Source organism: Dasypus novemcinctus, chromosome 9, assembly GCF_030445035.2.
Source record: "Dasypus novemcinctus isolate mDasNov1 chromosome 9, mDasNov1.1.hap2, whole genome shotgun sequence".
Taxonomy (NCBI): domain Eukaryota; kingdom Metazoa; phylum Chordata; class Mammalia; order Cingulata; family Dasypodidae; genus Dasypus; species Dasypus novemcinctus.
Window position 1 is genome coordinate 115,198,269 of NC_080681.1, and position 120,242 is coordinate 115,318,510.

General features: G+C 42.0%; 2 non-coding genes across 2 annotated transcripts; one reads left to right on the plus strand and one right to left on the minus strand.

Moving 5' to 3' along the window:
* Nucleotides 1-11,542: 11,542 nt before the first annotated feature.
* MICOS10 (mitochondrial contact site and cristae organizing system subunit 10) lies at nt 11,543-51,521 on the minus strand. The gene is made up of 4 exons (XR_011649738.1): nt 51,155-51,521; nt 35,256-35,328; nt 12,537-12,584; nt 11,543-12,205 (listed from the first exon to the last, which is right to left on the minus strand). It is a non-coding gene; the product is annotated as a mitochondrial contact site and cristae organizing system subunit 10 (transcript).
* LOC111764178 (U6 spliceosomal RNA) lies at nt 23,261-23,366 on the plus strand. Its single transcript, XR_002796862.1, has one exon. It is a non-coding gene; the product is annotated as a U6 spliceosomal RNA (small nuclear RNA).
* Nucleotides 51,522-120,242: the final 68,721 nt, after the last annotated feature.

Below are 120,242 nucleotides of genomic sequence, written 5' to 3' on the forward strand. Positions count from 1 at the left end.
GTTGGCAGCTGCTCCAACAGGCCTGGCTGGCACAGGGCAGGGGCCTGGGGCCTGAGGCCAGATCCCACTGGCCCTGGGCCAGCCTCTTGGGGCCGAAGTAATGTGGGGCCCCTGCTGGGGCTGAGGGCGGAGAGCCCCTCTCCCCAGCTCATTAGCAAACATCTGGGCTCAGGAAAATGACCGACCTGGAATGTGGCTGTGGGGAGCTGCTCCCTCCCTGAGTCCCGGGAATGCGAGCTCCCGCAGGGCACCCGCTCGAGCCAGCTGTTTCCTCTAATCCCGTCAACCGGGCCTCAACGGGGGTCCAAACCTCTGCTCTGAGCTCTCAGTGGAGAGAGAGTGAAAACAAGCAAAAGGTCCTCCTTCTCTGCCTGGGCAACCGAATCAGAGGGTTGATGCTGGGGCGGGGCTCCGTAGAACCACAGACCCTTCCTCCTCTGGGAGAGAAAGAGCAAGAGAATCACAGGTTTGGACCTGGAAGGGCTCATGATGGAAGGTTCTGGAGTTTCTCTGCTGGAGTTTCAATACCTGCTCCATTGCCCACCAGCTGTGGGACTCTGTACAAAGCATTTCACTTCTGAGCCTCAGTTTCCTTATCTGTTAAATGCAGTTAGCAATGGTATGTGCTTCCTAGATTTGTGGTCAGGACCCATTCACTTATGAAACAAGCACTTACTGAGTGCCTACTTTGTGCGGGACAGACACAGAGATATTAAGGAGACAATATTGGCTAGACCAGCAAGGTCTCAGCCCTGTTGAAGATTATGTCCTCTACGGGGAGACAGAGCATGTACAAGTCATCAGATGAATGGATTTCTCATCATCAAAGTGTTAGTAAGGAACTAAGCCAGAGTGGTGATGTGATGGGGAGAGGCTAATTTATGGGACGCCTCAGAGGACATCTCAAAGACCTAACGTTTAAGGTGAGAGTATGATGAGAAGCCAGGATTCAAGGAGATAAATGGATGCAAAGTGCTCGGCACAGTTCCTGGAAAACAGCACGTGCTCCATAAAATGAAAGCTATTTTAGGGAGGTTTGTAGATAGCACAGGGAAAGCTCTGTAGTCAGATGCCCTGGACCAAATCCAGGCTTTAATGCAAATAATGCAGTTGCTGAGCCTTGGTTTTCTTATCTGTCAAATAGGATTTTTAATAGTACTCACCTGCAGTACTGCTGTGAGGATTCACCAAGAGATGTACGTGGCGTACAGAGCCTGGCACGTGCTTGACTCTCAGGACACAGTAGCTACTGTGTTATGGTTTCCCATAGAGGTCAAGGATTTGCCCAGGTTCACCCAGCCAGGCAGTAGCAGATCCAGGGCCAGAATCCATATTCTAACTTTGAGCCTATCCCCCTGGGCTATGTCCCCTTGCCTCTTCCTGCTGTGGGGCTGGTGGACTCAAGAAGCCTCTGGGTTCCATCTTGGGTTCTGGCTGAAGAAAGCAGAAGGTGGTGATGCGCCCCCCGCCTCCCCCCCCCCCCCCCCAAGGCCTGGAGAGGATGAAGTATGGCCGTTAGCCTGGGCAGGAAGCAGGAATGCTGCCCCAAGAAGAGAAGAAAAGGGGTCCTTGGCCCCATGGAAAACTTTAAAATGCTCTTAGTGGGTAGGGTGGAAGACCGGGAATCAAACACAAGGGTCAGATGCCAAGAATGGGAGAGAGGAAGGAACAAAGAGGGTCAGAGGGAAGAACTAAATTCCAGGAACTCTGGAGTGGAAATTTATCCCCAAGTTTGACTCCAACCGGTCATCCTTTTTCCCCTCCAGAGAGGCAGTATAGGTTGATGGTTATGATTGTCTCCTCGTATGTCAAAATGAACATACTCCTGGTACCTTCCTCAAATCTGTAGAATAGTACTTGACACCAGGAAGTCTCAATAAATGTTAGCTAGTATTATTACTGTTATTTTGCTTTGTTACACTGGCCAAGTTACCAGAAATGCTGGGAAGGGGTACCAGGGGCTGAGGAGTAAGCCTAATCCAACGACTCTTCTGCTCCCCACCTGGTGCTTGCCGTCCTTCCCTTGGGGAACCGAACTCTTCCTGCTATCTTCAGCTGGGGCCTGACACACACCTCTCCCATAACAGCCACTGGCCTCTAAGCAATGACACCAGAGCTGGGCTCCCAGGAAAGGCCTCTTGCCTGCCTGGGATTCCTCCAGGAAGCCAATTGTCAACACAGTTGCCATGGTGTCAGGCAGCATTGGGTTCTCATTCATTCATGCTAGACATTAGGCAAATAAATTCTTTTACAATGCCACCTCTTTGTTTCTTACGTTGTTTCTTCCATCTCTCAGCTCCAGTGGCCCACACACATTCACAGTGAGTGGGAGAATTTTTCTCCCTCCTCAACGTTTGTCCCTCTGTGCACGTTAATATCCCACAGGACAGCTTTTTAAAATTTTTTAATTTGGGGGGTACATGGGAATTGGACAAAAAGGCATGAATTCTGCCCAGTCCCTCTAAGAGGGAACTAACCTCCAGCCTAATGCACCGATATACATGCAGTACCCCAGCAGTCATGTTGGTTCTCCAGGAAACTGCCCTCCTGGTCACGTGTCCACTCTGGTCCAATCCACTGTTGAATTGAGAGATAGAACTGAGCAGGGAAATGAATCACATTAAGGGCGGAATTCTAGACAACTCTGGCTGTTGAAGAAGCCACGAGGTTTGGTTCTTGCCTTGTGAGTCTTCGATGTTCACCTTTGCCTTGGATTCCATCAGCTACTCCAGGATCTTACAGTAAGTTCCCATTTCCTTAGGCTGATTTGAAGGAGTCTTACCTAAAACAATCAGATATTTTTTGAACGCCGACCAAGTGTCCAACACAGTGGAAGTTACTAGAGATAGAAGACATAAAGGCCTGCCTTCTAAGGGAAGAGGGCAGACGCACAAATAATGGGAAATAATGGAGCAAAGGAAACATTCATCGCCAAAGAAGCTGTTCAGTCATAAGGGCCCCATGGGTTCAGAGAAGGGAGATTGCAGGTGCTGCGGTAGCTAGGAAAGCTTTGCTGGAGGAGGCAGGTTCTGAGGGGGGGCTTGAGATATGAGCAGAACTTGGGCAAGTAGAGAAAGCAGTCCACGACAATTAAGCAGAAGAAGGATTGGCATGTGACAAACAGGTGGCCCTGTTTCCCTTTTCTCCTCCATAACAGAGTGCCTGACCTGACACTTGTCCTGTGGGGCAGGAAAGGACAAAGATAATTACTGCCATCTCACAGTGAGGGCCAGAGGTCAAATGACTTTCTCAGGATTACACAGTGACCCAGGGAAGACGCTCTGATGAGAACAGAGGACACTCTATGGTAAGAATTTGGGGAAACCTTCCTTCCAGTTGGAAGTCACTGACCCAGAGTAAGAATCAGTTAGGGCCCACTTAAAAACAAATTAATCAGAGGGATTAAAAAAACATAAAAAACCATTAAACTTAGTAAGGATAAAACTAGTCTGTAAATATTATGATAGTAAAAAAGTACTCCATGGCTTGATCACATCCAGAGATAGAGACAGCAAGAAAGGTAGAAGGCAAGTAATGACAGGAACTGGAAGACAGATGCAGAGAGAGACAAAGCGCACACACTGACTCGCTCCCACAGCACCTCTCCTCTCACATACACACAGGAGTTGGGAAGACCAAGTTTATGAAGAGTGCTCTTTAAACATTAAATCCCTTAGAACCAGGCTTCTCACTGTTGGAGAAGGGAGTTATAATTACAGATGAAGAAAAGGCTAGACTAAACCCTAAGTTTTGGTATGAACTCAAGGTCACACACACAAATACACACACATGTCATAGCTCTGCCGACAGCCCTAAATGAACATACCTTAAGATGTTACTTTCTAATTATTACTCTCCACTAAAAGTAGCCAGGGCTTCTTGGAGAACTGGCTGATTCCAGGGCTGAGGCAGAGTAAATACAAGAAGAGCCTGGAGTATCATGTGCTCAAAGAATATAGTGGCTTTATCAAAAGGATACAGGGGCCAGCTTCAAAGAGCTCCTATTGGACAAATTTGACCCATATGAGCATGAATGACAGTAATGGATTATAATCACTTGAATAACAGAAGATTCCATGAGTCATATTTATATAAATAATGATAAATAAATGGGGGAGAAGGAAAAGTGCTTCCTCATAGAATGCCAAATATTAATGACTGATGAATTTAGAAAACACTCCATAGATGCTAAAACTAATTTATTAAAGTTATAAAGGAACAGTATATCGATGGAGTCTCAAAAGTCTCTTCCCACAATTTGCTTATTAATTACAAAGAGGAAAAGTAAATTTACAATGGAGAAACCAGGCAAACACTGCCTTGGCCAAGTGATTAAAGTTAGTATCACTAATATTGGGACAGATGGTCAGACATAGGTCATGTGCCTCTTAAATACAATGCACGGAAAAGGATACATCGCCTCTGAGGTGCTCCTACCAAAATGCAAACCTGAATCTAATCACAAGGAGATTAGACAAGGCCAAAGTAGGGACCATTCTATAAAATAACTGCATGTACTCTTCAAAAATGTTAAGGTCAAGAAAAAAGAAGGCTGATGAACTATTCTGGATTAAAGAAGGCTAAAGAGTTTTGACAACCAGATACAGTGCATGATCCTCGATCATATCCTGGATTGGATCTTGGATGGAGAAAGAGCTATAAAATATATTATTTTGACAACTTACAAAATTTGAATATATACTGTAGACTAGATAATATTACTATATTAGTGTTGATTTATTGAATTTGGTAACTACTATGGTTATAGAAGGGAGTGTCTTTATTCTTAGAAAATATACACTGAAGTATTCAAGGGTAAATGGGCATCATGTCTCCAACTTATTCTCAAATGGTTCAAAAATACTATGTACATGCCACCTAACTGTACACTTAGAAATGGCTAAAATGGCAAATTTTATGTTACCACAATAAAAAGAGAAATGTCAACAGAATAAAACCAAGTCACAAATATTTTCACCCCTTAAAAGTAAACTATAAAGGTAGTAAATATTGCCAGTACAAATTGTAAAAAACATTCTCACTTTTTATCTAAATATGTAGATATTTAAAAATACTTGTGAATTCAAGGTGCTTCACTTATTTTGGATCAGGGGTCAGTAAACGTTTTCTGTAAAGAGCCAGCTGGTAAATATTTAGGCTTTCAGGGCCCCAAGGTCTGTCACAACCCCTCGACCCAGCCATCATAGTACAGTCCCCTGACTATGGACCAATGATACTGTGCCCTATATATATAGATAGATATTTTAAAAGATTTTTTATTTATTTCTCTCCCTTCCCACTCCCCTCCCCCCCCAGTTGTCTGCTCTCTGTGTCCATTCGCTGTGTGTTCTTCTGTGTCTGCTTGGATTCTTGTCAGCGGCACCCAGAAACTGTGTCTCGTTTTGTTGTGTCATCTTGCTCCATCAGCTCTCCATGTGCGGCGCCATTCCTGGGCAGGCTGCACTTCTTTCATGTGGGGCGGCTCTCCTTACGGGGCGCACTCCTTGTGTGTGGGGCTCCTGTACGTGAGGGACACCCCTGCATGGCACAGCACTCCTTGCGCGCATCAGCACTGCGCATGGGCCAGCTCATCACACAGGTCAGGAGGCCCTGGGTTTGAACCTTGGACCTCCCATGTGGTAGGGAGACACTCTATCCATTGGGCCAAATCCACTTCCCTGTGCCCTATATTTTGATTCACTTAGCAACAGCCTCTTTCTAAATACTTACGCTAACACACATATTTGACCCTAACAGCCATTAAGGTAAGGATTATTCTTTTCCCCTTAACAGATGAGGACCCTGAGGATTGAAGGGGTTAAGGAACTTCCCTCGGTAACATGGCAAATGGTGGAGCAGGAACTTGAACGAACTTCCCTCGGTAACATGGCAAATGGTGGAGCAGGAACTTGAACGCAAGTCCTTACTCTGAATCCTCTGCTCTTCTACTTTCCAGCCCTGCTCCTCCCCTGCTCTCCCCCACTGGATCCTCTCCCTTCGAGGCCCTTCACCACTGTAATGGGGGACACTGGCTTGCACACTTGATCCACACGGAGGTTGCTCAGTGGACATGGAACTTCTGCCTTGCTCCTGCCTGGGTCTGTATTTACTCCATCACCACCTTCTGGTGTCCCAGGGGAAGTGGTGATTGCTGCACACTTAAAGAAAGGAGTGGTGATAGCTTCCAGATGAGCTTATTATTCTGAACTTAATTTCTTTTGGTACTTAGAATTTCCACTTTCTCCCTTCCACCCCCTTGGCACTTAAGCAATTAGAAAGCATGCAACAGGAAATCATTTGTGTCTCAGTACCATTTAGGATGAGGGCTGTTCCAACACCATGGAGTACATCCTTGTGGAAATACTTTGCAGAGTTTATTTGGACTGGTTCAAAAATAGTCCTTCAACAATACAATCAAATTGAACCACGACGAGTAAAATGCAATTATGGCTTGGTTACATAAAAATATGTAAACAGTGAGGCTTAGGAAAACTAAAAGCAAAACTACATGGCTATATTCTTCATTCCAATCTCTCCATTTCCTACAAGCAGAATTTCAAGACTGCATCCTTGGATCTTTCAAAATGGATGAGTGAGGATGACACTCACTAAAGGAGACGGCTCAAGAGAATGCGTTCAGAGGCCATTTCTCAGAACAAAGATATACTTCTGCATAAGGCCAATGCAGTGTGATAAAGGCTCCCCCAGTGGGTACTTGGAATGCCAAAGTCATTCACCTAAATGAGTTCAAAATACATATTCTTCTGGGCCAAATTATACAATGTCAAGCTCAGACTATATATTTATATATGTTGGCAGAGCAAGCCACTTTTGGGGCGCCACAGCTTTATCTCAGTATCCTGTGCCCAGCTGGGTTCCCATCCCTTTCTCTTCAAACCCATGAATTTCCTTATATTTGGTTCCAGAAGGGCAGACAAGAAGCAAAGTCAAAGTCTCACAACCCTGCAAGGGAACAGAGCCCCAGAGGACTTGAATTTCTAATGAAATTTAAAGTACAACAGAATGTGTGCCTTTGCCAGCAAGCTGGAACCTTCCGAAGGTTGATCTGAGATGGGGGAAGGGTGCAGGGACAAGATCAAGCATTGTGCTTTGGGTCACCTCTGCTAAGGGTTACAAGGCAGGAATACAAAGTACTTGGGAATTAAAGCAAATAGCCAATGCTTCCTTTGGCTGGCCTCTGTCCAGAACTCTTCCCTCACAGAGCTGACCAGTTTCTCAAAACATGTAAGTGGTGCTCCAAGGTCCCAGGGCAAAGGGATCCATTCAAATAAATGCCTAAAACCTAATTACTAATGAGACAGAGAAGTTGGACTGCAAAGTCCCTCTCCACTCCGTATTTCTGACACATCTAGAAAATTAGTGAGCACACTGTATTCTCTGTTTTTGTCTTTTTTGGAAGGGGACCTGTTATTCTTCCATCTGCCTGAATAAAGATGGGGAAAAGGTGAAAAACTGGGGGTAAATATTAACTTTTAAAGCAAATATGGAGAAGACAAATTGTAAGAGACAAAATAGGCTGCAAGGTTATTTTTCTTTCTAAATATATTGTGTAACATACTGTATGATTCCATTTATATAAAATGTAATTATAAATCAATTTAGAAAGATGAAATTATATTAGTGGTTATGTAGGGCCAAGGAAGGCATGGTAGGGGGTGTGGAGTTTTTCTTTTTGGTGTAATGAAATGGTTCTAGAGTTTTTTGTGGTGATGAATGCACAACATTGTGATTGTACTAGGAGCCACTGATCGTATACTTTAGATGGATTGTGTGGTGTGTGAATTTATCACATTAAGACTGCCTAATAAATAAATAATTGTGCAAGAATGGCCTGACATGGCAACTGTGTGAAGCAGGGGAGGCACAGAGAGACTAAGAGGTGAAGAATTTTCTTGTTTGTTTTTTTATTATTGCTGAAATAATGAAAATGTTCTAGCAGTGACTGGCATGATGAAGGCACAACTATGTGATTGTACCAAGTGCCACTCAGTGTGCACTTTGGATGAACTGCATGCTTTATTAATAAGCACCAATAAAATTGATTTGTTTAAAAAATACCATTTAAAATAGCTCCAAAATTTAAATATTGAAATATAAATCAAAGATAAAAATCTGTATGACGTACATTTGGATTAAAATATAGTAAAATTTTTTTTAAAAAATTGTTGACAGGATTGTCTTTCCATCAGACTCTTAAGCTCCTTGAAGGCAAGGCCTACATCTTTCCATCCATTTATCTCTGCTGTCTAGAACAGCGCTCAGCTCATGGTAAGTTCAGTAAACATTTGTAGAACGAAGGCGCAAGTAGAATCAAGCTCTGTTCATCGTAATTTTTTTAACAAAGAGAGAAATAAGGAATAATCGGTTGAATCTGGGTGTCTGTACCTTTTCAGAAAAAACTGCAAAAATACCAAGAATTACGAACTACTTTCATGTCCAGCCTCCCTGGTTCAAGTAAAACCATAGGCACAAGTTAACAAAAGGGCATTTGATGTGGCCCTTTTGTCCTCAAACCTCACCTGGTGGGTGAAGATAAAATCAACCCCAAATGTTGCCTGCTGGCCAGGGGCATTGCCACCAGCTTCCCCCACTATCCAGGAGAAAGCCCTCAGTGCTGAAGCCTGGACTGTGTCAAGCTCCATGAAAGTCAAAGACATGACATCTATGAGATGACCCATCCACATGGTCACATGACTGACTTCAGTGCAACAGGCACAGCTAAGACTGAGGTGGAAGCAGATCTGAAAACTATACATTAAGGGACGAGTAGGGAGAAATGAACAAGGGCTGTGCTTTCAGGACAGCTCTCAGAGAGGTGGTGACCAGGTGGCACACCGGCTGGCAATTCAGATAGAGTTGTCCTCATCCTCAGAGACCAAAGGCAAAGAAATGCAGGCAATATAATGGGCTTCCTATTTTTCTTTAATTTATTTATTTTAAGACCACCTCCTTGCAAATTCCAGAGAAAAAATACAAAACAAGAAACAGACGTGGTTTCAGATACATAAACAGTGTGCTGGAGTAGAAAGCATTACTGATAACATTGTTACAGAAGAACGTCAGCTTACTCCAGGGCACTTCAATATTCCTGAGGAATAAACATGATTTCTCCTTTCCTCCCACTGGGATGTTCTCGGGCGTAAATCACTGCTCCTATAAAGCAAGAACACTCGGGTGAGAATTGCACAGGGCATTTTGACAATCCTCTCTAACTCCCTGCTACAGGCCAGACCCCAACAGACCAATGGGGCCCAGCTCTTAGCAGACTGTTTACTTCAAACCCGCCTTTACAAGAGGACTGTGTATACACATCCGGGTTCATAAAAAAGTGGCTCCCCCAACCTTAGAGGGTGCAGAACAGGCTAATCAATCAGTGCATTCTGGATGACTGCATTCCCAGATGAGTGGAGAGCAGGGCTCTGGACTCAACAGCCTACTAATGCTACGAATGTTGGCAAGTTTCTTAACCTCAGTAAAATTCAGATTTCTCATCTGCTCAGTGAGGATAATACCCCTCTCACAAATCTACTGTGGGTCTAGAGAGAACAAACATAAAGGTAAAGCCCCAGGATGGGACAGTCCACAGGGCATGGGCACATCAGGTACTCCACAAGCAGTCACCATGCTAGGACTGCACAACCCTAAATTGGGATTTTGCTCCTCTTTTCAGAGAGCAGAGGATGACAACATCAAGGCACAGACTCAAGTTCAGATACAGTTACAAGGCCATTTTGGAGCAGTTCACACAAGGCTGCAAAAAATGGAACAATATTTTCCACAGTAACTCCCAGCCATTAAATATATAATATGCATATAATTGCCATTGGGCCATCACCCATGACAACGCAGTCTGGAACAATGCAAACATTTTAAACAATTAAAAGACTTGAAGCTCCTCCCCAGTCCTGTCCTGTTCTCCCCAACAGTCGGCTCTCTGGTGCCAAGAAAGAGAAGAGTCTGGGAGCAGCGGAAAGTGCGGGTCGCCAGCTCTGGTGCCACGCAGCTGCGCCTCTACTTGCACTGTCCCTCAGATTACCTCACCCTCGTTTCGGAGCAGAGTTGGTTCATTAATATGGAAGGGGGTGAAGGCGTGCCAGGCTGCCTAGCTGGCCAATTCTCCCTGCTCCCAATCTCTTTCCAGCACACATAGGCAGCTTGGAAAGCAGCTGACAGCCGGAGAAGGTTCTAAAATGGAGGCTCCTCAGCTGGGGTGGGTCATTCCTTGACCCTTATAGCTACGGCTGTAGATTAGAATCAGGACACTCATTTGTACTGCATTTTCTGCTCTACTTGTTATTATGGTGAAACAATAGGCAAGTCAATCACCCTTTTCTGGCTGGCCTCAACTATAATAACCAGTGTTCCTACTTATATAGCACCTCATAGCTTGAGAACATTTTCACCAATACGATCTCATTTACTTACAACAACCCTGTGAGGTGCAAATTATTACCCTTTCTTCTGTATGGAAAACGGAAGCTGGAACTGAAACAACTCAGAATCACATAAGGAGCAAGTGATGGCCCAGACTGCTCCCAGGTCTCTCCTGGCCTTGGCACTCTTTCCCCTAGGCCCCCGCTACAGTCAGATCCTAGGGATTCCAGCTCAGGGGTAACCTGGCAAGTAGACGGGTCTATGCACCCAGGGAACGGGCAGCTCTTCGGTGAAGGTCATTTTGCTACAAGGCTCATGCCTTGGTGAGCCTGAGGCCGATAATGCTAACATCCAATAAGACACACTTCACTCGTTCCCTGTACATGTATTTGAGTGTCCACTCTGTCCCGGATGCCAGGGGTACCAATGCAGATACCACCCCTGTGGTCCAGCCTTCCAGGGTCCTTTCACGGAAACTCCACAGCAACCCATCATCTGAAGTAAGCGCAAGGCTACTCACAAAAACTTGAAGCAGCATGCTGCCCTCTTCCCTCCTGAGGCAAGTGTGATAACAATAATGATTCTCCAGCTTACTTCAGTCACTAAAAATGCATGTGAAGACAAAGACTTCAGCAGAATCGCTCAGGACTTAGAGTCCAGAACCTGCCCCCTTCAATAAAAAGCAGAATAATGGCTGAGTCTCAGCAGTCTTCAGATTTAGTGTGAGATGCTTACCCTGCACAAAAAGTGCTCCTTAGAGATATTTATCACAAATCTCCCTCACCATTAGTGGTGAAGTTGCATGCGGTTTTATCGATTCCAATCATCTGAAGGTAGAGGGGGGAGAATTTTAGCACCAAAGCAGTGTTACCATCACTAAAGGCACAAAGAACATTTAAGACCTCCAGGGTGCCCCAATGATACACATGGTTTATTACTTATATGCACTCTAAAGAGTTCTTAAGAGGCTCAGGAAAAACAACCTCTTTTTCTTTTGAAAGACATGAAAAAATCAATTCTGTACATACTTTGACATATTTTCCATGTAGAAGATATGGAGCCTGGAAATCGTGCTGACAGTTGGAATACGCCATTCCCAATCCCATGCCAGAACCAAAGGCTAACGGCCACATTCTTCCTAGTGAGCAGAGAAAGGAAATCCCGAAAGGCAACCATTAGGAGATGATAAAGCTTATTCCAGCTTACCTACATTTGCTTAGGGTTCAGTAAATATTCATTCAATAATACATCCTACCAATGACTAGAATATACCATACATATTTGTCAATGTTTAATTAATGACAGAAAAAAGAGGTCTATTAGTAGACATAGTAATTTAGCAAAATTTATCAAATGTCTATGGATTTATCAAATGTCTAAGGCAAGTGATACAGTAAGAAGACAGAAGGCAGAGTTGAATCTCTTAACTTTTCTAAATTAGCTCTAATCACCTGTGCATTTCTTAACAGCCTTATCAGAAGTAATATATTTCAGTGAGGTATTTGAATTTAAAAAATATGTAAGAATTTCACCAATATTTACACACTTTGATTATAGTAAACCAATACTGTAAATTATTAATTCCTATCAGTACCATGTGTTATTTATGGTTCTCTAGTTATGCATTCCCTGCCAGTTCTTCATGAAAGAGGGCAAAGTGACTCCTCTGGCTTCTATTAAATATCCACAGTTCTTCCACAGGACAAAAGGGATATTGCCTGCCCTCTGCTTGGAAGAAATTCTGGCCAAGAAGCATGTGTATTTCTGATCTCCTTGTTTTTATTACCAGGAAGACTCTCATTTTGAAGTTCTTTTAGAAAAAAAAATTACAATTAATGAGAAATATCTGAGGGCGTAGATTTGTCCAAATGACTAACTGGCATAAAGTGCAGGCTTTTAAAATGATATCATATTTAAGATATCAGGCATCCTGACTCAGTGCCCAGGGGAATTCTGAAGATGCCCAACCCATTTGACTTCTTTGGAGTCCACATTCTTGTCCAGCTTATTTTACACTTGCCTTCCTAACCCCAGAAACAGATGGGTTGGCAGCCATGGAGATGTGCATTCCTGACGTGTCCCTGCTAGGTATACATGTACACTATGACATTATGTTGAAAAGTAGTAAGAATCACACTTACTTTTAAAGAAGGTAAGTGAGAAAACAACTCCTAATCCAAAACCAGTACCTACAAAGAAGGAGGAAAAATATATCAACTCTCATAAAGAACAGCACCTTGATAAAAATAAAATTAACATTTCTTAAACATGAACATCTATAAAACAGATGATTCCTTTTTTGTAATTCAGAACCAAATTAATTTTTTCATTTCCAACCTTCTATCTTGTTGTCAGAGGCATTTTTAAAGCCTTTTGTCCCCTTGCCCACAATAGGATAAAAGCTTTATTCACTATTCTATGTCTAGACAAGCCTGGGGTACTGGCAGGAGGGCGGGTAGGACAGGCAACAGGACACAAGCCAAAACAGGGCTCTTGAACAGCCACTCTCTGCAGAATCACCTCGGGCATCCTGGGCTCTCTTATCCATGTTACCAAGGGATGTCACGACCAAAAGCTCAGGAAAACAATGTCAACAGGAAGCTCCCCTTGTCAGTTAACACTTAGAGCAATAGCTACTTTTTAAAAAAGATGTTAAGTAGTGATCCAGAACAATTCCCATAGGTTGCACTATTACGCAAGTCAGAGTGTCCACACAAAAAGGCCCAAATGTGGAGATTAAGTTCCTTCCCCCATTTTATTCATAGAGCAATTTTAAACACTGTCTTTCAAAATAAAACTACTTTGAACTATAAAGAACAAGCACAAACTTATTTCAATAGTCTGCTAGAAAAAATTTTAAAAGACCTAATTTTAAATCAAACTTCTCAGGAATTTAATAGGCATGGAAAAAGGATGGTTCCATTTGAGGAAAATGACCAAATCCTAATTTTTAGGTATGACTCTTACATTTTTTGCTAAATCCACATATCACCTACAGTATTAATTACTTATTTTCTTTTTAAAAAAACCAACACATTTACTTAAATTTAGCCTCATTCTAAATAATAATATTAGTGAAATATAGATTTGAGTGGTAGCAATACTTTCCCCCAAAGATGTATTAAAATGTGGTGCCACTTTAATAAATCACTTCTCATACTGTAGGTGGCATATTTCCAAACTTTGAGATAAAACTTATTTCACCATCATTAAAGTATGCCAAGGAAAAGAGCCCAAATCTGATTTTTAAAAACTTAATTATTATTTAAAAAAATAATAGGCTTGAGAGAGTAATTGTTTTTAATGACCTTTCAGAGTATTCTGATGTTGAGCATCAATTCCATGATCCAACAAAACCTTTGACCACCTTCTTATAATTAAGCCCCACGTAGAATTCCCATTTCTCACTTGTCTTAATGTTTTCAAGTTTGTGCTGCTGAAATCCCAAAAAGTTTCTTAGTTTCTTTCATGATTTCAGGCTACTGCAGTGTGAAAATTCAAAGTACTCCTCAGTCAACCACCTTGACCTTTCTGCTCCAAACAGCAGAGAACTTCATCATGAGCAAGCAAGCTAATCTACATCTTTGTTATTCCAAAGAATTCTTTTAAATCTATGCACCAATCCAGCTAATGCTGGTCTGAAGAAAGTATGTATGCTGTTTACACAGGGTGATCTCAGTCAGTTCTCTTCTACATGTATATGTGGCTATGATGTGTTTCTTTCATATGACTGAATCCTACACAAATTTGAAATTAAATTAAAAATCACTACTTTGCCCTGTCCAATAGACCTTGCATTAGGTACTATTCTGGCACCCAACTTAAACTGCAACATCTGAACATGAGTCATACCATCCCAATTTCCATTTAATTTAATGTAACAATGGAAAACTAGTCAGTTTACAGGTAACAGTTAACCTACTCAAGGTAGATATGATAAAAAGGGAGTGGAACTAACATTTGAATATTTCTCATGAGTACCCATAGTCTCTTTTAAACAACACAACAACCCAATGTGCACGTTTCCCCCATTTTACAGGTACAAAAAATAACTTGTCCAAGAATACTTTGTTTAGTTCATGGTAGAGCAGTGAACAGGACCTGACCGTGCCAGACTTGAAGACATTCTATCTACTATGAACAGACACTGGATTCCCCCACAATTGCAACCCCTAAACAATCACTACCTCCCAAGGGAAATTGGCGTGCCAAAATCTCTCCTGCCAGTGAAAGTAAGATACAGCCAAGAAACGAACTGTGCTCCCCATGCAACAGCCCAGAACACTAGGCAACCAGGGTAGTACAAGTCTACACAAAGCCACAAGGGCTTGTTCAGATTCATTCCCAGACTAATCCTACCACACATGTCACAGACGAGTCTACCTGGCTGGCAAGATTGAAGGGCTTCAGAGAAATGGGAGCCATCTCCATCAACACACTCCTTGGCGAAATCTGCTGTTGCCTGGTTTATAAAATGGCACAGGGTTCAATTTCAAGGCGAATGCCACACCCCCTTGCAGCTGGAAGATGAGTAAGACAGTAAATTGGTACTAGAAAATGAGGTAAAGGAATTGGACTGGCTTACAGATTTCAAACCAGGCAATGGGATGGGGAGGTAGGCCAGTAAAAACATAATGGCTTACAATCAGAGCTTTTGGTCTTCTCCATCTGGAGGCATTTTTTGGCAAGAAAATCAAAAGCCCAAAAGGAAAATGTTTCAGCATTTTTCTTGTCCCTCTGACTCCATGCCTGTCTCTTCTGTTTTCCCCCAAGGAAAGAAAGTTCTCTGATGCTCAACTTTTCCGAGCAGAAAAAGAATATGGCTAAGTCCACTGCTACTAGTATCACCCAAAGAAAAAGCTGAGAAATGCTTCAACATCAATCAATGTACAGCAGAAAATCTTTAACCTCTAGTCTTTAGTCTAAATTCAGGTATAGGCCCAACCATTCACTTCTGCTCCTATTAATTACATTAACTACAAATATAAAAATGAGATCAAAATCACAGTTCAGACTAGCCAAAAAGAAGAGTTATCAAGGAATGTGCCTAAATTCTTAAGGGATTTGTTTTTCTCCTTTTCTATATTTTAAGACCCTAAGTAACAAGGTATTCCCATCAGAAAAACTAATTCAGAAAATGATTTTTAAATGCCAACATTTTACTTAAAGCTAGCTATCTCAGTTACTTAAGAGATAAACAATGGTGGAACTGCTGATGATGAATTTTACAGGTTCAAGTTCTCACATGCTCAATTTTCCTTTAAAAGGCAACATGTTGCTTCAAAGACAGTCCCACCTGATCAGGGGACACTAACTCTGCAGCTGTTTCCACTAAAGATTGGCACCTCTAGGCCAGGTTTAAACTTTGTAACAATAAAACATGAAAGGTTTGTCTTACAATAAAAACAAACCAACATGGAAAAGAGAAAACTTTTCTCTCTGCCCTTGGCCACTTTTTTTGTTGTTGTTGTTGCATGACAAGTTCTTCTGGAAGAAAAAAGCCAAAGAAAAAAAGTACAAAGCATTTTTCACCTTCCCTGGAAGCAAATATTTAACTCTGAATGCAGTTTATATAACTTTGCCTCTCCCCACTCAAGCCTGCTCTTTTGGTCCATGCTGTCTGAAATGATAAATAACCCTAAAATAAACGCCTGATTAAAGGCACACATCTTCTTCATGACAAAGTTCAGTGATGGGGGCGGGGGGGGGGCGGGGTGCAAGGAATTTTTAAAAAGCACAAAAAAAAACACTACAGAGGAGCCTTATGGAATTGACATTAGGCACAGGGCCCATGCTCTGAAACCATTCCTTTTGGAAAGGAGAAAGAATTGGCACAAATTCTTTCAAAAAGAAATTACCATACTCCAAATCAACCTAACCATGCACTTAAATGCATGCTTAGTGCCCGAAAGGACATCGGAAAACTGGCTAGTAGATAAACACACATTTTTAGGAAGGAGCAATTCCTTCACAGCTCATCTGATAGCACTTTTTTTTTTTAACTTTTTATTTTGAAGTATTTTCAAACTTACCAGCCACAAAAATACAAATCTCTTACAGAGAACTCCAACATACCCCTACCCCCACCCGGATACCCAGATCCACCAATTTTAATATTTTGCCACTTTTGCCGTATTATTCTATCACTCCACCTATCAGTCTATTTATCATACATTTTCTAAAAACCTGATATTAGGTTGTATACATCATGCTCCTTGAACACTTAAATTGCCATGTACATTTTCTAAAAACAAGTATATTCACTCATGTAACCACCTTAAGTGCAGTTATCAAGAAATTTAACATTGCTATATAGCTTAATAGTCTATATTACAATTTTTTCACATATCCCAGTAATGCCCTTTTGAGCCTTTTATCTACCCTTGTTAGATCCTGTCCAGGATAATTTATTGTATTTAACTATCATTGTCTCTTTAGTTGCTCTTACTTAAAAAAAAAAAAAAAAGGTTCTTCAGGCTCTACTGACTTTTCCTCTTTGCTTCTTCTGCTCCTCAGCCTGGGTGATTTCAATTGTCTCGTCTTCAGGTTCACTGATTCAGCTGCTGAACCTCTCGAGGGAGTTTTTACTTTTAGTTACTAGTCTTCAGTTCTATTTGGTCACTTTTCATAATTTCCATCTCTCTCATTTTCCTGATTACCTTTAGTTCTTTGTCCATGATTTCCTTTAGGTCTCTGAGCATATTTAGTTAGGGCAATTTTTTAAAAAGTCTTTGTCTGGTGTGGCCCAGGTGTTGCCTTCCTCACTGATAATTTCTAATGCTTCAATCTTCTCCTTTGCCTGGGTCATCACTTTCCTGTTTCTTTGTATGTTTTCTGAACTATTGTTGAAAGAGAAATTTTGATATTTTAATGTATCACTGAAATTTAGATTCTGAGGCATCTGTTCCTTAAGTTTGTATCCAGCTAGTTTTATGACAGAATTTTCCTTGTATGTCAGGAGCTAACAAAAAAAAAACACCACCACCACCTTCACCGGTCTCCGCAGAAGGACATACATACTATGTAGAGAAGAGCTGGAGTCCAAAGCATAGGGATCATCCTGATCCTTTCTGTGTATGCATCTTCTCTTGGGCATGTGCATGTGACCTTGGGAATTCCCCTGTTTACACAGATACAAATGTCCCCCTCTTCCCTAGGAAATAATTTCTTCATGGACCCGGGAACTGTACTATATATCCTACAGCCAGCAACCCACTAACTTGAAAACTGCTCTCCCATAGTGTTTCTGTGGGAGACCTCTGTGAGCCTGAGACCATGAGCCTGGGACAGCGGGCCCACAGCAAGTTTCCTAGTCCACTCCCTCAGGCTGCCACCACCGACATATTTGCTCCAAGTGTGTGCATGCACCAGGACCAGGGACCCACACTCAAGCCAGCTCCCTGCTGAGCCACTGAGGGCATGGGGAAGGGGCCACAAAATCCCACAATTTTAGAATTGTCTTTTTCTTGATTTGGTATGCACCCCGTTGCTACAATCTTTAACTGTTTTCTGGTGCTTTGAGAAAGATATTTTTGCCAGTTCTTGCTGGTTGTTCAATGCTTCGGGGTAGGGGTGGGGGGGAAAGCCCTGAAACTTCTCCCTCCACCAGCTTAACTGGGGCAGTGTATCTGATAGTACTTTCTTTTTTCAGTTCAATCCCAGGACTTCATACATGGGAAGCAGATGATCAACGACTGAGCTACACTGCTCCCCAGTATTTTAATAGAAAGAACAGAGACTTCTGCCCCACTAACTACATATGCAATATTGCCTTATCTTATGCCTAAGTGGATTTTATAACAAACTTAAAACAATAACAGCCAACAGAGGTACAAAACTGTAAACCACCTTTAGTGTAAAAAAGGGGTGGAAAATTACACTGATGACCACTACTGTGATATATATATACAATCTCTAGTGAGTCAATGCAACTTTATTTTACATTAAGAAAAGTTATGCTCTTACCACGCCACAGATCATCAAGCTTTACTTCATTGCAAATAATCAGGAAAAAAAAGACAATTAGCAGGAATTAACAAGCAGGCTATAAAGTATGATTGCAGGCTTGGGGTCAAAGTTTGCATTGTGGTGTTTGTTTGTTTGTTTGTTTTAGGAGATACTGAGGATTAAACCCAGGACTCATATGCAAAACAGGTCTTCAACCACTGAGCTACACCTGCTCTCCAGAAATGTGCTTTGTAGCCCTTAAACAATTCAATACATGCTTCTGTAGAACAACTTTAAAAAAGCTGCAATTGCCAATGGACTTTTAATTAAGGAGGAACAACACTTTGGAAAGCAGAAAAAAAAAATCTACAGAAATTCACTTTGAAAACATTTCAGTAAAAGACTATACGAGACGGCTCAAATGATTGGGCTCCCGTCTCTCTACCAAATGAGAGGCTCCAGGTTCTCAAGGTGACCCGCCCTACGGAGAACTGACAGCCCACACCACAGACAGCTGGCACAGCAGACCAGGGAGCTGAAGTGGCTTAAGCAACTGAGCCGCACTGGAAGTACCAGGATCAGTTCCCAGTGCTTCCTAAAGAGAAGACGAAAAGAGAAGACAAGCAGACACAGAAGAACGTGCAGCCAATGGATAGAGAGAGCAGATGGCAAGTGCAGGTGGCAAGCGGGGCGGGGGAGGATAAATAAAATAAATCTTAAAAAAAAATCCCTTTCATTTATCAATAACTTGGTATATGATAATTATTAAGACTTCAGCCAGCTTACATTTAACATTTTAAATGAGGTCCCAATATTCATAAACTTAAGGTATAGTTATCAAATGCTAAAATTTAAATCTATATCTAAAAGTTAACTACAATTGTGAGCAACTCTATTTTAATTTGTACAATAATTTACATTAAGATGCATGAGGAAAATCTATTAAGTAACATATTCAACTGGCAGTTTACAAATATTAGAAGTTACAGGATTTACCAGCAATTCTTTAAGATGTTAGCAGTCATGCTAACTTCTTCATTCTTAAATGTCTGAAAGAAAGTATACAGCTTCCAAAACTGAAGGATTTTGGGGGTGGTTCTTCTCAAAAAGTTAAACACAGGATTACTGTATGACTTGGAAATTCCACTCCCAGGTACATACCAAGAAAAAAAAAAAAGAAAGCAGGGACTCAAACAGATATTTGTACACCAAAGTTCATGGCAACATTATTCACAATAGTCAAAAGACAGAAACAACCAAGTGTCCATATCAACAGAAGAACAGATAAGTAAAATATGGTATATCCATACAATGGAATTTTATTCAACCATAAAAGGGAGTGAAGGTCTAATAAATGCTAAAACACGGATGAAAAATAAATAAAAATTTAAAAAAAATAAAAAATAAAAATCAAGACAACAACAACAAAAAACACAGATGAGGAAACGTATGTGGCTCAACCAATTGGCCTCCCATCTACCACACAGGATGTCCAGGGTTTGATGCCCAGGTCCTCCTGGTGAGGGCAAGCTGGCCCACACAGAGTGCCAGCCCATGAAGGAATGCAGCCCCACGCAGGAGTGCCGCACTATGTGGGAATCCCACCATGCACAGAAAAGTCACCCGGTGCAGGAGTGCTGGCCAATGCAGAGAGATGGTGCAGCAAGATGATGCAATAAGAGACACAGAGGAGAGAAAATATGAAGACGCAACACAACAGGGCAGCTGAGGTGGCGCAAGAAAGTCATAGCCTCTCTCCCACTCCGGAAGGTCCCAGGATCAGTTCCTAGAGCCACCTAATGAGAATACAAGCAGACACAGAAGAATACACAGCAAATGGATACAGAGAGCAGACAAACACGGGGAGAAGGGCGGGGGGTGGTGGTGAAATAAATAAAATAAATCTTAAAAAAAAAACCATGGATGAACCTTGAAAACATTATGCTAAGTGAAATAAGGGCCAGACACAAATGGGCAAATAGTGTATGATTTCTCTTAAATGAAAAATCTAAAATAAGAAAATTCACACACAGAAAGTGTCCCCTTCCCAGAAGAAGGGGCAATCATTGCTTAATGGGTACACGGTGTCTGTTTTGGATGATGAAAAAGTTTTGGTACTTACAAGTAGCAATGGTAATACAACACCGTAAATATAATTAATGTCACTGAATTATACACTTAAAAATGGTTAAAATGGCAAAAGTATATGTGATACATATGTTGTCTGAGACAAAGTCTATTGTAAACAGTAGTTAAGTTCTGCTACCTTCCTAATTAAGCCCAAAAGATGTCAAAAGTGTAATTTAACAGTTATTCCTCTACTAAAATGCAAGTCACTGTCTTGTTTAGGATCACATTGAGGGTGAGGTGCAGATGAAAATCAGAATCTTTATTCCTATTCTTTGCATAGTTTACTATATTTTTCACTGGCATTAGCAATTATTTATATGAAAACATCAGGTTTAATATATATATATTTTTTAAAATAGGGGATTCCCTCAGACTCATTGCTGAACTAAGAAATTTGGCTTTGAAATGTAATAAAGAGTTTTCTGGAGCTGTCTTGTGTTTAATAAAGCTGTATTTATGCTTTGAACATGGATTAATATTAAATTGACCTATTTATACTGGACATGCTTTCCTGTTCAATCATGTTTCTATCAAAGGTATTACAATCATCAAATGTATTTGTTATGACAGAACAAGCAAGAATGTGCTTTTATAGAAAAATACCCTTGGGACTGAGTTAGTGAGAATTACATTTCCAAGAAACATTCCTGATTTATGAAAGATGTCCAGCGCCCAATTTATGAGGGAGAAAAATAGTTTTAAGTCAGCTCCAAACTGTGTTACTTAATCCTTTGAGGCAAAGACATATTGTCCCAGGTGTCCATGTATAAACGCCAAAATCATGTGAATTAATCAAGAAAGTATGCCAGGCCAAAGAACCAGAGATGGTAAATTCAGGCTGTGTTAATCAGCATCTCAAAAGTCAACACTGCTGCAGGGAGTATAGGAAATAGACCAAGAAGGTGGCTATTTCACAAGACCTTAACCTTCCTGTGGCTATCTGTACTAGACAGAGGCTACAACATCTTGAGGAATTGCTTGGGCGGACATCAATGACCAAGATTCTGATCAGAACAAGCAAACCAGTTAGCAGAAAAAAGGAAAGCTATGGGTAAATTTGGCAGTCATTACCAGTGTGCTTTGCTTCAAGAAAGCCAAACTCGAAAAGGCCTTTTTAAATAAGTATTTACAGCACACAATTCAACTTTCAAAATTCTCATAGTCAGACAACTTTCCCAGAATGCATAAAACGAGAAACACGATTGTGGCTGTTTTACTGACATATAATTAGGTAATTCACATTTGGGCATTGTATGTAGGAAAGTGAGGAGAATCTGAAGACATATTAACGGGAGACTGAAAAAAAGATACAGATTACTAAGGTTAGACAAATGCAATAAAAGACTCAATACATTTATGGGGGTGGGGTACTTCTTTGGATATACTAACATTTATAGAGTACCAGGCACTGTACTATGTTTCTATATATTATTTCATTTAATCCACAGAACCACCTTATGAAGTTTATGATGATGCTGTCTTACAAAAGAGGAAAGAGATTTTAGAAGGGTTACATAACTTGCTCAAGTACACACAGCTAAATAAGTAGAATTCAAACCCAGCCTAGCATACTCCAAAGTCATGGCTCTCTTTCTTATGCATGAGGCTAAAATCACATAGAGAATTCAGCAGAGCAGCAGGGTGATTGTTAGCCTGTTGTTCTATATGGTGACGAAGTGTTTATGGTAACAAAATGTTTTTCTGGATTGTAGCACTTATGCATGGGAAATTTATGACTATATTAATCTCAGTCCCTCAAGAAAACAAGGTAACCACAGATATTTATCAGTAGTGGAAACAAAAACATAAGTAACTCAGAATCAATGAAAAATAGTCAACAAAATCAAACTAGGAAACACTTCCTTCTGTGTACGGGCTGGAGACAAAATGCATACAAATGGGGTTAAGCTTACAAATTGCTCTAAAGGGTATTTTTCAGCTAGTTCCTTCTTTCCTCCAATATCTCTGCCTTCTCCTCATCTCCATCAGTAACTGGATTCTTCTCCTTGTGAAAGTAAATATAAGAATCAGGGATTCAACTTTGTGGTGACCAGACCAGCCTAATAAATGCTAAAGGGAGTTCTGTAGGTTGAAAGGAAAGACACTAGACAATTGGCTAAAATCACACGAAGAAATAAAGATCTTCAGTAAAGATAATGACATGGATAAGTATAAATACCATTATTATTGCATTTTTGGTTGGTAACTCCACTTTTTACTTCCTATAGGTTCTAAAAGGCAAATGCATAAAATGTAATGATAAATCAATGATTTTAAGTTCATAATGTACAAACATGTAATTTGTGACAAAAACTACATATAAGTGGGAGAATGGAGGAGTATAGGAACATAGTGTGTGAACTCTATCGAAGTTGAGCTGGTATCAAAGCAAATCAGATTGTTACAGGCTTAGGATGTTAAATTTAAGGCCAGGGTGACCACAAAGAAAATATCATATGCTTGCTCTCAGAGACAGAAAGTAGAGTTCAGGCTTACCAAGTAGGTGTGGAGGACAGGGGCAATGGGAAGTTAATGCAAAGTGAGTGTAGGGTTTCTGCTTGGAGTGAAGGGAAAGTTTTAGTAATGGATGATGGTGAGGAAAGGAAAGGAAGGAAGGAAGGAAAGGAAGGATGGAGGGAACAGAGGGAGGGAAGGAGGAAGGGAGGAAGGAGGGAGGGAGGAGGGAAGGGAGGGAGGGAAACTAAAGAGATAATGACAAGAAATGCAATACATGATCTTGGACTAGATCTAAGAATGGAGATGAAAAGGTTCAAAAGGACATTATCAGGTGTCACTTTGGAAGCACATATACTAAAATTGGAATGATACAGAGAAGATTAGCATGGCCCCTGCACAAGGATGACACACAAATTCATGAAGCGTTCCATATTTTTCTTGCCGTAACCTACAGAATTGAGTGGGAGAGAGTATAAACTGAAATGTAAACTAGAATCCATGCTTAGTGGCAATGCTTAAAAATGTGCTTATCAATTGCAATGAATGTACACTAATGTAAGATGTTGTTAATGTGAGAAAATGTGGAAGGTGTGGGGAGCAGGGCATATGGGGATCCCCTATATATTCTCTATAACATTTATATAATCTAAGTATCTTTTAAAAAATAAAAAAATGAAAAGACAGAAAAAAAAATTGCCCCAGAGATTACAGTCATTTATATTTTATTCTGTAACTATAAGTCATACAATGTTTTCTATTAATATATTTCACAGTTAAATGTTTCCAAGTCTTACCACCAGACAGTTTATCACAGTTTCTCTACTCCTGAAATCTTCAATCTGGTTTATAAAAATTTAACCTCAAATAAGACCTTTATCCTTTCAGTGAATGATATTCTTTGAATGTTTTTTATCCTTAAAATACTTTTCAATAAAATTTTCCTCTGGAATTAAAAAAAAAGGGGGGGGGAGGACATTATTGGCACATAAGAAAAAACTGGAATATAGACTGTAAGGTTTACAGCAATGCTAAATTTCTTGAACTTGATAGCTGCACCTGGAATGATTTCATGGGTTAATGTCCTTGTTCGTGGGAGGTGTACGTGGAAGTATCGTGTGTTTTCCAGGAGTATAATATGCGCAACCTACTCTCAAATGTTCAGAAAATAGATGCATAGATACATGACATTGGGATGGGTAGGTGCACAGAAGGAATGATGGGGCAAAGGTGGCAGAATGTTGGGAGTTAGTGGATCTGGGTATCTAGGGGGTAGGGGTAGGTTGGAGTTCTCTGTATGGGGTTTGGATTACTTTTTGGCAGCTATGCTACAGCATTATTTCAAAATAAAAAAAAGAAGAAAAAGAATCAGGGATTCACTGTGCCCTATTTATATATCATTATAGCTATTATGTTATTGCCTGTTCCTATGATTCAAATGAAAAATTCAATGGAGAAACAAGTATCAATAATTTACTTCCCTTAAATACATATCTACTTGATCAACATTAATTAGCACCTATTAAGTAGAGGTACTGGGGATACATTTCTTTACTCTTGGAGCACTTAAGTCTAGTAAATAGTGCTTATTCTTTGAAAAGTAAAAAGTGTAGCACAATGGTTATACTTCAGTGATGAGGTTATGTGAACTTGGGGATAAGACAGGTTGAATATGATTGTAAATACTGGCTATGTTACCTTACTAGCTGTATGTTTCAGTCCTTGGGCAAATTAACCACACTAGACATTAGTTTCCCTCTATGGAAAAATGGGATGATAGCATTGTCTATTACCTAACTGGGGAAAAGTAAGAATGAAATAGCATAAGACATGAAACACTTAGATGAATAGTACATTGCACAGTTATTGTGATTTGTCATCTTCTTCCACAAAAAGCATTTCAAGAACAAACAACGTCCAAATATTTACTGAGCACTCAAGGGCAAGAATACTGGATTTAACAAGGTTCAGGGAAATACAGCGCAGTGCTCCCCTGGAGAGTTTGTGATCAAGAAGGGATAACAGGGAAGAAGATTTGGCCCAATGGATAGGGCGTCCACCTAACACATGGGAGGTCCAAGGTTCAAACCCCGGGCCTCCTGGCCCATGTGGTGAGCTGGACCACGCACAGTGCTGATGTGTGCAAGGAGTGCCATGCCATGCAGAGGTGTCCCCCACGTAGGGAAGCCCCACATGCAAGGAGTGCGCCCCATAAGGAGAGCAGCCAGGGCGAAAAAAGTGCAGCTAGCCCAGGAATGACACAGCACACACGGAGAGCTGATGTAGCAAGATGATGCAGCAAGATGACGCAACAACAAAAAAAGAGACACATAAGAACATACAGCTAATGGACACAGAGAGCAGACAACTGGAGGGGGGCAGAGAAGGGGAGAGAAATTTTTTTAAAAATTTAAAAATAAAAAAAGAAGGGATAACAAGTTAGGATCCCAGACTGAACAAGCTACAGAACCCCACTGCTATTAGAGAGAGACCAGTTCCATGGGTCCAAAGGAAGAGGGTAGAAACACATCTGGCAGGGATTTAAGGAAGAAGAAAAAAAAGCTTCAAGAAGGAGGTGGCATTTGAGTTGTCTTAAAAGAATAGTTGAATTTTAAAAGCCAGATTTTGGAGGGACAGGAATGTATTTCACCCAGTGGCAGAAAAGTAGAATTTATGTAGGGAAATGGGAGTGGTCCAGATTGAAACATGAGGCATGTCCAGGAGGATGGCAGGAGATAAGGCTGGAAAGGAATCATGGGCCATTCTGCAGAAGTCAGGAGACAGTGGGCTCCCCTGCAGAGTTTTAAAAAGGAATAAATGACTGAAGCTGTATTTGAGGAAGATTCATCTGAATAAGGTATGTAGGATTACTTGGAAGGGAAAAGACATTTTTGCTGGCAGAATTTACAGGACTTACTAATTGATTAAGTGTGGGTATATGTCTGGGTTTTGTGGGGTACAGTGGCAGGAAGGCTATCAAAGAAAATAGTGAGGACTTCTACCTGGAAAACTATAAAAAATGTTGGTGTTATTTATATTTATACTAATCAAATAACCTATTCTAAACAAATTCCTTTTTAAAAATCTAATATATAACTTGATTTACAAAAATGCAACTTCTGCATTGTTTTCAGAAATCCCACACAACATTGAATAAAATGAAGAATACTCAATAGACACTTAAGTTTCAGAATTAAATCTCATTTAAACCCCACAACAAATTTCTTTTATCAGTCTCATTTTATGGATAAAGAAACTGAGACACAGAAAGTTTAAGTAACTTGCCTGAGGTCATAAAGGTGAGATTTGAACAAGGTTGGACCTTCACCGCCATGCTATACTTCCAGTGTAGCCTCTCACAGATAGTGATTATAACAATTAATTTTAGACTACCAAAGGAAAGTTCTAAAAATTAACCTTCTAAAAATTAATTCTAGCGAAGACTACATGTAGGCATTTCAAAATGAGACAAACTGAGCACCTTTTGGGTGTGAGGCACTATGCTAGGCCCTGGGAAATAAGTTCCTACACTCAATAAGTTCTCTAATAATTAAAAATACAAAGTACAATCAATGACAGAAATGGGATGGCCTAGAAGCACTAAGGAGGGTATCCAAACCATCCTGGAGGGTTAGAAAAGGAAGAGGGCAGGGAAGGTGGCAAGATAAACGGACTACTAGAAGTTCCTTGTTGCTAAATTATCAAGTGTGAGGTAGGAGATAAAGCAAGAGGGTCTTGTAGACCCTACTAAGGTTCTTGATCTCTGTCCTCTATGTAACGGGAAAGCAATGAAGGGTTTATACAGGAAAGCAACATGTCAGATATGTAATTTACAGTTTACTCTGGCAATAACAAGGATAGATTTGAAGGTGCCACCATGGAAGATGGAGACACCAGTTAGCGGGAAGCAGCTGCAGTAGGCCAGGTAAGGTCCAGACTTCAGACTTTCTCTTCTCTGCCCATGACTGAAAATGTCATCTTATATACTTTGGTTTCTCAGTAGCCCTTCCCTCTGCCTTTCTTGTATTCCATGCTAGAAAAAAATGAAAGAGATGGTACTAAGGGCAGGCAGTGCAGGTCAAAACAAAGCTTAGATCAGGGATTGGGAAATTCTGAGGAGGGGGACTGACCACACTTAATGATAATCCTGAGGTAAAGTTCATGTAGAAAGGAAAGCCTCATGGACCAAGAACATTAGCCCTTCGTGGAAAGGGCCCTAGTGATCATCTAGCCTAACCCTTTCATTGTACAGATAAGAAAGCTGAAGTGTATCCTCCAAAATGGCTAGTCAAAGAGCTGGTTAGATCCCAAGTCTTCTCATCTCCAATTCAGAATGAAAAAAGCTGAAAGGCACCTCAGTTAGTATATTCTATGTGCAGAATGAAAAACCTTTCATCCTCTCTTGAAACATTTGAAAAAAAAAAAAAGCTATATCCATTCTGGATGGTTATTAAAGTAGGGCCAATACAATAATGGAATTAAAATACTTACTAGTTGTAAGTTCAAAGCAACCATTTTCAATTAAAAGGGAAAATACAGATAAGCATCTTTTTTTGCCCATTCACTAAAAGCAACAACAAAATCTTCAATAAGTTAGTCCCAGACCATCACAACATATGAACAAAAGGCCAAATTTTTATAGCTCTCTGAGTCTAATCTAACATCAGGAAAGGGCTTTTAAAATTTCTCCTTCTCTCCATAAATGATACTACTACCCATGTCTGCAGAGCTCACATGGCTTGCAAAACTTTTTCACATAAAATACCTCATTTGAGCCTTATATTAAGAGCAGGTCTTTTCATCATTATTTTGAAGAAGAGGAATGGGAACTCAGAGATTGACTTGCTTAAAGTCACACAGCTTTAAGTGGCAAAGTGAGATTTCAAATCCAACTCATCTTTGGATGTCAAGTTTACTACAGGAGTGTCAATGTTACTTACACCCTAGCTGGAAAGAGTGACTCCTTTCAAATGAAAAGTCAAATTGTTGCCTATTTCATCCCAAAGCTGAAATTCCTAAATAGTATAGTTAGTAAAATACACAAATAAGATACAACTGAAGGAAGCGGAAGTGGCTCAACCAGTTGGGTGCCTGCCTACCACATAGGAGGTCCCAGGTTCGGTGCCCAGGGCCTACTAAAGAAAATAGGCAAGACAGCAAGCTGACACAACAAGATGACTCAACAGGATGATATAAGGAGATACAATGAAGAAACACAATGAGAGACATACAAGCAGGGAGTGGAGATGGCTCAAGTGATTAGGCATCTCCCTCCTACATGGGACGTCCCAGGTTCAGTTCCTGGTGGTTCCTAAAAAGAAGACGAGCAGACACAGAGAGCACACAAAGAACAGACACAGTGAGCAAACAGTGAGCCCAACAATGATGGGGGGGATGAATAAATAAAACAATAAATCTTTTAAAAAAAGGTACAATTGACAATGTATCGCTGACAGCCACTCCTAAACCTCTCTGTTACAAGGTATCTAGAAGAGCCAATCCAGAAAACCACAAGGATGAAATGGAATTTCTTTTTTAAAAAACAAGGAATGTGGTATATATGGACGTAAATGGTCTGAAAAAGTTTGTGAAAAGGTCTGAAAGGATGCACACCAAGCATGGGAAACTCTGGGGTATGGGGAAGAGCGGAAATTTTAGCTTTACCAGAAATGTTTGAAAATGCCCTATGTAAAAGTAAAAATAAATACAAATACAAAAAAAAAGGAATGTGGTTCCTTTGTACTCCATGTACTCCATATATTCAATCTTACTGAAATAAAGTTGACAGTTGTGAAGAATTAAATAAACCAATCCAATTCAATCACAATGCTATATGCTATTAGGTACTCTTATGATTGCCTCTTTTAAAAAAGCAATTTGTTAAATGCAGATCACAAAATGTTGTACTCTGCTTTACATTTCTTCAGAGTTCTTATCATTACCAGTATCATAAATTTTTTCATTTACTGCTTGTCTCCCTCACAAGAACATAAACCCCGTGAAGGCAGGGAGTATTTGGGGAGGGAGGGCACTAATGTAAGCCCAGCACCCAGAAAAATCTGTTGGTAAGATCTCTGAGGATGAGCATGACATTGAACCTATGAGCGTGACATTCACCTCACCCAACCTAATGAAGAAATATGTACACTATAGTCCTCTGGATCCTTAATATTCATAAGCATACAGGACAGCAGATTTGTTTCTTCATTCAACATTTATTGAACATAACTATGAGCTAGAAATTCAAAGACCTTTTAAAAAAGGCAGGAACCCTTGTTCTTTAGGAGCTTTCAGGTCAGCACAGGAGACGTGTTATCAGCTGTCTGGGATGATCAGAGGACAGAAAGCAACCCAGGAGTACACAGTTTAAATGTCACTACTTCAAGTCACCTTTCCTTGCTCACTCCATTTTGGTTCTACCCTCAACTCTAAAAATGTACTGAGTCTATAACAAGAGCCTGTTATTTCAAGGCTTTCCAGTCTTCAGGTTAGAAAAATAGGAGCCAGAAATCCATTTAATATTCAGATCTGTTAGCTTCTTTACATACACTTGGGTGCATCCCTCTGCCCCATCTCTCACCTTTTTTGTTGTTGTTGTTATTGCTATGTGGTATGTTGGTCAAAGGATTTCAATTGCATTCTGATGAATACTTGGAATTTAATTATCCTATTTCATGAAAAGGTTTCAAAGTAATTTACAAATATTCTTTTTATCAAAAGATAAAGGGAGGTAGAAAAGAGGCCAGATATTTAAAAAGTATTCCAATGGTTTTGCATCTAAAGTATTGATGATTATGCCAAGTCAGCATTTGCAAAGATGTTTTAAGCACCTGCCTGCATTTTGAGGCCTTCCTCTGTGAGCAAGCAACTTTCTTTTTGCTACTCAAATCTGGCTCTAATAAATTGTCAAAGATCCTAAGACTAGGATACATTACCCAGTTGACCTTATAGTAATATTCTACAGTCTTTCTTAAAGGCACCACTACTCTATAAATTCCCATAATAAACCTCTCCAAATCACTGTATTTGCATATATTAAGAAACCACGAATTTAATTTTCAAATCTGACTAAAGGAAAAGTCTTCTAAAGTAGAAGTTATGAGCTGAAAATAAATAAATCTCAAATTGCAGTTGGAACAAGTTGAAAATTAAGTTATTTTTCAATGGTCACAGCCAATCTTTTCTGGGAATACATTAGATTAGAAACATTTATTCTAGTGTCATGACAAAATACATGATTGGTACAATAATATATTGTATTTTTGCTTCTAATTGCAATGGGATATTTATGAGCTTACAAGATCAAGGTTGGTCATGTAGAGGTCTGTGGCAAAAAAGGTTAAATAAATAAATAAATAAAAATTTTAAATTACTACAACTAATGGATTTCAATTTAGTCATCTGAAATGATGCCAAGAAACTAGCTGCCTTTTTAGGACTACCTTCCTTAGTAAAAAGTGAATTATGTTACTTAAATCATTTATTTCAGTTAATCATTTAAAATCTATCAAACAGGAATTCCAAGGTTTATATGTGCAGGTTCTGACAAACAATCAGAAACATTTGTTCTAACTTGTAAACATTTGTCTAAGTAAAGTAAGTCTACAAATCTGTCAACAAATATGTCAGAATGCTACAATAACTATAAATTATCCTAGACATTCTAATGCAGGTTTAGGTTGGATAAAGAAAATTGAAGTAAGAGCACTGGATTTCAAGTCCTCCCAAATATACTGTTAACTATTAATCAAATAGTCTTAATTTTCTCTACCTGTAGATACATGATTGAAGTGAGTTAGAAAAGTCTATGTAATTTTAAACAGGCATCTTGGCCACACTGCTTCCTGATGACCCAACCTGTACTCTCTCCCAGTGCCTGCCTTGCACCATTCTACTTGTCTCCCCATTGATGTGGGACCAACTGTCTTCTAAGACCACCTACCTATAGCCTCACTTAACAACCAAGAGACTCTCCTCAATTTTTTTCTAATTTGTACTTAAGTTTTTTAGTTCTTGTTCCTTTCTTGCTGTCTAAAGAACATGAAAATCACTTTTTCCAGTTCCCACTTTTAAGAATGAAAATATTGATCAGAAGCCCCATTGGAATTTGGTCCTCCATGTTTATATTGGAGGATGAGGCTCGCCAATACTGCTCAGCACCTTAGGAATCCAGATGTGGGCAAAGAGAAGGACCTTCTCTCGCAGGGTTCTTTTATTCAGGAGAAGGCTGAAAATGCAATCAAAACCAAACAACAGGCATCCTTTTGTTTCCTTCCAGGCAAGGAATTTCTGAGGACTTCCAGTCCTTCATGGAGACATTCACGGTAATGGAGCGGAGGATGAACCGGAGACCTCGGAAGTGGGAAGCCGGCACTCAACCATGGAGCCACAAGCAGCTCCCTGATGATACACTTTAAAGGTTTTTGATACTCTGCACTCCTGGTGATTACTGCCTAATGGCAGAAATAGACACATGTAATTACAATTCTAATATGTGCTATGTAGTTAAGTTGCAATAAAAAGTATATAATAGAAAGACCTTATTTAGAGGAGGCCTCCCTGAGGAAGTGACTTTAGGCTGAAATGGGAGGAATGAATGTGGGGATGGGAGGAAAGGAGGAGAGAGCCAATCACAGAAGCCTTGAGCGAGGTGACTAGGGAACTGGCAAGAGCTGAAAGGTCAGTGTGGCTGGAGATGGGGGCATTCCTGGAAGCATGGTTGGAACTGAAGGTAGATAAATCATGTAGGACCTTGTAGCTCAACCACAAGGATTTCAAAAAACAAAACGAAACAAAAGAACGTTCACCTAAAAATAATGGAAAGTAAATGAAGGGTTTTAAGGGTCTTAACATGATGCTCTTCAAAAGATCCGGAGAGTCAAGAAGTTAACAGCTGGGCAGAATTTGTACTATGGTTCCTGGCTTTTATTTCCTTTGACCTCCCTCGAGCTGTTCACCATGTGAGGGCCACACCCTAGGTCTGTACCCTCCTACTTTTTGTCCCTGCATAATGAGGTTTCAAACAACCACCATAAAAACAAGAACACAAAAATAAAATCTAAACAAACACTATGGTATTGAAAAAAAAAAAAAAAGAAAAGAAATATTGTTAATTGTTAAGTTACCTTGATTCAAACAGACTTTTACTTTATAAATAATTCAGTTTGTCTGCTTTTTTTTTTAACAAGTATATATTTGTTTTTTGTTTTTTTTTAAGACCTAAAAATTATGGCTATGTTTTCTTTAAAGTAATTCTAATTATGGACTTGTTTTTTCTTTTTCTTTTGTTTTATCTCCTCCTCACTTCCCATCCCATTTTTAGTTGCTGAAAGAATATGTGCATATTGATGTATGAATACATGACCCTGTGTTGTGCATTACAGTTTGAAAGGGCTATGGCTAGAGAGCCTGAAGTCCTGGGTAGTCTCATTGTCAAGGGCGAGGTTTCTCAACCTCGACAATACTGACATTTTGGGCCAAATAATTATTTGCTGTGGGTACTGTCCTGTGCATTATAGGATGTTTAGAAGCATCTCTAGCCTCTATCCACCAGATGCTAGTAGCACCCCTCTCCAAGTTTAACAACCCAAAATGTCTCCAAATATTGCCAAATATCCCTTGGAGGGAGGGAAGCAGGGAGACAATTGCCCCCATTGGGAACCACTGGTCTAGGGGGTTTTCAATTTACAAAATGCTTTTACATCCATTATCTCATCCTAGAACTCACCAAAACAATATCAAACTAACCAAAGTTACATAGGTACTAGTACCCCAAATCTGTAAATGAAACACAAACTAGAGAACCCAGTAATTGTGCCAAGATCACTTGGCACTAGGCCCACCCACTCTTCTTTCCACTATTCCTTCTCCAATTAAAAGAGCTTCACATCTCAAGCTCTGGGTTCCCTCATCCTTATGGTGAGAGAATTCGGGCTAAATCAGTGGTTTTCACAATTCCCTTCCCTTTCTTTCTTTCTAACCACAGAAATCTACTGTGGAAGTCCAGTATATTCAATAGATAAAAACTAAGCTGCTGTTTGAGGAGCCCAGGTAGCATCCAGGCCCTACCTCCTGAACCCCACCCTTGTCGCAGATGAGCCCCACAAAGCCCAGGGCTCCAGAGACTACATTTTGAAAACTGATGGTAAATGAACTCCCTTGTTACATGTTATGATTCTAAATGGCTATCTTTTAGTTAGGAATAGTCTTCAGTATAATCAAAGGAACCAAAATAGGAAAGAGTCACATTCAGTAGAAACAATATCTTGAACCGAACTCCAAACAAATTTATGGGGCAGCAATAGGCAGGGAAGGTGGAGGGGGGTACATATGTATGAACTCTGATGGTTGGGGCAAATCCAGGACGAGAGACAAATTGGAACCAGAAGACCAGTAAAACAGCAGTCTCTTGAACAAATATGTCCAAATATCCAGGACACGGGAAGAAACTGGTTCCAAACAAATCACACTACATGAATGACCCTAGGGAACAAGTCTCACCCCCTAGGCGTCAATTTTTCTGTTGAAACAGATTAGTGGTTATCAGCCCTTTTCGAAGGAGTAAAATTTTTTTCCCCAACAAAATGTTACACAGAAAATAAACATACAAAACAGATCAAAGTGAAGCCATTCTGCTGGGGTGGGGGTGAAGATGGGGGTGGGGCTCAGGGAACACTGGAGTCTTCACTAGAACTCCACTTGCTCAGTCTCCCCCACCTTCTTCTACGTACCTACATCTACCCAGAGGCAACTGTTAGGGTATTTTAAAGACATTTTTAAAAACCACTGGTGATAGGACAACTAGACAAAAAATAAACAAGGAAAGTCAAGGCTTGAATAGCACGATAAACCAACAATCTAACAGATATACTGAACACTCCCCCCACCAACAGCAGAACACACACTCTTCTCAGGGGCACGTGGATCATTCTCCTGGATAGAACATCTATTGGGCCACAAAACACGTGTTAATAAATTTTAAGTGAGGAAGTCACACAAAGTATCTTCTCTAACCAAAATGGAATGAAGTTAGAAATCAACAGAAGGACAACAGGAAAACTCACACGTTACATGGAAATTTTAAAATATACTCTTACCCAGCAGGTCAAAGAAGAAATCACATGACAAATTAGTAAATACATGCAGGTGAATGAAAATGAAAACAAAATATACCAAAGGGAGTGCTCCATGGGAAATGTATAGCTATGCCTATGTTAAAAAAGAAGAAAGACCTCAAAAATCAGTAACTTGGGAAGCAGATGTGGCTCAAGCAATTGAGCTCCCACCTCCCACATGGGCAGTCCCAGGTTCAGTTTCTGGTGCCTCCTAAAGAAAACAAGCAAGATGAACAAGACAGTGAGCTGACACAATGGGCAGGCACGGCGAGCTAACACGATGGACAGGCGTGGCGACAAGAGACATGAGGAAAACATAATGGGGGACACAACAGGGCAGGGAGTGGAGGTGGCTCAGGCTATTAGGCACCTCCCTCACATAACAGAGGTCTCGGGGCCTCCTGAGAAAGAAGACAAGCACACAACAAGCAGACACAGCAAATGCAACCAACAAGGCAGGGCAGGAGAAATAAATTAATTAATTAAATTTTTAAAAAAATCAATAACCTAAACTTCTACCTTATTGAACTATAAAAGGAGCAAACTCAAATTGAGTAAAAGGAAGGAAATAAAATTTAGAGTAGAGGTAAACAAAACAGAAAACAGAAAAACAATAGACTCAATGAAACCCAAAGTTGATTCTTTGAAAAGATCTAACAAACATGACAAACTTTTAGAGAAAATTCAAATTACTAAAGTCAGTAATAAACTGGGAACATTACTACTGACCTTAAATAAAAAGGCTTTTAAGAAGATATTATGAACGATTGTTCTTGCCAACAAATTAGATAACCTAGATGAAATGGACAAATTCCTAGAAACATACCAACTGCCAAACTGACTGAAGAAGAAATAGAAAATCTTAATAGGCAACAAGATTGAATCAGTAAAAAAAAAAATTTCCAAAAACCAAAAAATCTACGACCAGATGGATTCACTGGTAAATTCTATCAAATGTTTAAAAAACACCACCAATCCTTCTCAAACTCTGCCAAAAAATAGAGGAGGAGGGAATACTTCCTAACTCATTCTTTAAGGCCCGTATTACCCTGATACCAAAGTCAGACAAAGACAGCACAAGAAAAGAAAACTACAGACCAATATCCCCATTGAGTATACATGCAAAATCCTCAACAAAATGCTAGAAACTGAATCCAGCAGCATATTAAAAAGATTATACACCATGACCAAGTAATTCCAACCTTGAGTACATACCCAAGAGAATTGAAAACAGGTGCTCCGAAAAAAGCTGGTATACAAATTTTCATAGCAGCATTTTCCACAATAGCTAAAAGGTAGAAAGAACCCAAATGTCCATCAACTAACGAATGGATAAAGAAAATGATATATCCATACAACAAAATATTATTTAGCCATAAATAGGAAAGATGTACTGTTACATGTTACAACATGTATCACAAAATTGAAAACATTGTTATGTAAAAGGAACTAGATACAAAGAGCCACATATTGTATGATTCCATTTATATGAAATGTCCAGAATAGGTAAATCTGTAGACACAGAAAGCAGATTAGTAGTTACCAAGTGCCGGGGAGAAGGGCAATGCAGAGTGACTGCTTAAAGTTTTCTTGGGGGGTGATGAAAATGTTCTGGGAGTCACTGAAATATATACTTTAAAATAGATAAAAATGTAAATTTTATGTTACTGAGTTTTAACTCAATTATTAAAAAAAAAAAAAATCAGCTCCAAACAACAACAAATCCACCTTATCATTTGAACGTAGATACAGGTGGTAGTTGCACAACATTGTGACTGTACTAAATGCTACTAAACTGTTCATTTTAAAACGGTTAATTTTGTTATATGAATCTCATCTCAACCAAAACAAAAACCACTGAACCAAATGAATCCCTGTGAGTCCTCCCAGCTCTAATAACTCTATCATCGAGTTCATGGAGGCTATTTAACTAGGGCCACCCAAGGAAAGCAACGATCCATCCACTAAAAGCAAATTCCACCCATGAACATGCCAACCAATGAGAAGCTTCATGAATAGGTGCAAATATAATTTCCTAGTCAATGGAAAGTTTAAAAAGATTTTTTAAATTATTTTTTATTTTTTTATCTCTCCCCTTTCCCGCCCACCCCCCCCACACACACACACAGTTGTCTGCTCTCTATGTCCGTTCACTGTGTGTTCTTCTGGGTCCGCCTGTATTCTTGTCAGTGGCACCAGGAATTTGTGTCTCTTTTTGTTGTGCATCTTGCTACGTCAGCTCTCCGTGTGTGAGGAGCCACTCTTCGACACCCCAAAAAGTTTCTTTGTAGTCTGTCCCCAGGACAGACTGCCCCAGGAAACCATTTATCTACTTTGTCACTAAAGAATGCTTCCCATTTTTCAGAATTTTGTAAATGGGAAGAACCCATACAGTATGTACTCTTCTGTATGTGGCTTCTTTGACTCATCATAATGATTTTGAAATTTATCCATGTTTTGTATATACCAGTAGATTGTTCCTGTATTACTGAATATTCCATTCTACAAAGAGTCTACATTTTGTTTATACATTCACTTGATGGATATCTGGGTTGTTTCCCACTTTTATATAAATCTTTAATTTCTCTCAGCAATCTTTTGTAGTTGTCAATGTTTTGTTAAACTTATCCCTAAGTAGTTCGTGCTTTTATATATATATTTTTTAAGATGTATTTTATTCATTCCTCCCCCTTGCTCACTGTTTGTGCTTGCTGTCTGCTCTCTGTGTCCATTTGTTGTATGCTGTGTCTGCTAGTCTTTTCTTTAGGAGGGACCGGGAACTAAATCCAGGACCTCCCATGCAAGAGGTCACTCAAGCAATTGAGCCACCTCCACTCACTGCTTTGATGTATCTCTCATTGTGTATCCTCTTTATGTCTCCTTGTTGCGTCACCTTGTTGCATCAGCTCACCACACCAGCCTGTTGCACCTTTTGTGTCATCTTGTTGCATCAGCTCCTAACACAAGCCCATCGCGCCAGTTTGCTGTCTTGTTCGTCTTCTCTAGGAGGCACCGGGAACCCAACCTGGGACTTCCCATGTGGTAGGTGGGAGCTCAAATGCTTGAGCCACATCTGCTTCCCAGTTCATGATTTTAGATGCCTTAATAAATAAATGTATTTTTTTCATTTAATTTTCCAATTGTTCATTGCTAATATTTAGAAACACTATTGATTTTTATATACTGATCTTGAAGTCTATAACCTTATTAAATTAACTTATTAGTTCCAAAAGCTTTTTAGTAGGATCCTGAGGATTTTCTGCATATATGGTCATGTCATCTGTGAATAAAGTTTTCCTTTCCAATCTGTATGTCTTTTATTCATTTTACCTGTCTTTCTGCACTGTCTAGGACCTCCAGTACAATGCTGAATAGGAGTGGTGAGAGAGTATATCCTTGCCTTGTTCCTGATCTTAGGGGGACAACATCTAATCTTTTAACATTAAATATCACACTGCAGTTTTAATTTGTATTCCCCTGATGACAAATAAGTTGAGAACCTTTTCATGTATTTATTGGCCATTTGACTATCCTCTTTTGTGACTAGTCTTTCTTACTGGTTTACAGAAGTTATGTACATATTCTAAATGCAAGTGAATGCATTACAAAATGTTGCCTTTGCCCTAAATTGAGTGGCTGTATACGTGTGTGTCGATTTCTGAACACCATTCTCATCGGCCAGTTTGTCTATCCTTGTACCAATATCATATTGTCCTAATTACTATACTACTATAATATAATATACAATATATTTACTGTTCTGATTAGTATAGGTCTTGGTATCTGAGTGTGTAAGTCTTCCAGCTTTGTTGTACTTCTTTAGTATATGCCCTTTTTTTTTTTTTAAGATTTATTTATTTATTTATTTCTCTCCCCTCCCCCCCCCCCCCCCCCCCCCCCGGTTGTCTGTTCTTTGTGTCTATTTGCTGCGTCTTCTTCTTTATCCGCTTCTGTTGTTGTCAGCAGCATGGGAATCTGTGTTTCTTTTTGTTGCATCATCTTGTGTCACCTCTCCGGTAGATGGATGCCCTAACCACTGGGCCAAGTCCGCTTCCCTAGTATATGCCCTTTTAACAATTGTCTATTATTTCATTATATGTTTGTATCATAATTTTTTTGTCACCTACTCTGGTCATTTAGGTTATTTCCAGCTTTTTTGCTATTACAATGTAGCAGTCAACATCCTTAAGCACACATCTTCCCCAATTTGTGCAAGTATTTGTAGGATAATTTGTGTATGTAAAGCTCCAGTCAGAGTTTTTGTTTTGTAAAGGCAATTACACATAAGCTAAGGATTTTATATACAATTTTTCATACAATCATCTAATACTGCATGTATTAGTCAGCCAAAGGGGTGCTGATGCAAAATACCAGAAATTGGTTTTTATAAAGGGTATTTATTTAGGGCAGGAGCTTATAGATACCAGGCCATAAAGCATAAGTTACTTCCCTCACCAAAGTCTATTACCACGTGTTGGAGCAAGATGGCTGCCAATGTCTGTGAGGGTTCAGGCTTCCTGGGTTCCTCCCTTCCTCAAGTTTCTTTTTCCTGGGCTCAGGGGTTTCTCTCTTCCTGGGGCTTGCTTCTGTTTCCTCTGTGAGCTTATTTCCCAGGGCTCCAGCTTAAGGCTTCAGCATCAAACTCCAACATGAAAAGTCCAACATCAAACACCCCCAACTCTGTTCTTCACCATGCCCTTTATCTGTGAGTCCCCACACCTTGGTGGGTGGGGACTCAACACCCTAATCATAACTCAATCATGCCCAGGTACAGATCAGATTACAAACATAATCCAATATTTCTTTTTGGAATTCATCAATAATATCAAACCACTACACTGCATTAAAATAACAGCTCCTTAAGATCAATCAAAAGATGACTTTTTTTAAATTTCTAAGTTACCACCATCTTATCAGAATTCATGAATAATATAATAAATAACAATAAAAGTAAATACATATTGAGCACTTAGCTTATACCAGGCTCTACGTTAAACCCTCTACATGCATTAACTCATTTAATCTGCATAGCTCTTCCATGAGGTACTAATATGATGTTCATTTTAGAGGGAGGATACTGATGAAAACAGAAATTAAGAATTTATTAAAAACAACTAATAAATGGAGCCAAGAAGGCTGATTCCAGACCTAAGATATCTTAACTTGCTACTCGATAATGCCAACGAAAGAACTCAAGGACCAATGCTGCACCTAAAATCTAATCCCCAATTTCAATTTGTCATATCCAGAATTCACATAGTACTCATTTTTAATAAACTCAATTTATTTTAAAAGCTCTGTAATTAAATAAAATTGTTCATATTTAAGATAAGCAGTAAGATGTAGTAGAAAGAATATGACCTGTAGGCACAAGTTTTGTTTTAATCCCAGTTTAGCAATTTACTTGCTGTGTGGCCTGGAATAAGTAACCTAACTTTTTAATTATTTTTCTTGCTACAAAAGCAGATATAATATAAACTTCTTCACTGAGTTGAAGAATAAAAAAGGGATATACTGGTATACCAAATACAGTGGCACATAACAGGCATTAAATTAACTCTACCTTCTCTCCTTCCCTCTCTTGGTCTTTAAATAAACAGGGTCCAAAAAATAAAATAATATATAAAAAATAAATAAAAAAACAAGATAAAATTTTAAAAAGGGAGCTGGTATAGCTCAGTGGTTGAGTGCCGGCTTCCCACATATGAGGTCCCAGGTACAATTCTCAGCCCCGGTACCTCCAAAAACAAACAAACAGGGTCCAATCTAGCACTGCCCTAACATTTCACTAAAGTGTCAATGGCCATGGTAAAAATATCACCACACCAAACGATTTTTTAAAGTAAATATTTGTATTTTTACTTGGATTTAATACTGAAATGTACTTGCCAAAGAAAGCAATTCAGCCTATTTACTAATAAACTGTTTCAGGCCACATTTTAGGAAAGCATAAAACCACAGCCAGAACAAAAATTTAAATATGTTTTCAAGTTCCACATAGTACCTAATTACATTATTCTGTAATGCTAACAGAAAATTCTCCTCTAGCAAGATCACGATGTTCCATTATTCAATACTGCCGTAGCAAATGGAAAGAGTATTTTTTCTTCCAAACACTGCTTAGAAATACATATAACAAACATAAGATGGTTACTAATTCAACAATTAACATGCATTAGGTTGAAACCCAAGCCAACAAACAAATCAAAAATCTTTGAAGTATTTTAGTTTAGCCTAATTGGTATCACTCTATGAAATGAAGAAGTATCCGTTTACAAACATAGGCTACCGAAGGGTAATTTTTGGTAAGCCACCATACTTGTGGTAACCCACATTTATCAAATGAACTGACACTTAAAGAAAAACAATAGTTTGCTTTCTTTTTCCATAATTTTATTCAACAGCCTTCTTTTGTATATTCAGAATAATATCTTTTTAACATTAAAGTGGTTTTAAACTATACTTAATTGACTACTGAATTAATACACACAAAAAAGCTCCTGGTCAATTTTAAGGCAGGTCATCTGCTAAACCTCACTTCTTTAACACAGTCTCACTTCTTTAACAAAGAAAGAACAAGTCTAAGTTCTTTATTTCATGAAAACAATTGCACGGCAAAGCTATAACTTTGATCTCTGTTGACTGAGCTGCATATAAACAGTGACCTAGCTCCCAACTTACTAGAGGGTAAACTGCAAAATGTAGCTTGCGTTCCTTCTCCTACTCCTGCCAATGACAAAACTATTCTCTACTTATATAGACTTGGCCTTGCCTCTGACCCCTTCCTCTGACCAGTCCACACTCCAAAGTTCTGTAACTACTATCTCTGCACAGTCACCCCATTTGTCTACTTCCATTCCCTCTCCCCACACCTTACCTCTGGCTTCCTCTCATCTAATCGTCCCATCTCTGGAATGATATTGCAATAACATACTAACCCATTTCTCTGCCTTCTTCTGGTCCTCTCCAATGCATTCTCCTCAAGCTACTTCAGTAATCTTTCTGAAATCATGAGTCCAACCACGTGTCTCTTCTACTTAAAATTCAATGACTTTCCAATAGGGAATGCAAATCAAAATCACAATGAGATACGTTTCACACCCACTAGGATGACTACTATTTTTAAAAAAGCAAAATAAGTGTTGAAGAAGATAGAGAGAAACAGGAACATTATTCCCCATTGGTGAGAATGTAAAATGGTGCGGCCACTGTGGAAAAGTTTGGCAGTTCCTCAGAAAGTTAAGTATAGAATTATTGCATGACCTGGCAATCCCACTTCTAAGTATATACCCCAAAGAACTGAAAGTAGGGACTGAAAGCAGACATTTGCACCTGATGCTCACTGCAGCATTATCCACAATCACCAAAAGATGGAAGCAACCCAAAATCTATCAAAGGATGGATGGATGAACAAAATGTGGTCTACATGTTCAATGGCATATTATTTAGCCATAAAAAGGAATAAAGTTCTGATACATGCAATAACAGAGGTGAACTTTGAAGGCATCACAGTGAGTCACATAAGGACAAAAACTATGATTTCACTGATATGAAATTAGAATAGGCAAATTCATTGAGTCAGACACCAGAATACAGGTTACCAGGGGTTGGAATGGGGGAAGGGTATGAGGAGTTAATGCTTAATTTGTACAGATTTCTGTTTGGGGTGATGAAAAAGTTTTGGTAATGGTAGCCCAACACTGTGAGTATGATTAACACCACTGAATTATGTATTTGAAAGTGGTTAAAAAAGGGGAAATTTTAGGTTGTATATAAGTTACTAGAACTATTTTTTTAATTCAATGGCTTTCACTGAATTGTATACATGAAAGTGGTTAAATGGAAAATTTTATGTTGCATGTATGTTACCACAGTGAAAATCAAAATGTACAACACAAAGAGTAAATCCCAACGTAAACTATGGACTTTGGTTAATAATATAATTATAATAATCTTGGTTCATCAATTTAACAAATGTACCATACTAATGCAAAATGTTAATAGGGAAAACTTTGTGTGGTGGTGGTGGAGAAGGGATATGGAACTTATGTACGTTCTGCATAATTTTTTTGTAACCCTACAACTGCTCTAAACAATAAAGGCTATCAGGAAGCAGATGTGGCTCAAGCAGTTAAGAGCCTTTTTCTCATATGGGAGGTTCTGGGTTCAGTCCCCGGTGCCTCCTAAACACACACACACACACAAAACAACAACAGGCAAACGAAAAAAACAACTCAAGGGAGTCAATGTGGCTCAGTGGTTGAGTTCCAGCTTCCCACATATGAGGTCTGGGGTTCAATCCCCGGCTCTGTACCTTTTAAAAAAAAAAAAAAAGGGCTATCAAATTTGTAGAGAGAAAAAACATGTAATGGCTTGCCCTCCAAATGTTAATCAGAGAGCTACCATACAACGCAACGATTCTACTCCTAGAGACATATCCAAGAGAAAGCAGCATTATTCATATTCATAGCAGCATTATTCATAGTGGACCCAAACTATGAACAACCTAAATGTCCATAACTGATGAATGGATAAACAAAATGTAGTATATCCATACAACGGAATATTATTTGGTAACAAAAAAGAATAAAGTACTAGTCCATGCTACAACATGGATGAACCATGAAAATATATTAAGTGAAAAAAGCCAATCACGAAAGACCACATATCGTGTATTTCCATTTATGTGAATGTCCAGAATGGGCAAATTCATAGACAGAAAGTAGATTAGTGTTTGCTAGAAATCCTGGTCAACTCATGGGTTAACAAGATTAGGTATTTCTTCCTCAAGTCTCACAATGGGAGAGGAATTGTGGTTGGTGGGGTGACACAACTAATTTGAAAGCTGTTAAGGCACATCAGGGATTCCCAGGTCTACCACATAAACTCAGGTAGTCCTAGAATCAGATTTCCTGGCAAATCTCTCCTGAGGCACTACACAGCCTGCCAGCATTGGCCTTCAGCATTCAGGAGTGAGTTTTAACAGGCCTCTGAGGGTAATGACATGCTTCCATGGTCCATACCTGCAGGGCTTAGAAACTCTCAAACTGCAAGGCAGTATCCCCTTCAAGACTCATGGTTCTATGATCTTCTCATCTCCCAGGATCTTGTTTTCTCTGGGAAACAGAAAACTAACATAATCTCACATCCTGTCCCAAGTAACAAATACAAGCTGAGAGTATCAGCTCTGTAGAAACCATAAGTATTAAGCCTCCTGAACTGGCAAGAAAACTAGGCCTTCTATTCTCATTAACAAGAATATGTGACTTATTCATGCTTATGGATATATTCAAGACAAATTACATACACACAAGAAAAATAAATGTAATAACCCTTGAACTGAGTGGAGAAAGAAAACCAGAGCATTCAATAAATCTGATAAAACTTTAAAAATAAATACATAAAATTAGCAAAAACCATTAATGACGTATTTGTATAAAACTACCGGAGCATGCCATTCATAAATTGTAATATTCTTCATTCCTTTTTAATTTCCTGCAATAAGACATTGGCACTACCACTTAAACCAACATTACCCTTTATTTGTTTAAATACAAAAGTGCTCTCCGGTCTATGTTTCTTGGTTGACTATTCCCAAACATTCCTAAATACTACTTCATTATTAAGATCTACTGGCAGTAATTCACACCTCCAGATGAAATAAAAAGTTGGTGAAAGTCCCAACAGTACAAGGACACATGACCAAACATGTGAACTGGCAGAAATTCACATGAAGTATATTTTACTTTGATTTTTTAATTTAAGTACTAATTCATTCAGTTAATAAACACAGAGTAGCAAATAAGGCAGAGAACACAGTCTTCAAAATTCTCAGCCTTAAAGGTCAGTCATTTAGTAAATAATTACTGTGTGCCTCCTTTCCATGCCAGGGCTGGGGAATCAACACTGAACAAAATAAAGACTCTGGTTCTCATGAAGTTCACATTCTGGTGAGGAGGACAATCAACTTTAAAAAAAAGGCTGTGAATTCCAGATGGTGAAAAGTGCTATTAAGAAAAATGAGTGATGTGATAAAGAATAATTAGGGGAAGGGAACTTGGTCCAATGGATAGGGAGTTTGCCTACCACATGGGAGGTCCGCAGTTCAAACCCCGGGCCTCCTTGACCTGTCTGGAGCAGGCCCGTGCGCAGTGCTGATGCGCGCAAGGAGTGCCCTGCCACACAGGGGTGTCCCCCGAGTAGGGGAGCCCCATGCGCAAGGAGTGTGCCCCGTAAGGAGAGCCGCCCAGCATGAAAGAAAGTGCAGCCTGCCCAGGAATGGCACTGCACGCAGGGAGAGCTGACACAACAAGATGACGCAACAAAAAGAAACACAGATTTCCGGTGCCGCTGATAAGGATAGAAGCAGTCACAGAAGAACACACAGCGGATGGACACAGAGAGCAGAAAACTGGAGGGGAAGGGGAGAGAAATAAATAAATAAATAAATAAATAAGAATGATTAGGATACCAAGAAACTTCTTAAATGCTAATAGGATTTTTTTAAAAAGTACTTTAATAATGCCAAACCTTATGGATGAACTAAGCAATGTATATGGGGTGGTAGTGGCAAAACAGGAATAGAGGTCAAAGAGAAGGGGAAAAAATGTGAAGGGGACAAAGGGAGGAGGACTGAAAGGAGAAAAAAGAGAAATGGCCATGTAAGGAACTACAGCCCATTGTGTCTATTACCCAACAGCTCCTCCCCAACATCTGGGAAGCCTGTGCTTTTATTTATTTATTTTGATTAACAGGAACCTTATCAGGTCAAACCAGATTAAACAACCACCACTTGTATTTGGCACGAAATAAGTAGATATTTTAAAACCAGAATTTACAGTGGAACAGAAAAGCAATATGGAAGGAAATTTATAGATAAATGTATCTCTTTGAAACATACGAGAACTTTCCATTAAGAGTATTACTCAAGCCTAGGAATAAGAAGATCCTTAAAGAACACTTTTTTAAAGAACTACTGCCTAAAGTATACTCTTAAGAGAGTTATTTAATTCAGCTGTACAATAGCTATTGTAAACATTAGCAATTAAAGAAATCATTTTTCAGCAAACCAGCGGAAAAAGAAAAATACACTTCAGGTATAAGGTAGCCAAACAGAAAAGTGCTCCCAAAGGGAGCTGTCCATTCACCTTGGCTTTCCTTCATTCTCTACCAAGCCAAAGAGTATGAAATTATCAATTTCAATGTAGTTGAAAATCTGCATTGGACCTTTCTTCCCTGCTCACATCTTCTACCAAAACTCTTATCTACCTGATGGCAGATTGCCACTTGACTTTCCATGCCATTTTAGGAAGTACCAGAAAAGCAAGCAAAGAGGTTTGTTTAAAGGAATTGGAACCCATACACACTTTGTAGAAGAGGGCTCATCCTTATGGTTTCAGTGACTCCTCAAACTAAAGCCTCCCAAAATTACATTTCCATGCCTACTATGAGCCCCTACTATGTGCCTCATGTCTCCTATCCATTTCTTCAAGTCAATTTCTCCTAAACAGACAACCCCCAATATCTGAGGCCTCATCTTCTGCCTCAAAACTGAAATCCACTTCTCAACTCCTTAAGAACTCCATCACATTCTCAAATTCTCCTATATAAGTAGAAAAGCAATCAAAATCATGGCCTCTTTTTTCCTTACTATAGTCTCACTCTCTCCTTCCACCCCACGTAATCAGTTACTAGGTTTTATATGTTATTTCCATACATGAGGTTCACACGCAATCCTTTTTTATTTCCAAGTTCTGATCAATGACATTACCACTTACTCAGGTTCTAAGCATGAAGTCAACTTTATAAGAAATTAAGATGACTCAAGGTTAACCAGTTGGAAAAGAAGATAAGGAAATTAACATTTATGGAGTCCCTACTATGTACCTAGCACTATGCTGGTCAAGAAAGTGGGTATTACTATCTTCATTTTATAAATGGGGAAAAAGAAATTTCTCAAATATACCCACTTTTTGAAGTCTAACAGTTAAGAACTTTACACTTCACATTCACAGTACTGCTAGCCTCCTCTTCTTTAAACCTGCCCGTATAAAACATTACTAGACCAATCTCACCAAAATTCCATGTATATCACACTAATTCCAGTGAAATGCCTATGCTTCTTTATTTTCCCATGAAATGGTCCATAGCTCAAAAAATATTTATTGCTTAAAACAGCTTAGGCTGCTTGTTTAGTAGTGAGCCCTGGAAGCCAAAAGTAACAGATTTTAAGACAGAGGTGCTGAATATACAGAAAGCATGTGAAAAAGCCAAAGGCAGCTCAAAAGCCTTCAAAGTAAAATGGAATCTAAGACATTTCACAATTCTGATGCCACTCAACCCCCTTTCCTTTCCATTTATTCTTCAAAAGCCATTTTATTCACATACCATACAATTCATTCAAACTGTACAATCAATGACTCTCAGTATAATCAGAACTGTTTTCAACACCACAATCAATTTTAGAACATTTTATTTTTTTTAAAGATTTATTTATTTCTTCCCCATTGTCTACTCTCTGCATCCATTCACTGTGTATCCTTCTGTGTCTGCTTGTATTCTCGCATTAGGCGGCTCCAGGAACCAATCCTGGGACCTTCCGGAGTGGGAGAGAGGCAATTACTCTCTTGAGCCACCTCAGCTCCCTGTTCTGCTATGTCTTCTTATTTTCTCTCCTCTGTGTCTCCTGTTGGGTTATCTTGTTGCACCAGCTCTCTGCATCAGCTGACACTCCTGCACGGGGTGGCTTTCCCACACGTGGCAGTACTCCTGCGTGGGGCCACATTCCCACATGCACCAGCACTTCGCGTGGGCCAGCTCACCACAGGGCCAGCTTGCCCTCAACAGGAGGCCCTGGGCATCAAAACCTAGACCTCCTATATGGCAGATGGGAGCCCAATTGGTTGAGTCACATCCGTTCCCCTATTTTAGAACATTTTAATTGCTCAAAAAGAAAACTCCCATACTCCTTAAACTCTCCTATTATTGACACTTAGCATTAGTGTGGAACCTCTGTTACAATTAATGGAAGAATATTTATTATTACTATGGTTCATAGTTTCCATTAGGTGTATTTTTCTCCATATACCCCCCTATTATTAACACCTTGTAATAGATACATACATTTGATCTAGTCCCTGGAAGAACATTCTTATATTTATACTATTAATCATCCAAAGCAAAGTTCACTGTTATACAGTCCCATGTCTCATCCTCTAGCTTTCTCTCTGGCAACATCTATGACCCCAAACTTACCCTTTCAACCATAATCACAGACATGATTCAGTACTGTTAATCACACTCACAATAATGTGCTACCATTATCTCTATCCATTTCCAAACATTTGTAAATGCACATGTTAACCTTATTAAAAATTCTGCACAAACTATCAGTTCTCCATTCTCTACTCTAAGTTTGTCTTCTGGTAACCTATTAACTCCATGAGTTTGTTCATTAAATTTAGTTCATTTTAGTGAGATCATAGAGTATTTGTCCTTTTGTGTCTATTTTATTTTACCCAATATAATGTCTTCAAGGTTCATCCATGTTGTTGCATGCATCAGGACTTCATTTCTTCTTGCTGATGAATATCCCATCATACGTATATACTATATTTTGTTTATCCATTCATCAATTGACGGGCACTTGGGTTACTTCCATCTTTTGGCAATTGCAAATAATGCCACTACAAATACCGGTGTGCAAATATCTGTTCAAGTCCCTGCTTTCAGATCTTCTAAGTATATACCTAGTAGCAGGATTGCCAGATCATATGGCAATTCTATACTCAGTTTCCTGAGGAATTGCCAAACTGTTCTTCCACAGCAGCTGTATCATTTTACATTCCACTAGCAGTGAATAAGTGTTCCTATTTCTCCACATCCCCTCCAACACATGTCATTTTCTGTTTGTTTAATAGTGACCAGTCCAGTAGGTGTGAAATGATATTTCACTGTACCAACCCCTTTTTAGAAAATGGAAGGGAAGCGGACTTGGCCCAATGGATAGGGCGTCCGCCTACCACATGGGAGGTCCAAGGTTCAAACCCTGGGCCTCCTTGACCTGTGTGGAGCTGGCTCATGCGCAGTGCTGATGCGCACAAGGAGTGCCGTGCCACACAGGTGTCCCCCACGTAGGGGAGCCCGACGCTCAAGGAGTGGCCGCAGCCTGCCCAAGAGTGGTGCCACATACACGGAGAGCTGACGCAGCAAGATGACGCAACAAAAAGAGACACAGATTCCCAGTGCCACTGATAAGGATAGAAGCGGTCACAGAAAGAACACACAGTGACTGGACACAGAGAGCAGACAACTGGGGGGGGGGGGGGGAAATTAATTTAAAAAAAAAAAAAAGTAAATCTTTGGGGACCTGAATCTCTGGACTGACCATGTGATAGCCAGGCCCTGAGCCTCAACAGACTTGCAACTCCTACACTCTGGTTTATTGGACTTACCCTACTCAACTAACATGGAGGTGAAGAAGGTCAACCACCACACCAGGGAGCCAAGAGTGCCTACAACTGAAAGCAGGAGAATTGCATCCAGCATCCATCTGGAATCTAAGCCCCTCTTGATGTAGATGTGGAGTGGACACAACCATTCTAAGGTCCACGGGATGGAGGAATAGAGTATGGATTAGAGTGGACTTACTGACATTCTATTCGTGGACTATTGTGATTAGTAATCAAAGAAAATGTGGCATTGGTGTGGAGAAAGTGGCCATGGTGGCTGCTGGGGGTAGGGAGTGGGAGGAAGAGATGAGATGTGGGGGCGTTTTTGGGACTTGGAGTTGTCCTGGGTAGTGCTGCAGGGACAGTTACCGGACATTGTATGTCCTCCCATGGCCCACTGGGTGGACTGTGGGAGAGTGTGGGCTATGATGTGGACCATTGACCATGGGGTGCAGGGGTGCTCGGAGATATATTAACCAAATGTAATGGGTGTCTCATGATGATGGAGGAGGTTGTTGTTATGGGGGAAGAGTGGGGTGAGGGGAGTGGGGGTATATGGGGACCTCATATTTTTTGAATGTAATATTAAAAAAATAAAGACAAAAAAATAAAAAAAGAAAATAAAAAAGAAAATGGAGTAGGGATGCTGAGATCCAAATGCCTGGGTTCTAGCCCCAGCTCCTTCACATCTGACTTACTTAAGCTTTCTGCACTGCAGTTTCTTCCATAAAACTTCAATCCAGCCTCTGCTCAAGTCCTTCCATACTCCCTGACCACGCAAATCCAAGTCATCCTCCAAAGACCAGCTGAAGTCCCATTTCCCTGACAAATTCTTATTGGGTGACCTCCACCCATCCTTCCAGTTTCACAATAGTTCTACAGCGGAGTCTGAATTACTCATTTTCACTTTTACCTGTCATCGTACATTACCTTGCCTCATTTACTGATTTCACATGTATGCTCCAACCCACCCCACCCCCAACTCTACACTGAAAGATGAGAGTGACATTATCCACTCTTGGATAGCCATAACAATATTAATATCAACAACTATCACTGCTACCATTTATTGAATGCATATGTGCCAAACACTATGCTAAGTATTTTATATATTTTTATTTCATTTAATCCTCTTAATCTTCTTAGGTAAATCTGTCTCTATACCCATGTTGTAGATGAGTAAGAACCCTTACCCAAAGCTGCAAAACTAGTGAGGATGTGGTGAAGGCAAGGGTGTTTCAACTCAGGTCTTCCTCCAAAACAAATACTTACTTTAGTTACTTCATACCTACGTATTAATCTTCTCTTGCAAATGTAAACTATTAACATGAATTAAAATTGTGTATTTCTTTGGTCATTTCTAGAATAATCCATACCTAATAAGTAAATCTCACAACAACTCTATTGGACAGTAATAATAAGTAGTATTGCCAACCTACAAATGAGAAAACAGGCATGGAGAGGTTAAATAACTTGTCCAAAAGCACAGAGTTAGAAGTGGTGAATTCCAGGCGAAGTAGTAACTATGATAAAATTACTTCATGCATTGATCCATGCAACAATTTTATCAAGCACTGTTCTAAGAATGAACTGTGGATACAGCAGTGAATGATCAGAAAACAACTCTGCCTTCATGGAGCTTACAATCTTATTTCTTTCCCAAATTCATTCAAGGGCACAATGCTAAATCCTCTTAAATACCCTAAGAGTCTATGTAAAAATGTCAAACTTAGAAAATAAAAATTTAGTATTGTAGGAAGAGTTTGGGGCTTGAAACCAGAAATACCTGGGTTAAGTTCAATTCCCAACTTTGCCATTTATTAGCAGCGTAACTGTGCGCAAATCCCTTCACCTGGTTCTCAATTTCATGACCGGCAAAAAGATTATTTATGAGATAATGGATTAAGTTGAGCATCTAGCACAGTGTCTGGCACTTAGCATACTCTCAATAAGTTAGTTTCCCTCTCTTCCGTGCCCTCCCCACCCCCCACCGTGACTTCATAATTTGTGTTGGTCACTGAGCACATGTTAAAAGTCTACTCGGAGTCGCACTAGACCACCTCTTACTTTCTAGGGCATTTTTCATCCCAGATCACTAAGTGACCAATTTCAGGTCCCCGACTACTTTGATTCAGATAAACCAACTCGGGAATGACAACAACTCACATCAGGACTTGGCAGTGTCTATAAAATTGTCTGATGACCTTCTTTAGAAGGCACTTTTGTTTCCGCTGGGGAGTTATCTGGCCTCCGACCAGATTCCAAGCCCCACGCCGGAAAACGTGGCACCAGGGAGGAAAATTTCGAGCCTCTGGCCCGCACCAGCTTATGTTGGGAATACATTTTCCACTTGAAGCCCTCTGCAACTCTCCAGCCACCTGCCAACCCGACGACCACCTCCTCTGGGCAGCAAGTCCACCCCTCCCACCTCGTGGCGGCTGCCCTGCCTCTTCAAGCCTGTGTCCCCTGGCCCGAGTGACCTCCCGCCCGGGCTCACACTGCTCGTCCTAGCCAGAGGGCTGGAATAAGCCGGGCCCAAGGCCTCAGCCGCAGAATCCTGCGCTTGACCTCCCTCCGGGCTTCCCTTCTGTCCTCCTGATCCGCGGAGCCTTAGCTGGTTACTAGGCTCCAGGCCGGGTTTTCCAGGGGCGAAGACGCTTTTACCTATTTTCACGACCGCATCCGCCATGCACCGGTCCCACTTCTTGCCGATCTCTGAATCCGACATGTTCCCCTCCCGCCGCTCCGGCTTTACGACCGCCGGCACCAGAAAGCCCACTCCAGGCAAGTCTCGCGAGAGCCGGCCGCGGCTCTGAGGCCCGGAACGCCGGAACCTGCGCGCCAAACATCGCGAGATGCCCTGCTTGCTTCCGTCCTTTCCGGGTCTGCGGGTTGGTCGTCAAGGTGACAGACTGCTGGGAGACCGGAGGTGACCCTGACCTGGGAGCTGGGCCTAAGACAAACGAGGCTGACCTCCTAGGCAGCAAGCAGAGCCCTATCTGGAAGGCCCTTTCTCCACACTGTCTTTCAACGTTGGCCCTGGAAATCTCAAGGGCAAGAGAGGGCACAGCACTGGATTTATTCATTCATTTACTTAAACACCTTCACTTTTTCCGACTCACTCATTCACTCATTTTTTTGTAATGTGACTCCCGCCTGCACTATTAACACTGAAGCTGCTCTGGCAAAGGTCACCTGTTGCCAAATCAAATGGACACTTTCCCCCCTTCTATACAGCATTCGATACAATTGCTCCCTCTCTCCTGATCCTCTGTGCTTCTTCCTTCTCTATTCCTTTGACTCATAACACCACTCTTTCGTTCCTAGCTCTCCTTCTCTGACTCTTCTCCTTCGGTGGCCTTCCAGGGCTGCTTTTCCTCTGCCAGGTCCTTAAAGCATAAAGGTTTGCAAGGTTCCATCCAGCCTCTTACTCTACATAGTCTTCTTCCCTGAGTAGATATAATCACTGCCATATTTTCAGATCAGACGTCTACCTCAAATTTCCTATTCATGTATTCACTTTCGCTGCTTGTGTTTTTGGTTTTAGTCTTCTTTCCCAGTTTCCATCCTCCATTCTCTCAACAAATGCAGTTTTCCATTTAACCACTTTAATGTATACAATTCAGTGGTGTTAATTACATTCACAATGTTGTGCTACCTTCACCACCATCCATTATCAAAACTTTTCCATCAAATTCAAACAGAAATTCTGCACCAACTAAGCATTAACTCCTAATTCTCCACCCCATGCCCCACCCCTGGTACCCTGTAATCTCCCTTCTGTGTCTATGAATTTGCATTTTCTAGCTATTTCATATAGACGAGAACATGCAATATTTGTCCTTTCCAGCAAATGCAAATTTGGCCATGTAACTTCTCTGCTTAGAACCTCTCAGTTGCTTCCATTCATCTACTGGATCTATCCAACTTCAATGAGTCCATACTAGGAAGGCTACACAGACTGAGTTGAGCCCCCTCATCTTCTCATTACCCCATGGGCTTACCTACTCCATAGAATTCCCTCTATTGTATTGAGGCATCTTTTTAGATGTTTGAGTCTGAAGCTCCTTGAGGACCTGCCCTGCCTCTTCATCTTTACACTTCCAGTTCACAGCACAATGCAATGAACAGTAGACTCTTTTATAAAATATTTATTGAGCTGAAATTAATTCTTTCACCCACTTTAGTTATTCGTTTATTCTTAGATACTTTAACAGCAGAATTGTGCTTTTCTGGGCCTTTTTGTGACAGTTCCTTCTTTCAGGAAGCCTTTCATGAACCCCTCCTTCTAGTTCTCATCTGTGCTATTTATCAGATTGTATTGTAATGGCTGATATTTTTAGATTTGACTCTGAGCTCCTTGAGAATAACAGAAAGCCTGGTATATATTGAATTCTCAATAAATGCTTGTTGAATAGGTATAAGAATGAATATATAAATAATGATAGATTGCATTAATTAATTACAAAGAGAAAAACGTTCCTGTTCAGAGGGAACTTTATAGTGTAGCATCTTTGGTGAAAAGAAAATTAACTTCACTAATTAACTATCATGTGTTGTAAATAGCACCAGAGACCTCACATATCATGCACCTTCACAGCAGGTTGAAATTAGTATCTTCATTTTTCACAGATTTGGAAACTGAGTCTCAGAGAAATTAACTATTGTGTAATATAAACAAAGCCCTATATTGCGTTTGGATTTAGAAACTGAAAGAGGCATTTTTATTGGATTCAAGAGAGCTGTAAACTTTTGTAGAAAGTAAAGAGCAAATGATGAAAACCATCAGAGGCAGATGGTGTAGCATGAATTCTGGAGCCAAGCTGTCTGGGTTCAGATCTGTTTTGTCATTTCCTAGCTATGTATCTATTATTCCCTCTTTCCCCCATTCTTTCCCCAATACAATGTTTTTTTCACTGCTGAATCCCAGGCACTAGAAGATGATCCGACACAGTCCATGGCTAATAAAATACCTGTTGGTTGAGTGAATAAAATGAATAAAAACTCAGAGTTTCTATAGTTCTTGGAGAACAAAGACCAAGACAAAAGTGAAAAATAATTTAAAAACAAACAGCAATACATTCATTATAAACTTAGTTACATTCAAAATAATTAAAAATAAAAACAATTTGGGTTTCTCACTACTGGAAAAGGGGGAGTTAAAATATGGAAAGAACTCTGTGCTACTGGGTTCAAATAGAAGGTATGGGTAGGAACATGATATTTAATATAATGGTGATATAAAAATTTAGATGGGGAAGGGGATTTGGCCCAATGGATAGGGTGTCCGCCTACCACATGGGAGGTGTAAGGTTCAAACCCAGGGCCTCCTGACCCGTGTGATGAGCTGGCCCATGTGCAGTGCTGATGCAAGCAAGGAGTGCCGTGCCACGCAGGGGTGTCCCCAGCATAGGGGAGCCTCACATGCAAGGAGTGCGCCCCATACGAAGAGCCGCCCAGCGCGAAAAAAGTGCAGCCTCCCCAGGAATGGCGCAGCACACACGGAGAGCTGATGCAGCAAGATGACGCAACAACAACAAACAAAGAGACACAGATTTCCTGGTGCTGCTGACAAGAATACAAGCAGACACAGAAGAGCTCACAGCGAATGGACACGGAGCCAGACAACTGGGGGTGAGGAAGGGGAGAGAAATAAATAAAAAATAAATAAATAAATCTTTAAAAAAATAATTTAGATGCATATGTATGTGGATATTTCCTGGTTCTGTCTGCTGAGAGTACCCAAAAGCAATGATACACCAGTAGCAATAAGCAAGCCTAGATCTTGGCTTCTAAATACCATCATCCTCTTCTAAAATGATCCAGGGCTCTTTGGAGAAATGACTGGTTCCAGGGCTGGGGCAGGGAAAAATAGATGAGCCTGGAATATCTTATTATGTCACAAAATAAGGAAATCCTTAAAGAATGATGGAGACATGTCAAAATGATTAATAGCTATAAAGTGCCTAAAATAGGGTTTGACTCCTAATTGAAACACTCTGTAAATTATCATTATTATCATTAGGATTTCTGCCAATTATATAAAACAATGTGAGAAGTTTGCATTTCACAACCAGAAAGCTAGTGGGTTTTTTTGTTTTGTTTTGTTTTGTTTTACATTGAATAGAGGTAGGACAAACAAAAAAAGCAAAATCTGTCATAATAAATCTTTCCTCAACTGGTTAGTTGACTAAACACAAGTTCTTTGTTAGTTTACTAGGTTGTAAATTCAGCTTCATCAACAATACAGATGAGAATATTATAGCACGGCATGTGCATAACGTTGTTTAGGTGACAGTGATTTTTTTCATAGCTTCCCTTCAATTGAAAGCTAATTCTTTTCTTAAAGGGAGACTCACATGTTTTTTTGTTTATTTGTTTCGTACCTTCTTTCCATAACAGGGACCTGGCTTAGTTTCCCAGCTGCTAACACAAATACCATACGATGTTCTTAATGACTTAAGAACAGGAAATTATTGGCTCATGGTTTCAGAGTTTACCTGGTATCTTCTGGCTAGGGCAATCCTTGGGATTCCTTGGCCTTTCTGTCAAATGGCAATGCACATAGCAGCATCTTCTCCTTTCTTTTTCAGGTTCCACTGACTTCCATCTTCTGGGTTCTCCCGGTGGCTTCTCCTTCTGTGTTCAATTTCCTTTGCTTATAAGGACTTAAGCCAGGATGGATTAAGGCCCACCCTAACTCAGTTTAGACACATTTTAACTAACAACATCTTCAAAGTTCCTATTTACAAATGGGTTCACATGCACAGGACCAAGGATTGGGACCTGTTTTTGTTTCCTAGGCTACTAAAGCAGATACCATAAATGGCTTGGCTTAAACAATGAGAATTTATTAGCTTACAGTTTTGAGGCTATGAAAGTGTCCAAATCAAGGTAATGCTTTCTTCCTTTAGACTGGACGCCATGACCCTCGGTTCCTCTGTCACATGGCAAGACAAAATGGTGGCATCTGCTGGTTTCTCCCTTTCCTTTCAGGTTTTATTGACTTCAGCTCCTTGCCTCCATGACTTTCTCTCTCTCTCTGTATTCATTCCCCTAAGATCAGGAGCAAGACAAAGCTGCCCAATGTCATCAGTGTTACTCAACATTTCATCGGAAGTTCTAGATAGAACAGTTAGTTAGACAAGTAAAAGAAAAAAATTGGAATCCAAATTGAAAGGATGAAGTAAAACTTTCCCCATTTGCAGATGGCGTGATTCAATATAGCAGGGTTCCTTAGCCAGGGGCCCATGGACCCCCAAGGAGTCCATGAAAACATTTCCCGGGGTTGCATGAGCTTGAATTGAAAATTCAGAAAAACATTATTCTTGTGGGGATTTGTCAGTGTGTGGGTGATATATTTTTAAAATAATATACAGTATAGTGTGAACTTAGTAAGCGGTCCGTGGTTTTCAACTGATTGGCAAAGGGATCCATGGAAGAAAAATGGTTAAGAACCCCTGCTATATAGAGAAAATCCTGAAAAAAAGAAAAAACACAACAAAGCTACTAAAGCTACTAAATGAATTAAACAAAGTGATGAGGTACAAGATCAACACACGAAAATTAGTAGTGTTTCTATACACAAGCGATGAACAATCTGAGGAGGAAATCAAGAAAAAAATCCATTTACAATAGCACCTAAAAAAATATTCAGGAATAAATTTAACCAAGGATGTAAAGGACTTGCACATGGAAAACTACAAAACATTGCTAAAAGAAATCAAAGAAAACCTAAATAAATGGAAGGACATTCCGTGTACATGGATTACGAGGCCAAATATTGTTAAGATGTCAACTCTACCCAAAGTGATTTATAGATTCAATGCAATCCCAATGATAATTCTTAAAAAAAAAAAAAGATTTATTTATTTATTTATTTCTATCCCCCCCTTCCCCTCCTACCCCGCTGCTGTATGATGATATGTTTGTTTTGTAAGTTCACAACTTTCACTATATACTTATTGTTTATGTATGCAATAAAACTTTATTTAAAAAACTGCCATGGTATTGGCATAAGGACAACCAATGGAATTGAATTGAGAGTTTAGAAATAAATCCTCACCTCTATGGTCAATTTTTTTTTTCCTTTCTTTTTTTTTTTTTAGGAGCTACCAGGGATTGAACCAAGGACGTTGTACATAGGAAGCAGGTACTCAACCGCTGAGCTACATCTGCTCCCTATGGCCAATTGATTCTTTTTCATCTCCACCCCCCACCCCACCCCCCACTGAGAGGGCTCCCTCATCTGTTCACACTCTGCTTGTCTTCCTCAGGAGGCACCGGGAACCGAACAGGACCTCCCTTGTGGGAGGCAGGCTCCCAATTGCTTGAGCCACATCCACTCCTCACCAGTTGATTTTGACAAGGGTGCCAAGTCCACTCGGTGGGGAAAGAATAGTGTTTTCAACAAATGATGCTGGTAAAACTGGATGTTCACATGCTAAAGAAAGAAAATCACCCCCTACCTCGTACCACATACAAAAATCAAGTCAAAGTGGGTGAAAGACCTAAATAGAAGAACCAAACCTATAAAAATCCTAGAAGAAAACATAGGGAAGCATTTTCAGGACCTTGTCTTAGGCAATAGTTTCTTAGACTACACCAAAAGTATGAACAACAAAAGAGAAAAATTGATAAATGGGACTTAGTCAAAATAAAAAATTTTTGTACATCAAAGAGCATCATCATGAAAGTAAAAAGACAGTCTGTTTGGTGCTGGGGTTGCTGTATACTCAGGAGACCTGAATCTCTGGACTGTCCATGTGACAGCCAGGCCCTGAGCCTCAGCAGACTTGCAACTTCTACCCTCTGCTTTATTGGACTTACCTTGGCCAGCAAACAGGGAGGTGAAGAAGGTCAACCACCACACCAGGGAGCCAAGAGTGCCTACAACTGCAAGTAGGAGAATTGCACCCATCATCCATGTGGAATCTAAGCCCCCTCTCAATATAGAGGTGGAGTGGACATAACATCCCAGGGTCCACAGGATGGAGGAATAGAGTATGGATTAGAGTAGACTTACTGATATTCTCCTCTGGAACTACTGTAATTACTAATGGAAGAAATTGTAGCATTGATGAAAGTGTTCACGGTTGCTGCTGAGGGTAGGGAGAGGGAAGAAGAGATATGATGTGGAGGCATTTTCAGGACTTAGAGTTGTCCTGGGTGGTACTGCAGGGATAAATGCTGGACAATGTATGTCCTGCCATGGCCCACTGGGTGGACTGGGGGAGAATGTAAGCTACAATGTAAACCATTATCCTTGTGGTGCAGCAGTGCTCCAAAATGTATTCACCAAATGCAATGAATGTCCCACAATGATGAAAGAGGTTGTTGATGTGGGAGGAGTGGGGTGAGGGGGTTGGGGGGTATGTGGGGGCCTCTTATATTTTTTGAATGTAACATATAAAAAGATAGAGAGAGAGAAAAAAAAGACAACTTGTAATGGTAATGATGGTAGCACAACATCATGAATGTAATTAACACAAATTGATTATGTATTTGAATGTGGTTTAAAGGGGAAATTTCAGTTATTGTTTTTTGGGGTTTTTTAAGCAGTTTTATTGAGATATATTCACACACCATACAATCCACCCAGAGTGCACAATCAATAATGGCCTTCAGTATAATCACAGCATTGTGCATTCATCACCATTTAGATTATATATGTTACGAGAATAAAAATTTTTTAAAAGAACCCTTTCAATTTTGAATGAAAGGATTCCTGAAAGAGGAGAAGGCAAGATGACAGAGATACTTTGCTGACTTAATGAGGAACTGTTTGGATTGAGGAATGCCCTGGATTCTAAATCAGCAGAGCTGGATCCCAGGCTTTCCTCTGCCACTAAGTGGTAGTGATGCTCATGGAGAGGCTGCTGTCAGATGGGCCTCCCATCAGCTCTCACTCCAGATTCCTCCCTTGTACCTGAGGGCACAAGGCAGTAATGACTCCCACTGTTACTAACTCCAAGTACTGAGCCATTTCTCATTGCTTTGTAATAGTTGCTTCATTAAACGGTCCTCCATTTTCCAGTTTGTGCCACCTGTTTCCTGCCAAGCCCCTAGCTGCTAAACCTAGAAAAACCTGCCCCACCTGTATTCCCTATCTAGCCCCACCTAACTCCTTTGTTTCCTTCCTAGTGGGTATCACTATTTGCAATTATCTTCTTTCTTAGTTTACAGCACCCGTCCCTCCTTCTGTTTCTCCTTCAAGAAGGAAAGCTCCACAAAGAAGGAGACACCAGTCTTTTCATTATATATCTAGTCTTGCACAGTGTCTGCTACGATGTTGGCATTTAATTAGTGTTTCTTGGATGAATGAGTGAATGAACTAATGATGTCTTTTTTTATATTAACATCTCCAGCACTAGCCATGCCAGGTACACAGTTGTGCTCAAATGCTGTTCTGTATTCTCACATGGGCCTTACTTTGAGGTCAGTGGGTCCCAGGGTAGGACAAAAACTTAAGAGAAAAAACTAAAGAGGATTTAAGTGTGGCTCTGTGATCAGTATGTGTTTAAATTGATCTAGAGATAGAATGACTGTGAGGGAATGCTTGGAAATGTGCATTTGAAGGTGCATTTTCTGCCCTTGGCTGCATTTGAAGGTGCACTCAAGTTGCATGTAAGTGGATTTGTGCAAAAGCATACATTTGAGACAAACAGTATCATTCAATTAGTTTGGATTTAAGCATATGAGGTTGAGAGTGGGAGTGGATGCAAATTTAAACATCTTAGCTTGAATATTAAAATTTCAAAGGCCTAACCAGAATCATATATTTGCCACAGTAGAGTTCCACAGGCTAACTTAATGTCTAGTTAGCTTTGATTTTTACCTGGATTATACGAGCTTGGCCACGAGAGAGAATGGGCTGTCACTTGCCTGTTCTTTTTGGTTAATAAAAATTTTTAAGTAAATAAACAAACAAAAAACCACTAGGAAATGCGTCAATGATTTCTTAATGCAATCTGTTTGGTAGACAAAATATTTATAAACATAGGACCCAAGGAAAGAAAAAAAAAATTGTTCTTAAAAGAAAATAGATTGGACACTCTCTAACGTGTAACCACTTCGTAACTTCTCTTCTGTCTCATAACAGAGAGGTGGGTCCCTCAGCCTTGAACTGGCACTTTGGTCTATTTGCTTCTAATGTCACACCTTTGTCTAGGAGGTTAAAGGATGGACTTCAGAAGGTCCATCTATGAATCCCTAAAGCTCTATGCAAATCTTTATGTGTGGGGTGTATCTTTTTTCTTTGAGTCCATAGCTTTCTTAAAATTTTCCTAGGGACCCAGAATCCAAACAAGGCTAAGAACATTGACTTGAAGTCAATGCAGGCCTTGGGGAGAAAATCGGTTCCTCCAGCAGAGGGCAGTGACTCCCACATTCACTGACCTCCTTGACCTTATCACATTGGTTATGGAGAACTAAGGAGGTTAAACCAGGATGCCTGACCCAGGGGCTCCAAAAGAGAAGGCTGACCTAAACTTGCTCTTCCTTTTGGGATGGTTTTGAAATCCTATTTCCAACCCCCCAGTTGCCTCATCATGGGATGCTTAAGCTCCCTAGCAGGGGCTTTGAAAACGATCACCTTCTCCTATCAATTTCCTAAAAAGGTCCAGAAGAGTCTTCTCAGGGATATATATTTTTCCAAGATATGTTGCTCCTTTGTCAATATTCATTTCTCCTCCTTCCTTCATGGATATATTTAGGCTGCTGGAGCAAGCCCTGATTCCAAGGTCCTGGCTAGAAGACATTCTTCAATGGAAACGTGAATGGACTAATTCTCAGTTGCATAATCTTGCCTCTAGAATAAAGCCCAAGTTCCTTAACTTGGCATTCCAAGCCTTTTAAGAATGGTCCTGCCTTCCCTTCAACTCTCCCATACATAAGGTTTCCTTGTCAGTTCTTACAATTACTTTGGGCTTTCCAACAAGCTTTTGAAGAGAACATATCTTCTTACCTGTTTTCACTAAGTTTTCCATCCTTCAGCTTCTTCTTTCTCCACGGAGACTTCTCTGGCTGAGAAGAAGCAGTGGGGCATAGAGGTCAAGGCCTCTGAAGACTGAGGAAGGAAGCCATACAGATAATTGGGGGGAGAGCCTTCAAGTGCAGAGAGGAGCAGGTCCAAAGGCCCTGGGTGGAAACCTGGATGGCCTGTGAGAGGCACAGTATGGCTGGAGCAATGTGCAAACAGGAGGTGAAGACAGAGGGGTGGTGGAGGCAGATCAGGTAGAGCCCTGTAGGCTGTGGCAAGGCCTTTGGCTTTACTTTGAGTGAGATGGGAAGACATTAGAGGGTTTTGAGGGGAGAAGTGACACAATCTGACTTAGGTTGCACAAGGACCACTCTGGTCCTTGTGTTGAGGATGGAATGTTGGGGGTAAAGGCAGAAGCAAAGAGCCAGATAGGAAGTTACTGTGATCATCCAAGAGTGGTGCAAAAGAGACAGAGGAAAGCTTGGAGTCTGGATATATTTTGAAGGTAGAGATGAAGGTATTTGCTGATGGATTGAATGTAGGGTTTGAGAAAGAAAGAAAAAGAAAAAGAGGTATTAAGGATGGCTCCAAGGTTTGGTTTTTGTTGTTGTTGTTTATTTTATATATACATATTTTTAGGAGGTACCGGGGACTGAACCCAGGACTTCGTACATGGGAAGTAAGTGCTCAACCACTTGGGTGATATCCACTCCTCTCCAAGGTTGTTTTTGTTGTGTGTTTTTGAGGTACCGGAGCTGGGGATTGAACCCAGGACCTCATATGTGGGAAGCAATCGGCTCCCCGAGTTGGTTTTTTTCATTGTCTGCTTGTTGTTGTTTGTTTTGTTTTTAGGAGGCACTGGGGATCGAACCCAGGACCTCCTACGTGGGAAGTAGGTGCCCAACTGCTTGAGCCATATCTGCTACCCCCTCCAAGGTTTTGTTTTGTTTTATTTTGTTTTTTAAGGAGTACATGATACTCCTAATACGTGGGAAGCAGGCACTCAACCAGTGAGCTACATCTGCTCCCCTCAAAGTTTTTTTTAAAATATATTTTTTATTTATTGTTAAAAGACACATAGATCACACAAAATGTTACATTAAAAAATATCGGAGATTGTCATATGCCCCTCTACCCCCAAGGTTTTTGATATAAAGAAATGGAAAAATGAAACTGACACTGAGATGAAAAACTAGTATAAAGAAGTGTGGATGGGAAGGTAGAATCAGGAGTTCAATTCTGGCTAGGTTAAATATGGAGATGCCAACTAGAACCAGTTTATGCCCGTCCCGTATCTCCTCAACCTACCACCTCACTTCCTCAGCCCTCAGCTCTCTCCTACCCCTGCTTACTCAGTGAAGAGCCCATGGCCTACCACAGCCCATGGCCTCCTGTGTTAGGACCTCTTCTAGCTTGATCTCTGCCAGGGTGAGGGCCAGGCTTCAGCTTTCTCTATCATGCCTGCTGCCAGAGGAGCCACAACAGCTCCTGGGCCAGACCCAATTGCCCCTAGATTAAATTCTAAAGCAAGGCTGGAGGATATGTGGTCCCCCAAAGAGACCAATGGGGCCGAGGAACGCAACCTAGAAGTGTAGTGGGAACTTTTTGCCTCAAGAGACAAGAAATAGGAAGGAATCATCAGATAAAGTCCATTTCCTTCTGCAGGTCAGAAGTAACCATTTTTCTTCCCAAGGATAGGACCACAGTGCTCTGGTTCCACACATCTCTGGAGATGTGCCCAGGTGACCAAGCAACTGGTCATGTTTTCTCATGAAGATGTGGCTAGCTTGATAATGCACCACCTTGTACTTGCTTTTCCTAATGCTCTGCTTCTTTTCCTTTTTCCTTCCCTCTTTCTCCAATAAAGAATGAGAGTGCAAGCTTTGCTTGAGGCTGGGCTTTCTAAGGAACCCAGGTTAAGACAACATTCAACTGGAAATGCAGAGTAAGCAGGGGAGAGGCTAGTGTTGGAGATAAAAATGGGGAGGTAAAAGTAAATAGTCACCTAAGAAATGAATGTAGACAGGGAAGAGAAAAAGACTAAGGACTGAGCTTCATTGCACTCTGACACTCTGGGGAGCTGAGCATGAGTCAGCAAAGAATGAGCAGAAACAACTAGGGGGACTGAGAGGAAACCAAAAAAGTGGTTTTATGGAAGCCAAATGAGGAAAGTGTTGCAAGTTCAGCTTGGTCAAATAAATAAGGATGGAAAATTGACGACTGGATTTAGCGTCATGGAGGTTATTCTGGCGACCTTGATGAAGGTGGTTTCTATGGAGAGGTCAGAGGGAAAGGCTGATGACAGTGGATTTCAGAGAGACTAGGAAGAGAGGAATTAGAGACAGCAAGGATACACAATACCATGGAGTAGTTTATCTCCAAAGATGAGCAAAGAAAAGGGGTAATAGCTTGAGAAGGAGTAGGATCCATAGCAGGTCTTTTAGGATGGGAGAAATTACTCATATATATGTGTAAATGGAAAAAGTTCAATAGAGAGGGTAAAACTCATGCTAAAGAAAGAGAAAAGGTGGCTGTGCAGTAGAAATGCTAAAATTTTAGATTCCAGGGACCTATGAGTAGGTTTATTTCTGTGGAAAGAGGGGAAATGTTAGACATCTGGAATTTCCTTTCCATGGATGCCTGCGTCTCTAGGGCTTAACCTTTAAAGTTGAACATTTACTTTTTGATGTGGTTAGAATCCCTGAGCCCACAATATGTTCCCAAGAGTATTTAATTAAATGGGAATCTGCTGTACATCTGTGGCTAATTAACGCTGATCAAAAACAATTAAATATTAAATATCAGTGCTGTTACCTGGTTCCTTATGAATAACTGCAAAGGATTGAATGTAATTATTGAGTCCTGACCTCCAAAGAACCAAGTTCATGTTTAAGTAAGAAAAGACTAAAGCTGAACCAATAAAAGAGCAAAATTTGTGAATTAAAAATATATCTGAAGCAAAGAAATACTAATATCAGAGCAAATATACTGCTTAAAGTTCTTTTCCTCAGCCTATGTGGTTGGAATGGTCCTCTCTCTTGTACAAAGAATGGCAACTTCACTTAGCAATGTAGTAAACATTTCTAACAATTCTCCTCATACTAAAATATATGCCTTCATATGCTGATGATTGTTATATCATGTATATGAAATGACTAACTCATTCAATAAGTAATTAATGAGGACTTGCTGTGGCCTGGTCCTATACTAAGCTCGGGGGTTAAAGAAATGCTTAAGGTGAACTCTGTCTTCAAAGAACTCGTGGTCTAGTGTTTCTCAAAGGAGGGTACCCTGACACACACCATTAGGAAAATGCCCAGGGTGCCATCTTGAAACTGAAAAGCCACCACGTGGGTGGAAGGTTCTAGTGAGGACCTAGTGGATCCTATAGATGGCTGCTTCTTACCCTGGGGAGCAGCAGAGGGGGTAAGGTGGGGGGTGGGAGGACAAAGACCAAAATACAATGACCTGGGTCACTGGTTGTTAAGAGCCAGAGGAGTGAGTCAAGCCCAGCAGGCCATCCATCAGAGAGATGGGTGGTGGATAAGAACGATGCTGTGAAGCCAAAACAAAGAGTTGAGGTCAAAGAAATTCATGAACAAGGAGCAGCAGGGTGGAAAAACAAGGAGATGGTCTGGAAGGATTCCAGAGACAAACTGGGGGTGCTTGTGCAACTTCAAACATTGTCCCTGCACAGGCTTGAATATGCTGTCCAAGTTATTTAAGGGGATCCTGGTGGGTGGACAATTTGAAATTACCTGCTTCATTGCACATGTCCAAAGTTAAGAGTAAGCTTCCTTCATAAGATTCTGAATTCGGAGTCTTTGTAAAATGTAAAGTCCTCAGATGGGGAAACGGACTTTGGCCCAGTGGTTAGGGCGTCCGTCTACCATATGGGAGGTCCGCGGTTCAAACCCCGGGCCTCCTTGACCTGTGTGGAGCTAGCCATGCTCAGCGCTGATGTGCGCAAGGAGCGCCCTGCCACGCAAGGGTGTCCCCCGCGTAGGGGAGCCCCACGCGCAAGGAGTGTGACCGTGAGGAAAGCCGCCCAGCATGAAAAGAAAGAGCAGCCTGCCCAGGAATGGCACCGCCCACACTTCCCATGCCGCTGACGACAACAGAAGCAGACAAAGAAACAAGACGCAGCAAATAGACACCAAGAACAGACAACCAGGGGAGGGGGGGAAATAAAATAAATAAATAAATCTTTAAAAAAAAAAAAAAGTCCTCAGATGTTAGCAGTTATAGAAAGTAAATGTTTGATGCTCTTGAGATGGTACTTGATATATCAAATTCTTCATCAGTAAAGAGGAGACAATTATTGTTTCCTCAACTGACTTCACAGATGCATAGGGACACTGTGTGGATATGACTTTCCCTTTTGGGATGACGATGCTCATAGGAGCTTCATCCTGAGAACTCAGACTTATCTCTCTTCAGCTTGAAGCTGAGTGCAGGAGAAGGATGCAAGGAGGCAGAAGGAAAGAGAATTCATAACTGTTTTATAGCACCTGCTGGGTGCAAGGTGCTTTCCATGTTTTATTTGTTTTGTCCTTCCAACCTCCATCTGGACTGAGCCTTCTTACCTACTGTTGGGGATTGAATCATGTCCTTTATAAAAGGCAGATTGGCAGGTTCAGGTCCCAACCCCTGGTCCTGTGGGTGTGAACCAATTTGTAAATAAGACCTTTGAAGATGTGTTTAAAGTATGCCCTAACTGAATGGGGGAAGGGGTGCATCTTAATCCAGTATGGCTGAAGTCCTTAAAAGCAAAGGAAATTAGACACAGGAGGAAAAGCCACAGGGAGCAGCCAGAAGCTGGAAATCAACGGAACCCAGAAGAGAGAGAAGGTGCAGTGGTGTGCACTTCCATGTGACAGAAAAGCCAAGGAACCTCAAAGATCGCCGGCAGCCAGAAGATACTGACCCCTGGAGAAAGCAAGTCTTCTAGCTTCCCGTATTCTCCCAGGTTCCCCCTTTAGGAGTGAGGCACTCATTCCCATGGCTCAGCCAAAGAATGTTGTCTTGCCCAAGATCATGTCCCCTCCCCAGAGCCATCCCACCTCCAAGGACTGGTCCAGGAGGGAGTATCAATGCCCAGCCTCCTTTCCTCAAGGGGGAATAGTGCCAAAAAGCCATCTGAATTACATCTCCCTCCATGGTTCTGTCTGACGCCTTTGGTGCAACTTCATAACAGTTCAACTTGTCCCTCTGTCCAATTCTACTTCCCCCACTCAGAGGTATTGTTCTTGAGAACATTCCCCAATAAGCCTCCTGCATGTAAATTTCAGATTCTCAGAAGTTGCTTCATAGAAAGCCCACCTATGCCATTTGATATCAGAAGGGGTCTTAAGAAGCAGACTCTAATGGGATTTTGGAGCCAGATCACCTGCCAGCTAGTTGGCAATGATGAACCCATTACTGGTGGTTTGTGAACTACCAATAGCCTCTGACATACAGGGGTGGTGTAATAGTTAAAACATTCACTGGTGAATATGTCTACCATCTGTGACTGCCCTCTCTGTCTTCTCTCTTCATCCTGAACTCTGGGCCCATCATCATCATCATCACCACACACACGTACTTCCCTAGAAGTAAACTGGAATGGGCTATGAGAGGAAAGGAATGCACTGGTGTGGACAATATCTCAGGTGTTTGAGAGTTTTAATGACTTTGAAATTGGATGGCTATTGCTGGGGGGTTATCAGTGCACTGGAGAGACAAAACGCTGAGGGTTTATAACTAACAACTTCTTTTTTTTTTTTTTTTAAAGATTTATTTATTTATTTAATTTCCCCCCCTCCCCTGGTTGTCTGTTCTTGGTGTCTGTTTGCTGTGTCTTGTTTCTTTGTCCGCTTCTGTTGTTGTCAGTGGCACGGGAAGTGTGGGCGGCGCCATTCCTGGGCAGGCTGCTCTTTCTTTTCACGCTGGGCGGCTTTCCTCACGGGCGCACTCCTTGCGCGTGGGGCTCCCCCACGCGGGGGACACCCCTTGCGTGGCAGGGCACTCCTTGCGCGCATCAGCGCTGCGCATGGCCAGCTCCACACGGGTCAAGGAGGCCCGGGGTTTGAACCGCGGACCTCCCATATGGTAGACGGACGCCCTAACCACTGGGCCAAAGTCTGTTTTCCCAACTAACAACTTCTTTAATTAAGAAAAAAGAGCTGAGTGTGAATTCACCAGTGTGAATTAATCACCAGACTGATCCTGGAAGACGACACTGCACTGCTGCAAGCTCCACCAAGTAGTCGTGTCAATTGCAGTTGCTATGCCCGAGTGTCTTTGCTGTGCAAATCAGCACAGCCGCAGTTACTCGGTAGGAGGCTATGGAGCTGCAAACACATTCTTTTCTATCCAGGCCCACAAGGGGTTCATACTCACGTGGGACAGACAAGAGCACACATTTACAGCCTTGCCCAGGAGTATGTTAGTGTCTTACCCTTTGTCTGAAGGGACCTGGAGTCCAGCTCATCATATGAATAAGAGCCAATCTTTGCTCTGGATTATTTAATAGAGGGGGGAGAGACAGTAGCAGAGATCACAAAACAATAGACTCTGGTATCACTTGTACAAGACTTTAATTGGAGGAAGGGTGCTCCTAGATTCTATTTTTTGGGAGGAGGCAGGAGGGGGATGGGAGGAGTGTTAAATATTTTTTTAATCAATGTTTTCATTTTGATAAAACTGTATATAACATATTTGCCATTTTAACCATTTTATGTGTACAATTCAGTGGCATTAATTACATTCACAATGTTGTCCAACAATTGCCACTATCATTTTCCAAAACTTTTCCATCACCCAAACAGAAACTCTGTATCCTTTAAGCAGTAGCTCCCCATTCTCCTCTCTCCAACCTTAGTCAGGACTCTTCACTCAAGGGACAGAAACCTAATTCAAGCTGGTTTAAATAAAGAGTCCCCAAACGAGCAGACAACAAGCAAAAACAACGAGCAGACAACTAGAGAGAAAAAAAAGTCCCAGGTTTGTGTTTTAGGCTTGGATCATGTGTCCAGACCTGAACCAATTACTCTGGCCAAGGGAATGAATATTCTGACTTGGCGCCAAGTGTTCAGTTCTGAAATGAGAGCAAGGAAGGGATGGTTCCCCAAAAGACAACTGACTTTGTTTCCTTGGCTGCTCAAGCAAATACCATGAAATGGGTCAGATTAAACAACGGGAATTTATTCGCTCACTGGTTGAGGCTGTGGAAGAAGTGCAAGTCAAGGTGTCATCCAGGTGAAGCTTTCTTTCCAAAGACTGTGGCATTTTGGGGCCAGCTGCCAGAAATCTCTGGTCCTTAGTTTGTCACATGGCAAGGCACTTGCTGGCATCTCCTGGTCTCTCCTCATCAAAAGGCCCTACTTACAATTGGTGCACAACCAAAGCAATGGAGTCAGTTTAAGAACATGTTTTTCTGGGGTACATACAGCTTCAAACCACCAGATTAAATAAAGAGGTGTCCCCTGGAGGGCTCAGATAGAGTAGACAACTTCCCTACAATGTCAAGGAAGGCTTCATGGAAGAATGGGCATTTGACTCAGGCCCCGATGAACAAGTAGGGGCTTGTTGGGTGGAAGAGATGTTCCAGGCAGAGAGACGAGCATGTGCCAAGGCGTGGACCTGTGAACGTGTGTTGCATGTCTAGAAAAAAGAGACATTCTCAGTGATTGGAGATGGGGCTGAAGCCTGGCTGGGCCCAGTTTAGGGATGATATGTCTAAAGAAAGACAGTATAGACCTTTGTCTAATATATTGATATGAAGTTATTATTTTCAAATATTAATTTGATTCTCTCTAGATAGAGAAGGGGTTTCCTGTGAGGTAGAAGACCTAATATTTAGAATGTCAGCTCCTCGGGGCAGAGATTTTTGATTCTTGTTCACCAATGTATCCAGGTGCCTAGAACAGTACCTGGCATGTGGTGAGAGCTCAATAAATATTTGGGTAATAAATGTCTGAATTTAACCTTAATAGTTTGATTATATTAGACATGCCATGAAATGCCTAAGAGTAAGGGAATAGGGAATAGAGAGAAGGATAAGGACTAGGGAAATTGATGGATTTGGAAATGATAGAAATACGTAATAGTATAATAACAACAACAATGAGAAAAGCCAAATGCTCACACTTATTAAGCATTTATCTGTTAGGGGTTGCTTATACTAGCTGGTAAATGTCTAAATATCTTGTATTCATCATCTTTTATTTTTACAACTACCTTGTGAAGCAGGTATTATGATTCCCACTAGCAGATGAGGAAAATGACTCTTAGATAGGTCAGTGAGTTGCCCACAGTCACAGCTAGTAAGAAATTATGTTGACACTCAAACCCAGTCTGTCTGTCTCTGAGAACCAAGAAGCCTTAATAATAAAAGCAAATGCTCCTAAAGCATTTATTCTAGGCACAGCTCTAAGTATCATACACATGCTACCCCCAACACCTCTATGCTGGAGGTATTATATCAAAACTGTATTAGTCAGGCAAAGGGGTGCTGATGCAAAACACCAGAAACTGGTTGGTTTTTATAAAGGGTATTTATTTGGGGTAGGAGCTTACAGATACCAGGTCATAGAGCATAAGTTACTTCCCTCACCAAAGTCTATTGTCACATGTTGGAGCAAGATGGTGCTGATGTCTGGGAGGGTTCAGGCTTCCTGGGTTCCTCCCTTCCAGGGTCTTGCTTCTCTCTTGGTCCAAGGTTCCTTTCTTCCCAGGACTTGCTTCTTCCTAGGTTCAGGGTCCCTCTCTTTCTGGGGCTGGCTTTCCTGTGAGCTTACTTCCCCGGGCTCCAGCTTAAGGCTTCAGCATCAAACTCCAACATCAAAAGTTCAATATCGGCGGCAGACTTGGCCCAGTGGTTAGGGCGTCCATCTACCACATGGGAGGTCCGCGGTTCAAACCCCGGACCTCCTTGACCCGTGTGCAGCTGGCCCACGCGCAGAGCTGATGCGCAAAAGGAGTGCCCTGCCACGCAGGGGTGTCTCCTGCGTAGGGGAGCCCCACGTGCAAGGAGTACGCCCTGTAAGGAGAGCCGCCCAGCGCGAAAGAAAGTGCAGCCTGCCCAGGAATGGCACCACACACATGGAGAACTGATACAGCAAGATGACGCAACTAGAAGAGACACAGATTCCTGTGCCGCTGACAATAACAGAAGCAGACAAAGAAGACACAGCAAATAGACGCAGAGAACGGACAACCGGGGTGGGGGGGAAGGGGAGAGAAATAAATAAATAAATCTTAAAAAAAAAAAAAGTCCAATATCAAAAAATCCTCCACTCTATCCTTTGCCATGCCTTTTATCAGTGCCCTAATGACATGGCCCAATCAAAGCCCTAATCATAACTTAATCATGTCCAGGTACAGACCAGATTACAAATATAACTCAATATCTATTTTTGGAGTTCATAACCATATCAAACTGCTACATTCCACACTCTAAATTCCAAAAAGACAAAAAATAAATAAATGAATAAATAATAAATTCCAAAAAGACATTACAATATTCAAAAAAGCCCTTAAATCAGTAACAATGCAAGTACTAAATCATATCACAATCAATTTAAAGAAATACAGTTTGTCTTGGGGCAAAGTCTTGTCCACTATAGACCTCTGAAACTTACAAAACAGTTTATCTGTTTACAATACACAAATGGACAAAGGATAAATATTTTCGTTATGAAAAGGAGAAATTGGGAGGCAAACATGAGTCACAGTTTCTCTACAGTTCAGTAAACCTGCAAGGCATCCTCCATTCAATTTAAGTCTGAGAGTCATTCTTAAGATGATGGTTTCTTCTCCTTGGGGCCTTAGGGGAACCCACCCTTTCCACAGGCTTGCCCAATGGCCATTTTCTTGGTTCCACCCTCATCAAGCATCTGGGTGTTGACCAAGCTCCAGACCTCACTCTCCAAGAGTGTTGGGGTTGCCACACCTCACCCAATCTTTGGGTTAGAGTCTTCACCCCCCTAGTATAGTGACATGAAGACAACATTCCCCCAACCTTTGGCAAACAGGCTCAACCCTCTCAGAGCAACGAGTTGACCACCTGGCCTTCACTAATCCATGGGAGACAGGTCCACCCCTCTCAGACCTGTGGGGTGCTGACCTTAATCGCCATAATCCTTGGAGAATGTGCTCTATCCTCTCTGTACCCTGGAGTGGCAAAACTCTCCCAGTACATCGGACAGGAACATCCACCCTCTTCAAATGCTGGGGCAAACTCACCCTCTCTATACATATGGGTGGGGTTCCTCTCCTGGCCCAAGGTGATGTCCTAATTCCAGATCTCAACTTCCATGGTTTTCCTCTTAAAGCTGTTTCTCCCTTCAATCTCTCCTTTCCATGTCCTTTTTACTCCAGTCTGACAGTGGTTTTGTTCATACAGCTCTTTCAAACATTTTATTGGTTTTGCATGCATGAAGCAGGAATCCAAGCCATCAGACAGTAAGACTTTTAACAAGTCTTTCCTAGATAACTGCATCTTCAATCCTGATACAAGTTCCAAGTTTAGTTAAGTCCTCCCCTGGGGCACTTTCCTCTGGGGGCTTGATTTCCAGAGGCTTGGAATTTTCAGAATCAGTTTCTGTTTTCTTTGTGCCTGGCAGTTTAGTCCTCGGCATATCTCTCTTGTCTAGCATTTTGTTAAGGTAGAAGCCAAGCCGCATTCTCCAGGTTTACTCTGGAAATTTCTTCAGCTAAATGCTCAAACCTGCCATTTTCATATTCTGCCTTCCATAAAACACCAGGAGTTAATCCTGCTAAGTTCTCCGCAACTTTAAAACATGGATCGCCTTTTCTCCAGTTTCCAATAATAGTTTCATAATTTACTTCTAAGGCATCATAAAAAGTCTCCTTAGCACCCATATTGCTGTGAACAGTCTCTTCAAAGCACTATAGTCTTTCCTTCCAAGCATCTCACAATTCCTCCAAAGAATACACCTTACCCATTTATAAAACCATTCCAGCATTTCAGTAATTGCAAAAGCACTTCCCCAAATTCTGTATTAGTCAGCCAAAGGGGTGCTGATGCAAAACAACAGAAACTGGTTGGTTTTTATAAAGGGTATTTATTTGGGGTAGGAGCTTACAGATACCAGGTCATAGAGCATAAGTTACTTCCCTCACCAAAGTCTATTTTCACATGTTGGAGCAAGAAGGTGCCGATGTCTGGGAGGGTTCAGGCTTCCTGGGTTCCTCCCTTCCAGGATCTTGCTTCTCTCTTGGTCCAAGGTTCCTTTCTTCCCAGGACTTGCTTCTTCCTAGGCTCAGGGTCCCTCTCTTCCTGGGGCTGGCTTCTCTTTCCTCTGTGAGCTTACTTCCCCGGGCTCCAGTTTAAGGCTTCAGCATCAAACTCCAACATCAAAACTCCAACATCAGGGAAGCAGTTGTGGCTCAACTGATAGAGCATCCGCCTACCATATGGAGGATCCAGGGTTCGGTCACCAGGGCCTCCTGACCTGTGTGGTGAGCTGGCCCACGAGTAGTGCTGCCACGCACAAGGAGTGCTGTGTCACGCAGGGGTGTCCCCCGCGTAGGGGAGCCCCACGTGCAAGGAGTGCGCCCCACAAGGACAGCTGCTCTGTGCAAGAAAAGTGCAGCCCGCCCAGGAGTGGCACCGCACACACAGAGAACTGACACAGCAAGATGATGCAACAAAAAAAGCACGACAGTTTCCCGGTGCTCCATGACAAGAATGCAAGCAGACACAGACGAACACATAGTGAATGGACACAGAGAGCAAACAATGGGGTAGAGGGGGAGAGAAATAAAATTTTAAAAAACTTAGAAAAAAATAAAACTCCAACATGAAAAAACTCTCCATTTTGTCCTTTGTCATGTCTTTTATCTGTGAGTCCCACCCACCAAGGGGTGGGGACTCCACACCCTAATGACATGGCCCAATCAAAGCCCTAATCATAACTTAATCACATCCAGGTATAGACCAGATTACAAACATAATCCAGTATCTATTTTTGGAATTCATAACCATATCAAACTGCTACAACTACCTTGCCTGTATTATAGACAAGGAAACTAAGGAACAGAGAAGTAATTTGTCTAAGGTCATATGTAAGTAAGCATCAGAGGCTGAGTTTGAACCCAGGCAGTTCAGTTCCAGCCTCCAGGCTCTGAACTATGCCCTACCCTGCCACCTGACCATGACACTGTGTTAACTCAAAGGATCAAAGCTGATTATCTGTATTTAGGCTATAGCATATAATTCAGTTTGGCTTGGTGAAATAAATACAGGCTTTGCAAATAGCCCTGTGGTTGAATGTCTGAATTCCCACTGACTGGCTGAGTACTTTAACATCTCTGAGCCTCAATTTCCTCAGTTGCAAATGGGAATAATAATAATATCCATCTTGCAATTGTAAGGGTTAAATAGAGTTCTGGTATGGATTAAGAATTTTTTTTTTTTTTTTGCTCCATCTTGTCAAGGATATTTAGTTTAGATCAGGAGTCTTACATTTTTTGTATCATTGATCCCTTTGGCAGTCTGGGGAAGCTGATGAAGATTTTCTCAGAATAATGATTTTCAGTATATACAATAAAATTCAGAGGATTACAGAGGAAGGCAAATATGGTGAAATACCATTATCAAAAATGGTTTAAAATCCAAATTTATGATGATAATAATAATACATGTGCTTGTTAACACATTAACTAGTAAGATCTAGTGGCAGGTCTAACCACTACCGTAAGTTTGAAGAAGTGATGAAGGTAAAAGTCATGTGGGAGCAGTGCTGATGCGCGCAAGGAGTGCCCTGCCACACAGGGGTGTGCCCCGCATAGGGGAGCCCCACGCGCAAGGAGTGCACCCATAAGGAGAGCCACCCAGCGCAAAACAAAGTTCAGCCTGCCCAGGAATGGCGCCGCCCACACTTCCCGTGCCGCTGACGACAACAGAAGCGGACAAAGAAACAAGACGCAGCAAAAAGACACAGAAAACAGACAACCGGGGGAGGGGAGGGGAATTAAAATAAATTAAAAAAAAAAAAAAGTCATGTGGGGATCATCTTCAGGATAACAGCACAATCACCTGTGAAATGAAAATATCTGTCATCTCTATTGATGACAGTCATTGGTTCTGCTGAGTCTCCTGGGGTTTGTTGTCTACATTCATAATTGAGGGAAATGCTAAATTCCAGTAAGAGGTTAGTGAAAAAAAATTTTTTAACATCCATGTTCATGGACGCTTCGTTAAGAACAGCTGGCGTAGAAGAAACTCTGGAATCGGCCGGTTTGTTTGGAGGTTCCTTATAAATGGACCTCTTTGGTCATGCATTTGGATGTTACTTATTTGACCCTGTATGGAGAGAAGTCACATATCTCAAACTCACTATGTCCAAAACAAAATTCCCTGTCTTCCCTCCACACCCAGATCTGTCCCACCCAAAGCCTTGCTCAGCTCAGCGGATGAAGCGCTCGCCTTCTCATTGTCCAGCAAAAATCTTGGCATTTCCTAAATGCCTCTCCCTCTCCCTCCCCATATCAAGTCCATTAGGAAATCCCATCAGCTCTGCTTTCAAAATAAATTCAGAATCTGACCACCTCTCACCCCTTCCCCTGCTCCCACCCTGGTCTGAGCCCCAATTGTCTGGTTATCGCAACAGCTTCCTCCTCCTATTCCTGCTTTCCCTTTGGCCCCTGTGGTTGGGGAAGAGTGGCCCTTTCTTATGACAGCCCTTCTTGCTCACTGCTACAGGCACACTGGTCTCCTTGCAGTTCCTCAAACGTGCTAGGCAACTCCCACACCATGGCCTTTCTACTGACTCTTTCCTCTGACCATAATGCTCTTCCCTCAAATATTAGCATATCTAACTCTCTCAACTCCTTTAAGTCTTCACTCAAATGTCACCTCCACCGGGAGGCCTGCCCTGACTACCCTATCTGAATGTGCAACTACTACCTCCAGCTACCTTTAGCTCTCCCATACCCTTTATCCTTCTCTCACTTTTCTTTTGTGCTTAGCACTTAAGGCCTTCCAGCATGGTATACAATTTGCTTGTTTATCATGCATACTATCTGTCTTCCACATTTCTCTTCTTCCCTCCCACCCACATAAAGACAAGGATCTTTGCTTTGTTTACTGCTATATTTCCAGCTCCTAGAACAGCACGTGGCACATAATAGGCGCTCAATCGAGTAATGAGCAAAGCATGGTTGGCTGGGTTGCATGTTGTAGCAAACAGCTCAGACCTGAGAACCAGACTGAGTTCCATTCCTGGATCTGCTGACCCCAAGCTGTGCTACCTTGGAAAACTCACTACAAGTCTCTGTTTCCTGGTCTGCAACGTGGAAGTCACAAAACCTTTCACAAAGTTGTGAGCTGGTTGGTAAAGGGCCTGCCACTGCTCAGGTGTTTAATAATGCTGGTTCCTGGTTCCCGCTTGATCGCAGTAAGCAACTTTCTTGTGCTGGCATGGGGTCCTGGGAACGCCTGCAAAAAGGCAGGGCTCCTGTCCCTCTCCCTTCTCCTCGCCCCAGAAAGACTCAGAATAGAACCAGGTCTCCTGGCCCCACTTGGGGCGGTAGCCAGCAGACCACGCAACTGCTTTTTTCCTGTCCACTACTTTCTTTTGAGGTGGAAAGTCGTCTGTTGGAATAACTTATCCAGGGGCAGGGAAAGGAAAAAACAGCAAAAATTGTTTTAAAAGGGAGTTATACAAGCTTATGTGGGAAAACCCCACCGAGGGGCATAAATGCTGATTCAAAGGAGGAGGAAATAGAAATCTGACAGTTTTCCAGGCCTTCCCTGGTTCTGAATTTCCTCTCATCCATCACACATTTTTCTTGCTCACAAAATGGGCATTAAAAAAAAAAAAGATGATGACAGGTTAAAAAACAGACCTGGTAGAAAAGGGCGGGGGGCTTTGGGGATGTCGTTCAGCAAGAGCGTAAACGCGAACCCCTATTCCAACCAGCCGGCGCCGTAAGTGGTGCTGGGGAAAGGCAGGCTCCAGTAGGAGCTGATGTCTCTCCAGAGGAGGAGAGTGAGTTCTGGATTACTAATGGAGACCATTTTCCAGGGCTGCTTTGATCGCCTGCCCGACCCAAGGCTGGAGACCAGCAAGCCGGGGCTCCAAGGAAAACCCGACTTCGCAGAAGTTGCAAGCAGCTGTCTTCCCTCCAGGGCGTGTGCCTGCAAAGCCAGGTCGGCCCCTACAGTCCAGCCCTGCTAACGCCCGGCTCCTGTGCCCTTGTCCATCAGCCCGGAGGAGTTCTGCCTCCCCGCTTTCTCCCCACCCAGAACAGAGAAAGTGAGTAAGTGTGAAGTGAGACTCCACACTCGTCTTTGTTTTTGCCAAGAGGTTCAGTGGAGAAGATTGCATTTCTTGGTTATTTTTATGACTGGATTTCTGGAATTTGGTTTGGAAAACACACACACACACACACAAACACACACACTCAAGTCGTGAGAAGCTACTGGCTCCCAGCATCTTCTGGGAGGCTTGATGCTGCCCAGGGCGGCCAGGAGCCCAGGGAGCGTGGGGCTGGCGAAGGGTGGAGAGGCAGAGACGCCCGAGTCAGTTCCGGAAAGCATCCCTGCTCTCCATCCCCCGGGGAAGAGAGCCAAGCCCTCACAAGACTTCACTTCTCGCCCTTGCGGCTGGACACTCGCGGCGTGCCAGGCTCTGTGCTGGCTGGTCACAGTTTGTATGGGGGGGAGAGTCATAGTTTAGATGAAGAAATGTTGCAATGATGATTGCAACATATTTACAATAAGAAATTGATAGGGGAAGACACAAAGGCTGGGGCATGGGGAAGATGTGTGGTGGTGGTCGCTCACCCAGTCCAGAAGGATCCAGAAAGACTTCAACTCAAGACTGGGTGGGAGCTAACAGGGCACACTTAGAAAAGACTGTGGGTAGAGAGGGGTGGGACCAGAAAACAGGCTTTGACGGCAGACAGACCTGACTTCTAGTTCCTGCTCCTTCTCTGACAAGCTGTACCACTTACGGAAGTTGCTGAATCTCTCCGCACCTCATTTCCCTCGTCTCTAAAATGGCAATAAATGCAGTGCATTCCCCCCAGCGTGGGACATGACACCCGGAGATGAGCCTCCCTGGCACCGAGGGATCACTACCAAATACCAGCTGAAAATGCAACTAGAAAATGACCTTGAATTAAAGGTTCAAAGCGGATCAGCAGAATATCCCTGTCTACATATAATAACATGACTTTAAAATGCTGTTTGACCTAATGTAAGGGGGAAATGGAAAGGAGAAATGAGTTTATATGGCTACAAGTCTCTAAAAAGAGTCTGGAGGTTGTCAGAAAGATTGCCCTTATGCACACCTGAGCAGAGTCTCAGAGACAGATAAAGTAGATACAACCCAAGGTATTGGTTCTTTTGAGGGCTAAAGAGACCCACGGGTTCTATGGTCATGGCAGATGGGGTTCACTGCCATGTCAGATGGCCCTTCTTTGGAGCTGGTGTTTCTGCGTGATGGAACTGGACTCAGATGGGATCTCTTTTCACAAGACTTTCATGCTACTTTACTGGAATTGTAGTTGGTGTTGGGGTTTAAGATATATCTAGGGGATTTGAATCTCTGGACTGACAATATGATAGCCATGCCCTGAACCTCAACAGACTTCAAATCCTACACTCTGATTTATTGGATTTACCCCACTCAGCTAACATGGAGTTGAAGAATGTCAACCACCACACCATGGAGCCTAGAGCGCCTACAACTGAAAGCAGGAGGATTGCATCCAGTATCCATGTGGAATCTAAGCCTCCTCTTGACATAGATGTGCAATGGACACAACCAATCCAATGTCCACAGAGAAAATGTGGCATTGGTGTGGGAAGGATGGCCATGGTGGCTGCTGGGTACGGGGAATGGGAGGAAGAGATGAGATGGGGAGGCGTTTTCGGGACTTGGAGTTGTCCTGGGTGGTGTTTTACGGACAACTACGGGACATTGTAGATCCCCCCAGGGCCCACTGGATGGAACGTGGGAGAGTGTGGGCTATGATGTGGACCATTGACTATGGGGTGCAGCGATGCCCAGAGATGTACTTACCAGGAGCAATGGATGTGTCATGATGATGGGAGAGAGTATTGCTGTGGGGAGAGTGGGGGGTGGGGGCGGTGGGGTTGAATGGGACTTCATATTTTTTGAATGTAATTTTTTTTTTAAATGAATAAAAAAATAAAAAAATAAAAAATAAAATAAAATGGCAATAAATGAATCCTTGACTCACAAAAGCTAACGTACCGAGCCTATAGTGGCTGCCAGGCTCTGTTTCAAAGCAACTGACATACATTAACTCGAGGGATAATTTTCAAAAAAGGGAAAAGGTAAATGAACCCATGTCAAAGATTTTATTTGAACCCCTTAAGTAATGGGGGAACCAGTAAGATGTTTTGATGGATACAAAGTACCCCACATTTGTATTTAGGTTGGTGCAAAAGCAATTGCGGTTTGCATTGTTGAAATTTGCCATTTGATATTGGCATACATTCATAAATAAATATGTTATACATCTTTTATTATAAGAATAGTATTGATCTTTTTTTAAGATTTTTAATATTTATTTCTCCCCCCACCCCCGCCCCCCCATTGTCTGCTCTCTTGTGTCCATTGGCTGTGTGTTCTTCTGTGTTCGTTTGCATTCTCGGTGGCACTGAGAATCTGCGTGGTTTTTTTTGGTTGCATCATCTTGCTGCGTCAACTCTCTGCATGTACGGCACCACTCCTGGGCGGGCTGTGCTTTTCTTTCATGGGGTGGCTCTCTTGTGGGGCACACTCCTTGCGTGTGGGGCTCCCCTACACGGGGGGACACCCCTGAGTGGCATGGCACTCCTTGCATGCGACAGCACTGCGTGTGGGCCAGCTCACCACATGGGCCTGGAGGCCCTAGGTTCAAACCCTGGATCTCTTATATGGTAGGTGAACGCTCTATCAGTTGAGCCACATCTGCTTCCCAGTTATACATCATTTTAATGTGCATTTCTTGCTTCATGTTTCTTGGCTAATGACTTATTACTTGCTGCTTAGTTTCTATTTATTTTGGACTATGGAAATGATGTTAGACAAAAGGCAAATTTGAGCAATTTTCTTATTTGAGTTCAAAATGGGTCGTAAGGCAGTGGAGACAACTCACAACATCAACGACGCTTTTGGCCAGGAACTGCTAATGAACATACAGCGCAGCGGTGGTTCAAGAAGTTTTGCAAAGGGGACGAGAGCCCTGAAGATGGGGAGCATAGCGGCTGGCTATCGGAAGTTGACAACGACAAATTGAGAGTAGTCATCAAAGCTGATACTCTTACACTACATGAGAAGTTGTTAAAAAACTCAACGTCGACCATTCTATGGTTGTGCACCATTTGAAGCAAATTGGAAAGGTGAAAAAGTTCAATAAGTGGGTGCCTCATGAGCTGACGGAAAATTATTTTAAAAACTGTCGTTTTGAAGTGTCGTCTTCTCTTATTCTACGCAACAACGAACCATTTCTCTATCGGGTTGTGACCTGCAATGAAAAGTGGATTTTATACAACAACCAGCAACAACCAGCTCAGTGGTTGGACCGAAAAGAAGCTCCGAAGCATTTCCCAAAGCTAAAGTTGCACCAAAAAAGGGTCATGGTCACTGTTCGGTGACCTGCTGCCGGTCTGATCCACTACAGCTTTCTGAATCCTAGGGAAACCATTACGTCTGAGAAGTATGCTCAGCAAATAGATGAGATGCACTGAAAACCGCAAGGCCTGCAGCCGGCACTGGTCAACAGAAAGGGCCCGATTCTTCTCCAGGACAACGCCCGACCGAACATTGCGCAACCAGTGCTTCAAACGTTAAACAAATTGGGCTACAAAGTTTTGCCTCATCCACCATATTCACCTGACCTCTCGCCAGCCAGCTATCCCTTCTTCAAGCATCTCGACAACTTTTTGCGTGGAAAACGCTTCCACAAACAGCAGGGTGCAGAAAATGTTTTCCAAGAGTTTGTCGAATCCCAAAGAACAGATTTTTATGCTACAGGAATAAACAAACTTATTTCTCATTGGCAAAAACGTGCTGATGACAATCGTTCTTATTTTGATTAACAAAGATGTGTTTGAGCCTAGTTATAATGATTTAAAGTTCATGGTCCAAAACCACAATTCCTTTTGTACCAACCTAATAGTTGGCTAAGGAACAAAGAAATGAATTTACCAATAAAGACAAAACTTGCGAAGCTGGTCAATATTCACAAGGCAATAATAAATTGCATTCCACTGGACACAATGTGTATTTCCATGGGCAAGAGTCATTTCCATTACCACCAATTTTCTATAATTTATAAGCTATAAAGTAGCTCAAAGACAATGAAAGGCAAGGAAAACCCTGTTGGGTCAGCGAGTCAGGACACCCACTAAATTCGAAGGTCTTTCACAATTTCTCCTTTGCAGTCTCTCCTCACCCCTTGTGATCATAATAATCTCAGAGAAAGATTATTCTTGGTTATAAAATCAGGCTGGGTTCAGTAGATTTGGCCTGACTGTTTACATAGGTGGAGCAAGATTGCTGATTTATCACTCTTATTTATAAGCCTCCTACATTTGCTTTGCAAAATCTAAAGCCATACAGCTTTAAACAATTACAAAATTAACTTTTGTCTGGAAGTTTGCATAAAGAACATCAGATTGGAATTTTAAAAGCCTCTATTATTTGTTATCCGAAGGGTAAGAAACCAAGTCCAAGAAACTTTTTCCATCAGATTTCACTTGTACCAATAAATTTTGGTGAATTCCTCCTCTTGAAGTCCCCAAATAGCCTAAGATTCCTGGCCTGAGGAAGTGACCTTTCTTAGCACTTGAAAACCAGGTACAAGGCCAGTTCTCCTAGGGGAGTTTTGTATGCATTAGCTCCATAGGTGTAGCCAAATTTTATCCCTTACAATATCTTGTCATTTCTGATTTGATGAGCATTGTTCTCACTCTAGATGAATCCTTGGCAGAACAATTCATTCATCCTGATAAAAGGAGAACATATGCAGAAAACTATTACCATGAAAGTAGAAACTGAACAATGAGAATTTCTGAAATCTGGATGGTCAGTGAGAATCATATATTACTTTTAAATGGTTTATTGCAGTTTACAAAAGCAGAATCCATTAAATAGTTATGGGTTATAGATGGATTAAGAAGGAAGACAAAGGGCTTTCTTATAAATCTGGAAAATGGAACATTAAAACTACGTCAAGGGGAAGCCTCTGTGGCTCAATCAGTTGGGCTCCCACCTGCCATATGGGAGGCCCTGGGTTTCTGTCCTGGGGCCTCCTTGTGAAGGCAGACTCGCCTGTACACTGCAGAGGGCTACCAGCCTATAAGCACTGCAGAGTGCCACCGGCCCGCAAGCGCCACAGAGAGCCAACTCAGCAAGGTTTTGCAACAAAAAGGGAGACAAGTAAAAACACAGAAGAGTGCACAGTAAATGGACACAGAGAGCAGACAACAAGTAAGCTGCAAGGGGGGGGGTGGATAAATAAAAAAATAAATACAGACACACAGAAGAATGCACAGTGAGTGGACACAGAGAGCACACAGCAAACAAGTTGCAAGGGGGGGGAAATAAAAAAAAACTACATCAAGGGGGAAGAGAATGTGGCTCAAGTGATAGGGTTTCCGCCTACCATATGGGAGGACTCAGGTTCAATCCCTGGGGCCTTCTGGTAAAAAAAAAAGAAAAAGAGAAAGAGAAACCTTGCCTGTGCAGTGAGTGAGTGCCTGTGTGGTGAACTGAGTGCCCATGTGAGCATCTGCACAGCAAGCCGAGTGCCCACACGGTGAGCCAGTGCCCGTGCGGTGAGCCAGTGCCCATGCGGTGAGCCAGTGCCCATGCAAGTGAGTCATGCTGCAAGATGGTGATGCAACAAAAGAGAGACAAAGGGGAGAGTCAGGGTGAGGCACAGCAGAAACCAGGAACTGAGGTGACGCAGGTGACAGGGAAACTCTTTCCACATCAGAGGTCCCCAGGATCGAATGCCGGTGAATCCTTGAGAAGAAAAAGTGAGAAGAAAAGACAAAAAGAGAAAGAGATACAGAAGATCACATGGCAAATGGACACAGACAGCAAAAACAGCAGGGCAGGGGGAGGAGGAGGGGGAAGATAAAAAAAGAAATAAAACTAAGGAGCAGCTATGACTCAAACAGTTGGGCACCCACCTCCACGTGGAAGGTCCTAGGTTTGGTTCCTGGTGCCTCCTAAAGAAGATGAGTAGACAAGGAGCAGACACAAGGAGAGACAATGAGCAGAGACAATAAGCAGACAGATGAGGGAGCCATCTGGGGGGGGGGGGAATGACACAACAAAAAGCTACATCAACAATAATATTCCAACAGATAACTACAATAAAATTCCCTTTGTTAGTTCATTCAGTCCTGTTAATTAATTCTTACTCTTGGGAAGCAGATTTGGCTCAACATATAGGGCGTCCGCCTACCACATGGGAGGTCCAATGTTCAAACCCCAGGAATCCTGACCCATGTGATGAGCTGGCCCATGCGCAGTGCTGATGCGCACAAGGAGTGCCGTGCCACTCAGGGGTGTCCCCCGCATAGGGGAGCCCCATGTACAAGGAGTGCGCCCCGTAAGGAGAGCCGCTCAGCGCGAAAAAAGTGCAGTCTGCCCAGGAGTGGCACCACACACAAAGAGAGCTGACACAACAAGAAGACACAACAAAAAGAGACACAGATTGCCAGTGCCACTGACAAGAATACAAGCCGACACAAAAGAACACACAGTGAATGGACACAGAGAGCAGACAACTGGGGGGGGGGTGCGGAGGAGGCAGGGAAGGGGAGAGAAATAAATAAAAAATAAGTCTTTAAAAAAAAATTCTTACTCTGCTGGCTCCTATATTAGAATCATAAAGCCCTCTGCTCCCTGACCAAAAGGAGTCCTAGAAATCCTGACTCACTCCACTGGTACAATCCAAAAAGTTGTCTAAGCAATGCCAGCTCAGCTCTGAAGCTCTGAAGTGTCAGGAGTTTGAAGTACCTGGTACAGTCCTTTTCTAAGAAACACTGAGATTCTCTTTGTTGAAAACAAAAACTCTGGCCTGGGGAAACGGACTTCGGCCCAGTGGTTGGGGCGTCCGTCTACCATATGGGAGGTCCGCGGTTCAAACCCCGGGCCTCCTTGACCCGTGTGGAGCTGGCCATGCGCAGTGCTGATGCGCGCAAGGAGTGCCGTGCCACGCAGGGGTGTCCCCCGCGTGGGGGAGCTCCACGCGCAAGGAGTGCGCCCATAAGGAGAGCTGCCCAGCACGAAAGAAAGTGCAGCCTGCCCAGGAATGGCGCCGCCCACACTTCCCGTGCAGCTGACGACAACGGAAGCAGACAAAGAAACAAGATGCAGCAAGTGGACACCAAGAACAGACAACCAGGGGAGGGGGAGAAAATAAATAAATAAATAAATCTTTAAAAAATAAAAAAATAAAAAAGTAAATAATTTAAAAAAAAAAAACAACAAAACTCTGGCCTGTGGCTTATAGCAGAGACTTCAGGCAAGCTTCAGGGACAAGCGTAACAAAGACTGAAAATACTAGCTGTGGTTAATTTATTACTTACAGTTTTCAAATGTGAAAGGTCTGATGAGGATTCACAAGAATAATAAAACTGGCAAGGAAATGTGGTTGTTTCTGTGGTATGCAAAACAAAGATAATAAAACATTCCAAAAAGAAGATTTAGACAAAATACCTCTAAAGATAACAATTAAGTCTATTTTCAGAGAAGTCAGTAAATATTACATCTGATTTATAAAAATGGATGTACATGGTTTGTGCAGAGACAAAACATTGAGATATATAATAATTCTGAGACATATTTTTTTCATACCAAGAACATCAAGTAAACAGATTCTGTAAGTCTGGAGTTAGAGCCTGTACATTTAGACATGTCCACAGATGTCCATTCCATGATAGATCTAATGTTGAGACCCACTTGAATTCGATTCAAATTAAAGAAGGAAAGCTGTGGCAAGTAAGCATTCCAAATAATAACTGAACTTTTGGCTACCAGGGTACTGTTTTTGTCAATATCACCAGGCAAAGCATGGCCAGAACTCTGATAAAAATAAAAGTTCAACAGAACTATTTCACAAGAGCTTTTTTATTTGTTTGTTTCTATCTGGTTGTGTCATCATCTTTTTTGGTGCGTTGCCTCGTCACACAGTGTGCCTTTCTGCGCCAGGCACCGCACAGGTCTGGGATGCCTTTTTTCTTTTTTTACCAGGAGGTCCTGGGGATCGAACCCAGGTCCTCCATGTGGTAAACGGGAGCTCAATTGCTTGAGCCACATTCACTTCCCTTCATAAGAGTTTTGATCAATATTTTCCTTGAGGATAAAAACACCATCGACAGTAAGCATATTACCTCAGGAACTTCTCATGAAACATATAGTTTTGAAATATTTATATTAACATTTTATCTGTGCACATTTTTTTCTTATGGTAATACATATGTAATGTGAAATTTGCCATTTTGACCATTTTTAACTGTACAATTCAGCATCATTAATCACTTTTACAATATTGTGCTGCCATCATCACTTTTCATCACTAAAACTTCTTCATCACTTGAAACAGCACCTCTTTATCCATTAAGCAATAGCTCCCCATAACTCTTCTCCATCAGCCCCTGGTAACCTCTAATCTACTTTTTGTCTCTGAATTTGCTTGTTCTAGATATTTCATATAAGTATAAGCATACATTTGTCTTTTTCCTTTTGCATCTGGATTATTTCACTTAACATAATGTTTTCAAGGTTTATCCATGTTGTAGTACACATCAGACCTTCATTCCTTTTTATGGCTGAATAGTATTCTATTGTATAAACATCATATTTTAGTTATCCATCTGTTTCCAATTTTTTGGCTATTGTGAATAATGCTGCAATTAACACTGATCTACAAGTTACAAATTTAACCTAGAGAAGGCTGGGCATCTCCTCTGGTTTGACAACTCTTCCCGTATTAGTTCCCCAGCTGCAAAACCAACTACCATACAAAGGGTTGGCTCAAACAATGGAATTTATTGGCCCCTGGTTTTGAGGTTAGGAGAAGTCCGAAACTGAGGCTTCAGCAAGACAACGCTCTTTCCCTGAATACTGTGGCGCTCTGGGGCTGGCTGCTTGCCAACAATCCTTGGGTTCTTGCCTTTCCTGCCATATGGCAATGTCTTCTCCTTTCTCCTCTGGGTTCTGTTGACTTTTGGCTTCTTCTGTAGCTATCTCTCTACATCTGAATTTCATTCTGCTTATAAAGGATTCCAGTAATCCAGATTAAAGCCCAACCTGATTTAGTTGGGCCACACCTCTGAAGTAACATTTTCAAGAGATTCTACTTACAACGGATCTACACCCACCAGAATGTGGATCAAAATGAAGAACATGTCTATACTGGAGTACACAATTCAATCCAACATCGTCTGCCCGCTGGACCTTAAAAAGGCATGCTCTTTCCATATGCAAAATACATTCATCATTCCACTACAATATCCCAAAAGCCTTAAGTCATTTTAGAACACTGCTAAATACAAAGTCTCACCGAACAGCTATGGTAATGGTTTGTCCTGGGGCAAAATTCCTCTCTAAAAGTCCTAGGAAACCTAGAAAACAAGTTATCTGCTTCCGACATACAATGGTAGGACACATATAAGATAGACACTCCCATTCCAGAAGGGAGAAACTGGAAGGAAAATAGAGGCCATGGGTCCCAAACAAGCGTGAAGCTCAGCAGGGCAAAATGCACTAGATCTCAAGGTTTGAGAGCCATCTATGGCTTGACTTTTTGCCTCCAGGCCTGACGGAGCAGCAGCCCAGCCCTTCCGAGCGCTTGTGCAGCAGCCGTGTTCTCCCTGAACGTTGGGGTGCTGGCCCCACCATCTCCAAGCTTTGGGGCAGATGGCCTGCCCTCCAAGTGCATGGGCGCACCCACCCTTTCCACACATGTGGGTGGGCCCGCTCTCTTGGCCTGAGGAGATATATTCGGTCCAAATCTTTGCTTTCATGGTTCTACCCTTAAAGTCAATTCTTCCTTCAACTCCTCCCTTCTCTCTCCCTTTCAGTCTAGACGGCAGTGGTTCTGCTCACACACATTTTGCAAAAAAACTTGTCAGCTTTGTGTGCAGATCAAGTGGGTCTAAACTGTTAGAAAGAAATCTTCTTCTGGAAGAAAATAAGGCTCACCCAAGTGTGGAGAAGAAAAGAATTAATTCTCAATCTTGCAAGAAGGGGCGCACAACCAGGAAACGTGGCCGGCGCCCCAACAAAGAAAAAGGACACAATTTATACCCCGAAGCGTAGCATGCAAGCCCTTCCTGTTTCTCCATAGATTGGATACTTCAGAAGTTACAGCCTATCCGAGAAGATCTAACTTCCCTGCGCAAAAGTTTGTGATTAACTGCTTCCCTCATCACATGCCAACCATTTTAGTTTTCACCTGCTCCCCTTTGCCAAATAAGGAATGGAATTTCATGCTGAATTGGGACTGACTTAGCTCTTTCTTGGGCATCTTTTTTAACTGCCTATAGGACTGGCTTAAGCTGGTTTCCTTTGTTCATGCTTAACCTGGGAGTGGGAGACTGAGGCAGTAGGCTGCCAGGTTACATTAATCAATATTTTCTTCCTTTATGTGAAAACTAAACTAATCTTCATTTCTTACAAAACCATCAGACAGTAGAAGTTTTCACAGCTCCTTCCGGGATCACTGCATTTCTGAGCCTGACTCCCGCTGACATCTCTGACTGGGTCCACGGTCAGGCACAGGAAACCCTCACATGGAGCCCTGTGCTCTGGAGGCTCACTGCCTGAAGGCTCTAATCCCCTCCTTCCTCCTATTAGTACCCCAGTGTCCCTGTCGGAGTTCAACGTTAACGTGGGGTCTTGATGGAAGGGCAATTCCTGGCACCGTTATCCAATCCTGCAGATGAAGCCAAGAGCGCCAGGTCCTTCTTCCCTGTGTGTCACAGCACTGGTGGCTTAAGCTCAACCTATGGACTCTGTAAGGACACAGAGAATGGAAAAAGGGGTGGGAAACCACATTCATCACAGAAGAGCACAGAACTTGACCTGTGCTGCACACCCTGAGCTGTAGTTTCTGCTGCTCAGGCTCCCTCCAAGGCCACCATTCCCATTTTATTTTATATTAGCCTGTGACTGAGCTGTCAAAACTTCTTTTGTAAATGTTTAAGGCTTTGCAGACTGTATAGTCTCTGTGGCAACTCCCCAAGTCTGCTGTTAAAGCATGAAAACAGCCACGGGCAACAAACAAGCCAGCGTTCCAGGGGCAGTTATTCATCACCGCTGTCCTGACTGAAGAAACCAGCAGTGTTCTAAAAAAGTGGTAGCTCTAATAAAACTTTATGTACAGGGAAGTGGATTTGGCCCAACAGATAGAGCATCCGTCTACCACCTGGGAGGTCCGCGGTTCAAACCCTGGGCCTCCTTGACCCGGGTGGAGCTGGCCCATGCGCAGTGCTGATGCGCGCAAGGAGTGCCCCGCCACGCAGGGGTGTCCCCCGCGTAGGGGAGCCCCACCTGCAAGGAGTGCGCCCCGTAAGGAGAGCCGCCCAGCGCGAAAGAAAGTGCAGCCTGCCCAGGAATGGCGCCGCACGCACGGAGAGCTGACACAACAAGATGAGGCAACAAAAAGAAACACAGATTCCCGGTGCTGCTGCTAAGGATAGAAGCGGTCACAGAACACACAGTGAATGGACACAGAGAGCAGACAACTGGGGAGGGGAGAAGGGAGAGGGGGGAGGAGGAGGGGGAGGGGGAGGGGGAGAGAAATAAATAAAAAATAAATCTAAAAATAAAAACAAAAAACTTTATTTACAAAAATATGCAGCTGCCAGAATTGTCCTAGCGCCCCACCCTTGGTCCTCAGGAAGAGTGCCCTCTGCAGGAGTTGTATGAACATGGCAGCCGGGCCTCCAGAAATGCCCTGGTTCGCTTTTCCAAGCCTGGCCCCACAGTTTCCTCTTGATTCTATGAGCCCTGATAGCCTTCTAGAGAATTTTAGTTTTGTTTCAGGTAGGGTCCGTTTCCGTGGCTTTCCACCAAGCGCCTTGACTGACAGCACTTAATTTCATGTAATTCTACTCTGTGACTCTTAAGAAAACTAGAAGAGTGAGGAGGCTCAAAGCCCCTCCTGCCCACCACTGCAGAGACAGCTCCAAGCAGATGACAAATATAAGCAATCGCTAGTGTCACCTTGACTTGTGCTCTATCCGTGGGTTTTAAGGTTTCCTTACCGCATAGTTTTAACTCCCTACCTTCCTTCCTAGTAGGTTGCTGGTTTCTTCCAAGGGGATTAGAGTGAGAAGGAACTGCTCCAGAACGAGGTCATTCATTGCCCTAGCCTCCTGCCCCCTCCCCCCACCAGCTGCTTGACTGTTAGAGCTGTGCGTTTCCTGTTTACAAAGAGAGATCAAATATATTAGTCAAAGAGTCCACCCTTAATGCTTTGCTGCTTCCTTCCTTCCAAGGAAGGAAGCAAGATGGGTTTCCCTGGGTCCTGCGGTTGTATTTTTCTTTGGAAGTAATGGATTTGAGGATGTTTAGAAATTCATGACTCTAGGAGACCTTATCCATAAGGGGCTCAGTTCACATTAGTCATTTGATATTTTATTTCTTTGCATACCCCACCGTGCTTCAGAGAGGACTTACTAAATGTGTGCTGTGCAAAAAATTTCTTTTTAAAGTGTGTGATAAAATTGTGGCTAAGCAAAAATTAGGGAAGGGAAAAATCAGAAGAATGAAGAAGCACATTAGAACACAAAGCATGTTGCCTAATGTTCTGCACAGAGAGATGCACTGCATATCTTTTTCTGAGCTTCCTAGTTGACAAAACAAACACGGAAACATTTTTATGTGCAATTCAGTGTCTTTAGGATTGAAAACAAACCAATTGCCCAGACAAGCTGAATAGATGTGTTTTGTTTGGATTCAGAAAACTGAACTTATTTATTTATTTTTTTTAAAAAAGATTTATTTATTTATTTAATTTCCCCCCCTCCCCTGGTTGTCTGTTCTTGGTGTCTATTTGCTGCGTCTTGTTTCTTTGTCCGCTTCTGTTGTCGTCAGCGGCACGGGAAGTGTGGGCGGCGCCATTCCTGGGCAGGCTGCTCTTTCTTTTCACGCTGGGCGGCTCTCCTCACGGGCGCACTCCTTGCGCGTGGGGCTCCCCCACGCGGGGGACACCCTTGTGTGGCACGGCACTCCTTGCGCGCATCAGCACTGCGCATGGCCAGCTCCACACGGGTCAAGGAGGCCCGGGGTTTGAACCGCGGACCTCCCATATGGTAGACGGACGCCCTAACCACTGGGCCAAAGTCCGTTTCCCTGAACTTATTTTTTTAGTTTTGATTTTTTTATTGTAGTGAAAAAATATATATAACATGAAATTCTCCATTTTAACTATTTTAAGTATGTAATTCAATGATGTTAGTTGCTTTCACAACATGTGCAACCCTCACCACTATCATTTCCAAAATTTTTCATTACCTCAAACAGAAACTATTTATTAAGTTTATCATTGGTTGTTTATTTTGTTATTAAGCAATAATGCTCCATTCTCCTTTACCCATCCCCAGCTCCTGGCAACCTCTAATATACTATTTGTATTTATGAATTTCCTATTCTAGATATTTTATGTAAGTGGAATCATAGTGTTTGACCTGAATCTTTTTAATAAATTAAATTGTCTTTTTTTTTAAAGATACATAGATCACAAAAATACTGAATCTTTTTTAATCCCAGGAAATGCTGTATATATATTTTTTAAAGATTTGTTTTATTTATTTCTCCCCACCCCATTGTTGTTTGCATTTGCTGTGTCTTTTTGTCTTCCTTATTTCTTTAGGAGGCACCAAGAGCTGAACCCAGGACCTCTGATGTGGTAGGGTGGTGCCTAATCACTTGAGCCACCTCCACTCCCTACTTTTGTTGTGTCTCTCATTATGTTTTTCCTCCCTGTGTCTCTTGATGCATCATCGTGCTGCATCAGCTTACCATGCCTGCCTGTCGTGTCAACGTGCTGTCTTCCTTTTTTAGGAGGCACTGGGAACCTCAGCTCTCTGCTTTGTTGGTCTTTCATTATGTCTTTTCTTCCTGTGTCTCTAGTTATATTGGTTTGCTGTGCCTGCTTGTGACACCAGCTCGTTTTTTTCTTTAGGAGGCACTGGGATCCGAACCAGGGGTTTCCCATGTGGTAGGCAGGAGCCTAGTCGCCTGAGCCACATCCACTTCCCTGTACACTTTTTTTATTTAAGAAGTTGTCGGTTTACAGAAAAATCATGCAGAAACTACAGAGTTCTCATATACCACCCCCCTCTACACAGTTTTCCCTATTAAAACTATTGACACTTTTTTTTAAAAGTGTGGTTATTTTGTGACAATTGAAACAATGTTATTGTAATTATACTATTAACTATAGTCCATAATTTACATTAGGGTCACTGTTTTGTACTACTCTCCTTTTTTTGTTGTTGAAATTTTATTCTAGTAACTTACATTCACCTTAAGATTTCCCCTTTTAACCACGTTCAAATATGTAATTCAGTGGTCTAAATTATGTCCACATTGTTACATTATCATCACCACCATCCATTACCAAAACTTTTCCATCACCCAAAAAAAATGCTGTATACATTTTTTTGTTTTTAGGAGGCATCCGGGATCTCATACATGCAGAGCAGGTACACAACCACTGAGCTACACCCACTCCGCAATGCTGTATACTTTTTTTTTTAAGATATATTTATTTCCACACCCCCTCGTTGTTTTTGTGCTTGCTGTCTGCTTTCTGTGTCCGTTTACTGTGTGTTTTTCTGTGTCTGCTTGTCTTCTCCTTAGGCGGCACTGGGAACCTACGGAGTGGGAGAGTTGTGCTCAGTCGCTTGCACATCAGCTCCCTGGTCTGCTGCATCTCTTATTGTCTCTCCTCTGTGTCTCTTTTTGTTGAGTCATCTTGCTGCACCAGCTCTCCACTCGTGCCAGCTTGCCACAGGGGCCAGCACTCTCCTTGGATCAGCTTGCCACGTGGGTCACCTTGCCTCCACCAGGCAGCCCTGGGAATTGAATCCTGGACCTCACATATGGTAGATGGGAGCTCAATTGCTTGAGCCACTTCCACTTCCCTCTGTATACTTTTGGTGACCTTAAGAGAAGTCAAGAAATAAAAACTTATCTTTTCAAATCAGATAAATTAGATTTGGTCTCTCACATTGCAAAATGATGATTTATTTTATAAAGAGTCCCTTTAAGGACCTTGTAAAACTTAAACTTGAAATAGTAATAACATGGCATGTTTAAGTATTTGCTTATAGAAAGATTTCTAGAAGGGTCTGGTGGGGTCTCAAAGTTTTCTCGTACATCCTTCCAAGCCAGTGTGGAAAGATCATTAACTATTTTTTTTAGGTACTGGGACTAGAGATCGAACCTGGGACCTCATATGGGAGAAGCAGGCACTCAACGCTTGAGTCACATCCACTCCCCAGCTAACTTTTGAGGACCAATGTAATAGAGATTAATACAGTTAAAAGTTTGTGTGTGGTGACAGAATGCCTTAACACAACATTCCATTCCAAGGTATTCTCCTAATTTTAAAAATTAAACATTTTTAGTAAAATAATACATTCAAAGAATAGGAAGCAAATGGTACTATGGCAAAGACAATGCTCTGAGTTTCTGGGAAGACCACTTTCCCAGCTTCTTTAGAATTAGGTTGGGCCCAAGTGAGTTCTGAGCAGTGGAATGAGGGTAGAAGCCATATAAGCCACCTCCAGGCAGGCTCCTTAAGAACATCTCATACCATGAGACAGAAAGTAGAGTACAGGCTACCAGGGATGGGGACGGGGAGGTGGGGGAGAGTAGGAGGGCAGGGGTGGGGTGGGGTGGGGAGTTAATGCATAGTGGTAGGGTTTCTGTTTGGGGTGATGGGAAGTGCTGGTAATGCCTGGTGGTGAGTGTAGCACAACATTGTGAATGTAATTAATCCCACTGAATTGTATGCTTGGGAATGGCTGGGATGGGAAAGTTGTTTATATGTTTCCACAATAAAAAAAAAAAAGAGGGAAGGGGATGTGGCTCAAGCAGTTGAGTGCCTGCTTCTCACATGGGAGGTGCTGGTTCAGTTCCTGATGCCTTCTAAAAACATAGACAAACAACAAGCAAAACAAACAAACATACAAAAAAAAAAACAAAACCCAAAAAGTAACTCAAAGGAGCCAATGTGGCTTGGTGTTTGAGCACCAGCTTCCCACTTAGGAGGTCCTGGATTCAATCCCTAGCGCAGGAACCTAAAAAAAAAAAAGACAGTGGCAATTAAATGCAATAGAAGATTCTGGACTGGCTCTAATAATGGAGGAGAAAATGTCCAAAAAGACATTAGTAGGACATATGAACAATGCAGAATATAGACTGTAAGTTTTATATCAATGTTAAATTTCTTGATAACTGTATTTAAGGTGTTTACATATGTGAAATCCTTGTTCTTAGGAAATATATTAAGTGTTCAAGAAGCATGCTGTAGGGAAGCATATTTGGCTCAACTAATAGAGTGTCCACCTACCATATAGGAGGTCCAGGGTACAAACCCAGGGCCTGCTGACCTGTGTGGTGAGCTGGACCATACGCACTGCTGATGCGTACAAGGAATGCCCTGCCATGCAGGGGTGTCCCACGCATAGGGAAGCCCCACGCACAAGGAGTGCATCCCGCAAGGAGAGCTGCCTTGCGTGAAAAGAGCACAGACTGCCCAAGAGTGGTGCCACACCCAGAGAGCTGACACAGCAAGATGACACAACAAAAAGAGACACAGATTCCGGGTACCTCTGATAAGAATGCAAGCGGACACGGAAGAACACATAGCAAATGGACCTAGAGAGCAGTAAATGAGGGCAGGGGGCAGGGGAGAGAAAGAAATAAAAAATAAATCTCTGGAAAAAAAAAAAAAAAGAAGCATGCTGTATACGACCAACTCTCGAATGTTTAGAAAATAAATAGATACATGTTGAGACATATAGGCAAGTAGGTAGGTAGATGGATAGATAGAATGATGAGACAAATGTGACAGAATGTTAAAAGTTGGTGGACTGGGTATCTGGATGGGGAGTAGGCTGGAGTTCTCTGTACAGGTTTTGTATTGTTTTTGCAAATTATGAAGCCAGTCCTGGTTACATATAGTAGATAATGTGTGAATTTCCCTATTTTCCAGGAGATCTCACTCCTGAAGACCTCTTCCCTTTGGTACATATTGAGATCAGCCATCCTGAGACTTCCTCTGGCCACCAACTTGGGAGTTTCCCTCGCGTTCTCCAGGGTGTCCTGGATATTTGTCCTGTTCTTGTGGTTCTGCCCTCATCAGGTGGCGCACATCCTCCCATCATCAATCACTTCCTGAGAAAAATTGCAAAGGAGGAAAAACTTTTGAGAGTTTCCGTGTCTGAGATTCTGTTTATTCTACATCCCCCTTGATTAATAGCCAGGCTAGGTAGAGAATTTGAAGTTAAAAATAGTTTTCCCCTATCTTCTATCCTCTAATGCTATTCTTTAGACATTCAAAGCCATTCTGATTTTCAAGTCTTTAAATGTGACATGTTTGTTTTTTTCATTTTTCTCTCTCAGGAAACTTTTTAGACTCCTCTTGATATGGGTCCTTTTTCATTGTACTGAACTCTCAGGGGACATTTTCAACTTGGAGACTCATGTCCTTTTTTATTGGGAATTTATTTTTTTTAGTAAGTGTCAGGGATTGAACCTGGGACCTCATACATGCAAAGCAGGTACGCGACCACTGAGCTACACCTGATCTGCTGGGAAAATTTATTGTATCATTTCTTCAGTAATTTCCTTCCCTCTCTTCATTTTCTCATTTTGCAACTCCCATAAAGTATAAAATGTGTCTTATACCTTGCTCTTGTTTCTAATCTTGTTTTTTCTTTTTTTCATCTGTCTTTTAGTCCTATTTTCTGTGACTTTTCATCAAACTTGTTATTACAAACTTTCTACTGGAATTTCATATTTTCATGAACTATTCTTTTTTCATTTTAAAAACAATTTACTGGGAAGCGGACTTGGCCCAGCGGTTAGGGTGTCTGTCTACCACATGGGAGGTCCGCGGTTCAAACCCCGGGGCCTCCTTGACCCGTGTGCAGCTGACCCACGCGCAGTGCTGATGCGTGCAAGGAGCGCCCTGCCACGTGTGGGTGTCCCTGCGTAGGGGAGCCCCACGTGCATTGAGTGTGCCCCTTAAGGAGAGCCGCCCAGAGCGAAAGAAAGTGCAGCCTGCCCAGGAATGGTGCCACACACACAGAGAGCTGACACAACAAAATGACGCAACAAAAAGAAACACAGATTCCCGTGCCGCTGACAACGACAGAAGTGGACAAAGAAGAACATGCAGCGAATAGATACAGAGAACAGACAACTAGGGCAGGGGCGGGGGGTGGGGGGGAAGGGGAGAGAAATAAATAAATAAATCTTTAAAAAAAATAAAATTAAAAATTAAAAATTTTAAAAATTTTAAAAATTAAAAATAAAAACAATTTACTGAAGTATATCATTCATACATGAACATACACAGTGTATAGAAAAAGTTGTGAACTTATAAAACAAACATGCATAACATCATGCAGGGCTCCCATACATCACCCGATCATAAATACTTCCTATTGTTGTGAAACTTTGTAACAGATTATGAAAGAGCATTATCAGTGTTACTACTAACTATAATCTGTATCTCACATTTGGTGTATTTTTCCCCCAACCAACCCTATTATTTTGTTGTTGTTGTTCATAAACCATGTAATTCATCTAAAGAGTATAATCAACTTTTTTTTTTTTAAGCTACTGGGGCCGGGGATTGAACCCAGGACCCTGTATATGGGAGACTAGTGTTCAATCACTGAGCTACACCAGTTCCCCTAAAGTATGGCATTTGGTATAATCACTTCAATCAATATTAGAACATTTTCATTACTACAAAAAAACACAACACTATCATACACATATTTTGTGCTACTAATTACAAATCCTGGGATGTGCTTTTACCATTTCTATTAATTTCCAAACATTTACAAACAACTTTTTACCAATTCTGCACAGATTAAACCTCAACTTTCCATTCTCTAGTCACACTCTTTTCTCTGGTGACTTATATTCTAGCTATTAACTCCATGAGTTTGCTCATTATATTTAATTCATAATAGCAAATCATATATTTGTCCTTTTGTGCCTGGCTTGCTTCACCAACATAATGCCCTTCAGGTATATCTACATTGTCATATGCTTCACGACTCCATTTCTTCTTACAGCAGAATAATATTCCATCATGTGTATATATCACAGTTGGTTTATCCATTCGTTAGTTGATGCACACCTAGGTTGTTTCCATCTTTTGGCAATTGTGAATAATGTTGCTATGAACATTGGTGTGCAGATGTCTGTTTGTGTCATTGCTCTCAGTTCTTCTGGGTATATACCTAGTAGTGGTATTGCCGGGTCACAGGGTAGATCTATATCTAACTTCCTTAGGAACCACCAAACAGACTTCAACAGTGACTGTACCATTCTACATTCCCACCAGCAGTGACTATGTGTTCCTATTTCTCCAACACTTGTAGCTTTGTTTTGTTAACAGTGGCCATTCTAGTAGGTGTGAAATGATATCTCATTGTAGCTTTGATTTGCATTTCCCTAATAGCCAATGATGCTGAGCACTTTTTCATGTGTTTTTTCACCTTTTGTATTTCTTCATTAGAAAAATGTCTTCAGGACTTTTGTCCATTTTTAAACTGAGTCACTTGTCTTTTTATTGTTGGGTTGTAGGATCTCTTTATATATCATGTATGTTAGACTTCTGTCAGATGTGTGATTTCCAAATATTTTCTCCCATTGAGTAGGCTGCCTTTTTACCTCTTCACAAAGTCCTTTAAAGTACATAAGTGTTTAATTTTGAGAAGGTCCCGTTTATCTATTTTTTCTTTTGTTGCTCGTGCTTTGGGTGTAAAGTTTAAGAGACCCCCATCTACTACATGGTTTTGTAGATGCTTCCTTACATTATCTTCTAGGAGTTTAATGGTCCTGGCTTTTATGTTTAGGTCTTTGATCCATTTTTGTTCATTCTTGTCTAGGGGTCCTCTTTCATTCTTTTGGTTATAGATATCCAGTCCTCCCAGCACATTTTATTGAAGAGACTGTTTTGTTCCAGAAAAGTGGACTTGGTAGGCTTATCAAAAATCAGTTGCCTGTAGGGAAACGGACTTTGGCCCAGTGGTTAGGGCGTCTGTCTACCATATGGGAGGTCCGCGGTTCAAACCCCGGACCTCCTTGACCCGTGTGGAGCTGGCCATGCGCAGTGCTGATGCACGCAAGGAGTGCCCTGCCACGCTAGGGTGTCCCCCGCGTGGGGGAGCCCCTCGTGCAAGGAGTGCGCCCGTGAGGAGGGCCGCCCAGCGTGAAAAGAAAGAGCAGCCTGCCCAGGAATGGCACCGCCCACACTTTCCGTGCCGCTGACGACAACAGAAGCGGACAAAGAGACAAGATGCAGCAAATAGACACCAAGAACAGACAACCAGGGGAGGGGGGAAATTAAATAAATAAATAAATCTTTAAAAAAAAAAAAAAAATCAGTTGCCTGTAGAGGTGAGGGTCTATTTCTGAACTCTCAATTTGATCTTTTTTTTTTCTTTTTTTCTCTTTATTTTTTAAAAATGTTACATTAAAAAATATGAGGTCCCCATATACCCCCCCCCCACTCCTCCCATATCAACAACCTCTTCCATAATCATGGGACATTCATTGCATTTGGTGAATACATTTTGGAGCACTGCTGCACCACATGGACAATGGTTTATACTATAGTTTACACTCTCTCCCAGTCCACCCAGTGGGCCATGGCAGACATAAAATGTCCAACAACTGTCCCTGCAGTACCACCCAGGACAACTCCAAGTCCTGAAAATGCCCCCAAATCACATCCCTTCCTCCCTCTCCCTATCCTCAATAGCTACCATGGACACTTTCTCCACATCAATGCTACATTTTCTTCCATTACTAATCACAGTAGTTCCATAATAGAATATCAGTAAGTCCACTCTAATCCATACTCTGTTCTTCCATCCTGTGGACCCTGGGATGGTTATGTCCACTCCACCTCTATATCGAGAGGGTGCTTAGATGCCACATGGATGATGGATGCAATTCTCCTGCTTGCAGTTATAGGCACTCTTGGCTCCGTGGTGTGGTGGTTGACCTTCTTCACCTCCCTGTTAGCTGGCCAAGGTAAGTCCAATAAAGCAGAAGGTGGAGTTGCAAGTCTGCTGAGGCTCAGGGCCTGGCTGTCACATGGACAGTCCAGAGATTCAGGTCTCCTGGGTATAAACCAACCCCAGCGCCAACCACAGGTCTGGTAAAAGTAACAGAAGAGGCATGTGTAGAAAGATCACATCTGAGTCCAACTCTATCACACTTAGGAACAAACTCCAAAGTAGGGCCAATTGACTTTATGCCAATCCCATGTTGTTCTGACAACAGTAGCTTTGCAATATACTTCAAGGTCAAGGAGCGTGAGTCTTCTGACTTTGCTCTTCTTTTTTAGGATTTTTTTTTTTTTAATATTTCAGACCCCTTTCCCTTCCAAATAAACTTGTCTATTCTATAAAGTTGGTTGTTGGAATTTTGACTGGCATTGCATTGAATCTATAAATAAATTTGGGTAGAATTCACATTTTCACAATCTGTGAGCACAGAATGACCTTCCATTTCTTTAGGTTTTCTTTGATTTCCTTTAGCAGTGTTTTATAGTTTTCTTAGTACAAACCCTTTACATTCCTGGTTAAATTAATTTCTAAAATTTGAGTCTTTTTGTTGCTATTGTAAATGGATTTTTTTCTTGATTTCCTCCTCAACTTGCTCATTACTAGTGTATAGAAACAGTACTGATTTTTGCATGCTGATCTTGTATCCTGTAACTTTGCTGCATTCTTTTATTAGCTCAAGTAGCTTTGTTGTAGATATTCAAGAATTTTCTAAATATAGAATCATGTCATCCGTGAATAGTGAGAGATTTACTTCCTCTTTTTTTTTCCAATTTGGATGCCTTTGATTTCTTTTTCTTGCCTAATTGCTCTAGCTAGAACTTCTAGCACAATATTGAATAAAAGTGGTGACAGCAGGCATCCTTGTCTTGTTTCTGATCTTAGAGGGAAAGAATTCAACCTCTCCCCATTGAGTAGGATGTTGACTGTAGGATTTTCATATATGCCCTAAATTATGTTGAGGAACTTTCCTTCTATACCTATCTTTTGAAATGTTTTTATCAAGAAAGGATACTGGATTTTGTCAAATGCCTTTTCTGCATCAATTGAGATGATCATGTGGTTTTTCCCTTTGACTTGTTAATGTGGTATATTATATTAATTGATTTTCTTATGTTGAACCACCCTTGCATACCAGGAATGAAACCACTTGGTCATGATGCATAATTGTTTTCATATGCTGTTGCATTTGATTTGCAAGTACTTTTTTTAGAATTTTTACATCTGTATTCATTAGAGAGATTGATCTGTAACTTTCATTTCTTGTAGTATCTTTATCTGACTTTGGTATTGGGGTAATATTGGCTTCATAAAATGTGTTGGGTAATTTTCCCTCTTTTTCAAAATTTTTGGAAGAGTTTAAGCAAGATTGGTATTAATTCTCCTTGAAATGTTTGGTACTGTTCACCCATGAAGCCAACTGGTCCTGGACTTTTCTTTCTTGGGAGATTTTTGATGACTGATCCATTTTTAACTTGTGATTGACTTGTTGAGTTCCTGTATTTCTTGTAGAGTCAATGTAGGTTGTCCATTTCTAGGAATTTTTCCATTTCATCTAGGTTATCTAATTTGTTGGCATACAGTTTCTCACAATATCCTCTTATGATTCTTTTTATTTTTGTGCGAGTCAGTCGTAATGTCCCCCTTTTCATTTGTGATTTCATTTATTTGCATCTTCTCTCTTTTTCTCTCTGTTAGTCTTATTAAGAGTTTCTTGATTTTATTGACCTTTTCAAAGAACAAGCTTTGGGTTTTCTTGATTTTCTCTATAGGTTTTTTGTTCTCAATTTCTTTATTTCTGTTCAATCTTTGTTATTTCTTTCCTTCTGCTTTCTTTGGGATTAGTTTACTGTTGTTTTCCTAGTTTCTCCAGCTGTTCAGTTAGTTCTTTGATTTTAGCTCACTCTTCGTTTTATTTTTATTTTTTTAAAGATTTATTTATTTTATTTAATTCCCCCCCCTCCCCCCCCCCCCCCCCCCGGTTGTCTGTTCTTGGTGTCGGTTTGCTGCGTCTTGTTTCCTTGTCGGCTTCTGTGGTCCGCTTCTGTTGTCGTCAGCGGCACGGGAAGTGTGGGCGGCGCCATTCCTGGGCAGGCTGCTCTTTCTTTTCACGCTGGGCGGCTTTCCTCACAGGCGCACTCCTTGCGCGTGGGGCTCCCCCACGCGGGGGACACCCTTGCGTGGCACGGCACTCCTTGCGCGCATCAGCACTGCGCATGGCCAGCTCCACATGGGTCAAGGAGGCCCGGGGTTTGAACCGCGGACCTCCCATATGGTAGACGGACGCCCTAACCACTGGGCCAAAGTCCGTTTCCCACTCTTCGTTTTAAATATAGGCATTTAGGGTTATAAATTTTCCTCTCAGCCCTGCCTTCACTGTATCCCATAAGTTTTTGTTCTTGTTTTTGTTTTCTTTTTTAAGGAGGTACCAGGGATTGTTCCCAGGACCTCATGCTTGGGAAGCAGGTGCTCAATTACTTGAGCTACATCTGCTCCCCTGTATTCCATGCTTTTTCATATGCTTTCATTCATCTTAAGATATCTACTAGCAATTTCTTCTTTGCCCCACTGATTGTTTAAGAGTGTGTTGTTCAGCCTCCATATATTTGCAAAGTTTCCACTTTCCTGCCTATTATTTATTTCCAGCTTCATTCCATTATGATCAAAGAAGGTGCTTTGTATAATTTCAATCTTCTTGAATTTATTGAGGGATGTGCTGTGGTCCAATATGTGGTGTATCCTGGAGAAAGATCCATGAGCATTTGAGAATAATGTATAACCTGCTGATTTAGGGTGCAAAGCTCTGTATATGTCTGTCAGGTCCAGTTCATTTATCATATTGTTGAAGTTCTCTGTTTCCCTGTTGATCTTTTGTCTACTTGTTCTACCTATTGATTTAAGTGGCATGCTGAAGTCTCCAACTATTATTGTAGAGACATCTATTTCTCTTTTCAGTTTTGCCAGAGTTTGCCTCATGTATTTTGGAGCACCCTGGTTAGGTGCATAGATATTTATGACTGTTACTCCTTCCTGATAGATTGGCCCTTTTAATAATATATAATGGCCTTCTGCATTTCTTATCACTTTTTTTTGCATTTGAAGTCTGTTTTGTCTGACACCAATATAGCTACTCCTTCTCTCTTCTATTTGTGTGAAATATCTTTTTTCAACCTTTCACTTTCCATCTACTTGCATCCTTGGGTCTAAGGTGAATATCCTGCAGACAGCATATGGATGGCTCATGTTTTCTTATCCATTTTGTCAGCCTATGTCTTTTGATTGGGGAGTTTAATTAATCCATTAACATTCAATGTTATTACTGTAGGGAGTGAGTGTAGCTCAAGTGATTGAGTGCCTGCTTCCCATATACAAGGTCCCAGGTTTGATCTCCAGTACTTCCTTTAAAAAAAATTACTGTAAAGACATTACTTACTTCAGCCATTTTATCATTTGGTTTTCATATATCATATCTTAATTTTATCCATCTTTTTACCTTTTTGGTTACCCTTTCTGATAGTCTTCACTTTTACACAGTCCTCAAAGCCTCTCTCTCTCGTCTTTTCTGGCTGCAGAATTCCCTTTAGTGTTTCCTGCAGAGCTGGATTCTTATTTATGAACTCTCTTACTTTCTGTTTATCTGTGAATATTTTAAACTCACCATTGTATTTGAAGGACAGTCTGTCAAACAAAGAATTCTTGGCTGTTTATTTTTCTCTTTCAGTACCTTAATTATAACATACCACCACCTTCTTGCCTCCATGGTTTCTGAAGAAAAATACGCACTAAGTTTACTGGATGTCCCTTGTATGTGACTTTTTTTTGCTTTCTCCTTGCTGCTTTCAGAGTTTTCTCTTTATCTTTGGCATTTCACATTGTGCATATTATGTGTCTTGGGGTCTATTTGGATTTATTCTAATTGGAATGCATTGTGCTTCCTGGACACATATAATCATGTCTTTCATGAGAGTTGGGAAAATTTCAGCCATTATTTCCCACAATACTCTTTCTGTCCCCTTTTCCTCCTCATCTCCTTCTGGAGCTCCCGTAACATGTCTGTTGGTGCACTTCGTATTATCATTCAACTCCCTGAGCCCCTGCTCAAATTTTTCCATTCTTTTCTCTCTGGGTTCTTCTTTCTCTTCAATTTCAGTTGTTCTTTCCTCTACATCACTGATTATTTCTTCCATGATTTCAGATCTGCTGTTGTGTGTCTCTATTGTATATTTTATGTCACTTATTGTATCTCTCATTCCCATAAGAGCTGTTATTTTTCTATCCAATATTTCAAATTTTCCTTTGTGCTCACTCAGTTTCTTTTTTTTTTATGATTTAATGATCAGTTTCTTCTTTTTTTAAAAGATGTATTTATTTATTTATTTATTTGTCCCCTCTCCCCCCCCCACCTCAGTTGTCTGTTCTCTGTGTCTGTTCGCTGCATCTTCTTTGTCTGCATCTGTTGTTGTCAGCAGCATGGGAATCTGTGTTTCTTTTAGTTGCGTCATCTTGTGTCAGCTCTCCGTGTGTGCGGCACCATTCCTGGGCAGGTTGCACTTTCTTTCACACTGGGCTGCTCTCCTTATGGGGCGCACTCCTTGCCTGTGGGGCTCCCCTATGCGGGGACACCCCTGCGTGGCACGGCACTCCTTGCGCGCATCAGCACTGCGCGTGGGCCAGCTTCACACGGGTCAAGGAGGCCCGGGGTTTGAACCGCGGACCTCCCATGTGGTAGACGGATGCCCTAACCACTGGGCCAAGTCCACCTCCATGATCAGTTTCTTCTTAATGTCTTTTATCTCTTTAGCCTTGTTGTCCTTCAACTCCATGATTTGATTTAGGAGATGTGTATGAACCTCATTGATTAGATGTTTCAAGTCCTGTGTCTCATCTGGAGTTTTGATTTGTTCCTTTGAGTCATATCTTCCTTTTCCTTTATATGGCTTGTAATTTTTTTAAAAATTCTAGAATCTTTTTATTTTATTTTATCCCTTCCCTGCCCTTCCCTGCCAACCCTCCCACCCCCCCAGTAGTCTGTTCTCCATGTCCATTCGCTGTGTGTTCTTCTGTGTCCCCTTGTATTCTTGTCAGTGGCACTCAGAATCTGTGTCTCATTTTGTTGCATCATCTTGGTGCGTCAACTCTCTGTGTGTGGTGCCATTCCTGGGCAGGCTGCACTTTTTTTGCACTGGGTGGCTCTCCTTACAGGGTGCACTCCTTGCACGTTGGGCTTCTCTATGCAGGGGACATCCCTGCATGGCATGGCACCTCTTGCACTCATCAGCACTCCACATGGACCAGCTCATCACATGGGTCAGGAGGCCCTGGGTTTGAACCTTGGACCTCCCATGTGGTAGGTGGACACCCTATCTGTTGGGCCAAATCCGCTTCCCTGTGGCTTGTAATTTTTTTGTTGTTGTTGTCTAGGCATCTATTTCTGATGCTGAGTTTACTCTGATGTTCATTTTCTCTCTCTTGCCTAGGGATTTACTGTTAAGTAGTTTTGTGTTAACCCTGGTTTTTGGCTCCTGGTTCAACTTGTTCTAGATATTTAGGATTGTGCCTTTTAAACTGCTCAAACCAGGACTAAGGACCCAGTAATGGGGAGCAGGTCAGTTTCCAGGGCTTTGGAGAGGGAGGCAGTAAAGGTACCTGCTTGCCTCTTTATTATTATTTTTCCTTTTTCATACACTTTTCTGGTCTGTCAGCAGATGGAACTCTTTGGCAGACCTCTCAGCTCAGACCCCAGGTGCTAGGGGGGAAATGTATTCAGAGTAACTCTTCAGGTGGGTGGGAGGTGCAGAAGCCACGTCTTCAGGGTTGGCCAAGCCTCACAAACAAACTTTCTCAGAGGCTGTTCTCCACCGACCACACCCTCCCTCCCCCTATCTCTTCAGCAACCAGCCTGGGGCAATAGGGAAGTGTTTGAAAAGGCAAATTATCTTTATTTTATTTATTTTTAGGTTTTACCAGGGATTGAACCCAGGACCTCATATGTTGCAAGCAGGTACTCAACTAACTGAGCCCCTCTGCTCCTTCAAATTACCTTTAGCTCCCTGCCAGCTCTCAGGGCAAACAACGCTGTGGCCACACCTGGCCTAGAAGTGTGCAACCCTTCCAGTGCAGTAGACCAAGTTCACTGTCCAAAATCTGAATTTGCTGTAGGCTGTGTCCTTCTCTCTTCTCTTTCATGAGGAAGAGGAACCCTGAAATCCCTCAGTCTGCAGCTGCTGCAGTCCGCAGCCACTGCAGTTGGCAGACTGCTATTTGCTCTGTAGGTGGGGGGAAGGGCACCTGCTGCTGCTTTTACAGCTCTACCAACAGGATTTTTCAGCCAGCTGAGACTCCTTTCCTTCATCCCTCTCTCTTCTGGATGTTGTCTTGCCTTCCTGTGGCATCCTGAGCCCCAGAGCAGCCCTCCAAACAGTCTCCACCTAAACTGCAGCTATTTTTTCTGGTAGAGAAGTGATCTCTCTGCCTCTCTAATCCTCCATCTTTCCAGAAACTGAATTATTCTTCATATTTTTAATTTCTGAAAGGTATCACTTTTTTTTTTACTGATTTTAAAAATAGTACACACTTCTTTTATTCATAGATCTTTTATCTCTTTCAGAGTATTTTTTAAAAGATTTATTTATTTATTTATTTTTTCTCCCCTTCCTCCCCCTCTCCCTCCGTTGTCTGCTCTGTGTCCATTTGCTGTGTGTGTTCTTCCATGTCTGCTTGGATTCTTGTCAGTGGCACCAGGACTCTGTGTCCCTCTTTGTTGCATCATCTTGCTGTGTGAGCTCTCTGTATGTGCAGCGCCACTCCTGGGCAGGCTGTGCCTTTTTCGCGTGGGGTGGCTTTCCTTATGGGGCGCACTCCTTGCATGTGGGGCTCCCCTATGTGGTAGACACCCCTGTGTGGCACAGCACTCCTTGCACACATCAGCACTGCACATGGGCCAGCTCATCACATGGGTCAGGAGGCCCTGGGTTTGAATCCTGACCTCCCATGTGGTAGGCGGGTGCTCTACCAGTTGAACCAAATCCACGTCCCTCTTTCAGAGTGTGAATCATAGTGATGTACTTTTTTTAAAGTTTCTTTTCTGTCCTTGCATTGCTTCTGCTTCCTCTGACTTCCTGTTTTCTGCCTGTATTCAAGGAGGTAGGGGGCTCTTGCTATTTAGAATATATGTTTAGTTTATCTCCTGGGTTTGGGGCTGATGGCTGGTGCCCCCAAAGTCGTGACTCTCTAGTTCAAATTCTCTAGGGAAAAAACCGTATCTGTTGGTGGGGGCAAGGTAGTGACCTGCTATTGAAGAGTTGAGGTGAAGAGCTAAAATCTAGCTGTAGAATTACAACCCTCTTGCTTTCTCCCCTCACCTTCCCCCATTGATGGCTTCCCCCAAAACACTAAGGCACCCAATGCCTGAGCTTTTATGGGGTTCAGTGGGGCAAAACTCTGATCTGCAAGAGGTTTCAGATTTTTCCATCCTCTTACAACAGCCATCATTCCTCTGTCTGCTTTCCATATTCCAACAATTTGTTGGCATTTCATCCCTGGTTATCTTGTCTCCTTTTTTCCCCCGTGTATATTTAAAGGGGGAACAGACGTAACCTCAGGGGTTCAACCTTCACTGTTTTCTACAGACTAAATTTTAAGCAATGTTTTAAATTAAATGTTCTTGCAATCAAGGATTCAAATGTTCGAATGTTGAATAAAGAAGGTTGTATGGGGTAAAGTAGTAGAAAGCAAACTAAAAACAGATTGGTGACAATCACAGGCTTTGGAATCAGACAGATATAGATTCCAGCCCAGTTCCACCACTTATTAGCTGTATGTCTGGACAAGTTATTTCAGTTTTCTGGGTCTCAATGTCCTCTTCTGCTAAGAGGGGTTAATAATAGTGCTATCAACCAGGCTCCACTGCAGGGAAGAAAACCATCTCCAGCTATTTTAAACAGAAAGAGCTTTACTACGAGGCATTAGGTGCTTGCTAACTTTTTAGAAGGGCAGGAGGAGCATGCTGAGTCTGTGCCTCCAAGAATGACTCCCAGAATATGACGGAACTGGCCCTCCAAAGAAGCTGCCATCTCTGCCTCAGTCAAAAATGGGGAGAATTCTTGGCTTCAGGCTGTGCTTCAGGGACCAGAAGCCCCCTCTCATCTCGTTGGCAGAGTTGGGTTGAAAGCTCTTTAATGAACCAATCATCAGCCAGGCGCCTGGGATTACCTCTGATCAGTCAGGACCTTGCCTGGATGAGGGTTAGGCCAGTTTCCCCTGTGGCACATGACTGCGGGGGTGGGGGAAGGTGAGTATTTGGTCAAGATCTGGATTCTGCTTAAAAGTAGAGGAAACGAAATATGTGCTAGGAAGGAAGATAGCAGTGTCTACCTCGCCGAAAGGATTCTGTATAAACCTGGGAATGTCTTTCTAGGAAAGGGCTCAAGAGCCTTCCAATTTGCTGTTGGATCAAGTGGAATAACAAATAAGTGGCAGGTTGGGCATGTGACCCAACTCTTTAGACAGCTTTCTCTAAGCCGACTTGGTGAGTTCCTATCCTGCCAGGCCCCCAAGCAATCTCCAGGAGTGCAATCCAAGGATGGTGTTGTAAGCCAAGGTTTGGGATGTAGATCATTACTTCCTAGCCATCTCTCCTCCCCCGCAAGTATACAGGCTACCCTTTATCTCCATCCAATGCTCACATGTTCTCTGCAGGTGCTCCTCAACATCAAAGCACACCACTTTATACCCCATGAGGCTCAAAATAGTAATAATAAATATAGAATCTCCCTGCTTCTTTCCTTGGACAGGTTATGCATTGAGCCCTTACCAAGTGCTGGCCAGTCTGTGAAGCATTGGGTTTACAATAGTCACCAAAAGAGTCAAGACTCCTGCCCTCAAGGAGATTGTGTTGGAGGAAACAGAGAAATAAGTGGAAATAGATCATATGATTACATATTTTGCCATTTAGCATGTAGAAAGTAGAGTGTTATGATAGTGATGTATGGGGCTGGTCAAAGATAGTCTCTATGAGAACTGAAACATGGGAAAAAGCCAGCCATGTGAAGAACTGGGGTACAGTATGTCAGGCAGAGGTTTCCACAGATGCCAAAGTTCTTGTACCACCTGCAAGGCTAACCCAGTCCGGGTCTCTGAGCTCATCTCTCTCCAGGCCCTCTGGGCTCCTTGCCACCTGGTGCACGTTCCAGCCTCAGGGCCTTTTCACTTGCTATTCCCTCTGCCAGGAATGCTCTTCTCACACATTTGTATGGTTTATACCTTCACCTGCTTCAGGTCTCCAATGTCACCTTCTCGTTGAGACTTTCCCTGGTTTCCCAAGGGCAGGGATTTGGGTCATTTTTGTTCCCTGCTATATCTTCAGTGCCAAGAACAATATCTGGCACATGGTAGGTACTTGATAAATATGTGTTAAGTGAGTAAAGGCGCTGAGTGGGTAAGAGCTTGGTATATTTGAACAATAGTTGAAGGCCAGTGCATGGGACACAGTGAGCAAGTGGGGCAGGGAAGAAGAGAAGGTTGGAGAAGTGGGCAGAGGGTCAAATAGGCTGTGGAAAGAAGGATGGATTTTATCCTAAGCGTAAGAGAAGACCTTTCAAGGGCTTTAAACAGGGGAATGACATTGTCCAATGTGCATTTTTAAAGGATCCCAGTGACCACAGCCTGGAACCTGGATTTAGAGGTCAAGGTGGAAATGGAAGACCAATTAGGCAGCTACTCCAATGGTCCAGGCAAGAGAGGGTGGTGCTTGTGGCCCAGTGATGGCAGTGCAGAATGGGAGAAGTGAACACATTCGACTTTACAAGAAATCTGCACTCAGCCGTTGCCTCAGGATCCTTGTCATAAACTGGGTGTGGCTTCATGGACCTGTTCAGTGGTATCTTCCTTCAAATATCAAGTTTATTTTGGCGGGTCATGTTCATACTAGATTCTGAGAGAGACGGGAGGAGGATAAAGTAGATCCTGCCAGCCCTCAGAAGCTATGACTGGGAACTCGGAGTCCTTACTCTAGCCTTCCAAGTCCTTAACCCGGGATTTACTCCTCCCTGTACTGGATCCTGACCAATTCTACCTGTTCAACATTCTTTGAATCTGCTCTACCCTCTTCACCCCCAAGGCCAATCAATACCAGACCCTCATCAAACTTGCCTGGACAGGTGATGGCAGCCTCCTCATTGGCCTCCGTACCTCCAGTCTTCTTAAAATCCACCCTCCACAGGGTTGCCTGAATGAACATTTTAAAATCCGGACTCCGTTATGTCCCTTTTCTGCTCGAAACCCTTCAGTGATGACTTGTCATGACCAAGATAATATTCATGCTTCAAATCATGTTCCTCAAAGCTCTGCTCACCCTGGACCCTGCCTGCCTCTCCAGTTACATGCCCAGCCCCCACCTGCCTCCCACTTAACCCTCTGGGTTCATCTAACATATTTCTCCCCCACCCCTTACCTTACCCCTGTGGCTTTGCTTTTGGTCAAGCACCTCTGCCCAGAACACATTTCCCAGCCTCTTTCATGTGCTTACTTCTACTCTTGCCTCCCACTTAGCTCAGGAAACCCAGCCTCCTAGAATCCAGGGACTCTCCCCTGGTAAACCTCCATTTACTGCTCTGAACTGTCATTATTGATTGGTCTTCCCATTGTCCCAACAAGACTATGAGGTCTTTGAGGGTAAGGACCTTGTCTACTCAGCCTTGTGTCCTGGCCTCATTGACAGTGACTGGTACATTGCAGGTGTTCAGGAAAAGACTATTGAGCTAGATGACCACAGCCACACTAGCCGCTACCTCAAGACAGCCCTATTGCTAAGGCCCTCAATATGACACAGAACAGCTGGCTTGCTTTATCAGCCCTGAGCCCTCAATCTTGTCAGGCATGTGCACTCTTTCCAGGCAGAGCCTCCCCAGGTGCCAAGGCCTAGGAGAGTTCTTTCCATTTAGCTCTGAGACTTGGCTCGCCAGGGACAGGATTCTGAAGTTGTCTCCAAATAAGGTGAAAGGATTAGCTGCTGTTTAAACAGCAGGGGAGCTGTCAGTAAGGAAATATTCTCTCTGAGATGGACCCTCCTCAATGCTTCCAAATAGGAGCTACTGACGATGGAAGCCTGCCTGTCACCAAGCCTGACCCTTCTTTCCCAGCCAGGGGTCCAGTGATGCCAATTTCACTGACGTCTGGTATATAATGGATGTCAGCATGTCACCCACATGAGATCTTAAGGGGGAGGGGGCCTTTGATTAGTTAGCAGGTGTGGCCTCGTAATAGTAATGTCACAAGTAAAATGGCTCATTCAGGCTTCTGGAATAATGTTAAAGAAATCTGGAGAGGCTCTCTCTGCCTAGAGGAGCCTGCACCAAATTGGTGTATATTTCCATCTTTCTCTCCCATTTCTCAGCAAACTATGGTCTTTCCCCCATTTCCCAAATAAATTCTTTTATTGGCCTAAATAAAATACATGGAGAACGAACAAGTTGGAAGTCTCTAGGAGCCAGGTATTGTTAGAAAAACAGGCATTCAACCTTTTATCATGAATAAAAGTGTGTTAGTTATCCATTGCTGTGTCACAAATGATCCCTAAACATAGCAGCTTAAAACAACAAGCATTTATTACCTCATAGTTTCTGTGGGTCAGGAATTTGGGAGTAGCTCTTCTAGGTGGTCCTTGCTCAGGGTTGCAGTCAGAAGGTTGCATGGGGGAAGCGGGTGTAACTCAGTGATTGAGTGCCAGCTTCCACACATGAGGTCCCAGGATCAATACCCGGTACCTCCTAAAAAAAAAAGTTGGATGGGGCTGAATTCACCTGAAGACTTGGCCAGGGCTGGAAGATGTGCTTCCAAGGTGGCTCACTCACAGGACTGGTGGCAAGAGACCTCTGTTTCTCATCATTGGAGCCCTGCATAGAGCTGCTTGTGTGTCCACATGATGTGGCAGCTGGCTTACCCCAGAGGAAGCAATCCAAGAGCAAGGCCAAGGTGGGATCCTCCAGGCCTTTAACGACCTAGTCTTGGAAGTTCCACACTGTATCGCTTCCCCTGTATTTTATCTGTTAGAATCGAGTCCCTAAATCCAGCCCATAGTCCGGAAGAAGGGAATCAGGGTCCATCTTTTGAAGGGAGTGTCAGAGCTGTGGACATATTTTAAACCATGTTACCAAGTTAACAAGGAACAGGAAATTTGAAAGTCTGGAGCCTGCTAAAATTCCTATTGCCATTATGTCAGTGAAGATTTGGCAGGAAGAAAAGAGCCCCGGATTCAGAATAATGGCAAGATTTATTCATCTGTCTATCTGAGCGTATGTTCATTTACCAACTATTCCCTGCACATTAACTTTCTGCAGTTGGGGCACTGGGGTCATGAAAAGGCATGATCATAGTTAAAATAGCAATTGCTGGCATTTACCATGCACATACAGTGTGTCCAGTAATGGAAGGAGATTTACATTCAATTACATCATTTCATCATCCCAATAACCCTCTGAAGTGGGTACTATTATTCTTCCCCATTTAACAGGTGAGAAATCCTAGACTTAGAGAGGAGAGATAATACACTTTCAAGGGGTAGAGCCAAGGTTTCGACCAAAGAGCTCTGATCTCAATGCTTTTATGCGTATACCACTACACTACACTAGTCACCACTAGTAATAATTATTATTACTTTTTAAATTATGTATTCTTATTTTCCAGCCAAGAACTCTGAGGCTCAGAGAGGTCGATTGGCTTGTCCAAGGTTGTTTTGGCTGAGCTAGGCTACAGAGCCAGCTCGGCGAGTTCCATCTCTGTGCTCTTTCTTCTACACTCACTTAAAACCGAGTCCTTTTTGCCCCGCTTCCTGCAGAAACAGAGCTCAGAAGGAAAAGGGCCCAAGGGAATGGGGAGGGGTTTGGGAAGGAGGAAAATGATGGCCGAAGCCGGGCAGCTTTTGTAAGCATGGATCTCCCCTGCTTTGTTGAAGAGTACAGCAGAATCTCTCTGAAGGCTGCCATGAAGATGGTGTGGAATTCCTGGTGCGCTTGATGAGGTGTCGCTACACTGAGGCTGTCGGCCAGCTGGCTGTCTCCGACACAGCCTCTCTGGGGTCTGGCCGCTCCAGTCCCCGCCCCTGCAATGAGGAATGATCTCAGATGCAGCGCACGGCTACGGAGCCGTCCACCGCGCACCAGGCACAGCTGCTCAGGCCGGCCTCCCAGCCACAGTCAAGTCCAGCCTACTGTTAGGCCCGTTTCACAAAGGAAGACCCTGAGTCACACACAGGCCACCAGATGTCCAGGGTTACAGGTGGGAAACGGAGGTTCAGAGATTTGGTAAGCCGTGATGTTACACCTGAGGATGCCCGGGGACCTGGCGTTAGGGGCTTGGGGTCAGGACCGCATCATGACTGTCAAGGGCCCTGGGAACTCTGGCCTTTGTGAGCCCCTTTTCCCATGAAAAATATTAAAAGTGATATTTGGTGATTATGTTGGAAAAAAGATGAATCTAATCCAGGTTGGATTTACTAATGTATATTCATTATCATTACATTCGTTTTTTTCTTCTGATTTTAAAATAAATTGAAATGTGATTTTTGCAACGGAAGACATTATATCACTGATGTGGAGGCAGTGGCCCTAGAGATTCTGAGAGCAGGAAGGGGAAAACAGATGTAATGCAGGGGCCTTTTTGGGAGTTGGGAATTGTCCTGAATGACACTGCCACGACAGATACAGGCCATTATACACCTTGCCGTAACCTACAGATTTGGGTGGGAGAGAGTGTAAACTGCAGTGTAAACTATAATCCATGCTTAGGCACAGTGCTCCAAAATGTGTTCATCAATTGCAACGAATGTACCACCCTAATGAAGGATGTCGTTCTGTGGGAAAATGTGGGAAGTGTGGGGAGCGGGGCATAGGGAATCCCTTGTATTTTTTATGTAACATTTATGTAATCTAACTATCTTTTAAATAAATAAATAAAAATTTTATAAAATTTAAAAAATAAATTGAAGTGACAGCAATTTTGTGGGCCCCTAAAGGATCACAGGTGCTCAGCACTGTGCCTACCAGATCAGTGGGTCCTGTCTGGGGTACAATCCTGATTCCACCATGTGCTGACCAGGTGACCTCAATTGAGATACTTTTCCTCTCTGTGCCTCAGGGTCCATCCCCATAATATGAGACTAAACAGTAGACTCTAGGGTGATAGTGATCATGAGGATGAAACGGACATGGAAAATGCTCAGCACAGTGCCTGGCATAAATGAAAATGCTCAATGAATCGATACTATTTAATGCATTTAAATTGTTAAATAATTTGTGCTAGTACCACAGCTAGCAAGTGGTAGGGCCAGGCGGCACCCCAGGTTTGTGAAATTTGCCATGCTGCAGGCACTACTCTTAGTAGGGCAGGCCTTGTCTGCTCCAGGCAAGCAGGAAGGCTGTTGCAAAGGCAAGTGATGTCCACTGTGGTGCTTGCATCTAGGAGCCATACTTCTGTGCTCCAGTGTTCCTATCTTTGAAGTGGCCTAAGTGTTACCAGTTTTTCTACAATGGATAAAGGGAAGCTAATCCAAAAAGGTTCATCTCTGGGCTACTTAATACAGTTGTTGAAAGTATGCCTGGGGAAGAAGATGTGGCTCAAGCAATTGGGCTCCCACCTACCACATGGGAGGTCCTGGTTTCAGTTCCCAGTTCTTCCTAAAGAAGACGAGCAAGACAGTGAGCTGATGCAACAGGCTGGTGCAGTGAGAAGATGCAACAAGATGACGCAACAAGAGACACAAGGAGGGAATCATAATGAGAGACACAACAAAGCAGGGAGGAGAGGTGGCTCAAGCGATTAGGTACCTCCTGCCCATATTCGGTTCCAGGTGCGTCCTAAAAGGAAGATGAGAACACAATGAACAGATTGCGAGGGCAAACAACAAGGGGGTGGGGAGAAATAAATAAAATAAATCTTTTTTAAAAAAGTGTTTATTTAAAAAAAGGAAGAAAGTATGCCCGAAGGTAAACTTTCTCTTCACGATCAAGTTCTGCTTTCTGGTTCATGCATCTATCATCTTACAGGGGTTCTCCACCAGGCCCTGACTTTGCTTCACTCTTCATCAAAGTGTCTGTTGGTGGCAAACCTCCTTTTCCCTGGCTTCAAGTGTCCTGGTGGCAGAGCTCCCTCCCGGGTCACACCTCAGCTGCTCTCGGTCCTCTCCCCTCCTGTTTCCCGTGGGAAGAGGAGGAACAATCTGACTGGCAGTTTAGAGAAAAGGAACTGGGCGTGTCCGGCTCAGCGCCTGCCTGACTTCTCTTTAGCCCCTCCATTCCCTCAGTCAGGGGTTCGTGAACTTGAATTGAAGTTCATGAAAACATTCTTCTTGTGGGGACGTGTTGGTGCGGGCCTGATATGGTTATTAAGTAATAATATAATGATAATATAATGTGGACTTAGTAAGGGGTCTGTGGCTTTCGCCTGACTGGTTAAGGGGTCCGTGGAAGAGAAAAGGTTAGGAGCCCCTGCCCTAAGTCCTGCAAGGCCAGGTTCCACCTGTGAGCTGTGAGGCCTGTGCAGGTCCAGTGCTAAGACCAGCAGCCAAGGCTGCCTAATTCTGGGGTGAGGGATTGGAAGGCCCCTCGGTCATATACCTAGAGCCAACTCCTCCATAATCGGCTGGTAATAATATGATATTTTCACCACTACCTACTTGATTCCTGTGTCTTCTCTTCATTTCATTCCAAATTCAAGCAGGAAAAAGAGGGATGTTATTTACTGGGCCTCCACCCAACCCCCGCAGTCTCAGTAGAGACACATCTAAGAAGCTTAAAGTCGAATTAGAGAATTGGACCTCCCGATAAACAGAAATAACACATAATTCATTCTATGTCTAGTCATGGAGTGATGGGATTTTTTAAAAAAGTCATGTTCTTCCAATCTGTAGCTAAAATATTTACAAAGGACCCTGGTGATATGCAGGCATTGGTTTACAGAGCACAGCCTGTTCAAACCAAACAGTCGCTCTGTTCCTGATTTTGGAAAGTCGTCAAGGAATCAGTGTTTACTTAGACAATGTGGGCCCCAAGCAGCTCTTGTGGAGGCTGGATTCGGTCCAGGGAGAAGCCATGGCCTGGGAACATTCCTTCTTCCCCCGACTGTTGAAACACAGTTCTCTCTGCTCCACAGAACCCTCTAGAGGGTGTCTGTTCCGCCTCTGAGTAATTGTTCAGCCCCTAGGCTGGACTGTGTAGACGAAATCTGCTTCAGAACTGGCCTGTTGGTGTCCAATCTAGTGAGTCACCGTAAGTGCGAATGTCTCATTCACTTCACTCCCCAAAGGAGAGTGCAGACTTCAGGGCAAAGGGTTTGCTGCTTAATACGTGGACGGCTTGAATTAGTCTGGAGCATATTTCAGGAGATCAGCGAGCTGTGGGAAGCAGGCCACCAGGCACCTAGGAAGACCCGGAAATGAGATCCGCCATTTCTACCCAGAGCAAGAAAGCAATCCCAACATCACTGTAGGACAACGGAGGTAAACGTCGAGAGTATCGGCGATAATGCATAGAAAGCACTTGTCACAGTGCCTGGCAATAAGGCAGAATAATTGTTATTACTGTTCCCCTGGAGGTGATTTCAAAAACTAATAGGATGGGTGTGTGGGGAGGCCCGACGGGATGGGTTAAAGTTGTGAACAGCAGTTGTTCCAGTCTGCCCGTTCTCCTTTCCATTAGGCAGCTGCCTTTCCCAGATCTTATGTGGTTCTAGTAGGACCATCAGTCACTGTTCCTGCCAGTAGAGAGATGGCCAATGACCCAGGTCTGCCAATCATGGTAGTCCACCTCTCTCTCCCATGTGATTGGTCCAAGGGGAAGGCTTATTGCTTGACCTAGGCAATCAGAATCCTTCTATGATATTTGGACTCTTCCATGAGACGAGTTGGTGTCATAGAAAGAGCCGGAGCTTTGTCTGAAGGGATGGATTCTGACTTGTAAAGCGGGGAAAGTTACTCTACTTCTTTGAGCCTCAGTGTCTTCGTCTTAGTATATAATGAGGTAAAACCTCCCTTTCAGGGTTGTGAAGATTAAATTAGATAAAATATCCACAACACTTGTGTAGCAGTTTAATATTATTTATGAATTCCAAAAAGAAATACTGGATTATGCTTGTAATCTGATCTGTACCTGGGCATGACTGAGTTATGATTAGGGCATTGGTGGGTGGGGGTTCACAGATAAAATGCATGGCAAAGAACAGAGTTGAGGGTTTCTGATGTTGGAGTTTTGATGTTGGAGTTCAATGCTGAAGACTTAAGCTGGAGCCCTGGGAAGTAAGCTCACAGAGGAAAGAGAAGCCAGCTGCAGAAAGAAAGGAACCTTGAACCCAGAGAAAAGCAAGCTCCAGCAACGTCAGAACTAAGGAAGCCTGAGCCCTCTCAGACATCAACAGCCATCTTGCTCCAAATAGACTTTGGTGAGGGAAGTAACTTATGCTTTATGGCCTGGTATCTGTAAGCTCCTACCCCAAATAAATACCCTTCATAAAAACCAACTAATTTCTGGTATTTTGCATCAGTACCACTTTGACTAACTAATAATACAACTTGGCACATAACAGACAAAACAATGTCTTCTGTTAATAACATTCACAAAAAACAAAAACAAAAACAACACTCTAATTAACCATCCCCCTGTCCTACCCTGCCTGATCAATTTTCACCACTCTGTGAAGTACTTTTTAAATTTTATTTTTTATCGTGGTGACATACACAACATAAAAATCCCCACTTAAGCCACTTTCCAGTGGCTTAAGAAGTATGAAGCAATCTTAAATCGCTGTAATGGGGATAACCCCAAATTTTAGTAGGTAGAAGTCATCCTTAATTTTCCCAAATTTTGAGTTTTCCAGAGAGTAGAGATAGGAGGAGACAGTAAAATTTTCAGATGCAAAAGTCATTGGTCAACCAATCTATTGATAAAAATTGGCTGAGGATTCTTTGTCTAGAGTTCTAGACTCTTTAGCCTAGATGCTAGGGCAGTGCTGTCTAAGAGAACTTTCTGCTATGACAGAAAAGTTCTGTATCTGTGCTGCCCACTGGCCGCGTGTGACTATTGAGCTCTTGGAATGTGCCCAATGCAACTGAGGAACTGAGATTTTTATTTTACTTAATTTTTTTTCTTTATCCACCGAGATGGCTCCCTCATCTGTTTTGCTCTTTGTTTTCGCTTGTTGGTTGCACTCATTGTTTTTTGCTAGTTGTCTGTTTGTTGTTTGTTTTGTTTTTTTTTCTTTAGGAGGCCCCAGGAACTGAACCCGGGACCTTTCTTGTGGGAGGGGGATGCTCAACTGCTTGAGTCACATCTGTTCCCTGCTTGTTCTTTTGTCTAGTTTGATTTTGCTTATTGTCTACTCATGGTTTTTGCTTGTTGTCTTGCTCATTGTTTTTGCTCATGGTTTTTGCTCCTTGTCTGTTCTTTGTTTTTGCTCTATGTATGCTCTTTGTTTGTCTTCTTTAGGAGCACTGGGATCTGAACCTGGGACCTCCTGTGTGGGAGGCAGGTGCTCAACTGCTTGAGCTTCATCTGCTCCCTGTTTCATTTAATTTTAATTAATTTAAATTTTAATAGTCACATGTGGCAATGGCTACTGTAATGGACAGAACAGCTCTAGATTGAAGCATGGCATGAGCCAACAGACACAGAAGAGGGTGAGAATAACACCCAGCACTTGCCCTGGCAGGAACTTGTATGGGAAGGGCTATGGGTTATGATTTGGAAGCACATGGTTCTCCAGGATTGGTTGGATGACTCCAGAAAGCCATCTATCTGGTTAACAATTAAAAGAAGAAACAGCGTGCTGGTGTGTGCCCTGCTCTATGTTCACAGCTAACGGACTTCTCAACAGAATGTCTTAGTTTGTTTTTAATGTGTAAATTGCAAAAAATAATTTAACTACATTACAGAAAGATTATTAACTAGAGAAGAGAAATCCCTCCTAATCCCACCCCATAGCTATGATCATATTTCCTTTTAGCCTTTTTCACATGCATAGTTATATTTCACGAGCTTTTTTTTTTAAGTTTAATAATGTTTTTTACCATCCATCAGCCATGTGGGATCTAAGTCACCTCTCAAGTTACAGGCAGAGTCAGCATTGCCATCCCTGTGTCCTCAGGATGGAGGAATAAAATATGGATTAGAGGGGATTTACTGGTATTCTACTATAGAATTATTGTGACTCTAGCAATGGAAGAAACTGTATCATTGATGTGGAGACAGTGGCCATGGGAGTTGCTGAGGGCACGGAGACGGAAGAGATGTGATATGGGCCATTTTTGGCACTTGGAGTTGTCCTGAATGATATTGCAGGGACAGATGCAAGACATCATCTATCCTGTCGTAACCTACTGAATGGACTGGGAGAGAGTGTAAACTACAATGTAAACCATAATCCATGCTGTGTAGCAGTGCTCCAAAATGTACTCATCAAATGCAATGAACATGCCATACTGATGAAAGAGGTTGTTGATGTGGGAGGAGTTGGGGTGGGGTGGGGAGTGGGGGTTTATGGAATCCTCTTATATTTTTTAATGTAACATTTTGTATGATCTATGTATCTTTAAATTTTTAAAAAATCTATTAATAAAAAAAAAGAATTCTATATCTAGCAAAACTGTCTTTCAAAAATGATGGAGTAGTTAAGACATTCCCAGGTAAACAAAAGCTGAGGGAGTTCATCACCACTAGATCAGCCCTACAAGAAATGCTAAAAGAGAGTTCTGCCAGTTGAAATGAAAAGACAATTGATATTACTAATAGATCAAAGCCTCATAAAGAAATAAAACATCTCCAGGGAGGGTAAAAACATGAGTAAATACAAATGCAATACTATTGTGTTTTTGGTTTGTAACTCCACTAATTATTTCCTACAGGATCTAAACAGCAAATGCATAAAATGTAATGATAAAAAAAAAAAAGTTTTTAAGGTGAAAAAATAAAAACTTTTCTGAAAATGTGGTGAAAGTTACGGGAAAAAACAGAAAGTAGCTATCGATATTCCCGAACAGATTTTAGACAGTTAAAGGGAAATCACATATAAGAAGCAGGACACGATTTTCAGAAGGGCCTGCTCCTTTTCCCCTGCACTGGGCTTCCACACATTCAGATCTTCAGCATCTTCCGTATTTCAAGTGCCATAGGTAGTTCCTTGTGTTCCTTCGGGAGTAATTTCTGTAGAAGATTTTTTCCTTTTTATCAAATATACCTGGGAAGATGTCATTCCTTAGATCTTTAAAAATCTGATTTTTTCCTGAAAAATGGTACATATGTGAAGATGTTCAGCAAGAATTAGCCCCAAAGCAGAGATGTCCACTTCATTTCTTTATTCTTCTGAAGATATCTGTTCTGGGTTAAGGTATCACAAGGTTCCCTTGTCACCTTTCCACTTTTCATTACTTTTCAAGGATATTACAGGGCTAAAGTCTGCAATCTTCATTTATTTTTATACCTCTACTAAAAATGTTACTTGGGGGAAGCGGACATGGCCCAATGGATAGGGCATCCGCCTACCACATGGGAAGTCCACAGTTCAAAGCCTCCTTGACCTGTGTGGAGCTGGCCCACGCACAGTGCTGATGTGCGCAAGGAGTGCCCTACCACGCAGGGGTGTCCCCATGTAGGGGAGCCCCACGCGCAAGGAGTGCGCCCTGTAAGGAGAGCCGCCCAGCGCAAAAGAAAATGCAGCCTGCCCAAGAATGGTGCCTGACACGGAGAGCTGACACAACAAGATGACACAACAAAAAGAAACACAGATTCCTAGTGATGCTGATCAGTATAGAAGCGGTTACAGAAGAACACACAGAGAATGGACACAGGGAGCAGACAACTTGGGGGTGGGGAGGGGAGAGAAATAAATAAAAAATAAATCTTAAAAAAAAATGTTACTTGGCTTAAGGTTTCTGAATTAATTGTTCTGAGTGTATAGAAGCCACTCCTATTGCTGTTTGTTCAAATAAATCCAAAGCCAAATCTTTTTTTCTTTTTTTTAAGTTATTTAATCCCCCCTCCCCCGGTTGTCTGTTCTCTGTGCCTGTTTGCTGCGTCTTGTTTCTTTGTCCGCTTCTGTTGTCATCAGCGGCACAGGAAGTGTGGGCAGCGCCATTCCTGGGCAGGCTGCACTTTCCTTCGCGCTGGGCGGCTCTCCCTACGAGGCACACTCCTTGCCCGTGGGGCTCCCCTACGCAGGGGATACCCCTGCGTGGCAGGGCACTCCTTGCGCGCATCAGCACTGCGCATGGGCCAGCTGCACACGGGTCAAGGAGGCCCAGGGTTTGAACCGCGGACCTCCCATGTGGTAGACGGACGCCCTAACCACCGGGCCACGTCCGATTCCCCCCAAAGCCAAATCTTTGTCTGATTTCTTATCTCTTCTGTTTTTAATCCATTGCTCTGATGTCAATCACAAAATTCCAGTTAGAAGAAGAGGCACTTAGACTTTGATCTTGAATTATTTATGCTGTTCTCAGGATCATAATCCATTTTATCCCAACAATATTGATACCAATGCATTCATTTCATGCTCTACCTTCTCATTATCATATTTAACATCTTTAATAACATAAGTCTCCGCATCAGTCCTGTGTTTTGGTTTGAAAACTTGTCCTTATCCTCCTGTGCCAAGTGGTGTTATTTCTTCAAAATCCCTGGCAAATATGTAGTCCATAGTAGGTTTGTTTGTTTCTGTCTCAGGATGATAAAATTTTGCTACCAAATTTCTTTTCACCTCCTTTTGATTTTTTGTGAGACTGTTCATAGACGATAAAGAATTTTTTAAACAGTCATTATTATACTTTCTTCCAGATGTATTTGCTGAGCAGTCATTTTCAGATGGTGATTCAGAAGCAGATGTGCTTTCACCAAAGAGATGCTTCTGAAGTCACTGGGCGCAGCAGTGAAAGAATCAGAGGAGAGTGGGCCAGCTTTCTGAAGGGAAGAGTGGTCCATTGAGGTTTCTTCTAAATTTATCTGATCATATGCAAGTTCAGCAGCAAATGGTTTAGCCTCCTGTTTAGTAGAGCCTGTACCAATACCAAATCCTTCCTGCCCATTTTGCATTTACAGTGAAATCTTTTGAGTCCAGTCTCCCTTAATTCATATTGTTCATAATTTGCAGGGAGATTTACACACACACACACACACACAACCAATCTTGTTAATAAGGCAAATTTATTTATTTATTTATTTATTTTAAAGATTTATTTATTTATTTAATCCCCCCCCCCCCCGGTTGTCTGTTCTCTGTGTCTATTTGCTGTGTCTTGTTGTCTTGTTTCTTTGTCCACTTCTGTTGTTGTCAGCGGCACAGGAAGTGTGGGTGGTGCCATTCCTGGGCAGGCTGCACTTTCTTTCATGCTGGGTGGCTCTCCTCACAGGGTGCACTCCTTGCACGTGGGGCTCCCCTACGTGGGGGGCACCCCTGCATGGCGCGGCACTCCTTGCGCGCATCAGCACTGCACATGGGCCAGCTCCACACTGGTCAAGGAGGCCCGGGGTCTGAACCGCGGACCTCCCATATGGTAGACGGATGCCCTAACCACTGGGCCAAGTTCGTTTCCCAATAAGGCACATTTAATTCCCAATGAATGACCCTTCAGAAATGTCTGTTGTTGATGGTGAAAAGAATGATAACTTCCTTGCTTTCTTTATTTTTTGCTTCCTTCTTTGATATATCTCCTGCTGCTGAAAATTCTCTTGCATCTCCCTTATAACTGGATGGACCACCATGTGGTGGTCCCAGGCAATTTACCAAAATTATGTTCTACGCTATGCTTCCAATGATATACATTAAGTCCTCTGAAGAAAACTGGTAAAAGACCATTGGCCATTTCTGCTTCCAATAACTCTGATAAAAATTCTTCATGGGAAGAATTTGGCTTTGAGTTCCCAGTGCCTCCAAGCACTGTTCTCCAGCTCCAGGAGGGCCCTGCTGCTCAGAGGCAGCCCTCTGAAAGAACCCAAGTGCGGGCCCGGCTCAGGGTGGGGGTCTTACACTCTTTGCAACCCTGCCCTGGCCAGGACCCGAGCCCAGCCCCCCACCCCCTGCTGCACTCGACCCTCGTGTGCATATTTATAAGTTGTAAACACCATGGACATATGTTTTGTATCCTGTATTTTTCACTTATCATAAGCACTTTTCTTTGTCCATATATTCTTTGTATCATTTTCAGTATTTGCCAAATAGTCTACGGACTACACCCACTATAATTCTTATATCCATCCCCAATATAAATATTTGTATTTTTCATTTCAAGTTTTCTCCAGTGATGCTAGGATAGGTGGTCTTAGTTTGCCAAAGGGTTGCCAAAGCAAAGTTACCAGAAAGGTGTTGACTTTTATAATGGGAAATTTGTTAGGGTACAAGCTTACAGTTCTGAGACCGTGAAATGTCCAAATCAAAGCACCATCAGAGATACTTTCTTACTAACATGAGTTACTGGT